The sequence below is a fragment of the Thunnus thynnus genome, chromosome 3, assembly GCF_963924715.1.
Source record: "Thunnus thynnus chromosome 3, fThuThy2.1, whole genome shotgun sequence".
Classification (NCBI taxonomy): domain Eukaryota; kingdom Metazoa; phylum Chordata; class Actinopteri; order Scombriformes; family Scombridae; genus Thunnus; species Thunnus thynnus.
In genome coordinates, this window is record NC_089519.1 from 6,967,346 (window position 1) to 7,081,047 (window position 113,702).

At 40.9% G+C, this 113,702-nt stretch overlaps 2 protein-coding genes across 3 annotated transcripts; both read right to left on the minus strand.

The window, feature by feature from the left end:
* Window positions 1–8,474: 8,474 nt before the first annotated feature.
* On the minus strand, window positions 8,475–49,255 carry LOC137176835 (complement C3-like). Of its 2 annotated transcripts, XM_067582802.1 has the most exons (43): window positions 48,392–49,234; window positions 47,729–47,924; window positions 47,366–47,528; window positions 46,693–46,787; window positions 46,231–46,319; window positions 44,881–44,963; window positions 44,690–44,786; window positions 40,028–40,130; window positions 39,604–39,724; window positions 39,208–39,323; window positions 38,642–38,806; window positions 37,830–37,929; window positions 37,613–37,707; window positions 37,304–37,495; window positions 36,992–37,147; window positions 36,575–36,704; window positions 35,648–35,716; window positions 35,187–35,384; window positions 34,943–35,060; window positions 34,736–34,824; window positions 34,433–34,572; window positions 33,311–33,523; window positions 32,945–32,996; window positions 32,732–32,821; window positions 32,350–32,556; window positions 31,880–31,955; window positions 31,577–31,736; window positions 31,317–31,412; window positions 28,028–28,184; window positions 25,344–25,429; window positions 24,848–24,925; window positions 24,578–24,733; window positions 24,397–24,459; window positions 24,184–24,265; window positions 23,999–24,047; window positions 17,701–17,791; window positions 17,527–17,616; window positions 17,327–17,429; window positions 15,680–15,769; window positions 9,988–10,080; window positions 9,806–9,889; window positions 9,007–9,151; window positions 8,475–8,744 (listed from the first exon to the last, which is right to left on the minus strand). In XM_067582802.1, exons 1-43 carry the CDS (start codon window positions 48,466–48,468, stop codon window positions 8,600–8,602), a joined length of 4,998 nt encoding a protein of 1,665 aa, XP_067438903.1. In that variant the 5' UTR covers window positions 48,469–49,234; the 3' UTR covers window positions 8,475–8,599. The 2 variants fall into 2 exon arrangements, with proteins under 2 accessions (XP_067438903.1, XP_067438912.1); XM_067582811.1 differs by lacking the exons at window positions 8,475–8,744; window positions 9,007–9,151; window positions 9,806–9,889; ... (3 more) ...; window positions 17,527–17,616; window positions 17,701–17,791 and adding an exon at window positions 23,142–23,585 and having other exon boundaries at window positions 48,392–49,255.
* An 8,615-nt stretch (window positions 49,256–57,870) lies between these two features.
* On the minus strand, window positions 57,871–102,048 carry LOC137176856 (complement C3-like). Its single transcript, XM_067582852.1, has 43 exons — window positions 101,899–102,048; window positions 100,944–101,136; window positions 100,581–100,743; window positions 99,907–100,001; window positions 99,430–99,518; window positions 98,063–98,145; window positions 97,872–97,968; window positions 91,923–92,025; window positions 91,504–91,612; window positions 91,108–91,223; window positions 90,538–90,702; window positions 89,665–89,764; window positions 89,448–89,542; window positions 89,134–89,325; window positions 88,827–88,976; window positions 88,494–88,638; window positions 87,575–87,643; window positions 87,114–87,311; window positions 86,870–86,987; window positions 86,663–86,751; window positions 86,361–86,500; window positions 85,221–85,433; window positions 84,857–84,908; window positions 84,644–84,733; window positions 84,260–84,466; window positions 83,875–83,950; window positions 83,572–83,731; window positions 83,315–83,410; window positions 80,969–81,125; window positions 79,086–79,171; window positions 78,593–78,670; window positions 78,323–78,478; window positions 78,142–78,204; window positions 77,929–78,010; window positions 77,743–77,791; window positions 74,322–74,412; window positions 74,134–74,223; window positions 73,940–74,042; window positions 72,513–72,602; window positions 61,915–62,007; window positions 61,733–61,816; window positions 60,934–61,078; window positions 57,871–60,671 (listed from the first exon to the last, which is right to left on the minus strand). Exons 1-43 carry the CDS (start codon window positions 101,973–101,975, stop codon window positions 60,527–60,529), a joined length of 4,992 nt encoding a protein of 1,663 aa, XP_067438953.1. The 5' UTR covers window positions 101,976–102,048; the 3' UTR covers window positions 57,871–60,526.
* Window positions 102,049–113,702: the final 11,654 nt, after the last annotated feature.

The window sequence follows — 113,702 nt, forward strand, 5'->3', positions numbered from 1 at the left end:
GGGAGATACACCCACATTATCAGCCTCAGTCCCTCACCCTCATACAACTCCCATCTCTCCAAACCATTCTCCTCCTCCACCAGTAAAGCAAGCACACGACATGGAGCCTCAGCCTGGCGGACACATAACAGCGTGTTTGTCTATGGGACCAGAGAGGGAGACTAAAGTGAGAGACTACACCCCTGCATCAGAAAGGGAGAGAACAAACTCTGCATTTACACCAGTACACCCAGCCCCTTTAAAGTGTCCATGCTCCCCCCATTCCACCCTCTCATCTGGCATGGTGACACCAACACTGGGTCAGCGGTACCCCACCAAGCCGGGCCCTCTGCAACTGCAGACCACTGTGCCACCTCACCTCTATGATGATTCTGGACAAGGCCTCCAACCCCAAGTACAACAGCAGCTAACTGCTCCAGCCCCTGCCTACAAGCCCACCGCTGCATCTTACAGTTATCCTGCTGCACTGCACTATAACCCACTACAAGAGACACCTCAGGCTTCAAGCTATGGCCCACGTCACTATGTTCCTGAGACTTTCCCAATGGCACCACCTCAGCATCCGTTATCTGCTCCAGAAGTAGGTGGTTCACTTCTAGCTGTTCAGCCGCAGCTGCCATCTAGTCAGACTGTGCCCCCATTCAGCTGTGGCCCACCACCTCGCTCAGTATATGGTGTGCCGCAACCCAAAATCCCAGACTTCTCCAAAGACAGTGAAAGGGAGTTTGCTTATTTGAAACTGGCCCTAGATAACTTGCTTGAGCCTCACCCGCAGCTGAATGAGAAGTACAAATATCATGTGCTACTTGAACATCTCAAGCTGCCTGAGGATCAGATGATCGGTCAGTCATGCCGTCATCACCCTTATCCATATTCAGCAGCCATGCAAGCTCTGCAGCTCCAGTATGGTCAGCCACACCAGCTGGCACAAAGTGAGATAGCAGCCATTCTAACCACACCGGACGTGAAGCCAAGTGACGCCCGTACTTTCCAGAGCTTCGCCCTACGAGTCCACCTCTTGGTGAGTATGCTGCTCTCCTTGGAGGGACCACGCGGTATGGAGCTCAATTGCTGCTCCCATGTTGATCGCTTACTCAGTAAGCTACCCAAGTATCACAGAGACGGGTTTATTGAATATCTGCAGCTGCAGGGAAAGCTCAACAGCACAAGCCTTAACCCCTACAACCTGCAGGACTTGAATGGATGGCTTCAGGTTAAAGCCCAGCAGCAGCGTCTGTCCAACCGATTGGTGCAGCGCTACCAACAGGAGAAATTTCTGAGTGATGGGAAAGAGAAGACCCTGTCTAAGGGCAAAGGGCAAAGTGTAGCTGTATATCATGGTGCAGAGCCCACACAACCCAGCGTCTCCAGTAATCCCACACCATCCAATAATAAGAGACAATTCAAGGTACATTGCCTCTTCTGTGACAGCAAGGAGCACTACATTAGCCGCTGTCGCAACATTAAAGAGCAGCCAGTGGCAGACCTGGTGAAGTGGCTAGGGGAAGGAAGGCGCTGTTGGAAATGTGCACAAGCTCATGCGCCTGAGTCATGTAACCTCAAGAAACCCTGTGGCGAATGCGGTGGCATACACCTCCAGGTCCTACATGATGCAGCCCAACGTTGCTCCATAGATCCACAGTCAAGGGCCTCGGAAAGTCGAGTCTATCTGACACCCAGCAATGCATCGAGCAAAGTACTCCTGAAGGTGGTCCCGGTCCTGCTGCACAACAATTCAAAGTCAATAGAGACTTTCGCTGTCTTGGATGACGGAGCACAAAGGACTATGATTTTACCGGCCGCTGCCCAGCAGCTTGAGTTGAATGGTGAGTGTGAGACTCTTGCCTTACGCACTGTGCGAACTGACATTACACACCTCCTGGGGTCAAAGGTCAACTTTGAAATCTCCCCCAAAGGAAACCCGCAGAAACGCTACAAAGTGCGGGGTGCATTCACTGCTTCAGGTCTAGACCTGGTGGAGCAGACCTACCCAGTGCAAATGCTCCAAAGAAGGCACACTCACTTACGTGGAGTCCCACTGCAGCCATTCATTAATGTGCGTCCACTGGTGTTGCTTGGGTCGGATCATGTACACCTCATTACTGCCACTAAGCCAGTTCTCAGAGGAGCTACTGGTGGACTACTGGTGGTATAGCAATCCATACTGCCCTCGGATGGGCTTTGCAAGGTGCTGATGTGTGGGCGCCAGAACAGACCTCAGTGCAGCAGTGCCTCTTTACCTCAGTTTCTGGCGCCGATGACCTCCTGTATCGAAATGTCGAAAGGTTATGGCAACTCGATGTGCTACCCTCTCGCAATGAGAAAATGGTTGTTCGCTCTCGTGAGGATCAGGAAGCCATGAACCTTCTTGAAACCAAAACCCAGCAAGTCAACATTGAGGGAGTCCAGCGTTATACCACCCCTCTCTTGAGGAAGACAGGTGCACCTAAGCTTAATGGTTCCCCACATTCTGTCATGGCTCACCTGAGGGCCACAGAGAAGCGGCTCAAGAAAGACCTGGAGAAGGCAGCTCTCTACTCATCTGAGATCGGCAAGCTAATTCAGGCAAGGTATGTCAATAAGCTTGGGCCCAAGGAGGTGGATCAGTCTACAGAGGCATGATATCTCCCCCATCACCTTGTTTGCCACAATAACAAATCATGGTTAGTCTTCAACTGCTCATTCAGGTACAAGGGTGCCTCAGTGAATGACCAACTCCTGCCTGGGCCCATGCTTGGACCTTCATTGCTTGGTGTCCTCCTACGATTCAGGCAACACCAGGTTGCTGTGAGTGGAGACATCCGCTCCATGTTTCATCAGGTCCGACTCCTGCCTGAGGACAGACCGCTCCTCCGGTTCATCTGGAGAGACCTACGCTGTGAAGACCCACCAGATGTGTATGAATGGCAGGTGGTGCCATTTGGTACAACCAGCAGCCCATGCTGTGCCATCTTTGCTTTGCAGCAACATGCTCGTAAACACCAAGACAGTTATCCTGGTACGCTGCAATCGGTGCAGAAGAGCTTCTACGTGGACAACTGCCTCGAGAGCTTCCCCACCATACCTGCAGCCACACAAAGGGTAGATCAACTGCGTGTCCTGCTGGCTGAAGGAGGGTTCGATCTCAGACAGTGGGCAAGCAATCAACCAACTGTGGTAGCCTATCTTCCCCCTGATGCAAGATCCTCAACTACAGAACAGTGGCTAAGTCAAAATCGGACCGACCCACTGGAGCCAGCCTTAGGCTTTAGGTGGAACTGTGCTGCTAACACCCTTGGCTACCAGTACTGGCCCATCGTACATGCTGCGCTGACAATGAGGATGGCATATCAGGTACTGGCCAGTCAGTATGACCCTTTGGGGTTCATCGTGCCATTGACAACACGCGCCAAGGTGCTTATCCAGCAGCTTTGGTCCAAACAGAGGGGCTGGGATGATCCTGATATTCCTACAGTCCTCCGCCATGACTGAGAGGACTGGGAGGCCTGGGAGAAAGAGCTGCAGCACCTCAGCAGAATATCCATTCCCCGCTGCTACTCACCAGTCTCTGTGGAAGGTGCAGACCCAGAGTACGATCTCCACATCTTTTGTGACCCCTCCGAACGGGCATATGGGGCTGTGGCCTACCTCACTGTACCTGTAGGAGATGTCATCCACACCTCCTTTGTGATGGCTAGGTCAAGAGTTGCGCCTAAGAGACAACAGTCTATGCCCCGCTTGGAGTTGACACTCACCATCTGACAGACAACCCTGTGGTCTGACTACACCACGGTATTGGAATGGCTCCAATCAGACTCCCGTCGATATAAAGTTTTTGTTGGAACTCGAGTGTCAGAGATACAGGGGCTGACTGACAGACAGGCTTGGCGGTACGTAGACACCCAGAATAATCCGACTGACAACATAACAAGGGGTAAGCCCCTCCTGGCTCTGGTAGAGTCTAGTCGTTGGAGTCAAGGGCCTCCATTCCTGAAGCAGAGTGCTGAACATTGGCCAAAGAAGCCTGAGCATGAAACAGCATTGGGCTCATCAGAAGTGAAAGGCATCACCTTCTGCTGTTTTACCACCGTAGAGCCCGACATCAGCATCCCAGATGCCTCTCAATTCAGTACATGGAAGGAGTTGATGGAGGCAGCTCAGCAGGTATGTCAGGGTGCTCGTGGGGCGGCAGTGGGCCCAGCAAACAGTCAGCTCATTAGTCACCGAGATGCAGAGATCTTCTTGTTGAGAGGGTGTCAAGCCCATAGCTTCCCAGAAGAAGTTGCTGCCCTCAAAGCGCAGAAACCTGTGCCAAACCACAGTCGTCTAGCCAGCCTTGCTCCGGAGTGGGATTCTTCCACTTGCATACTCCGAGTGGGAGGGAGGCTACGAAGACTGCAGAACTCAAGCATAGGAGAGATCCACCCTATTGTGTTAGACCCAAGGCACCCTGCAACAAAACTCCTCATCAAAGACATGTTGCACCCAGGCACAGAGCGGGTGTATGCAGAGATACGCAAGCAGTATTGGATCTTGCGAGGACGGCAGGCTGTCAGACATCACCAACTCAACTGTCCGTAGGAGTACGGAGAAGCGCTGGGGGGTTATCTTCAAGTGCCTCACGACCCGCGCCATTCACACCGAGCTCCTCAACTCTATGGATGCGGATGCCTTCCTCCTTGCTCTTCGTCGGTTCGTCGCAAGACGGGGCCGACCAAAGGAGATACTATCAGATTGTGGTACAAACTTCCGTGGGGCTGAGCGGGAACTCCGTGAAGCTTTTGCAGCCATGGAACCACAACTGAAAGAACAGCTGACAGAATACCAGATCGACTTCCGATTTAACCCACCAAACGCTCCCCACTTTGGTGGAGTATGGGAGAGGGAAGTTCGTTCCATCAAGGCTGGTCTTCAAGTTGCAGTGGGGAGCCAGGCCGTTTCAGAGGATGTCCTACACACAACCTTAGTGGAAGTAGAGGGGATATTGAACTCAAAACCGCTAGGGTACGTGTCAGCTGACGTCGCTGACCCTGACCCCATCACGCCTAACATCCTTCTCATGGGGCGGCGTGATGCAGTGCTGCCTCAAGTGGCCTATGTCCCGTCGGGCATAGGGCGGCGAAGATGGCGCCACTGTCAGGTTCTTGTGGACCAGTTTTGGATCCAGTACATACGGAGCTACTTACCTACTCTTCAGGCACGGCAGAAATGGCAGAGGTCATCAAGTAACATGACTGTGGACTCAGTCGTCCTGATTATGGATCCATCGCTTCCCAGAGCTCAATGGCCCATCGGGAGAATTATTAAGACGGTCACCAGTCAGGACGGATGCATCAGAACTACAGAAGTCCTGGTGAAAGGTAAAGTCTATACAAGACCAGTTGCTCGCCTAATCCAGCTCTCTGCTCTCAAGGACGATATCAAGGACACTTGAAGAATTCCATTATTACACATTTGCTGCTCAAATGTGGGGGCGGCTGTTGGGAATTCTGTACATTTAGAGACTTTTATTTTGAAATTACGATTCCTATTTACACTTCCTTTCTTCGTTTGCCGGCTTTCCCTGTGCAGAAGTCACTGTTGATGTAAGTTGCAATATCACAGCTATAAGGTGCAGGTAGCATGATAACTCTCTCTGTATTTCATGACATGGCATTGTCTAGGTTATGCTAAGTGTGTTCATTATTTGTTTAGTAATTAGCATGTTCGGAAACTAGCCTTGCTAGGCGCTAAGCTAATTTGTTAGCCTTGTTAGTTCGCTGTATGACTGTGAACACAGTTCATGTGGTTTCAGTTTGTGTTATTATAACAAGAGTGATTACTGCCCCAGTTTAGGTTAACATTCACCCTGAGAGGATTTAGATCTCATTTGATGACTTTAAATGTTTAATTAGTACTGGTCATCATTAGCCATGTAACAACAAATATGAACAGTGACAACTCAGAGACATTATGTGTATTTGTTTGTTCTTTATTTCAGAAACTGTAATGATCTGCACCACTAAGTTGTACTACTTGTACCACTCTTACACTGCAAGTAAAGGAGTTAAACGACAATGATGACTCTGTGCTCTCTGACCGGAGCCCTGTAGTGGTCAATCATAACACAGACCAGTTTCAGGGGGTCGAGTACCCAACAATTAAAGAATACTGAATCATGAATCAATCACAAAAAAACACTCTTGTAACTTTATTATTTTTCTTCATAAGCCAAAAAGCTTCTCCTTTCTTCTTTTCCATTTCAGGTACATCTCAGCTCCTTCAGGAAATATGATGTCACACAGCTGCATGTCTCCTACAAAATCATCCTGAGTCTGAAAAGAATGTCAGACTGCCACAAGCTAAATATTTCATTTAAATATATTCTGCAGGCTACAGCTGTTTTTATTGCTCATTTATGTTGGTTTTGTTCTTTCAGTAATTAACAGGTTTAAATTGTCTATTTGTGTCTTATTCTTTGACAGCCAGATGCTGCTATAGATCTATAATCAAATGACAAAACATTGGAGCCGTTATCAGGTGTTTTCCTTTCAGCTATCACAAATTGTAGAAATTATTATGTAACAGTGTAAAGTGTTAATTAATTGTATTAATGAATTTTAAGTTTAAACTTTAAAGTTTAAACTTACTTAATAACTACTACATATTGATAGTTGACCTCGGCATATTTGACAGTTGAGGTGCTGTGGGTCAGGAGTAGCTAGTTGTCGTCTCCTCAAAATGATGCCAGAATGTGGGAGGACGTCCTTTTCGATGAATTAAATTTCTCTGTTCTCACGTCTCTCTCTCACATCCTCGCAAGGAGGAGCTCAGATGCAAGAAAAAGACGCAAGTGAGGGAAGTGAGGAGACACGTTAGCATAATGAAAAGCTCCCTCTGTCTGAAACAAGTCGTTGTAGCTCCTGTCTCTTTAAGGCTCCCCTCCCGATGAGCCTACTCTGTTCTGATTGGATAGCGTCTGGAAGTCTGCCGAAGAGACTACGTAAACAAACAATAGTTTCGCCTTCTATACTCAAAGTGTAAACATCTCAAATACATCTATACATATTCAAGCCCGAATCCGATCCAAAATATGCAAGCAGACAATGTGAACAGTCTGTGGAACAACAACCTCAACACAGAACAGACGGCCATTTGCGACCATGTGTGAACAATGTGATATCAGTTTGATGGGTAAGTAGCGGTCACTTTGCAAACAGGCTGAAACCCTGCTTTTTGACTTTCAGAGATCATTCTTATATATGTTCACCTCATGTTTTGGAACTTTGACCATGTTTAACTTAAACATCCGACATCATAACAGTATAAAAATAACAGAAAATCACAAAAAGCATGAATTGTCCCCTTTAACGCATGTGATGCATTTAGAGTTTTTGTTTTGCCAGTGGTCTTACAATAGCTTAAAATGCCCTCTTTATTACTACTACAGCTATCATTAATTGATCTATACGAGCTGTCAAATATTCTGAATCAGAACAGATTTGAAATTTGCTTCATTCTACATTGTTTAACATCCTACACATCACTCCACTGAGCTCATCATGATCAATTATAGGTATCTTTTACATTGTTTTCTGTGTAAAACATGTTTTTTCCCAAACTACATACACAAAAAAGGGCAGGGAGCTGTGAAATGCAAAAAAGTGAGAGAATTTACTATGCTCAATATGTGCACTGATTTTTAGAACACAGAAAAGGCTCAGATCAGCAAACACTCTGGATTGCTCTTCTACTGGGCTCTTCATACCATCCTAAAAGTCTCAAAGACAATCTACCAGTGGGACAATTCTTAAGCCTGAGGTGATCATGTTCCAGCCAAACTGAGTTTATCTCCAAAGACATTATTAAGAGGTTTAAGAAACATGGGTATAGCAACTTCAAGGTTTTTGGGATGTTCCATCCCCTACATATATTGTCTTCTCTGTATCAATAATGTGAACATCCCATTATTGTTTTGTATGATATACAGTGTTTTCCTGCTTTTTCTCTATTTCTAGAGACATATAAGCATAAACCTCTCGATGCTGCCTGAGGAAGAACACCAAGCTTGAAACGCATTGCAATCCAGAATATCTGCTGATTCATGCCTTTTCTGTTCTTTATGCCATTTAGTGCCTGTATTCATGCACATACCGAGCATATCCAGTTCTCTCACTTTTTTTCTCCTGTACTGTTTTGAGTATTTTCACTGACCTGTTTGAGAAGCTTTTTCCACTCTTTTCTGTGGTTTGTCAGACTATATACAGTATGTTGTTTGCAGCGATGATTTGTTTTTCTTTGGAACATGAATGTCAAATGCAGAAAGTTATTCATATGTTGTATTATTGTGTGTCATGTGATCCTATGTGGGATGGACCATTTTTTACGTTATTACATGGAAAAAAAGTCAGAATTAATTAAACTTCCAGTTGAACTTACCAAAGGTTATTATACAGTAACCTGACAGTAATCATTACTGTAATTTTCTACATCTATATGAAACACAGACGATGGGATTAAGACAATTACATTTTAATCAACACAGTGTAACAGTTTAACTTTTACATCACATATCTTGTAGCAGTTTAAGTTTTACGCAAATAACAGCTAATTTTAAAAGAACATTTTATTTCCTTGTGTTTCACTTCTGCTGACATCCATAGTCTTCGAAAATACCGATCATCTCCTCAATGCCCAAACAGGTCTTTCTGTATCCCGCAGTTTGACACTCTGCGTTCGTAGGCCAGTACTCGATCCAGGTTCTCTCACCAAGTACATACTGATACCTGAGGAGAGCAAAGTAAAAATCATTGTATGTTCATGTGGTCAGCTACCTGTAGTGCTCTAGATTTAACTTTTTGGATTGAAATATAAACAGATGAAAAAGCACGACTCCCTCCCTTCCATAAAAGGTAATATAGCAACAAACTAAGCTGCACATGACAGGCAAACCTGATTTTGTGTATGTTTTGGTAATAGAAAGCGGTGAAACAGTTTATTGGAGATGATGTTATGAGGGGGGTGCACACACACAAAGAACACACTTACGATTCCTCCTGGTCATCATAGAAAATATCTTTGGATGTGCCCATGATAAGGAAGGTTTTGTCACGCTTCAGATCTAAAGCCTCTCTGCAATGTGGATAACTCAGGAACGCGCGCAGCTTACCCACAGGATCCACATCAGAACTTCCTGTAATTACAATGCAGGAGAAGAGCAAGAAAATGCTTATGGATTAAATGCATAACTAAAGGTGCAGTATGAAACATAACTATTGTATTCTCACATCTTCCAAGTGGAATTATGCTTAAAGCAACAGTTTGACATTTTTGAGAAATGTGCACATTCGCTTCCTGGTGACTCAGATAAGAAGAATGATAACACAATTATATACAGTATGTACGGTGAATATGAAGCTACAGCAGCAGCCAGCCAAGTAAGTGGCTAGCCTGGCTGTGTCCAAAGGTAACAAAACCTGCCTACTAGCACCTCTAAATTTCTAATTAACATGCATCTCATTTGTTTAATCTGTTCCAAAATTGAAGTGTAAAAGCAATGATTCATCATTTTATGGGGGGGTTGTATACCAGACTATTTCTTGACCAGGACCAGTAACTTCCTGCAGTCTCCACTAGTTACCTACCAATGCAAGCTAAACTATCCAGCTGCTGGCTGTAGCTTCCTGAGAGTGGTATCAATCATCTAATCTCACTCTTGGCAAGAAAGTAATTTCCCAAATATTCCCCAAAATGTCAAACTAAAATATCTAAGGTAGTGGCAAAAAATGTCACCTATTTTCAGGCACTTTTGTTTCGTTTTGAAGGTTCAAAGCAGATAAATACCCACCTTCCTTGATGACTTCCAGTATCCGCATTGTATAAATGTCGGTGGACCCAACGTATTCAGAGTTTTCCACTCTCACTTTGTACCCTGAGGACAGACAAGATGCAGATGTTAGCTCACGTGCTCCCTTACTTATTTCCTCAATCTTTCACTAACACAAATGCAGTCCATCTACATTCTCTTACCAAAATCAATTGTGCTGGTCGGTGTAGTCTCACATAACTTAGCTGTACGCTGATGGTTGGTGATTCCTTCTTTCTTCTGCATACTGCAGTTCTCTGGAAACAGACAATGGGCACAAAATAAATACACAACTGATGACCTGATGACCTAAATAAGCACATGTGCATATGTGTGGACAATAGTTGGGAACTTCTTTATCAGAAACATCAGTTTCTTCTACACAGCCATACATTGCTTTCCCGGAGCCACAGTCCCTGACATCCTGGATAGGCTCCCGGAGCTGCTGCACTCAGTCCCGTCCTTGACCAAACAATTAATAGTTCATGTGGGGACAAATGATACTGCTCATCAGCAGTCTGATTTTAATGACCTCTTCAAGTTAGTTTCAAATTCCTAAGTAGCTGTGGAATGACTTTCTTTATCTCTAGTCCAGTCACCACACTTGCCTGTGGATCAGGGCGTTTCAACAGACTTCTCAGTCACAATATTGGCTTTATTTACAATTTTAATCTGTTCTGGAATCCACACTCTATATTTAAAGGCGATGTGTGCACTGGGAACCTCCACTGGCAGCCCTGCGCCTCTCCTTGCCATGATGGTCCTGATCAATGCACGGTCTATTGGAAATAAGTCATTTATCCTGAATGACTTATTTTGTAGTGAAAGTGTAGACTTTATATTCTTGACTGAAACATGGCAGCAGAATATGGTAGGGCTGCTTGATTATGGCAAAAATCATAATCATGATTATTTTGGTCAATATTGAGGTCACGATTATTTAAGACAATTACTCATTGGAAAGAGTTAGACCTCCTTCTGATCAATAACACATTATTTAACCATGGAGCTCCGGGCTGATCTGTTTGTTTCACTGTGCCAATCAGTGGTGGCTGGTGACTCAAAAAATTGGGGAGCGCAGGAGGAAAACCAACATGGAATCTTACAACAAACTGCATCATAATATATCATTGTCCCTCACCTGACAAGATCGGAGGGGTGGGGGGCAATTTTATATGCCAATAAAACAATTTGCTTTCAAAAACAAAAATCCCTGAGTGGTGAAATTTAGCATATACATGTTGTTTCTAAACAAAGAATTACTCATTTTAGCCGTGGAATGGTTTAGAATGTGTCTAACAAATTTTACTAACAAAGTGAAATTCAAATTTATAGTATTTAAAGTCATACAAGAACCACCAGTCAAATGTAAAATTGCACACAAACCCCCAAACTTGGCTAACAAAAAGCCCAAAGCTTGCTGATGTTTCAATAAGGTCAATCTATGAGACTTTAAAGTATCCTTAATGAGTGAAAACTCTTTCATAGTCCATGTTAGTGTAGTAGAATGGAAATGTATTCCTGTCTGGTTTAAGCAGGCCTGTAGTGTTTTAGTCTCTTGATTACTCGGCGATCGATAGTCAATCATTGTCTGTGGGTAGCCTATGAACACAGGTAGTTGTTTTCGCTCCACTCCCCTGATGCTGAATGCACGCCCCGTCTCGCTGGACTTCTGCAATTGCTGCAGATCCCTCCGTGGTGACTCGCCTCCCTCAGAAGTGACCCTCTCACTGTCTGCTGTCAGTCCCCATGTGTAGTGGCAGCTTAGGCACCATAAACTCTCTCCTCCCCTGAGCTTGCATACGCTGCCTGATTGGACTGTGGGCCTTGGTCAGCATTTAGCAGCTTCACCTGGGAGCTGCTGCGGCAATTCTGGCCCACGCCACAAGAATGCTGCTGCTTTGCCTATAATTGGTGTTAACAATCATCGTCTTTGTTAAGAATTGTTTGGTCGGGTCATGCAGCGTTGTGGGCCAGCAGAACCATGACTAGTATTCTTTTAGCTGAGCCATTTTAAGTGTGTGAGTGTGTGTGTGCATTGTGAGAGGGTTTTTCTTTTCTTTTGTAGTTATCGTTTGTTTATTCACAGTTTTGCTTAGTTCAGTTCATTCATTTGTCTCTACTTTATAGCTTACATAATGATTTCACATAAACAATATTGTTTTCATGGTTTATTCTGTTTATTTTTTTTCGTGGTGCAAATACAGGGCTTTTTTTATGTCTGCAATAAATATTGTTTGGTGTACTTTGTTGTGTTTATTTTGTTCCTAAGTTGCTGGTTAGGTGTTCAATCATCTGACCAACTGATATTGTTTTGGAGAGTGTTTCTTTAGTTTGATTTTGTTTGTTTGTTCATTATTTTCTTTTTCTTTTTTTTCGTGTTTTGTTACACCACTGGCAGGAGGCCCTTTTTCTATAGCTGTTGATAACCAGTGTTAATCGTTTCAACATCAGGGCCACTGTATGGTGTTTTTGTTTGTTTGTTTGGTTGAATACTTTACTGATTTTGTATTCCTTTTTATTTTTCAGAAGCTGATTGCCCACAGTGGTAGGGTTGGTGATCATAAGTGGTGGTTCCTCCTTTTCTGTGTGCTGTGTTCATCTGAGCATCCCTGGGTTTGAATCTTCACCATTGTGTGTTTGTGTGGATGTGTGTGTACGTGTGATTCGGGGTGACTCTCTTCTGGATACCTCTCCTACCCCCCCTCCACTGGTAAGCCTCAGCCCTGAATAATTCCCCTGCCCCCTTATTGTGTGATTGCTGGAAGCAATCACACATTGTTCTTGTCAGTCTTTATTCTTATTCTGTCTTCCGTACGTTTTTTGCCCCGTTTCAACTGCTGCATACTTTGTGCTATAAAAACCATTCAACTGTTAATCTGTGCAACTCATTCAGCAGACGTGTGCTTGTATTTTTCTGAAATGTAACATGTTTCAGCGATTTTATATAATTTTTTAAAACATTAAAATTTATAATGACAGTCTATGGGACGAACCGTCCAACTGAGTTGGAACCTTGGTCACTTTGACACTCAACTGCTCGGAAGTCCCTTATCTTACAGACGCCATTCAAACTGTAAAAAGTTCACAAAACTTTGAACTTTCAAAGTTATCAGATTGTTTAGTGATATCTTTTGTAGTTTTTCAGCAATTTAAGCCCAAAGTCAGGGGTGTTTCAGATTTTTTCAGGTCTCACCAGTGTGTCATGTGATCAGGCACAGTGGAGAGCACAGATGATTTTAGACCAGAAATGTTTTTCTAAACTGCTGTCACTCCCACAATTTTAACTCCTCAAGCACATATCTTGCCTCATTATGTTGCCACAAGCCTCCTCTCTCTCAAAATGTAAATACATTTCACATAGGACTTATAGTTTTTGAGATCTGAACCTTAATTGATAGAGAGTCCCTGTCATGTTCTCATTGACTGCAATACAGTCTGTAGGATGTGTGTCTTCTCTCACTGCAGTTTCTTAAACTTAAAGATTCTCTCCTCCTTCAAACACTTTACACATATCATTCATTCTCATGTTAAACTAGTCTTGCTTTCACTAATGATGTACAAATCTCTGGGCTTCAAGCTCTGGTTTGAGACAAATACATTTTCATCATCAAAATGGAGATTTTTTTCCTCTCATTACTAGGAATGTCTGTTGACTCAGTGGTTTAGAACACTGCTCTCATAATCAACTGTCCTTTAGATGACAAGGTTGTGTGTTCAATACCTGCTCTCTGCAGTGCTACTCATAATATTGCTGTCATGTACAAAGTTGCTTTCCATCTCTATCATGTACCATAAGTCAATTCCTCTCTAGCTCACTTTAACATTATTACCTAAAGTGTGGATTGCTATTCTTGTTAAATACATCTTTTACAATTCTGTAGATCTAGTCTGAGTAGTCTAGTGGTTTAAGCTCATGTCATTTCTCAACTCCTTTTAGATCCAAAGGTTGTGAGTTCGAGCCCCGCTTAGGGCAGAGCTCAGTAGAGTTGAAGGATGAAAGAGTCCAGGTGATGTCAATCTGCTTAATGAACTGAGCTGAACTGCTTTTTTGTCTATTTCATGCAATTGACAGAGTAAATAGCAGAATCTGGCCTAATATTACTGTGTGATATGTTAGCTTACTCCATAGCATCTCTGTCTTACAAACATGAGGGTGTAGGTTCAATTCCACCCATTGCTGATTTTAATCTTGGTAGATTTTTCAATTGTGTTCAGCTTCCAGTTATGCAATCTAAATTCGCTTTCAGCAATCACACACAATTTCTACAGAAATTACATTTTCTAGTTATTCTTATTCTTCCGTATGTTTTTTGCAAGCTTTCAACTCCTCTATACTTTGAGTGATAGAAACCATTCAAATATCAAAATGTTCAGCTCTTTCAGGACATGTGAGCTATTACTTTTCAGCTTTCTATCATAATCCAGTGATTCTATATAATTTTTTTAAATATTAAAATTTATAATAGAAAGTCTATGGGAGGAATGTTTGAAAGCTAATATCTCAAAAACTAAAAGTGGTACAATGTTGATTTTTAAAGTACAGGTGTCCCATCTGTAAATACTTAACATATTAAAACATGGTACCAATAGCTCCACCATGTGGTCAGTTATTAAATGTTTTATATTTTGGCTAATAACTCATGAACGATAAGACCTATCAAAAAAATATGGTCAGGATGTTCCTTGGATGATGCTGATTAGACTGATATAGGCCACGCTCATTTGCGCATATAAATTTATTCCGCCATTTTGTTTTTTTTCAAGAAACATATGTTTTGCTTCTGTTGGCACATATTTCATCCAATCTTCATGAAACTTGGTACATACCATGTTTAGAGGACCCCGAATACAACTTGTTCCTTTTTTTTTTTTTTAGATACCACTTACGGTTTGTCTGTTATTGGTAAGCAAACTTTTGAAGGTCTGGCCTAATGCACTTAATGGTCAATAACTCCTCAATACTGAGTCTAGATTGCAACCAAATTTAGGGATGTTGTACACAAGGTGACCTTACAGAAGTGTGTAACATTTCATAAGTTTCTGCCAAAAGGGGGCGCTAATGAAACGAAACTTGGTGCACAGGTTTTCCATGAGAATCTGCACGACATACGGAATCATGGCACCAATAGTCCCACCTTGTGGTCATAAATAAAACACCACCATACTACTTATTAACTACCAAATCTCTTAAATGTAACATGCCATGATAATCAAATTGTATTTGTACAGATGGAGATCCTGAACAAGTGTTTAGTATTTTCAGCAATGCTTTGTGATTCCTTTCAGTTTCAGCATTCACACACATTTTCCGCAGGAAATGCATTTCTAGTTATTCTTTTTTTACTCATTTTTGCTAATGTTAAAATAAAGAATTATTGATGGTTGGAACCACGTCTCTTGCTTCTTAGTGTTATGAACCTGATTGCCTTTTTGGGTTATTGGCACTGGTCTTAGGTAACATTTGTCCCTAGGTAAAACCTCCAGGGTGGCGTAGTTGGATTCCTTTGATTACAATGGTTAGTGCCCTACATACTATTCTCTTGCCACATTAGCATCATTATACTAAGCATGATAGCAAGCTGACATTAGAGTCGCTAGTGTGGCTGTTGTTTAATCTTCTGTCAGCGTCAAGTCCTCCATCTTTACTCAGGTGCAATACTAAATCGCTGCAGTTTACAGACAAAGCAGAATGATCACCCCCAAACCACTGATCAAGATATGCTTTACCTCTTTGAAGCACATTGTTCGTGTTGTGTTTATGTGTTTCTTTTACAAGAATTTTAGGTGTATGGTTTGCTTAGGTATGCTTGCTGTAGACAGATTTGATCATCTGTGAGACTTCATCTTGCTTACCTTCAGCACATGTGCATTCAGTATTTTTGCAGAGCCTCAAAAGCTTGCCAGCTGTTCTCTCTGGATGGTAGAATTTCACACAACGTGTCTCTGCAATGAGAAAGAAAGATATTTAAAAATTAAAGCTGCAAGCAGCGATGAACGGGCCCTCGCACCTCTATGCACGTTGGGCCACGATGCAATCGAAGGTCTTCTGTCACGGGCATGTAGATGTCTTCAGACCCGGGCTGTTTCAGACAATGCAAGAAGGAGATAAACATCACTTCCTTTGTCCACTGTTTTGCCTGCTGCTGGGGCTGCTTTGCTGAAATTTTGTAGGGGGTGCTATTCAGCCAGTTTGCATCACTGATGGAATATTGTCATGTAGACGTGTTCAGGCCAGGACTCTTATCAAACATGTAAAGTTTGGTGCAGACTGGAGCATGTACAATAAAGTTATAGCAACTTCCTCTGTCATGGCGAAGCATCAAATCTCAATGGTGCGAGGATGAGAATTTTCTGCATGGTGAGACATGTCTGTCTTGCTCACACCTGTGGCATCAAAATTATGCCTGCTTTGGGCCCATTCACTTGAATTTCAATTAGTAAACAAAACTCTTGAGCTCCATTCAACCCCCCCCCGCCCCCCCCATTCTCTCTCTCCCTCTCAGTTGGAGAGGAGAATGTCACACTTCTTGTGAAATATCCTCATAAATCACATGACTTCGGCCAAATCCTACATTAAAAATCACATTTTTTTGTAGGAAATTTCATCGCTAATCCATTGATACAGGTTTCAAAGTGGTCACACTTATAGTTTAGACATCAGAACCATTTGTTTGACACAAAGTCCATGCCTAGAGATTGCCACCCCATTGTTAGGTGTGATGTGGCACTACAACTTTCAGGGCTTACAATATCTAAACCGTCCGAGTTATTACAAAGTTTTAACAACTTTTGTTCAGCACAGTGTCATAAGTCATGTATTGAAGTTTGAAGCCGATACCATTAACGCCCTAGGAGGAGATAGCGTTTCTTGGGGGTCCAAAATTGGCACAAAGTTGTACTTTGATGGGTATATTGCGGACTTCCTGTTGGATTTAGGTTAGGGGTGTTGCATATGATTTGTAGGTCTTGATGAGAGGAATAATTGAGTTTTGGTTGGATCTCTCTACGACATTCCTACGGGCCGTGGCAGCCATATTAGATACATAGGTGGCGCCATAGAGCACCTTGTGGCCCTTTGGGGGATAATTTTTACATTATCAAATTTTTCACCAGACCTGATGTGTGTGCCAAATTTGGTGAGTTTTTGAGCATGTTTAGGGGATCAAATTAAGGGTTGAAGTGGCGTAATAATAAAGAAAGAAGAAGAAGAAGAAAGAAACAACACACGAAATACAGTAGGGTCTTCGCCCCTTTGGGGCTCAGGCCCGAATAAGAAAGAAACAAACACATGAAATACAATAGGGTCTTCGCCCTTTGGGGCTGAGGCCCTAAATATTTTGTGCTGATTGCAGCACATCACAAAATGAACATAAGATACTTTGGGAATATAATAATGTCTGCTTATTCTTCCTGTTAATTACTCTGAACATTTATCAGCAGCAAAGAAAAATCATGAAGCTCACAGAGGCAGCATATAGTATAAGTGTCTTTGAGACTCACGTTTATAGTATTCATAGACAGACACAGCAGCTGGTTGTAAGACGCCCACTTTCAGCTTCTGATGAATCCTAAAAGCAATCTCCTCTGGACGTTCATGAGAAACCTATGGAGAGATGTAAGACAGAGGTGAGACATAGATAAACAGAGAAAGAACAAGGCAGAGAGAAAAGGGGTAGAGGGAGGTAATACTGATGCCTTGCCTTGTCCAGGTAGATGATGAGTGAGCCTTTTTCTGACAGGACCGTGTTCATCTCATATTTTGCAATAGTGCGGGCATGTCCTTTGGACAACTACACACACAAACATGATTAGACAACTTTCTAGACCATAAAACACATCTCTATATGGGTATGTGCATATCTGTAAAGACTTACTGATTCGAGGTCTTTTGTGTTAACGGTGAAGCCCGTTAGCAAGCCAATATCCAAGATTGACATGGTTGCATCGTGCCCATTGTCCTTAAACCTGAACACAGAAAATGGACAGAATATTTTAAAAAACAGAATAAAACAGATGGAGAGAAAGAAAGTGAAGGGAAGCTTTTTTAATCAAATATCAAATACAGACATGGCTGAAAATATTGGTATCTTCCATCTTAAAAAAAAACCCAAAAACTTATTTTTTTCTGTATTAAGGTGAAACTGACAGAAGTATATAGTATCCATCATTCTTTATTTCACATTGAATATAACTGAAACTTTGCTTTTGATTTACAACTTAACATATTATTTAATGCAATAAAACAAATGAAAATGACATGGCCAAAAATATTGGTACCCTTAACTGCAGTCAAGCGCTTTCTGTAACTCTGTATAAGGTTTCTACATTTCTCCACCAGTAGTTCAGCCCACTCTTCTTGAGCAAACTGCTCCAGTTGTCTTAGGTTTGATGGGTGCCATCTCCCAACTACAAGTATTTTGCTCTTTACACAGATGTTCAATGGGATTAAGATCAGGACTCATAGCAGGCCACTTCAGAACGGTCCAACATTTTCTTCTCATCCACTCTTGGGTGCTTTTGGATGTATGTTTGGAGTCATTATCCTGCTGGAAGACCCATGACCTGCGACTAAGATACAGCTTTCCGACACTGGGCTGTGTGTTTCACCCCAAAATGCTGTGATAGTAGGGATGTGCAGAGAGCCCAGTATTTGTATTTGTATTTATATTTGTTGAGTTCTCAATCTCAATCTCAATCAAAACACTGTTCAAGGTGAGTGGTGCATTATTTTAATAAAATGAAAGGGTACCAATAATTTTGGCCACGTCTGTATCTTTAAAGATTTCAGATGTTTCAAAAAACATTTTAAATTAGGAGAAAGAAGCAAGAAAAGTGTGAGGTGAGGGTTGATAATGAAGAAATAAATCAGGGACTCAAGGGGCAGGGCGATTAAAAATCATTGCTGATTTTGCCCTTCTTCTGCATCCTGCATGCAATTGAAAATTATGGTAAAACTGAGTGTAAGTAAACTTTTTTCATAAAGTGCCTTTCAAAACCAGAGTTACAAGGTGCTGTACAATGCAAACAATTGAGAGAAAAATAAAATAGAATAAAAAGAAAAAAAAAAAAGTTTAACAACACGTAATATCAATATAAAAACAATAAACCATAAAAACTATGCGGAAGTCAGATACAATTAAAGCTGCAAGCAGCGTTGAACTGGCCTTCGCGCCCTTGCACACGTCGGGCCGCGGCGCAATCGAAGGGCTTCTGTGACGGGCATGTAGATGTCTTCAGACCCAGGCTGTTTTCAGACAGTGCAAGAAGGAGATAAACATCGCTTCCTTTGTCCACTGTTTCGCCCACTGTTGGGGCTGCTTTACTGAAATTTCGTAGGGGGCGCTATTCAGCCAGTTTGCATCACTGATGGAATATTGTCATGTACACGTGTTCAGGCCGAGAGTCTTATCAAACATGTAAAGTTTGGTGCAGATTGGAGCATGTACAATAAAGTTATAGCAACTTCCTCTGTCATGGTGAAACATCAAATCTCAACGGTGTGAGGATGAGAATTTTCTGCAGGGTGAGACATGGCTGCCTTGCTCACACCTGTGGCATCAAAATTATGCATGCTTTGGGCCCATTCACTTGAATTTCAATTAGTAAACAAAACTCTTGAGCTCCATTCAACCCCCCCCCCCGCCCCCCCCATTCTCTCTCTCCCTCTCAGTTGGAGAGGAGAATGTCACACTTCTTGTGAAATATCCTCATAAATCACATGACTTCAGCCAAATCCTACATTAAAAATCACATTTTTTTGTAGGAAATTTCATCGCTAATCCATTGATACAGGTTTCAAAGTGGTCACACTTATAGTTTAGACATCAGAACCATTTTTTTGACACAAAGTCCATGCCTAGAGATTGCCACCCCATTGTTAGTTTTCTGCAGGGTGAGACATGGCTGCCTTGCTCACACCTGTGTCATAAAAATCATGCAAGTTTTGTGCCCATTCACTTGAATTTCAATTAGTAAATTGTAAACCCTTGATGAGTTGTGTGTAAAACAAATTAATTTCCTAATTTTCATCAAGTCTATTTTTAGGAATGTAAAGACTTTTAACTAGGGATGCACAACATTGGATTTTTGCCGATATCCGATATGCTGATGTTTCCAACTCATTGTGGCCGATTGCCGATGCCGATATATGCACATATTTTTACCAGCTGGCTGAGGAGGCTATTATGCATGCAAGCATAGATCATACTATGATCAAGAAAGACAAGATATGAAGGAAGAACTTAGGAAGACTGGAGTTCAGTAGCTCAGCATTAAAGTTCTTCGCTCATATAGGCTATAGTCTTTCTTGATCATTGATACAATATATGATTGCATGTGTAATAGTCTCCTCAGCCAAGTGGAAAAAATATGTGCATATATCAACATCGGCAACTGGCAAAAATGAAAAAGTAATTATGTTAAATAATCATGATCTCAATATTGAACAAAAAAATTGTGATTATGATTTTTGCCATAATCGAGCACTAAAAACAACATAAATTGTGATTTACATACATACACACACACAGAGTTTAAATATGTATGTGGTAAATTGTAAATATGTATGTAATTGTTTTCTTTAAGAAACTGTTACTTGAACATTTTTCAGTGTGCTCCTAAAGTTATGTGTGTGCTCCTAATTTTTTTCATTTAGGAGCACATGTACTCCTTGAAAAAAAAGTAAGGATTGAACACTGCTGTCACATGTGTAGAAACATTAAGTAACTGGAGTGTGGCGCAGTCCAAGGCCTTCTGTCACAGGCATGTAGATGTTTTCAGACTTGGGCTGACAGGTCTTACTTTACCCATCCCCCCCTCCCATTCTCTCTCTCCCTCTCAGCTGGAGAGAAGGATTTCAGAATACTCTTGTGAAATATCCTCATAAATCCCATGACTATGGCCAAATCCTACATAAAAATCACATTTTTTTGTAGGAATTTTCGTCACAAATCCATTGATACAGGTTTGAAAGTGGTCGGACTTATAGTTTAGAAGTCAGATGCCCCAGTTTGGCACAAAGTGCATGCCCAGAGATTGCCTCCCCATTGGTTTACATTGTAAGGTGTGATGTTGCACTCCAACTTTCAGGGCTTACTAGATCTAAACCGTTTGAGTTATTACAAAGTTTTTAATGACTTTTGTTCAGCACAGTGTGATAAGTCATGTATTAAAGTTTGAAGCCGATACCATTAACGCCCTAGGAGGAGATAGCGTTTATTCAAGGTCCAAAATTGGCACAAAGTTTTACTTTGAAATTGAGATTGCGGACTTCCTGTTGGATTTAGGTCAGGGGTGTCAGTGTATGATTTGTAGGGCTTGATGAGACGAATAATTGAGTTTTGGTTCGATCTCTCTACGACATTCCTACGGGCCGTGGCCGCTGTTTTAGATACATAGGTGGCGCTCTCGAGCACATTTTGGCACTTTGGGGCTTAATTTTTACATTTTATCAAATATTTCACCAGACCTGATGTGCGTGCCAAATTTGGTGATTTTTTGAGCATGTTTAGGGGGTCAAATTTAGGGTTGAAGTGGCGTGTTAATAAAGAAAGAATAATAAGAAAGAAACAAACACACGAAAAACAATAGGGTCTTCGCCCTTTGGGCTCAGGCCCTAACAATAAAAACAATGAAAGCAACACAGAGAGCAATCATACATTACGAGATAAAGTGCATATGAAACAGGTGAGTTTTTAAGAGCTTTTTAAAACTACTGACTCAGCGTTTTTTATCACTAGGGGAAGATGGTTCCAGAGGGTGGAGGCCATAACTGCAAAAGCATGGTCACCCTTGGTCTTAAGTCTAGCTTTCAGGACAGCCAGAGGGCATTGGCAAGTAGACCTCAGTGATCTCACTGTGGCCTGGGGACACAATAATTCAGAGATATAAAGTGGGGCCAGCCCGTGTAGTGCTTTATATGTAATTAAAAGAATTTTAAAATCAATTCTGCATTCTATTTGTAACCAATGTAGGTTGACCAACACTAGTGTGATGTGTGCCCTAGGTTGTGTATTAGTTAGCAGTCTGGCAGCCGCATTTTGGACCAACTGGAGCCGAGACACAGAAGAGCGACTCAGGGTTGTGAACAGTGCATTACAATAATCAAGACGGGAGGACACAAAAGCATGAACTATTTTTTTCCAGATCTTGATAGGATAATATGGCTTTTATTTTTGCAATGTTTCTCAGATGGAAGAAACAGGATTGGAACACTTTCTTTATGTGACAGAAAGTGTTCCAATCCTCAAAGTTTTTTGAGACTTGCTTAACATTTACTGCTAATGGGCCGATACACTGCTGTACTTTTTAATTGTCTTCCAGGACCTGTATAAGTTGTTTATACACTACTTTCTCCAAGACCTTGGAAATAAAAGGAAGTTTGGATATCTGTCTGTAGTTATTGGGCAGCAATGGGTCGAGGCTTGGCTTTTTTAAGAGTGACTGAACAATTCCATGCTTAAAATAATCAGGCACACAGCCAGAGCTAAGAGAGCTATTTACAATGGAAAGTAAGTATGGTCCTAATGAAGAAAAAACATCTTTAAAAAGAAAAGTTGGAACAATATCAAGAGAGCTAGAATAGGGGCACGTTTGGGAGACAATGGCTGTGAGATCTTCCAATGATATTGGGCTAAACTTGCACAATAATGAAGCATGAGCTTGACAGCCTTCTCAGTGGTATGAGAAGGCAATATTGACCTTATATCGGTGACCTTGTCTACAAAAAAAGATAAAAACATTTCACAGTCAGTATTTGAAAAGACAGGTGGAGGGGCAGGGTTCACTAATCTATTGATAGCGTTAAATAAAGCTCTGGGATCATTTTTGTTGCAATCAATTAGATTAGAAAAATAAGCAGTACTTGCCTCTTTCACCTTCTTATTAAAAGATGAAAGTAGTTCTGTCATGTGAATAAAATGAACCTCAAGTATAGTGTTTTTCCACCTCTACTCAACCTTTCTGCACTCTGTTTTAAGACAGCGTATGTTGTCATTCATCCAAGGGGATGAGTTAGCTGTATATGTAATTGTTTTGTTTTTATAAGTGGAGCAACAACATCTAGGGTTGACAAACAGGTTATTAAAGGAGCAGACTAAATCGTTGGTCTGAGCAGGCAAAACTAAATCCTTACTGAGATCTGCAAAGACAGAGGCAAATTTGTCTGCAGAATGGCTGTTGAGAGTGTGAGAATGGGTTGTGCATTTGATGGATTGGGTGTCAGCATTGAAAACGATATCAAAAATAATACATTTGTGGTCAGACACAAAAAAGTCATCAATGCATATGCTATTAAGATTCAGACCCAAGATAAAAACCAAATCAAGAGTGTGATTATGATTGTGGGTTGGCCCTGATACATGTTGCATTAATTTTAAAAACTGCATTGTGCTTAAGAATTCAGCGGCAAATTTATCTGATGCATCATCAACATGAAAATTGAAATCACTGACTATGAGAACTTTGGCAAGTCTAACAACCACAGAAGATAACAACTTAGCAAATTCAATTAGGAAGCCATTAATTGGGCCAGGTGGGCGGTAAATGAACACAAAGTAAAAAGGATTAGTCATGTACGCCTCAAAAGCGTTGAACTCGCCTATGTCCACAGAGCGGCATAAACTGTTTGGAAAAAACAGCAGCCAAGGCTCCTCCTCAACCAGATATGTGCCCCTGGAACCAGCTCTCGTTCGGAGGAATGGCCACCCGCTTCGGCTGCAGGACTCTCTGGGTGGGCAGTGCCAGTGTGCATTTAAGGCAGCTAAGGAAGGGTGGTAGTAGAGGCCGAGATCAGTTGTGACATCAGTGAGGAGAGCGATCGAGCCGCCTGGGCGATAAGGCTAGAGGACTGCATATGGGAGATATGCTTTGCCTGGGCGGTGATGATTGAGATAAAGCTGTCAACCAGCTGATCCTTTTTTCAAAGTTCTGTCTTCAGGGGGTAGATATTCTACAATAACTAAAAGTATATTAAAATATATATGGCATAAAACTGGTTCAAAACTAGATAAAAAGGCAATTTCTGACAGCTTCTGGCGGGTGAGCGACAAAGGAGAGCAACAGAAAGAGCAGGGAAGAAGTGAAATAATGAAGGACCATAGCTTGTTAGAAAATGTTCTGTATAAAGCCATGTTGCTGAGACACAAGTCAGTGTTACGTCTTGATTGTACTCACAAAACTTCTATTTTCAGCTTGTATATCTTCTCATCATGTTCCATTTTCTCTGGAGGAGCAAACAGTGGATGTAGTATTTAGTTTATTAGTATTTTACATAGTTTTTCTCATTAAAGAAAAAAACTTAAGGAACACAAAAAGCAACAAATAAAGACTAATATATAAAGTGGAAGAGACAGAATTACCTGGGAGGAGCTGCACAGACAGGTTAAACTGTTGACAGTCACTCTCCTTTTCTTTAGGCAGAGCGTAATACAGTGACACCATCTGTCACATAGACAAAAGTGCATTTTAATATTGCATTCATTGTGATAAATGAAATTAAATAATCTGGAATTCCAAAGGGACACATCAATACACAACAGATGGTCCGAACAAAAATATTGTTTTTTACTTACTTTCAGCGTTGCTTCTCCGGTGCCCACAGCAGTCACTTCCACATTTTGGTTTATACCATTGAACTGTTGTGATTTAAATAAAGACACAAACACACGCACGGGTCAGCGGGGGAAACACGCAAAGAGCAGAATGCATGATGGTATGATATGTGTGTTTGTGCATGATGAGTGTGTGTCTCACTTTAGATGTTCTGGTGGCATAGTGGTTCTCCTTGTTGAAGTTGAACTGGTCAGGCTTTGACTTGCCTGGCACTAGGATGTCGACATGCAGATCATACTGTGGTTCTTGTGCATTTGCCCAGTACTCAGTTATGGCCTGATACACTATTATGGTAGCCTGGCGGGAAAAAGAGTGGGTGGGGGGCAAAAGAACTTAACAAAAATGCAGTTGATGCACAAATAGTGGTATATGAATGTCCAGTATCAAGGTTGACAGAGATGTCTGTGTTACCTGAGTTGATCCATAGCCTCCACCCACTCTCTGCTGTTTGTTGAACCATCTCACAACAGGTTTGGCATCCTCAAAGGCCTTTATTAACAGAAGGCAAGAAAAGGGTTGAAATCTGTTTGATTGACTGTGTATTTGATTTTTTATATCTTAATTCTGTTATGGTTATACTTTAAATTATTTCCTGTCAGTTCCTAAAGCCTACCATAGATTGTTAGATTACCAAATCAATTTTTCCTATTATTATGACAGTCATCTTGCTGAGACTCGAAACTTGTCTGATAGAATCAATCAATCACAATAAAACATAATATCTGCTTCATTTTTACATTTGACATTACTGAGAGACATATTTCACTGACTTTGGTTTCCAGTCATGGAAATGCCTCTCTTCACCAACCATCTGCCCTTTAAGTGAGCGAATAAGAATAATGACTCTCTTGTATGTTTTCTGTAACATGACGTGCTGGTGAAACACAAATAACTGGGACTTACTCACCTCCGCCTTGACCAAAGCCAGAAGGGCATAAGCTGTGGCTTCTAGGGTGTACACAGGTCCCTTGGGAACAGGCCAGTGGGATGAATCTGAAGGAGACACAGACAAATATTTTTTATTGTTATGCTGTACCTGTGAAAAGCTTACTTGACTATCTAACCTAAAAAATGAATAAATATTGAACCTAATCCGTGAAAAATTAAATAAAAAGTCTGACTGATGAGGCCGATACTGACATTGATATTTGAGAGTTAAAAATATCAGATATTTGTCTTTTAATATTAACACTTAACATAACCAAACATTTCTGATAAAGATCGATTAAAATTTCAAAATTCTCATATTCGTACTGAGCAGCACACTTTTGAACAGTGGCAGATTGTAACTAAGCACATTTTCTCAAGTACTGTCTATAAATACACACTTGAGGTACTTGTACTTTACTTGAATATATTTTATGCTACTTTGTATTTTCTACTTAATATTGTTGTTGTTATTATTGAATTATTATTATTATTGAATTATTAGGGCCCGAGCACCAAGCGGTTCAAGGCCCTATTGGATCTGAAGGAATTATTCTTCTTCTTCCAAAACAAATGCATTTTTGAGGGACTAAACGTACATGAAAAGTCGTTAAACTTTGCGCATACATCAGAAGTGGTGAAAAAATTTGATATTTTATAGGTCTCGACGAAAATGGCTCAACAGCGCCCCCTAAACTGTATCCCCTGCTGCATGTTTCACCAACATGCACAGAAATTGGTACACACATGTACCATGCCCAGACGCACAAAAAAGTCTATAGGAGCAAAACCATAAACCCAACAGGAAGTCAGCCATTTTGAATTAAGCGACCATTTTGGAAATTTGCATCCTTTCTATTTTAACAAACTGCTCCTACAGATTTCATCAGATTGACTTCAAAATTAGTGTGTCTTCTAGACTAGTTTGTGATCAAAAGTTATTAAAATCATGAGTTTTCACTGAACGCCTTTGCTGTTGCGATGCGGAGAATTTCGATGTTTTCGATGTTTCGCCATAAAACTGGAAGTCCTTAGTTTTCATCACAAGCCGTTACCATAGCAACACGTTGTTCGCTACAAAATAAAGCTGTTTTTCAGGGGCTAGACATGTTTGAAAACTCACAAAACTTTGCACACACGATAGGTCTTAAAGTCTGTAATACTGTATAGGTGGCGGGCATAGATGTGGCAGAATGGCTCGACAGCACCCCCTACAATATTTCAACAAAGCTAACCCGCGCCACATTAAACCTACATGTACGAAAATCGGTACACACATGTATCATGCCAGGGCGCACAAAAGTCTCTTGGACCCATAGCTTAAACCCAACAGGAAGTCGGACATTTTGAATTTAGTGCTCAATTTTGGTGATTTTGCATGCCTTGTATTTTAACAAACTCCTCCTACAAAATTCAACACAACAACTTCAAAATCAGTGTGTGTCATTTAAACTAGTTTGTGATCAAAAGTTATCAAAAGATTTAGTTATCGTTGACGCACGTTACTGTGGTGCAGAGTTGAGTTTTGATGTTTCGACATGACAGAGACTGTTATAACTTTAGTGTAAATGCTCCAGTCTGCACCAAACTTTACATGTTTGATAAGAGTCCCAGCCTGAACATGTCTACATGACAGTTTTCCATCAGTGATACAAACTGGCGTAATAGCGTCCCCTACGAAATTTCAGCAAAGTAGCCCCAGCAGCAGGCAAAATAATGGACAAAGGAAGTGATGTTTATGTCTTTCTTGCACTGTCTGAAAACAGCTCGGGTCTGAAGACATCTACATGTCCGTGACAGAAGCCCTTCAATTGCACCGCAGCACGACGTGCGTGGAGGCATGAGGGCCCGTTCATCGCTGCTTGCAGTTTCAATTATTATTATTTTTACTTCACTACAATTCTTTGCCTCTAATAGTTACTGGTTGCCTTTAGAATAAGATTTTACATAAATAATATATTTTAATATTTTAACTGTTTAAATTTCTGCTCTTTTCTGTTTAAAATTTGTTACGCATTTTGTATGAAAGGTGCTATGTAAATAAGGTATATTACTAATATTGTTATTATAAAGAAACATATGATTTTATGATGACACTTATATAATATGACGCAGTACTATTACTATTAATCTATGACAAGATAAACTACAAATTTAAAATGTTCTTATATGTATTTGTTAGTGATAAAAACAGACAATGTAATATGGGATACTATTAAAATATATCACTCTAAAAGAAGCCAGTCTGCATTATGGATACTTTTACTTTTGATAGTTGGAGTGTATTTAGCTGATAATACTTCTGTACTTTTACTTAAATAACATTTTTAACTCAGGACTATTACATGTAATGGAGTATTTTTAGACAACAGTATTTCTAGGATCTGAATACTTCTTCCACCACTGCTTTTGAATGTCTTGAACAATGTTGAAAAATAACATTTGTTCTGGTGGACAATCCATGTAAATGAGATATTGTTTCTTAATTAGCTCAGATATATTGTTGGTATTTCTCTACTGCAGTTTTTATTGTCTAATGTATTCACTGATACTGATATTCCTGTGTCTGTGATAAAGTAAAATCATCAGATTATTTTGGCCATGTCAATGTCCATCTATAGATGCTTTCTGAATATGATTAACAATATTGTTGTGTGACAACACCTTGAGAAACAAATTTATGGGAGTAGAGGATCTGCCGGTTCAGTTTGCCTTCATTGGCCAGGGCATATGATGTCATGGCAACAGCATATGGGTTGGTGAGGCTAGGCAGACGCTCTTCCAGGTAGGCAACAGCTTTGTCTATACTGCCTGGCAGACTCTGGACAGTAGGAGAAGATGAAGGAAGGAGGAAGAAGAGAATGGGAGAACAGGCAGACAGTAAAAATGAACACAAAAGGCTTTAAAATGGGGGAGAAGACAGCAACTCATTCATTTTCAATATCCACTCTGTATGTTAGAGCAGTATTTGAACCTGAGACAAGTCTGGATTGTTCCCTCTCTTACCATCTTCTTTGCCTTATGAGCCATACTGAGCCTAGTTACTGAGTTGGTTACTGTTGGGGTGTGGGGAAGTGATGTTATGCATAAACACAAGAGAAAAAGAATGAGGAGTGTGTGTTTATCTGCTCTATTGTAAGTTGCAATTGTTTGCATGTCTGTCTACAGTACTATCTACAGTGGCAACAGATACTTACTTTTATGGCCAAAGAGCACATAATTAACTAATTCAAACCTGGAAACATGATGTTAGGCTAACGCTTGTCACATTCCAGCAACCCCAGAATATTTTACACAACAAACACAAGTTATTCCGTATCCACAAAGGAATTTCTCTAGTCCTGTTAAAAGTGAAACACTGTTACACAGTTATGTTGCAACAAAATAAGTCAGATTTTACTATTTTTTAAAGGTGCCTTCAGACAGCAAGTAGTTGTTGCTGCCGCCTCCTTTGATTTCAGTGTAAAAGTGATGGCTGCTGTGCTGCCAAGGCTGGAGCGACAAGGAGAGGAAGGGCAGCTGCTGCTCTTTTGAATGTGCACAGATCTTTGGTAACTCTGGTGACGCTTTAGATTACAGTCCACAACGTACAGCTTAATTACTCCGTAGTTACAGTGTAATCTTTTTTACTAATGGTGTGCCAGTACAGTGCATACCAATACATATACGTAGGTACAGGGGAACAAGATGTGACGCTATGGAATAAGGGGGCAACAACTTTGGTACTTATAAAGAACTTAAACTGTAGTTACTTTTTAACTGCTGGGTACCTATTCTATTAGAGTACCTATTCTTCTACAGAGTTAGAGTTCATTATGGTTCAGCTTTTCCAACTTGCTGCCATGGCTTGCCGTGTGACCATAGCAACCACAGAAACCACAGTTAGGGAAGAGCATTGGGAAACACTACAGGAGATGATTTTACTGGCATCAGAGTTTCCTGAATGGTACACCTATACACTTGGTTGATATTAGCAGCCTGTGGTGTAGCCTACAGGTTGGAAGGATCGGAGGCAGCTGGGAGCCATTGTGGCTGCATTCTGCCCTGCCGACTCAAAACACAGAATATCAATGTTGTTCGTTTGAAAGCAACTTTATGAAACTTGGAGTAACTAGCTCTACAGCAAACGTTAGATTAATTATTTACTTTGCCACAGCTGATAAATTTGCTAGCTTGCAAAACTGATAGTCACTGGCTAGAAATGCTTTTGCCTGCTTTTATCTACTTCTGTCTCATACTTAAAACTTTCTGCAAGTTTTCAATCTGTCACTGTTAAAATTAAGTGCATTATCCACCTGTTGTACATTTTCAATTTGTGCATAAAGAACCCTGAAATTTTGAAAAAGAGTTTTTACATTTGGCTGAGGTGGAAAAGATGATATATTGATAAAATCAAAATGCAACAAAGTACAATAGAAACCTGAAGCATGTGACTTAAATGTCATTCAAGCTTCTGCTTCATTGAAGAAACTACAAATACCATGTAGACAGATGAGGAGACTATACCGTTCCCCAGATCAATACATGAGACAAATATAAATGTAATATGTCCATCACATTTCCACATGGTTTTCCATTGTTTGAGGTTTGACTAGCGTTCTTTCAGTTACGTCAGCTTGTTGCACCCTCATCTTCTGCAATGGTGTCATAGCACCAAACTGGAGAATTAGCACCAGTAACTTTGTATCTTGATGTGCCCGATTCCTAACATTTGAAGTCAACAGTAGTTGATGAAAACATGCATTAAGGCATGCATTCTCATCTTTAGCCAATTTTCTGGAAACATGATAAAAAATTGTGCTACACTGAGTATTGTAAACCACATATGTGCCATGCAAGAATGGAAAGTTTGACAGGCTTAGCAACAGTAACTAGGGGAGCAGGGATTAGCTAGCGGTCAATTGCTTAATGGTGGTTCAGTGTGACGGGGCGCCCGTGAACGCTCCGTCATGCTCTAACCGGCGTGCGTTTCTCTCTCTCTTGGCCGGAGAGAGAGCGCCGTGGCCGGGAGCGCACAGCGCGCAGCGCTCCCACTGTTCCTGCGGAGCCATGCTCCGGTTAAAACTGTGTCCCGCACTTGTGTCCCGCGGTCCTGCACTTCCACAAACCTTTCCCCACCGTCCGAACTCTTTTCTTCACGATAGGCGTTCGAGGGTGCACACTCGGCGCTGACGCCACACACACACACACACACACACACACACACACACACACACACACACACACACACACACACACACACACACACACACACACACACACACACACACACACACACACACACACACTTACCTGCTGCTGCTGCCTCTGGTTGCCTCCGGGCATGGGCCAAACTGAGGCACTTCCTGGACACACCATAAATAGCGCTTGGTGGCGCGCTTAAGTGGGTCATGTGACCGTGGACCATACCATCAACATTGAATGGACTGATATTTTATGATTTATTCTGGTTTGGGGGTATTTGGCCATAGCTGTATGGAGGGCGATTAGTGCCATTTTTCCTTTATGCGAAGCATATCATTGATTTTTGAATTTATGTTTGTTGTGTTGTCAAATTTGACTGTAGGACGCTATAATTTGTTAATTGGTTTGCCCTGGGGAGGGGCTAAGAATATATAAAGGGAGCTCTGCTCATTAAGGGTTTTTGGGTTTTTGGTCTTGGTCGAGTAACAATGTGGGTGACGAGCTGCCAGTGTGAAACCTGTCTTGTAAATACTTTTTTTTGTTATTGGGTTTTTTCCACTTCTGCACTGTAAATATTTTTGCCACTCTTGTTTGGGAACTTGGTGTGAATAAAAAAATCACCACGCTGAAGTTTCTCGTCGTCTGAGCCATCATTGAAAGCGAACCCGCGACATTCAGCAGCTTGATATCGCTCATCATTAATTTGGAGTCAGTGAATGAAAAAATAAAACTGGTGAGGGAAAAAGATGTTTGCAGGTGAGGTACTCACATTCACTGTGGAAGCACATAGTGTGCGTGACTCCTGCATAGCAATGAGGCAGAAGGCCGTCATGGAGGCATCTGAGTCTGTGCCACTCACATCACCCTACACACACAGACACACAGTTGTCAGAACCATCATCAATATCAACAGCATAAACATCTCTTTGTTCATATACTGTAAGATCATAGTGATGTGATTGTTTTTGTCTCAGTAGCTATTTTTTAGCATCAATTAAAGACTGATGTAACTGAAATCATTGCACGCACAATCATCTCTCCATGGATCACTTGTCCAACTTCTGTAAACAGGCCATCAGGTTGTTGTGCTTTGAGAATTAGAAACTTCACAGCGTCACAGACATGATCTTTTTTCACTCCCCCCAGACTGCTGGCCATGGCAAAAACCTTGGCAACATATGCTGTCAGCCTTAGAGAGGAGAGGAGAGAGTGTAAAAGTTTAGTTAAATTTATTTTCACATGAAATACACCCATCCTCACAAAGTTGGCATCTCAGTTAAGGAGGATGAGCAAACATTTACATATGTGATTATGAATGTTTTGATGCCTCACCACGTGCTACTTTTGCTATCGGTGAAAACAGCAAAAGAACCATCCGTCTTACGGTAATAAAGCTCATTCTGGTAGCCTGGACACAAACAAAACCCACAACCTTTTCACTGACTTCCATTCAATTAATCTTATCCAATGTATGACAATTTGAGAAGTCTTGTTAAAGTGTGATCCCCGTTTAGAGTGTATGTGGTCATTTTTTTTCTTCAATTTATAGCATCTTTCAAATAATTTTGATGGCATTGTTGTTTTTGTAAAAAAGTAAGACAATCCCCCTAGTGAAAACTGCTATAGTCTGTGTTGTATTCAACTCATATTCTGAATGTTCCTGGCCAGGATCTGTGGGGCAGGAGCAGCATGCATTGCTGTCTACCACTGTCTTTTTTCATATCACTTCTGCCAAAGTCAGAAATTTAAAAATCTGACACATAGGGGTTTTTGTGCTAATTGTTGTATCTATGTGTGCCTACCGGTTTTGATGTGTTGCAGAGCTTCGCGACGTTTCTGAAGGCCAATGGTTTCCCACTGGTTGGTTTGATCCAAATATGTGGTTGCAATGACAGGCAGGGTCATGTAGATCATGTTCTGCTCTCCACAGCCTGCGGGCTGGACAATCAGACTACCCATTGACGTCCCACTAATGGCATTCTTCACCAGTTCACTTACTTGCTCTCTCCCTGCATGCACACACACACACAGAAACCATAACATTATAGATCAACTGGGAGAAACAACCAAACAAACATGTAAAGGTCCCGCACAACCAGTGAAGTCATTGCCAATGAGAAGCAACAACAGTAACAGTTTACACCAGTGCAGTTTTTTGTTTGCCCATACAACATTATATCTCACCTGTCACAGAGATCTGTGTGCTAGTAGGTGTGTCTGGAACCAAATCCTTCTTAGGTATATAGCTCTTGATAATTTCTTCTTGTTTACCACCTAAAGGGACGCACCATGGTCAAGTTGGAGGATTAATTACCAAGTGAAGAAAACATGATATTACTAAATTACTTTGTTGCTCCTATACTGTAGCCATTTAATGGGTAAACTCATCACACAAACCTTTAGGGTCCAGAGTTATACTTTCTTTAGATTTAACCAATTCGCCTTCAGGCTGGAAAAATGACAAGACAAACATCAGAGAAAATATTTTTGAGTAAACTTTATAGGCTGGTGTGTAGGAAAATACAATCTGGCTTCCTTGTTCAATTATTGCTCTATCTTTCTTAGTCTGTTTTTCTTATTTTCAATTGCATTTAAAAAGACTGATATACAGAAAACAAGAGTCTTCTAAACATGCATCAAAGTTAAGCCCCAAAAGATGAGTGTTTCCCTTTAATGACAATAAGTAACATGACTTTGATCTCAATCAAGTGGCTAAATAGGGCAACTGTACAAACTGATTGTAACTGGTTGAAAGCCTCTTACCACCACCCGCAGCATCTTCTTGATTCCATCACTGAGATGTGAGTTTTTAACAGCTGCTTTGACTTCAATTGGGTGTTTTCCTGCCTTCATGGGAATAATGATAAAGGGTACAGATCGTGTTGTTTTGGGCCAAACTTTAACCTCCTGACGATACTTTCCAAGCTTAGAGGCTGAACTGCACACATGCTCTGCTTCAATCAGATCCACACGCACCTTGAAAACAAGACAAAGATGGAGAAAGAAACTGAGGTATGTGCAGTTGATTTAAGATGAAGATCCCCTCCCTGAGTAGCAGATTCTGATGAAATACTGTATGTTGATTCTTCTGAGCATCTACACATAATTTTGTCACTTTTGAAATTTTCAGCCACTGAGTGTCATTATCTATAGAATAACAACATTATTTCAGTTTTAAAGGACCAGTGTGTAGGATTTAGTCATCTAGTGGTGAGGTTGCAGATTGCAACCAACTGAATACTCCTCCCCCTCCAAGCGTGTAGGAGAACTTATGGTGGCCACAAAATTTGTGCAAAAGGCCCTCTCTAGAGCCAGTGTTTGGTTTGTCTGTTCCGGGCTACTGCGGAAGGAGACCCACTCCCTATGTAGCTATAAAGGGCTCATTCTGAGGTAACAAAAACACAACGATCCTTATTTTCAGGTGATTATACACTGATTAAAACATACTTATGAATATTATATTCTGTTTGTGCCAAATTCATGCCGCTAGATGCCACTAAATTCTACACACTGTACCTTTAAATAGGGATTTGCTCATATATTAAAAATAATAATGAGTATTAGTTTAAGTCAGTTAATGATTCCGTCCCCATTTGAAGAAAATGTCATTTTTTAAACTGTTTCCTAAAAGATCAATTTGATCTTAAGAATGGAAAGGCACACAGTAAATATTGCAGTGAGACATCACAACTATCAAAGACTGGAGAAAGGATTGCTTCTTGCTTTATTTTCATTTATTATTTCTCTTTTTGCCACATAATTTATATCAGTCCAATATTTACTACTGTTTTTGCTCTTCTGTTTGCAAACTCTCCAGAAAAATATCATGGTCTCATTGGCTTGCTGAATGTCCTGAAACACCGGAGCAGAGTAACATAGACTTACTGTGAGACTTTCTGGGCTGTAGTTGTGGAGAATTGCCTTAACTTCTATCTGCTCTCCACGGACAGCAGAGTAAGGCAGCCTGAGATCAATGAAGAAATCCCTCCGGACAATTACCTCTAACGGATCGCCAACACAGATTCCTTAAAGATGGGAGGGATTAAAAGAAACACAACCAAACAAGGGATGAGAGAAGAAGAAAATAAGTGTGAGGGATGGAGAGACAGTACAATAGTGGGCTTTTGGCTTTAAGGTTAAAGAGGCACAATTAAAGCACAAGACAGATTTTAGTCACTGAATCCTCACCGTGAGTTCTTGACAGACTAATGCCAGTGAATTCCCAGGTTGTGATTGAGTCTTTCAAAGGGACATCTGTCTTATTCTTTGTTGTGCCGCTGAAACATAGAAAAGTGTAATCAGGTTGACAGGTAAAAGGTCATTTTAAATTCAAGTGGTGTCATGAAATTAGTTATCAGTATATTTGTATGTGTTTATAGATGTCAGTTGACTCACCAATCAGATTTATTTTGAGGGCAAGCAGGCAGATTGATTGGTATAAACAGCCAACTTTCAGGGAAATTGGTGCGTGTAACAATCTCATTGGTGTCCAAGTAACTGTCATCTTCCTCACCTGATGAATAGATTTAAAACGGTTGTTATTTCCACTGGGAGACACTGATTGTTTTCTAACTTTCTCTATAACCATGGAAAGTAACCACCCAGGGCTTTTCTCCCATCCCTCGTCCCTGTCTCTTACTGCGAGCCAATATGAGGCTGTCATGCTTCATCTCAGCTCGCTGTCTTTCCAGCTCCTTGCAGCAGTGTATGAAGGCCTCGACACAGGCTGTAGCGTCAGTGATGTACTCGCTGCGCACCTCACAGGTGTATGAGAGGGGGGTGTCCCTCATGCCATCCAAACAACAGTCACGTTGCAGTTTTTCTTTATATAGCTTCACTGGAAAGAAGGAGGAGAAACAGAGGTGAGAAGGTATAGAGAGCAAGAAGAGGGGTGAGGTACAACTGGACAGTTATTTAACATGTAAATACATTTGAAAGTAGGGAAAATAGAAATATGAATTGTGTTTCTATCTTTCCATTGATAGACAGAATTGCAAAGACAAATATTGTTTGTAACTACAAACATTTTGGAGAGTCCAAGCTGTGTGGCACAGGGGACTGGATATGTGTTTATTGGGTAGTTTCAGCTGTGGTTCTTACCTAAGCTGGTTGTGACATCCGTTATAGCAGTGGCTCGTCTCCTCCTGCTGGGGGCTGGACATTTCAATTCTGGAAATGCAACACAAACTAAATCTTTAAAGGATCCCAACAAGGTTAAATGTAGACTTGAGTTCTACATGGTGTCTGTGACGTGATGCTATTAAAATCAGAGTGAGGTCATTTAGCTGGTTAGACAAAGGGACAGGGTGTAAGTGTGAGAACAATGAATCTACAATTGCATATATCATTTGTTGGACTGTTATATAATAAAACGTAATATAAATGCTTTATTAGCAAATACTGGTAAAGCAAATTTTTTGACACCCCTAACAAAACCAGGACCATGATCAGTGGCTGACTGTTGAAGTCAACATGGAAATATCCCAAAAACTGCGGTTCACCAGAATTACATAAAACATATTTTCTCACTTACCCTAGTGGTATTTGGCAGGTAGTTTTGGAGCTTAAGATATCTGTTGCCTATTGTTATGCAAACGTTGTTAGTTGTGCTGAGAGCATTAAAAAATGACATTTAAAAAAAAAAAAACTTACTTCAGAGTCCCTGAAACCATCTGCATGGCAAGATACCTTATCTTGGCTGACCTCCAGTAGTTTATCTTCTTGATTTCAACAATAAAGTGAAATCAATCACATACCACAAAAGGGAAATATAATGTAATTTGGGTGAACCAACCATGTAAAGAGCAACTTAACACCACCTGAAAATCATATCTTTGCTTTGCTGGTTTAACTTCTTCTCTTGCTGCAGTGATGCACAGGTATACTCAATGACCCAGTGACATCACTGTTGGGTGTGGCTAAAGGTGCGCATTTCTGACCACATCCAAGCTGGGTTTGGTTGGGAATGGATGAATGAGATAAGAAGGGGGAGGGAAAACAATGAGACTACATATTAAGTAGTATCACCTTGTCTGTAGGGGGTCCCAGAAGCGGAGCTAGACTCGAATAAGAGCCCAGCATCGTAGAACACACTCATGCTGTCCTTTCCTCCACCTGGTGTGCAGCCTGTGTCGTACTTCTCTACTTGGTCCCACACCTAAGCAGCAAAATACAAACACACAAGGGTTAAATTAAACGGACATATCAGTAAACTCACATGACAAATTGCATGCCAAAAATCTGCTGCATGACAATGTCATCCTATTGGATATTATTTGAAAGCACAGACTAACACACTTGTACACTTTGTATCTATTTTTTATCTGTACTTTAGAAATACTGAAAAGGGAACATGTGTACAAGTTATTTATGTCTTAAACCTAGATTTTGCGATGAATCCCATTTCAAATAGGTTGGAAAATACAGATAGAATAAAGAAATTGCCTTTTTCTGGGTGAGGCGGTGCTTGTTGTTTAGGACGTAGACGCCTTTGTCAACTGCCACCAGTCCCACTATGGCCCCTGGGTCTCCTGTGACCTTCAGACCAAACATCCTGCGAGGCTCATAGGCTGAAGCAGGTCTCAATGATTCCAGCTTCAGCTAGATGTGAAGAGAAAGACATGAAGGAAACATGCAGATTTGTATTTGTTAGAGCGGTTACATAAAAATATATCCTAGAACTTAAATCAGCTTGACTGTGGGTGGATTTTTTTGTCCACTTCATTAGTTTAACTACTTCAGTGTTGTGTGCCTCACCGAGCCCATGCAGGTGTCCTTGACATCCACCCAAACAGAGTCTGATACCACTTCATTGTCATCTGTATGGTAGAAGGCTATGATGCGGAATGATGGCAGCATCTCTTTGGTGATGTGAAATGACCAGGAAAACAGTGTTCGTCCTTTTGACCTGTGACGGCCATGTCTCACCAGCTGACCTCTGCTCAGGATCTGAGGGCACAGATTTGAACATCAGCACCAACATGTGTGTACATATTGGCACAAGACGCAAACACTCAAGCATGTGCACAAACACACACACATGCACAGGTGTGAAACATTTCTCACCAGGTGTGTGATGTCTTTATCTTGAGTTTGCTGCCTGTTGAGGTTGAGGTTGATTTTCAAGTTTCCCCCTAATTCCACCTCAGCTGTATCCACCCCTACAAAAATTACATTTTGTGATTATTGCTAGACACGGAAGAAATCTTGGCACTTAGGCAGCACCGCCACTGCCATCCGCATCTTCTTTTAAAACCTCATGTTGTTTCAGGATGTTTCTTACCTATGTGGATGTAGTTATTGTTTTTGGTAGTATATGGGAGAGCTGCCATGGTGGCTGATGCTTGCCTTTCAGATAAAATATGAGGATTGTTGGTCTTTATCTGCAATCAAACACACACATAAGTAAGTATACACGCACAGTTAAATAAATATATGCACATGAAAAGTCTCAGGTCTATCCTATCCAATATTGTCCTTGACTAGTGTACCTCAGCCTAGAAAAAGTAAAATCAATTAAAGAAATAACAAAAAGATTTGTATCCTTAGATAAACATCAGTTGACAGAACAGAAAATTCAAAGTTTTTGAGCTTGCAAACGATACGGCTTTGTCCTATTTGAGGGCTGTTTTAAATCTTGCCATTTAATTGTGTTAAATAAAAACTGTTTCTTTTTCTCACTTGAGTTAAGGCACTTTAAACTGACATCCAGCATCAACTGAAACTACAACTCAACGAGTATTAAGAACACCACTAACTTCACAAACCTGTGCCTGGCTTTTTGTCTGTCATCTCCCCAATGGCTTTTGCCACCAAGGGGCAGAAAAACATCAACATACACAGCCTCCACATGCTGTATTACTGGCTTATAAATTTACAATGATGATAATGATGATAATAGTGGTCAACTTTCATGTCCAGCAGAAACAGAACCACATTTGCCTTCATTTGGAGTTACGTTTCTGGCCACCTGACGAATGTGAACCTAATATTTGTTCTCCTTTTAGCTCAAAAGTTGTGGGTTTAAGCTTCCATTTGCCAAACCTGGCTGTAATGCAAAAGGGTAAAGACTTTCAAAACATTTTGGAGACTTACGGTGATCATCAGATTCTCAACCCCCACCACTGTATTGACAGTAAGCTTAGCCATGCCATTGGGTGCAGTGAGGACTTCGGATGCAGTGTCGCCTTGCACCTGGCCTTGGTCGACCATCACAGCAACACCTCGTGCTGGAGTCTCATCAGGATTCAGAACTTCAACCTGCCATCCAAGACACAAACAGCTGAACAATCAGAAAAGATCTAACTATGTTATTAAAAGATATATTATTAATGGTAACCTGATGCTATTAGATTACTTTGGCTGCAAACTGCACAAGCTGGGCACTAAGTATTATGACTTAATATCTAGTGACCCTGTGTGTTTATGTGTGAATTTCTACTGTGTAATGATCTGCTTTGTATCATAATGATCCATTACAGATTGAAGTATTGCACCAATCAGTTGTATGGATATTAAGGAAGCATTAAACAGCATGCGGCTTGTGAAAAAGAAAAGAAAGAAAAAATGACCTATGGCATGAAAGTTGGGTTCAAACTGTGACTGTATTTCAGCAGTGAAATGTTTTCTGGAAAGGGTTTATTTAAAGTAGAATTATGTACCATAACATCAAAGGGCATTCCTGGTTTGAAATATTTGGGTGTTTTCTTGAAGTGGATGGTGTAAGGTGATGTGACAATCTGGATGCCTCTCAACTCTGCCTCCACCATTTCACTACCTGTGAGATGATGCAGAAACACAAACACATGCACACAAAAAGTATTTTTACACATTTTTGCTTCATTCATGATTAATTGATACAGAAACAATGTAAATCCATTCAATTTCTGACATACTTATCCTGATATGGTATTTTTATTTTCTTTCTTTCTCTTTCTTGTGTTGGAAATTTTAGACGTTATTGATGGTTAATTTGAACCCTGTTGTGCTGCTAAATCATATGATTCCCACATGATCAAACGTACTGAACAGGCAGAAACACAGTCTCTCTTTCTTACCGCTCTCTGTCAGCACGCTGACAGCTACATATATGGACTTCCCCACCAGCTCATTGATGTCTGAGAAGGTCTGTGTGATGTGCTCTCTCTTCAATATGGCCTGTCCATGACCTTCCTTGACCTAATGTGACATTATACAGAAATGCATCTTGAAATACAGTCAGTGGACAGTTGACAGGAATTTTGTTGGGTGCATAGATTCTTATGTTAATCTGGCTTAATTCTGAACATTAATACCTCTCTCTGAATATAACAATTATAACTGACATATGGACAACAGTAGAACCCCAGACATGTACTGCAGTCTTGCAGATTTTGTAGCACTGGTAAAGGCCAGATTTGAGTTTATATGCTTGTGCATATGAGAAATTAGACACAAAGAAATTGACAGACAGATATGGCCAAAATGTTAGTATGCACTCACCTGCACTCTCTGAAGAGAGCTGGGAAAGCTGTTCTTTTGACCATCCTGTACAACCCCAAACACCACGTAGGCTGTCCCATCCACGTCTACACCAAACAGATACCTAAAACCACAAGAGAAGGACACATTTTAAGCCCACAATCAAATAAAACAGGAGAGAGGTAGAATAGGAACTATTACAAAAAGAATAGTCAAAACACCTTTTACTTTCTCCTCCAATCCAATCTACCAATCAAACTCAATCTCCAAATGAAGGATGTATGAGGATTCTGGAGGAGTGGCTGCACTGGGAGTGAGCTCCTGATCCTTGAACCCAAAAAAGTGGAACATTTTGCAAAATAATCTTCAGAAATGACTCTCGTCATCAACATCATCTTTGGATATATTTTTCAAATCAAAACAACTATCTAGCTGTCAACTGCTATCTGCTACCTGCTGTTACCAATATTCCAAAGGAGATACAGCACAAAAGAAGCTAACAGAAGAGTTATTTTTTGAAAACAAGAAGAAAACTCAAAGGATCCTTGCTGGTAATGTAATCCATGCATGCTGGAGCCTCTCTATGCACCCTGGACTCAAGAAGTGATGACATATGACTGGGGGTCACTCAGGATGGATAGATGGTCAACTCGCCCCCCTGCTGACTCTGCTACCAGGCCAGTCCAGGTTTTCAAATGTTAACATCAGATTAAACATCAAGGAAGACCATTTGTACATCAATCTCAACATCGAAGGAAACAGCCCTGGCCACATGGATCTTCTGGGGTTCCTAACCGCCCGGATGGCGGCCTTTTCTCCCCGCTGAAGTCGAGAGGAGGTTCCGGGTGCACCGGGCTGGTACTGAGGGGCTTAAGAGGAGCTTCTACCCTTGGCCACCGGGATCCTGGATGGGATTGCTACATAGGACTGTTCCCCAAGGCCATTAATCGTACCACAGAGCATGCCTGTCAAAAACTGCGTCAAGTTCAAAGTAGTGTTTCATCAGCAAAAACACCTGGGCTGTGTTTCATGGAGTGCTTTTTGGACTACTGTTGGTACTCATTGCTGTATTGCCTGTACGTGTCTGTCTGGCAAGAGCAATCAACACTGATGGAAAACAGCTGGGACACCGAGTGATTGAGCTTGGGACAAATGCTGGCTCATGGCCAGTTGATGCTCCTACAGTGAGTTTTCATCATAACGTACTGAGATATTTTACAATCTATTCTTTTGTCCTGTGGCACGGATGAGCCAAGGTACCAGAGCGAATCACCGATCCAGTGGACCGGTCATCTGCCACCCCATTTTGGAGAATAGCAGGTCTCCTCTTCATGCTGCTCCTGCTGTCCGGAGATGTTCTATTAAATCCTGGACAAGTGACACCTGGAGTGCTGCAGAACTTTGATGCTGATTTGTGCCTGAGTGTGTCTGGGACTCCTCTGGTGCTGATGATGAGTGAGCATCAACTTTCTTCTTCTTCTCCCTTAACAGACTAAACTTTGTTAACACAAGGCATGATGTCTCAATGAATAACTTTTCACTACTGGGCTGTGGAGAGGTCCAGTGTCTCTCTCACAAAACCTGCTGCTGATGAAGCCCTGCAGTGAGAAGGCAGAGGTTATTCAAAACCTTCTACACTGTCAATCATGGAAAAGTCTAATGGGACCCGAAACTGAAACCGAGGGGGCTATTAGGTGGAGATTTTAACATCAGAAGCATTACTGCAAAGAGCAATCAGCTAACTCATCTTGTGTTGGACTCAAATCTGGACTTTCTCTGTCTAACTGAAACGTGGTTGAAACAAAGAACTCCTGTGAGTGTGTTCACGGTGCCTGGATACCGTTTCAAAAGAGACAGACCTGATGGAAGAGGAGTAGGGGTGCTTTTTATGTGAGAGACAACATCAAATGTGAATGTGTGGTTTACAATGTGGGTAACATGTTAGAATATGTTGGGATAAAAATAATGTTATCCCAACAAATGTCTTTTAACATTATAGGTGTCTATAGGCCCCCATCTGCAGATGACACTTTATATGATCAACTTATAGAAGTCTTGAAACAGTGCAATCTCAACAAAGAAATTTTACTTATGGGTGATTTTAATGTGAACTGGGAGGATAAATCTAAGAGGAAAAAGCTAAAAATGAGAAATTCCAACTAGAACAACTAGTAAAAGGCCCAACTAGGATTGCAAAATGCTCCAGTACACAAATTGATCTGATATTTACTAACAAACCAGAAAGAATAACTAAAAGTTATAATTTAATCACTGGCTAATCAGATCATATTCTAACCCTATGTGCAAGAAAACTAAAATTAGGGGTGCAACGGATCACAAATCGATCGTATCACAGATTTGAGTCACTGATCAGAATGAAAAAAGCAATTGGCACAATTTGGCCACTTGGTGACATTTTGGAGAGGTTTGTGGTGACACCAGTGACACCACAAACTAAAAAATCCCTAGTTCCCATAAGGTTAGGCCTAGAGGTCTGTAATTTTATACAGGTGTGCTTGACAAGATGTAGAAGGTATGTGGAGATATACATAGTTCTGGCATAAAGCATGTCCTAGTTATTGTTATTCAAATGTGACTCATCATAGACAAGGATCAAAAACACTTTCTTGAGGCATATTTGAACTGATGTAGTTTTGGTTGTGTTTTAGCCACATGCTAAACAAGCACATTTCCAAAAAGGTTTAAGGAACAAAGTTATCCAAGAGCTAAGAGAAGCTAAATCTCGTTTTTATCTCAATATTTTGAATGAGGCAAAAGACAACAGTACATCAATCTAGAAAAACATTGATAATCTCACAAGGAGAGACACAAAATTTTTAGATTTTAAACTCAAAGTACAGGAAAAGTTAATTGAAGATCATCTTGTTGTTGCTTCTGTCCTCTCTTTTCTTGAATTTGTATATGAGTTAGGAAAAAAAATGTACGAAAAGGAAACTGGATATTGCTCCTATAGATGCTACAGGCCAGGTTTTCGAGCTGGTAGAGTCTAATGAGTTACAAGTTAACAAAATCATCAGCTCCTTAAAAAGCTCCAAAAGTAGAGATGCTTTCCAATTTGACACAATGTTTGTTAAATCACATAAAGATATTTTAATTCCCCCTATTGCTCATTTAATTAACTTGTCTTTTAAACACAGCTTCTTTCCTGATGATTGGAAATGTGCCATTGTCACACTTATTTTTAAATCTAGACACTGCCTTGAAGCCAGTAACTACAGACCAATAAGTATACTACCAGTACTCTCAAAGGTTGCTGAGAAAGTTGTCATTAAACAACTGACAACATTTCTTAATACAAGCAATTTTGGTCTACATTGCATGCAATTTCGCTTTAGAGCAAATCATTCCACTGAAACTTTGCACAAACCTTGCGCTTAATTGGGCAAATTAAATCAAGACATAGAAGGAGTAGGTGGTGCGTAAAGCATTTGACACAGTCAATCATGACGTTTTAATATCGAAACTTTCTAAATTTAACTTCTCATCTAGAGCACTGACACGGATGTCTTCATATTTATCTAATACAATACAATGTGTTAAAGTTTAGAATGCACTGTCCAGTAACATGAAGTGCACAATGGGTGTTCCACAAAGGTCCGTGTTAGGTCCCTTATTATTTAGCCTATATATTAATGATCTCCCTCAACAGTGTCATGATGTAGAACTACAAATGTGTGCAGATGACACAATTGTGTACACAGATGCAAAAGCAGCTGCATTAGCTGCTGCTAAGCTAACATTTGCATTGGAAAGTCTAAATGAGTCTAAATGTAAACAAGACAAAAGGCATGTTTTTCTCTAAAACCATGGTATAACCTCCTAATGCTGATATTCTTATCAAAGGTGAAAAAATTGACATAGTTACTGATTTTAAATACCTTGGCGTGACACTGGATCCAAATTGCAGCCAAGATATTTATGCATGCTATGATTCTTTCCCATATGTCTTATTGCATCACATGTTGGGGGCAAGCTGGAGAAACAACCATAAAACCTCTTGAGTCCTTATACAAACAAACTCTTAAAACTCTGGACAAAAAGCCAATGCATTTCCATCACTGTAGGTTACTGAGCTTTGAGAATTTTAGATTATTCTCAAATTTGTGCCTAGTATTCAAAATTTTAAATGGTTTGGCCCCTCCTCCACTATGTGACTTTCTTTACACTTGCTCAGTAAATTCTGTGAGATCCTCCAGAATATCCTCTATACAAGATTGTACCAAACCATTTCGTCACACTGCATTTGGACAGTCAGCTTTCTCTGTGAAAGCCACAACTCAGTGCATTCAGAACCAGGTTGAAGAATCTGCTGAAGGCTGCTCAGCTCTGTGGCCACTGAGTCTGGATTTGATCTCATGGTCTTCTGAAATAATCTTGCTTTTGGTTTGACATGCTTGCATTATTGATTTCTTGTTGATATTGTGGGTGTATGTGATGTGCTATTGTGTATAGCTTTGTATTTTGTATAATGTGTTCTGTGTGTTTTCTGCTTTGTACTGTTTGTTGTTGTGCTGTTGTATGTTTTGATTGTGGGGGACTACAAATGTAAATTAGCTTTAAGTTAACTCTGGTGCAGTGCATCATTTATGTTAAAAACTGTACACTGTCCCGATAAATAAATACAATACAATACAAATCCACAAAACAAAAACTTGCACCTACGTAGCTTTAATGTCGACAGTGAAGTCTTTGCTGTCCACATAGAAGAAGGGGTCAAAGGATTCCGGAACCGTCAGTTTAACCTCAAAACTGGGCAGCACTGAAAAATTGAAAACATTTTATTGGATGTGTAATCAGGTAAAGAGTAAGTTGTATAGGTTTTTAAATGACAGTCCAAGTAAAGAAGGACTCACCGTACTCTTTGACTTCAAACTCTGTACAGAAGCTCTGCTGTGGGTTGCTGTGGAACCTGGTAACCACTTTCCACAGTCCAGGACTACACACACACACACACACACACACACACACAAGGACACAAGGACAAATACTTCAATAATCAAGCAAAAGAGTAAAATATTCATAACATTAGAGTCCAGACTTCAGACTCAAGTTATTTATGTCTTATACAAGTTGAGATATTGACAAATGAGCTGCTGCAACACACTTTTAGTGTCCTACATTCAGGTTGGCTGACAAACTACACAATAGTTAGAAAGGTACCTTTATTTTACCCCCGTTTAGACTGATTATCTAATATGATTAACTGTACTATGATTTATTTAAAATTAATATTCAGATTGAAATTGGCTGGATATGATAAATTACCATACAATTAAAAGGAATAGTTTTGGGAAACAAACATAATTGCCTTCTGATGGAGAGTTACATGAGAAGATTGATACTTTACCACTCTCATATCTGTACACTAAATATAAAGTTAAAGCCAGGGGGAAACAACTAGCCTGGCTCAGTCCGTAGGTAACAAAATTCACCTGCTCACTAGCTCACTAATTAACATGTTATATCTCATGTGTCTAGTTCGTACAGTTACCTATGTGTGAAAACAGTGATTTGCCAGGGGGTTGACCATTGGGCCAGAGCATTTCTTGGTTCCACCTGCTAACTTCCTGGAGTCTGCGCTGGTTGCCTGGCAACTGATAACTTGTTGCTTACAGACTTAATACTGTTTTATGGTAGGTTGCTCAACACTTCTGATAAGTGTTGGTTGACAGAAATTATGTATTTTGTCGCTCAATGCTTTCCTTTCATGTCATACACCTAGAGAACTTTGTTATGTCATGGACACCGTCATATTTTGTTGCAAAATGTTATTGGGTAGTGGTGCTAACGTCGCCATGGAGATTGTAGTTTTCACTGAACTTCATTATTGATATTTTGGTTTGTAACTTAAGATAACTTGTAACATCCTTGTTTAATTAGTTCTGGTCGGGATGATATACCAAGCTGGCTGGAGGACAGTGTCTGGTTACTATGGAGACAACTGAAACCTTTCGCCAAAGCATAAATTGAAAACGTCACACAGCGTTTTAATTCATAGCGACTATTTAATTTCTGTTGAGTGACACTTATCCAAAGTGTCGAGCAACCTACCATAAATCAGCCTTGAACGCAAGCCAGGTTAGCTGTTTCACCCTGTTTCCAGTCCGAATTATTACATGTTAAAAATGTTAAATTCCCCACTAACACCAAACAACCACAACAGAATGTACAGTAATGCAATTAAAGAAAAATAAAATACACACCTGACAATTTCACCCAGTTTTAAATTTCCAGAGTGGATGCCTGATTCCAGAGAAACTGGATCAAGTGGCATAATGATGCCGTCAGGGGTCTAAAAATATGCAAAATTGAACAATCATTAAAAATGAGCCTTGTCAGTTTACACATTTATTAAAATCATTCTATATTTTCAACAAGTCCTTTGTTTCCTGTCCATAAGCCTGATCAGTCCTTAGACACTGTCTTAAACATTTCTTTTTTTTTGTCTACTTGCAACACAATCACTAGAGGGAGACATTTATTTTTATGGGTGGGACGTGTGTCAGAAGAGATGAAACAAAGGAATACAAAGGTCATTCAGGTGTTTAAGAAGCATGCAGACACAAAGTGGAAAGTATGAAAATGATCTCACCTACAGTTGAACAGTGACAGCTCATTACAATATTTCATTGAATTCTGTGCTAATCAAAGATAAAATACATTACCACAAACTCAATATCAATAGAGGGAGGAGATTGGGTTTCGCCATCTCTCTCTACTGGCTCCATACGTGGTGTCACTGCAAACATCCTGTAATGAACTGAGAGACAGAGAAGAGGTCATTGTGTATCTATTTTGAGTTTTCAGTTTATTATTCCACTTATGTGAAAAGAAGAGTTCATTTTATTGTAGTTTATCATGCAGTCACTCTTGAAAAATGAGAGATGTGCTAGTCAAACTGTGATGCTCTCAGATATGATGAGGATTTTTAGGAAGGGAGTATGAGGGGGAGTATTTGCTTTCTGGCAGGTGTTTGTATTCTCTATTTATTAAATATTTTTCATGTGTTTTTTTCTTTTTTCATTGTTAATGTGTATTTATCTCTTGCTTTAAAGACCTCCTTAAAAATGATAGTTCATCTTTAGAAGTCTATCCTTGAATTTTGATATCGATATTTTACATTATCAACACCAGTAAAGAATAAATGCTTTCAAAATGTCCTTTATGAACACTAAAGAAGTAGTTCATAATGCTTATTGTTCAATTTTGCAGCAGCTTAATACATTTTACCTTCTGACATAGATTGGGTGATATATTTTCTAGGGAGATACCTTAGCATACCAACAGATATTTTCACAAGGGTAGAAGTTGTATTTCTCAGCAGTGATACGAACTCACCTGTGCTGTCGGGGGTGTAGAGGGTCTTGTCGGTCTGGATGAAGATGTAGCCAGACTGGAAGGAGACTAAGACGATTTTCTCCAGCAGATTTTCAGGGAACTGAGCTTGCAGGTACACATACTGCTTCATGTTAGGATCCTTACTGAAGGTCTCAACAGGGATCTGAAACCAGAGACATAAACATTATGTGAGGAGCAGAATCGATATGTCATGAGCTTTTATAAATGCTAAATCTATTGTTTGTGGTCTTAATAGAGAAAATTATTTCTACAAATTAGGTGATGAATGCAGGCAAAATACGAAAAGTCAAATATTGTGTAAGAGTAACATACAGTATACAGTACATTCAGTATTTATTTTACCGTAATTTGTCCGAAACTCTGGAAGCCGCTTGTTTCACTAAGGGTCACAGATGTGGTTGCCAGCCTTTTGCTTTTGGTTGGAAAGGTCATCACTTTGATTTCGACCCTGATGTCACCTCCGGTGCAATCTTGACACCCCACAAAGATGTTTTCTGCTGTTCCTACCCGCAACAAGTTGGGGGCAGCCATCACTTGTCTGCAGAGCAGTGGGGACAGAGAGAGAGACAGTATCACTGCACTGAATCACACCGCTGCTCAGGATGCACTGACTTACTGACAAACATGGTCTTTTTAATTGTAAGGCACTATAACTCCCCCCTCAGAACAAATCTGGGCCAACTTGCTGGCATCATTTGAAAGACCACATTACCTTGACTTATGAAACTGTAAACTGGTCCACTCACCATTTTGTAAGACACAAGTGAAATTAGAACTGTGTTAAACCAATACATGCACAATATGTCCTTCGTATCCATACACTTTTTAAATAAATTATAAATGTAGGGAACCACTGATCTTGTTGTTGTGCTCCTTACAGTTTCACCACAACAATTTGAATATCAGGAAGCTGAGTAAACAAACCGCATATTTTGTATTTTTATGTATTCTCTGTGTTAATCAAATCTCAGGAAGAGTGTATGAAGGTAAGCCAGGTCTACTTACAATGGAGCTCCATCAGCCAGAGAAGACAGGGAGGCAAAGGCCAGAGAGGACAGCAGCCACAGTGGAGTTCTACACATCCTCCTACCCGATCCTGATCTGCTGTCAATGAAGACTCTAGCTGCAGCACTCTTCTTTTATCCTCCCACAACTCTTCCTGTCTTCACTACTGTCTCATCCGTCCCCTTCTCAAAGGTTTCTGTACACATGTGTAAACACAAACACACACATGATTTCCCAGCAACAGTTGAGAAACGGTTCAGTTCTGATAAACATTGAAGGGTAAACAGAAAAAATCAATGAGGGTTTACATGCTTGACTAACTTCTAAACACTGTTGAGTAAACAGTTCTTTGCAGAATTAAATAAAAACAGCAAATTCACATTTCTGATGTACATTTTCTAATATGATTCCCTTGTTTTTTTCTTGCTTGTAAAATGTAGTCACCTATGGTTATTCTCAACCTGCTGAATAAGTATATTTCCACATAAACATATTGAACATGCACAAACACACAGACAACTGTTGAGGTAAAAGTCTATCTGGCAGGGTTTTTTGAGTTGCAGCACCAAGGAATTTTCTCCAATGACAATCTGATTCAAAAAATTATGATCAATCATTTTAATGTTTATTTCTTTCTTGAATTATATGATAATATATTTTTAAATAATTTAGATCATACTATCACTCAGTGGACTTAATGATTTGCATGTTGTATATACAAATATGTCAACCATCAGAGATTTTGCCTGTTTATACAAAGGCATCTACCCCTTTAATTTGGTTGGTTGTATAAAGTCAATGAGGACAATGTGGTAAATTAATGAGCGGGACTGCTTCATGTAAATTCTGGGTTTTTCTTTCATGTTGACTTGTCAGGTATTTAATTTGCTGGATTTGCCAAAAACAGACATATCTCTCAGGTATTTCATCCATGAATTTTATATATTACAACTTTCATCTCTACTGATTGCAACAAAACATATTTTGTCAGAAAATTGGACTTGAGACATTTTTTTTATTAACATGTCTTTTTTGAAGAACACATATGAACACAAGTGGTACATAGGAGCAAAAAGTGCCCACTAGACCCCTCCATCCACTATATATATATCAACCCATATTAATTCTTTAAATGTAATTCTCTCCACAGTATATAATGTAAATTGTAAACTAGGTCAATCCATTCATTCTGGTTTGGATTTATGGATCTTATATCCTTAAGCCATTTTCTGGTCAAAGCATTTTTGCATGCCACTAACAGCACTCTCAACAAGTGTTTATTTCACTTTGCACAGGAAAACTCTTCTAGATCACCATGATACATTATTTTAAAATCAAAATTAACTTTCATCTTAAAAACTGCCTCCAGAACGTTGTGAACAGTTCAAGAAAATGTGAAGGTGACTTGCCACAGCGCCTCTGCAGGACCTCCAGCACACAGTCTGATTAGTGTAGTTAGTATTTTAAGCTGGAGTACAGAAGACTCAAATCAAATTTTCATTAATATGGCTTATCTTAAAGGATTTGTTTGATATTTGAGAAATACGAGATACGACTTTCTTGCAGAGAGTAAGATGAGAAGATCAATAACGGTGTTATGCCTGTACCCTAAATATTGCAGCCACAAGACAGTTAGCTTAGCTTAGCATAAAGACTGGGTAACCTAGCTCTGTCTGCCAACATTACAGTGATGTCAAGACTCCAGGAAGTGACTGTGCACGGCCAAGAAACATATACACATTCAACGCCCCATAAAACCATGTGGGGTTTTTGCATTTTGGTTTTTGTTGGGATCAAACAAACCAGATGTAACATTTATCAGTGAGCTTCAGAGGTTCTAATAGACAGATCTGGTTACCTCTGGACAGAACCAGCTGTTTTCCCATTTCCTGTCTTTATGTTAAGCTAAGTGAAGTGGTATTGATCTTTTCATCTGAATCTCAACAAGAAAGAGCTCACAGTATTGTTGTAAACGTTACTATACATTTGTCATTGTTTTTTAATTCAGTATTTAACTTTTATTCCAGTTCATTGTTCCTCAAGAAATCATATAGAGTGCCTATTTTGTGGACTATCCATAAGAAAATGAAAGTGGCAAAGTTCAGGACAGTCGTCTGGCTTATGCATTTTGTTTTGCACTTTAAAGGGGTGATTTCCAGTTAAATGGACTGTATTCGATCTCTGATATCTTACACATTTGCTTTAAACTATTACATCTAACAGTACATTAATACTCTTTCTATCACTGACATGAAGAATCTACTAAAAAAAGAGACTCCTCTGTTTAACTCACAGATAAAAAATGGACATTAAGTCTCTGCTCTTTACTCTTTGTTGTGACTTTCTTTTTCACTTCTGATAAGACTTGAGTCAGCATAGAGCGGTCATAGTATGTCTTTGTCTGATAAGTAATAATAAAAGTGGGCCAGGCCAGAAAGCAGACTGTCCTCAGCTGACACACAGCACAAGGCCTTTTCTCTCTAATTATTAAACCTAAGCCACCGTGATCTCAGAGTGACTGATATTTGTGTTTGTCAAGGCAAACAGTAGCAATCCACATACTCTCTGTAGTGAGCTCTGTGGCTTAGTGTTAATACAAAAGTCACAAAAATATATAGAACATATATATAATAGAAAATAAAATATTTGAATCTGAACTAATAGATGCAGTGCAGTTTTGTGTGTGTGTGTGTGTGTGTGTGTGTGAGAGAGAGAGAGAGAGAGTTAGACCAAACCAAATTATGATGAAAGAAAAAGAACAATACAGAGATTAACTAACAAAATGGAAACATATGTAGCTCTAAACAGACAGTACACTGTGGCAATTTACCTGACCACAGTGTCTGATACAAAACTGAGGAGAACACTGACTAAGTACAGACTGAGTGAGCACAACCCGGCAGTGGACGTAGGCTGGCACAGACAGACCTGGCTGCCCAGAGAGGAGAGGTTCTGTGTTCTGAAAAGGATTTTTTCATGAAGACGCGAATAACTTCTCTGCCTCATTCTTCTTCAGCTAAGTTGACTCCACTGTTTTCTCCACCATGCTGCCAAGGATCAGCTTACTGTGAGACCTGCCGACAGAGCGTGAGGACAGCATCTGAGCCGAGGAACCGAGCTGGTCCCAAAGACGGACTGAAACACACCCTCATCTCCTTGCTTCCTTAAGCAACACAAGAAAGAGGCTTAAGTCTGGGCAGAGACAGGTTATGAAAGTGTGTTAATTTCAGCTTCAGTTATTGTTGTTTGTTGTGAATTGATGGACCACAGAGTTTGTTTGTCTGCTATACTTCGAGGACTATTTGAAGTTTGCTGCCTGTTTAGTTGTGCTCACCACGCTAGAGTGTCCCACTCGGAATTGCTGTGTTTGTGCCACCGTGAGTGAGAAAGTAAGTTGTTTGGAGATGGAGGAGAACGCTGAAGGGGCCCAGCTCACCAATAAGCTCCGTCAGTACGAAACCTGACAGCGTCGCTGCCAGGAGCTCTTGGAACACATTACATCATTCCTAATGGAAGAAGAGGTAGATGAGGATCATAACAGAGGGAAGGGAGATACACCCACATTTTCAGCCTCAGTCCCTCACCCTCATACAACTCCCATCTCTCCAAACCATTCTCCTCCTCCACCAGTAAAGCAAGCACACGACATGGAGCCTCAGCCTGGCGGACACATAACAGCGTGTTTGTCTATGGGACCAGAGAGGGAGACTAAAGTGAGAGACTACACCCCTGCATCAGAAAGGGAGAGAACAAACTCTGCATTTACACCAGTACACCCAGCCCCTTTAAAGTGTCCATGCTCCCCCCATTCCACCCTCTCATCTGGCATGGTGACACCAACACTGGGTCAGCGGTACCCCACCAAGCCGGGCCCTCTGCAACTGCAGACCACTGTGCCACCTCACCTCTATGATGATTCTGGACAAGGCCTCCAACCTCAAGTACAACAGCAGCTAACTGCTACAGCCCCTGCCTACAAGCCCACCGCTGCATCTTACAGTTATCCTGCTGCACTGCACTATAACCCACTACAAGAGACACCTCAGGCTTCAAGCTATGGCCCACGTCACTATGTTCCTGAGACTTTCCCAATGGCACCACCTCAGCATCCGTTATCTGCTCCAGAAGTAGGTGGTTCACTTCTAGCTGTTCAGCCGCAGCTGCCATCTAGTCAGACTGTGCCCCCATTCAGCTGTGGCCCACCACCTCGCTCAGTATATGGTGTGCCGCAACCCAAAATCCCAGACTTCTCCAAAGACAGTGAAAGGGAGTTTGCTTATTTGAAACTGGCCCTAGATAACTTGCTTGAGCCTCACCCGCAGCTGAATGAGAAGTACAAATATCATGTGCTACTTGAACATCTCAAGCTGCCTGAGGATCAGATGATCGGTCAGTCATGCCGTCATCACCCTTATCCATATTCAGCAGCCATGCAAGCTCTGCAGCTCCAGTATGGTCAGCCACACCAGCTGGCACAAAGTGAGATAGCAGCCATTCTAACCACACCGGACGTGAAGCCAAGTGACGCCCGTACTTTCCAGAGCTTCGCCCTACGAGTCCACCTCTTGGTGAGTATGCTGCTCTCCTTGGAGGGACCACGCGGTATGGAGCTCAATTGCTGCTCCCATGTTGATCGCTTACTCAGTAAGCTACCCAAGTATCACAGAGACGGGTTTATTGAATATCTGCAGCTGCAGGGAAAGCTCAACAGCACAAGCCTTAACCCCTACAACCTGCAGGACTTGAATGGATGGCTTCAGGTTAAAGCCCAGCAGCAGCGTCTGTCCAACCGATTGGTGCAGCGCTACCAACAGGAGAAATTTCTGAGTGATGGGAAAGAGAAGACCCTGTCTAAGGGCAAAGGGCAAAGTGTAGCTGTATATCATGGTGCAGAGCCCACACAACCCAGCGTCTCCAGTAATCCCACACCATCCAATAATAAGAGACAATTCAAGATACATTGCCTCTTCTGTGACAGCAAGGAGCACTACATTAGCCGCTGTCGCAACATTAAAGAGCAGCCAGTGGCAGACCTGGTGAAGTGGCTAGGGGAAGGAAGGCGCTGTTGGAAGTGTGCACGAGCTCATGCGCCTGAGTCATGTAACCTCAAGAAACCCTGTGGCGAATGCGGTGGCATACACCTCCAGGTCCTACATGATGCAGCCCAACGTTGCTCCATAGATCCACAGTCAAGGGCCTCGGAAAGTCGAGTCTATCTAACACCCAGCAATGCATCGAGCAAAGTACTCCTGAAGGTGGTCCCGGTCCTGCTGCACAACAATTCAAAGTCAATAGAGACTTTCGCTGTCTTGGATGACGGAGCACAAAGGACTATGATTTTACCGGCCGCTGCCCAGCAGCTTGAGTTGAATGGTGAGTGTGAGACTCTTGCCTTACGCACTGTGCGAACTGACATTACACACCTCCTGGGGTCAAAGGTCAACTTTGAAATCTCCCCCAAAGGAAACCCGCAGAAACGCTACAAAGTGTGGGGTGCATTCACTGCTTCAGGTCTAGACCTGGTGGAGCAGACCTACCCAGTGCAAATGCTCCAAAGAAGGCACACTCACTTACGTGGAGTCCCACTGCAGCCATTCATTAATGTGCGTCCACTGGTGTTGCTTGGGTCGGATCATGTACACCTCATTACTGCCACTAAGCCAGTTCTCAGAGGAGCTACTGGTGGACTACTGGTGGTATAGCAATCCATACTGCCCTCGGATGGGCTTTGCAAGGTGCTGATGTGTGGGTGCCAGAACAGACCTCAGTGCAGCAGTGCCTCTTTACCTCAGTTTCTGGCGCCGATGACCTCCTGTATCGAAATGTCGAAAGGTTATGGCAACTCGATGTGCTACCCTCTCGCAATGAGAAAATGGTTGTTCGCTCTCGTGAGGATCAGGAAGCCATGAACCTTCTTGAAACCAAAACCCAGCGAGTCAACATTGAGGGAGTCCAGCGTTATACCACCCCTCTCTTGAGGAAGACAGGTGCACCTAAGCTTAATGGTTCCCCACATTCTGTCATGGCTCACCTGAGGGCCACAGAGAAGCGGCTCAAGAAAGACCCGGAGAAGGCAGCTCTCTACTCATCTGAGATCGGCAAGCTTATTCAGGCAAGGTATGTCAATAAGCTTGGGCCCAAGGAGGTGGATCAGTCTACAGAGGCATGATATCTCCCCCATCACCTTGTTTGCCACAATAACAAATCATGGTTAGTCTTCAACTGCTCATTCAGGTACAAGGGTGCCTCAGTGAATGACCAACTCCTGCCTGGGCCCACGCTTGGACCTTCATTGCTTGGTGTCCTCCTACGATTCAGGCAACACCAGGTTGCTGTGAGTGGAGACATCCGCTCCATGTTTCATCAGGTCCGACTCCTGCCTGAGGACAGACCGCTCCTCCGGTTCATCTGGAGAGACCTACGCTGTGAAGACCCACCAGATGTGTATGAATGGCAGGTGGTGCCATTTGGTACAACCAGCAGCCCATGCTGTGCCATCTTTGCTTTGCAGCAACATGCTCGTAAACACCAAGACAGTTATCCTGGTACGCTGCAATCGGTGCAGAAGAGCTTCTACGTGGACAAGTGCCTCGAGAGCTTCCCCACCATACCTGCAGCCACACAAAGGGTAGATCAACTGCGTGTCCTGCTGGCTGAAGGAGGGTTCGATCTCAGACAGTGGGCAAGCAATCAACCAACTGTGGTAGCCCATCTTCCCCCTGATGCAAGATCCTCAACTACAGAACAGTGGCTAAGTCAAAATCGGACCGACCCATTGGAGCCAGCCTTAGGCCTTAGGTGGAACTGTGCTGCTGACACCCTTGGCTACCAGTACTGGCCCATCGTACATGCTGCGCTGACAATGAGGATGGCATATCAGGTACTGGCCAGTCAGTATGACCCTTTGGGGTTCATCGTGCCATTCACAACACGCGCCAAGGTGCTTATCCAGCAGCTTTGGTCCAAACAGAGGGGCTGGGATGATCCTGATATTCCTACAGTCCTCCGACATGACTGGGAGGCCTGGGAGAAAGAGCTGCAGCACCTCAGCAGAATATCCATTCCCCGCTGCTACTCACCAGTCTCTGTGGAAGGTGCAGACCCAGAGTACGATCTCCACATCTTTTGTGATGCCTCCGAACGGGCATATGGGGCTGTGGCCTACCTCACTGTACCTGTAGGAGATGTCATCCACAACTCCTTTGTGACGGCTAGGTCAAGAGTTGCGCCTAAGAGACAACAGTCTATGCCCTGCTTGGAGTTGACACTCACCATCTGACAGACAACCCTGTGGTCTGACTACACCACGGTATTGGAATGGCTCCAATCAGACTCCTGTCGATATAAAGTTTTTGTTGGAACTCCAGTGTCAGAGATACAGGGGCTGACTGACAGACAGGCTTGGCGGTACGTAGACACCCAGAATAATCCGACTGACAACATAACAAGGGGTAAGCCCCTCCTGGCTCTGGTAGAGTCTAGTCGTTGGAGTCAAGGGCCTCCATTCCTGAAGCAGAGTGCTGAACATTGGCCAAAGAAGCCTGAGCATGAAACAGCATTGGGCTCATCAGAACTGAAAGGCATCACCTTCTGCTATTTTACCACCGTAGAGCCCGACATCAGCATCCCAGATGCCTCTCAATTCAGTACATGGAAGGAGTTGGTGGAGGCAGCTCAGCAGGTATGTCAGGGTGCTCATGGGGCGGCAGTGGGCCCAGCAAACAGTCAGCTCATTAGTCACCGAGATGCAGAGATCTTCTTGTTGAGAGGGTGTCAAGCCCATAGCTTCCCAGAAGAAGTTGCTGCCCTCAAAGCGCAGAAACCTGTGCCAAACCACAGTCGTCTAGCCAGCCTTGCTCCGGAGTGGGATTCTTCCACTTGCATACTCCGAGTGGGAGGGAGGCTACGAAGACTGCAGAACTCAAGCATAGGAGAGATCCACCCTATTGTGTTAGACCCAAGGCACCCTGCGACAAAACTCCTCATCAAAGACATTGATGAACGTCTGTTGCACCCAGGCACAGAGCGGGTGTATGCAGAGATACGCAGGCAGTATTGGATCTTGCGAGGACGGCAGGCTGTCAGACATCACCAACTCAACTGTCCGTAGGAGTACAGAGAAGCGCTGGGGGGTTATCTTCAAGTGCCTCACGACTCGCGCCATTCACACCGAGCTCCTCAACTCTATGGATGCGGATGCCTTCCTCCTTGCTCTTCGTCGGTTCGTCGCAAGACGGGGCCGACCAAAGGAGATACTATCAGATTGTGGTACAAACTTCCGTGGGGCTGAGCGGGAACTCCGTGAAGCTTTTGCAGCCATGGAACCACAACTGAAAGAACAGCTGACAGAATACCAGATCGACTTCCGATTTAACCCACCAAACGCTCCCCACTTTGGTGGAGTATGGGAGAGGGAAGTTCGTTCCATCAAGGCTGGTCTTCAAGTTGCAGTGGGGAGCCAGGCCGTTTCAGAGGATGTCCTACACACAACCTTAGTGGAAGTAGAGGGGATATTGAACTCAAAACCGCTAGGGTACGTGTCAGCTGACGTCGCTGACCCTGACCCCATCACGCCTAACATCCTTCTCATGGGGCGGCGTGATGCAGTGCTGCCTCAAGTGGCCTATGTCCCGTCGGGCATAGGGCGGCGAAGATGGCGCCACTGTCAGGTTCTTGTGGACCAGTTTTGGATCCAGTACATACGGAGCTACTTACCTACTCTTCAGGCACGGCAGAAATGGCAGAGGTCATCAAGTAACATGACTGTGGACTCAGTCGTCCTGATTATGGATCCATCGCTTCCCAGAGCTCAATGGCCCATCGGGAGAATTATTAAGACGGTCACCAGTCAGGACGGATGCATCAGAACTACAGAAGTCCTGGTGAAAGGTAAAGTCTATACAAGACCAGTTGCTCGCCTAATCCAGCTCTCTGCTCTCAAGGACGATATCAAAGACACTTGAAGAATTCCATTATTACACATTTGCTGCTCAAATGTGGGGGCGGCTGTTGGGAATTCTGTACATTTAGAGACTTTTATTTTGAAATTACGATTCCTATTTACACTTCCTTTCTTCGTTTGCCGGCTTTCCCGGTGCAGAAGTCACTGTTGATGTAAGTTGCAATATCACAGCTATAAGGTGCAGGTAGCATGATAACTCTCTCTGTATTTCATGACATGGCATTGTCTAGGTTATGCTAAGTGTGTTCATTATTTGTTTAGTAATTAGCATGTTCGGAAACTAGCCTTGCTAGGCGCTAAGCTAATTTGTTAGCCTTGTTAGTTCGCTGTATGACTGTGAACACAGTTCATGTGGTTTCAGTTTGTGTTATTATAACAAGAGTGATTACTGCCCCAGTTTAGGTTAACATTCACCCTGAGAGGATTTAGATCTCATTTGATGACTTTAAAGGTTTAATTAGTACTGGTCATCATTAGCCATGTAACAACAAATATGAACAGTGACAACTCAGAGACATTATGTGTATTTGTTTGTTCTTTATTTCAGAAACTGTAATGATCTGCACCACTAAGTTGTACTACTTGTACCACTCTTACACTGCAAGTAAAGGAGTTAAACGACAATGATGACTCTGTGCTCTCTGACCGGAGCCCTGTAGTGGTCAATCATAACACAGACCAGTTTCAGGGGGTCGAGTACCCAACAATTAAAGAATACTGAATCATGAATCAATCAAAAAAAAACACTCTTGTAACTTTATTATTTTCCTTCATAAGCCAAAAAGCTTCTCCTTTCTTCTTTTCCATTTCAGGTACATCTCAGCTCCTTCAGGAAATATGATCACACAGCTGCATGTCTCCTACAAAATCATCCTGAGTCTGAAAAGAATGTCAGACTGTCACAAGCTAAATATTTCATTTAAATATATTCTGCAGGCTACAGCTGTTTTTATTGCTCATTTATGTTGGTTTTGTTCTTTCAGTAATTAACAGGTTTAAATTGTCTATTTGTGTCTTATTCTTTGACAGCCAGACGTTGCTATAGATCTATAATCAAATGACAAAACATTGGAGCCGTTATCAGGTGTTTTCCTTTCAGCTATCACAATTTGTAGAAATTATTATGTAACAGTGTAAAGTGTTAATTAATTGTATTAATGAATTTTAAGTTTAAACTTTAAAGTTTAAACTTACTTAATAACTACTACATATTGATAGTTGACCTTGGCATATTTGACAGTTGAGGTGCTGTGGGTCAGGAGTAGCTAGTTGTCGTCCCCTCATGTGGGAGGACGTCCTTTTTGATGAATTAAATTTCTCTGTCCTCACGTCTCTCTCTCACATCCTCGCAAGGAGGAGTTCAGATGCAAGAAAGAGACGCAAGTGAGGGAAGTGAGGAGACACATTAGCATAATGAAAAGCTCCCTCTGTCTGAAACAAGTCGTTGTAGCTCCTGTCTCTTTAAGGCTCCCCTCCCGATGAGCTTACTCTGTTCTGATTGGATAGTGTCTGGAAGTCTGCCGAAGAGACTACGTAAACAAACAATAGTTTCGCCTTCTATACTCAAAGTGTAAACATCTCAAATACATCTATACATATTCAAGCCCGAATCCGATCCAAAATATGCAAGCAGACAATGTGAACAGCCTGTGGAACAACAACCTCAACACAGAACAGACGGCCATTTGTGACCATGTGTGAACAATGTGATATCAGTTTGATGGGTAAGTAGCGGTCACTTTGCAAACAGGCTGAAACCCTGGTTTTTGACTTTCAGGGATCATTCTTATATATGTTCACCTCATGTTTTGGAACTTTGATCATGTTTAACTTAGACATCCAACATCATAACAGTATAAAAATAACAGAAAATCACAAAAAGCATGAATTGTCCCCTTTAAAGCATGTGATGCATTTAGAGTTTTTGTTTTGCCAGTGGTCTTACAATAGCTTAAAACGCCCTCTTTATTACTACTACAGCTATCATTAATTGATCTATACGAGCTGTCAAATATTCTGAATCAGAACAGATTTGAAATTTGCTTCATTCTACATTGTTTAACATCCTACACATCACTCCACTGAGCTCATCATGATCAAATATAGGTATCTTTTACATTGTTTTCTGTGTAAAACATGTTTTTTCCCAAACTACATACACAAAAAAGGGCAGGGAGCTGTGAAATGCAAAAAAGTGAGAGAATTTACTATGCTCAATATGTGCACTGATTTTAAGAACACAGAAAAGGCTCAGATCAGCAAACACTCTGGATTGCTCTTCTACTGGGCTCTTCATACCATCCTAAAAGTCTCAAAGACAATCTACCAGTGGGACAATTCTTAAGCCTGAGGTGATCATGTTCCAGCCAAACTGAGTTTATCTCCAAAGACATGATTAAGAGGTTTAAGAAACATGGGTATAGCAACTTCAAGGTTTTTGGGATGTTCCATCCCCTACATATATTGTCTTCTCTGTATCAATAATGTAAACATCCCATTATTGTTTTGTATGATATACAGTATTTTCCTGCTTTTTCTCTATTTCTAGAGACATATAAGCATAAACCTCTCAATGCTGCCTGAGGAAGAACACCAAGCTTGAAACGCGTTGCAATCCAGAATATCTGCTGATTCATGCCTTTTCTGTTCTTTATGCCATTTAGTGCTTGTATTCATGCACATACTGAGCATATCCAGTTCTCTCACTTTTTTTCTCCTGTACTGTTTTCTGAGTATTTTCACTGACCTGTTTGGGAAGCTTTTTCCACTCTTTTCTGTGGTTTGTCAGACTATATACAGTATGTTGTTTGCAGCGATGATTTGTTTTTCTTTGGAACATGAATGTCAAATGCAGAAAGTTATTCATATGTTGTATTATTGTGTGTCATGTGATCCTATGTGGGATGGACCATTTTTTACGTTATTACATGGAAAAAAAGTCAGAATTAATTAAACTTCCAGTTGAACTTACCAAAGGTTATTATACAGTAACCTGACAGTAATCATTACTGTAATTTTCTACATCTATATAATACACAGATGATGGGAATAAGACAATTACATTTTAATCAACACAGTGTAACAGTTTAACTTTTACATCACATATCTTGTAGCAGTTTAAGTTTTACGCAAATAACAGCTAATTTTAAAAGAACATTTTATTTCCTTGAGTTTCACTTCTGCTGACATCCATAGTCTTGGAAAATACCGATCATCTCCTCAATGCCCAAACAGGTCTGTCTGTATGCCGCAGTTTGACACTCTGCGCTCGTAGGCCAGTACTCGATCCAGGTTCTCTCACCAAGTACATACTGATACCTGAGGAGAGCAAAGTAAAAATCATTGTATGTTCATGTGGTCAGCTACCTGTAGTGCTCTAGATTTAACTTTTTGGATTGAAATATAAACAGATGAAAAAGCATGACTCCCTCCCTTCCATAAAAGGTTATATAGCAACAAACTAAGCTGCACATGACAGGCAAACCTGATTTTGTGTATGTTTTGGTAATAGAAAGCGGTGAAACAGTTTATTGGAGATGATGTTATGAGGGGGGTGCACACACACAAAGAACACACTTACGATTTCTCCTGGTCATCATAGAAAATATCTTTGGATGTGCCCATGATAAGGAAGGTTTTGCCAATCCCCAGATCTAAAGCCTCTCTGCAATGTGGATAACTGAGGAACGCGCGCGGCTTACCCTCAGGACCCACATCAGAACTTCCTGTAATTACAATGCAGGAGAAGAGCACGAAAATGCTTATGGATTAAATGCATAACTAAAGGTGCAGTATGAAACATAACTATTGTATTCTCACATCTTCCAAGTAGAATTATGCTTAAAGCAACAGTTTGACATTTTTGAGAAATGTGCACATTAGCTTCCTGGTGACTCAGATAAGAAGAATGATAACACAATTATATACAGTATGTACGGTGAATATGAAGCTACAGCAGCAGCCAGCCAAGTAAGTGGCTAGCCTGGCTGTGTCCAAAGGTAACAAAATCTGCCTACTAGCACCTCTAAATTTCTAATTAACATGCATCTCATTTGTTTAATCTGTTCCAAAATTGAAGTGTAAAAGCAATGATTCATCATTTTATGGGGGGGTTGTGTACCAGACTATTTCTTGACCAGGACCAGTAACTTCCTGCAGTCTCCACTAGTTACCTGCCAATGCAAGCTAAACTGTCCAGCTGCTGGCTATAGCTTCCTGAGAGTGGTATCAATCATCTAATCTCACTCTTGGCAAGAAAGTAATTTCCCAAATATTCCCCAAAATGTCAAACTAAAATATCTAAGGTAGTGGCAAAAAATGTCACCTATTTTCAGGCACTTTTGTTTCGTTTTGAAGGTTCAAAGCAGATAAATACCCACCTTCCTTGATGACTTCCAGTATCTGCATTGCATAAATGTCGGTGGACCCAACGTATTCAGAGTTTTCCACTCTCACTTTGTACCCTGAGGACAGACAAGATGCAGATGTTAGCTCACGTGCTCCCTTACTTATTTCCTCAATCTTTCACTAACACAAATGCAGTCCATCTACATTCTCTTACCAAAATCAATTGTGCTGGTCGGTGTAGTCTCACATAACTTAGCTGTGCGCTGATTGTTGTCGATACTACCCTTCTTCTGCATGCTGCAGTTCTCTGGAAACAGACAATGGGCACAAAATAAATACACAACTGATGACCTGATGACCTAAATAAGCACATGTGCATATGTGTGGACAATAGTTGGGAACTTCTTTATCAGAAACATCAGTTTCTTCTACACAGCCATACACTGCTTTCCCGGACCCACAGTCCCTGACATACTGGATAGGCTCCCGGAGCTGCTGCACTCAGTCCCGTCCTTGACCAAACAATTAATAGTTCATGTGGGGACAAATGATACTGCTCATCAGCAGTCTGATTTTAATGACCTCTTCAAGTTAGTTTCAAATTCCTAAGTAGCTGTGGAATGACTTTCTTTATCTCTAGTCCAATCACCACACTTGCCTGTGGATCAGGGCGTTTCAACAGACTCCTCAGTCACAATATCGGCTTTTTTGACAATTTTAATCTGTTCGGGAATCCACACTCTATATTTAAAGGCGATGTGTGCACTGGGAACCTCCACTGGCAGCCCTGCGCCTCTCCTTGCCATGATGGTCCTGATCAATGCACGGTCTATTGGAAATAAGTCATTTATCCTGAATGACTTATTTTGTAGTGAAAGTGTAGACTTTATATTCTTGACTGAAACATGGCAGCAGAATATGGTAGGGCTGCTTGATTATGGCAAAAATCATAATCATGATTATTTTGGTCAATATTGAGGTCACGATTATTTAACACAATTACTCATTGGAAAGAGTTAGACCTCCTTCTGATCAATAACACATTATTTAACCATGGAGCTCCGGGCTGATCTGTTTGTTTCACTGTGCCAATCAGTGGTGGCTGGTGACTCAAAAAATTGGGGAGCGCAGGAGGAAAACCAACATGGAATCTTACAACAAACTGCATCATAATATATCATTGTCCCTCACCTGACAAGATCGGAGGGGTGGGGGGCAATTTTATATGCCAATAAAACAATTTGCTTTCAAAAACAAAAATCCCTGAGTGGTGACATTTAGCATATACATGTTTCTAAACAAAGAATTACTCATTTTAGCCGTGGAATGGTTTAGAATGTGTCTGAAGAAGAATACCCTTTTGGGAGCAGACTTAATAATTAAAGGAGAACACACATTTGGTTTGGAGACTTGATAATCAAGTGACGTCTGAGACAACTCTTTGATCAAACATATGCCAATTGTCCTTTCCACCTCCTGACCCCTGCTGATTTGACCCCTCCTGTCTTGCCCCTGGATTTGCCTTCATCTTGTATGTAAATGCCCCCCCCCCCTCCTATCTTTGTTTACCATTTGTTGGTCATTACTTTGATCCTCACTGTATAAAGTCTTGCCATTTCTTCTGCTCTGGGTCAGTCTACTGTATCAGACCAGCTCTGTGTCAGTATGCTCACCGCATTTCCGGAATGCTATTAAACCACTTCCACCACAGCAAACTTTGAACAAGGACTTGAGTGAAATTTTCTTCAACAAATGGTGCCGTGACCCGGATGGCAAGAGACCTTCAACGGAGACTCCTTTCCCAGACCAAAAACACACCAGTGACCAAATCCAAATTTCAGAGGTAAGGTCCTTTTGAAAACCTAATTACTGTTGCTGTGTATTGTTGGAGGTCTGTGGAATTGGAGTCCCGGAGAAGGGTGACGCCATCCTGATTTTAAGTAAGTTTGCTGTGTGGTTGTGTATGGGGGTTAATGAGATGTGTTCTCTGTAAGATGTTTCTGTAGATGTTTAGGAACGCTTGTAGTTTCATAACTGAGGTTACTTGCTTCTTCCTTGCCTTAGAATCTGACTCGCTCTTCTTAAGGTTTTATATCTCCAGTAATATCCAGTTACAGATAAAATGGCCATTATGAACTAGATCCTGACGAGGATAGGACCAAGGGTTGGTCCCCAGTGTTTGGGAAACACTGAGAGATAGTCTGTGGAGATGTTTCTGTAGATGTTTAGGAAACGCTTGTAGTTTCATAACCTAGGAATCTTGACTTTGTTGTGAAGTTACTTGCTTCTTCCTTGCCTTAGAATCTGACTCGCTCTTCTTAAGGTTTTATATCTCCAGTAACATCCAGTGACAGATAAATAGATCCTGACGAGGATAAGACCAAGGGTTGGTCCACAGTGTTTGGGTAACACTGAGAAATAGTCCAAAAGGGGACTAGTGAGTAGGCCTACGCAGGTTCCAGTGAAGAAGTAGGGTGATTTGTTCTCCCAGGGATTGACTAGTTCTCCCAATACTCAGAAACAGGTATATTTCATTTGTAAGAATCTGACTCGCTCTCCTTACACTAAAAAAATGATTTGTATCTTCTGAGTAGAATGTTGATTTGAAAGATTTGGTAAGTGAATTGTGGGCAAAAGTAGGTGTATATGAAAGTTGTTCTTTTGAAGGGATTTTACAGAAGGAAAATGTAAGTTATTTTAGCAGAGGGTATGGGAAAGTGTTGACTGGTCCTGTTAAATACATGTATGGTAAATGGTACCAAAAGCTTAAAATTTGTTGCAACATGAAAAAAAAAAAAAAAAAAAAGGAAAACGTGATATAAAGAAAATAAAAATTGAAGTACGGAAAATAAATGTTGAAGGAACAACATTAACAACAAATAAGAGAAAATAAATGTTGAAGGAACAACATTTACAACAAATAAGAGAAAAATGTGGTAAAGAAAGAAATTAGCCACAAATATAAAATCCTACGCAACTAAGAGTCTAGAAAGAAATAACACAACGCAGAGTTTAAACTAGTGCAACTAGTGTAACGACTAGAAAGAAATAACACAACGCAGAGTTAAAACTAATGGAACTAGTGCCACAGCTAGAAAGAAATAATACAACTCAAAGCATAAAACAATGCAGTATAACTAGAAAAAACTAGAACCAAATGTCCAACACAAAATCTAAAACAAAATAACACTTTTAAAAAAAAAATTGGATAAGTCTTCCGGAAGCACCACAACAAATATGAATGATTAAATCAAAAGATTTAATCTCATATTGCAAAGTTTTTGTTATGTTTGTCACTTCACATGTGTCTTTGTCTGTAACTGTTGAGGAACGCGTTTTATGTTTTCTTTTCCTTTTCCAAATCTCATATTGCAAAGTTTTTGTTGATGTTTGTCACTTCACATGTGTCTTTGTCTGTAACTGTTGAGGAACGCGTTTTATGTTTTCTTTTCCTTTTCCAAATCTTAGAAAATGACTGTTGTAGGAATGATATGGTGATCTGAGACTAAAAAAAATTGTTTGTAGATCAAATTATAACAGTTTTTCTAAGTATCTCACTACACAGGCGGAGCAGAGAAAATGGCAGAGAATCCCTGTAGGACTTCACAATTTGGACAAAGTCGACCTCCTGGAAAAGAGGCATTGAGAATTCCTTCATTTGGGGTGAGAAATTGCTCATTTGCAGCAACCCAATCCACATCAACCCTGTCTGTGGCACCTCCAGCAGAAGACCTGTATCTGAAGGTCCTTTCACTGAAAGCATGTGAAGTTTCACAACTTCACACTCCTTTCTTCTGTCAGATACCACACCTATAAATCTATTAGGGAGAGATTTGTTATGGAAACCAACTGCACCATCTATTACACACCAGATGGCATCTTTTTAGACTAATCAACATAACATAATAGCTGTGCTTGCAGCGCTGATAGATCAAAATCTAGACACACACTATTTGGTTCAACAAGAGTCATTATTGCCTCCAGAATAAAAGCCATATAGAGATAGAAGTACCCAAACCCACTACTAAGTCACAAATGAAAACTTTTTTGGGAATGACAGGATACTGCAGACAATGGATAATTGGTTATGTATCACTTACAACACCACTCCAAGATATTTCCAAACCCTAAACATGTTCCCAGCCACTCACCTGGTCACAACAAGCCGAGGAATCTTTTAATAAGCTCAAACAGGTACTGTTGTCAACTCCTGCACTAGGAGTTCCTGACTATAATCAATCCTTTAACCTCTTTGTACATGAGAAATGTGGATTTGCACAATCTGTTCTCACTCAGCGCCATGATTCTGCTTACAGACCTGTTGCTTATTTTTTTCCTCCAAATTAGACCCAGTAGAGACAGGACTTCCACCTTGTCTAAAAACTGTAGCTGCAACTGCACTTACAATTAACAATTCTGCTGATATTGTTCTAGGTTTGCCACTCACAGTCATGGTCCCGCATGATGCACTCACCCTAATCACCAGAGAGGCACACAGACACATGACAGGGACCAGAGAGGCAAAACATGTACTAACACTCACTGCTCTACACATTATGCTCAAAAGATGTATCATCCTTAACCCTACTACACTTCTGCCTACAGAAGAGGATGGTGATCCTCATAACTGCATGAATGTCATCTCATGTCCATCTAAAGCTCGTCCTGACCTTTCAAAACCTCCTATCCCTAACTCTGATCTTGGTTTTCTATACTGATGGCTCCTCTTATAGAGAAAATGGAGTGCCATACGCAGGGTATGCAATTTGTGATAATTTTTCAATTATTGAAAGCGTCGCCCTGCCACCCTTAAGCTCCGCCCAAGTAGCTGAGTTGTATGCACTGATGAGAGCCTGCTACCTGGCCAAAGGTAAAACTGTTACCATTTACACCATCTCCAGGTATGCTTTTTGATGTTTATATGACTTTGGCATGTTATGGGCGAACCGAGGATTCATTACATCCTCGGGGACACCCGTTAAACATGACAAATTAATCAATGAACTGTTAGATGCATGTCAACTACCTTCATCTATTGCAGTTGTTAAGCGTGAAGCCCACACCAAATCCAACGATCCTGTTTCAAACGGCAATGCTTTGGCTGACCATGCGGCCAAAACAGCTGCCAAAATTGGTAATCCTGTCCATGTAAAGCTCTGTCCTTCCATACCTGCTAACAACCTTGCTTCTCTTAATGATGTGGTCCTCTTACAGGAGACTGCTGATGTGAAGGAGCATAGGTTGTGTCTTTCCCATGGATGTAGATATGTCAATAACTTGTGGGTCCACAATGACGGCTGCATTGTGGCACCTATGTCCCTGTACCCATGGCTTGCACGCATGTCACATGGTTTGTCGCATGTAAGTAAAGGAGGAATGTGTCTGACAGTGTTGAAAAACTGGTATGCTCCAGGATTTACATCCTATGCCCAAAAGTACTGTGAGAAATGTTTGATCTGTCAACAGCACAACCCCGGGAAAACAGTAAAAACAACAATGTCGACACATCCCCCCTCAGGGACCCTTTGAAGCTCTACAGCTACTTTTATTCATATGCTGAAGTGTGATGGATATGATAATGTTCTTGTATGTATAGATATGTTTTCAAACTGGCCTGAAGCCTGGCCTTGCAAAAAGGCTGACTCTGCTTCTGTAGTGAAATGCTTGCTGAAAGACATTGTTCCAAGATTCGGCATTCCACAGAGCATCAACTCAGACAGAGGAACTCATTTCACTGGACAAATAACGACTGAACTCTGTAACTCACTGGGAATTAAACTAAGACTACATTGTCCATACCATCCTCAGTCTGCAGGGCTAGTTGAACGACAAATTGGTGTTCTGCAAAAACAAACTAGCCAAACTGTGTGCCGAAACAGGCCTAAAATGGACAACACTATTGCAGTTGGCCCTAATGTCAATGAGGTCCACACCCATCAGGAAACACAAACTTACACCTCATGAAATCATTACGGGTAGACCAATAACGGTACCAAGTAATTCAATACTATGCATGAAGAAGATGGATCTTCATGCTATGGATGAATCAATGATATCACTCTGCTCTGCCCTAACCTCTGCTGTTCAGTCAATCCCCAGGCAAGTAAAAGCTGTCCAGTCTCCTCCTAGTGACCAGCCGTGCCATAACACCCAACCAGGGGACTGGGTCTGCATCAGAGAGTTCCGACGAAAAACGCCCTGAAACCCCGCTGGTCCAAACCACAACATGTCCTGCTTACCACCATCACAGCAATCAAGTGTGAGGGTCGCCCCACGTGGGTCCACGCATCCCACTGTAAGAAGACGCCTCCCCCACCATGCACCTGAAAACGGCAGGATCCATCTTCATCCTGTGGGCTTTCTTCTTCATCACCTGTGGGCCCGTAGAGGGGTGGCTGCAGCTCTGGGAAGAAACTCCTCCCCCGAAGGACAACGCAGGGCTGACAGCCCCAGAAGAAGAGGTATAGCACCCGCAGCCGCCGGAGGAGAAGAGGAGCACCACAGGGCCCAGAGCCCCAGAAGAAGAGGTACAGCACCCGCAGCCACCAGAGGACAAGAGGAGCACCGCAGGGCCCAGAGCCCCAGAAGAAGCGGTACAGCGCCCGCAACCGCCGGAGGACAAGAGGAACACCGCAGGACCTAGAGCCCCAGAACAACATGTACAACACCCACCGAGAGTCATAACAGACACCAGAGACCCAGGAAAAGATACACAACAAACCCCATCACGCTCATCAAAGGAGCAAATCAAACAATCCTACAAACATCACAAACGAGACCTTTCGATACAACAAGAGGGGAACACACCCAAAATATATGAACCACAGCCCTCAACAAACACATACCTCCAACTGGTGAAAATGGTAGCTGATAACAGCCCCAACCCCAAAAAAAACTGTTATGTATGTGGATTCATTCCACACAGCACAACAGAAGGACTCCCATTGATGGCCTTGCCCATCACTTCCTGTGACACCTGCCACATAATACACTTTATCTCAACCTACGAACACTGTGCCTGTCCCAACTCACCTCCAATCAGACAATTAAACTGCCACCAACTATATACCAACTGTCACTCTTGCAACACTCCTGACCCTCTCACCCTCACAATGGTCCCAAAGACATTAACATGGTGTGTTGAAGGTAAAGGAACCATTCACATAAGAACATCCAAAAGTGACACAATTTACACCCCAACAGAAAACTCAATGATAAGACAAAAAGGAATGAACTTCTAAAACAACAACCACCATCAGACCCTATTGATGATTATGATCACCTGGCTACAATGATCGGACATTATTCTATACCACTACCAAAGGGTGTATATTGGATTTGTGGCATGAAAGCGTATGAATTTTACCCATTGGATGGTCTGGAAGACGCGGCTTGGGTCATGCGATACCAGCCATGAGAGTCCTTACCATGCCACCTAAAGCACATATTGTTAAAAGAGACTTATACACACACACACAAACACCATGGACAAGATTTTTCAGTGCTCTCATTCCAAGTTACAGAGCCATGGCAGCTTTAGATCAAATAAGGGACCTTTCTCATGCAGTTGAAGATCTTGCAAACACTACCGCAAGAGGCATGTCCATGTTCTCACAAGAAATGACTGCGGTGAGAATGATGACTTTACAAAATCGTGCTGCACTTGATTATTTACTGGCCTCTCAAGGAGGAACCTGTGCAGTAATTGGAGCTGAATGTTGTACTTTCATACCTGACCACAATGCCACCATACAAGAAATAACTAACCATTTGAATAATATTGCCAAAACATTACATAACCCTGTGACCACTGGTCTGTTTGATTGGTTTAAACATAAATTAGGAGCATTAGGTTATGTAGTCCTTGAATTTGTCTTGTTTGGTTCTGGAATCTTAACTGTTATAAGCCTTTTGATCACCTGTCTTAAATCTATCTGTAACTCATTTATCACTCAAACAACCACTAAAACCATGTACACCACTGCAACTCCACCTATCCTACCAATAGAGTTGGAAAATGCAGATTTTTTGTTTAAAATTGAAGTAGATTTAGATTAAGTAGACTATAGCCATAAAAAAAAAAAAAAAAAAAAAAAAAAAGTGTGGATCTAAGAAGAATACCCTTTTGGGAGCAGACTTAATAATTAAAGGAGAACACACATTTGGTTTGGTTCAAGTGACGTCTGAGACAACTCTTTGATCAAACATATGCCAATTGTCCTTTCCACCTCCTGACCCCTGCTGATTTGACCCCTCCTGTCTTGCCCCTGGATTTGCCTTCATCTTGTATGTAAATGCCCCCCCCCTCCTATCTTTGTTTACCATTTGTTGGTCATCACTTTGATCCTCACTGTATAAAGTCTTGCCATTTCTTCTGCTCTGGGTCAGTCTACTGTATCAGACCAGCTCTGTGTCAGTATGCTCACCGCATTTCCGGAATGCTATTAAACCACTTCCACCACAGCAAACTTTGAACAAGGACTTGAGTGAAATTTTCTTCAACATGTCTAACAAATTTTACTAACAAAGTGAAATTCAAATTTATAGTATTTAAAGTCATACAAGAACCACCAGTCAAATGTTAAATTGCACACAAACCCCCAAACTTAGCTAACAAAAAGTCCAAAGCTTGCTGATGTTTCAATAAGGTCAATCTATGAGACTTTAAAGTATCCTTAATGAGTGAAAACTCTTTCATAGTCCATGTTAGTGTAGTAGAATGGAAATGTATTCCTGTCTGGTTTAAGCAGGCCTGTAGTGTTTTAGTCTCTTGATTACTCGATAGTCAATCATTGTCTGTGGGTAGCCTTTAAAGGCAGATAGTTGTTTTTGCTGCACTCCCCTGATGCTGAATGCACGCCCCGTCTCGCTGGCCTTCTGCAATTGCTGCAGATCCCTCCGTGGTGACTCGCCTCCCTCAGAAGTGACCCTCTCATTGTCTGCTGTCAGTCCCGATGTGTAGTGGTAGCTTAGGCACCATAAACTCTCTCCTCCCCTGAGCTTGCATACGCTGCCTGATTGGACTGTGGGCCTTGGTCAGCATTTAGCAGCTTCATCTGGGAGCTGCTGCGGCAATTCTTCCACGCCACAAGAATGCTGCTGCTTTGCCTATAATTGGTGTTAACAATCATCGTCTTTGTTAAGAATTGTTTGGTCGGGTCATGCGGTGTTGTGGGCCAGCAGAACCATGACTAGTTTTCTTTTAGCTGAGCCATTTTAGGTGTGTGAGTGTGTGTGTGCATTGTGAGAGGGTTTTTTTCTTTTCTTTTGTAGTTATCGTTTGTTTACTCACAGTTTTGCTTAGTTCAGTTCATTCATTTGTCTCTACTTTATAGCTTACATAATGATTTCACATACATAATATTGTTTTCATGGCTTATTCTGTTTATTTTTTTTTCGTTGTGCAAATACAGGGCTTTTTTTTATGTCTGCAATAAATATTGTTTGGTGTAGTTTATTGTGTTTATTTTGTTCCTAAGTTGCTGGTTAGGTGTTCAATCATCTGACCAACTGATATTGTTTAGGAGAGTGTTTCTTTAGTTTGATTTTGTTTGTTTGTTCATTATTTTCTTTTTCTTTTTTTCTTGTTTTGTTACACCACTGGCAGGAGGCCCTTTTTCTATAGCTGTTGATAACCAGTGTTAATCGTTTCAACATCAGGGCCACTGTATGGTGTTTTTGTTTGTTTGTTTGGTTGAATACTTTACTGATTTTGTATTCCTTTTTAATTTTCAGAAGCTATATGTTAGCTCACTCCATAGCATCTCTGTCTTACAAACATGAGGGTGTAGGTTCAATTCCACCCATTGCTGACTTTAATCTTGGTAGATTTTTCAATTGTGTTCAGCTTCCAGTTATGCAATCTAAATTCGCTTTCAGCAATCACACACAATTTCTACAGAAATTGCATTTTCTAGTTATTCTTATTCTTCCGAATGTTTTTTGCAAGCTTTCAACTCCTCTATACTTTGAGCGATAGAAAGCATTCAAATATCAAAATGTTCAGCTCTTTCAGGACATGTGAGCTATAACTTGGTAAACAGGTTTTCCATGAGAATCTGCACGACATACTGAATCATGGCACCAATAGTCCCACCTTGTGGTCATAAATAAAACACCACCACACTACTTATTAACTACCAAATCTCTTAAATGTAACATGCCATGATAATCAAATTGTATTTGTACAGATGGAGATCCTGAACAAGTGTTTAGTATTTTCAGCAATGCTTTGTGATTCCTTTCAGTTTCAGCATTCACACACATTTTCCGCAGGAAATGCATTTCTAGTTATTCTTTTTTTACTCATTTTTGCTAATGTTAAAATAAAGAATTATTGATGGTTGGAACCACGTCTCTTGCTTCTTAGTGTAATGAACCTGATTGCCTTTTTGGGTTATTGGCACTGGTCTTAGGTAACATTTGTCCCTGAAAAACCTCCAGGGTGGCGTAGTTGGATTCCTTTGATTACACTGGTTAGTGCCCTACATACTATTCTCTTGCCACATTAGCATCATTATACTAAGCATGATAGCAAGCTGACATTAGAGTCGCTAGTGTGGCTGTTGTTTAATCTTCTGTCGGCGTCAAGTCCTCCATCTTTACTCAGGTGCAATACTAAATCGCTGCAGTTTACAGACAAAGCAGAATGATCACCCCCAAACCACTGATCAAGATATGCTTTACCTCTTTGAAGCACATTGTTCGTGTTGTGTTTATGTGTTTCTTTTACAAGAATTTTAGGTGTATGGTTTGCTTAGGTATGCTTGCTGTAGACAGATTTGATCATCAGTGAGACTTCATCCTGCTTACCTTCAGCACATGTGCATTCAGTATTTTTGCAGAGCCTCAAAAGCTTGCCAGCTGTCCTCTGTGGATGGTAGAATTTCACACAACGTGTCTCTGCAATGAGAAAGAAAGATATTTAAAAATTAAAGCTGCAAGCAGCGATGAACGGGCCCTCGCGCCTCTATGCACGTTGGGCCACGACGCAATCGAAGGTCTTCTGTCACGGGCATGTAGATGTCTTCAGACATCTACGGGCTGTCTTCAGACATCTACGGGCTGTCTTCAGACATCTACGGGCTGTCTTCAGACATCTACGGGCTGTTTTCAGACAATGCAAGAAGGAGATAAACATCACTTCCTTTGTCCACTGTTTTGCCTGCTGCTGGGGCTGCTTTGCTGAAATTTTGTAGGGGGCGCTATTCAGCCAGTTTGCATCACTGATGGAATATTGTCATGTAGACGTGTTCAGGCCAGGACTCTTATCAAACGTGTAAAGTTTGGTGCAGACTAGAGCATGTACAATAAAGTTATAGCAACTTCCTCTGTCATGGCGAAGCATCAAATCTCAATGGTGCTTGGACTTATAGTTTAGACATCAGAACCATTTGTTTGACACAAAGTCCATGCCTAGAGATTGCCACCCCATTGGTTTACATTGTTAGGTGTGATGTGGCACTACAACTTTCAGGGCTTACAATATCTGAACCGTCCGAGTTATTACAAAGTTTTTAACAACTTTTGTTCAGCACAGTGTCATAAGTCATGTATTGAAGTTTGAAGCTGATACCATTAATGCCCTAGGAGGAGATAGCGTTTCTTGGGGGTCCAAAATTGGCGCAAAGTTGTACTTTGATGGGTATATTGCGGACTTCCTGTTGGATTTAGGTTAGGGGTGTTACATATGATTTGTAGGTCTTGATGAGAGGAATAATTGAGTTTTGGTTGGATCTCTCTACGACATTCCTACGGGCCGTGGCAGCCATATTAGATACACAGGTGGCGCCATAGAGCACCTTGTGGCACTTTGGGGGATAATTTTTACATTTTATCAAATTTTACACCAGACCTGATGTGTGTGCCAAATTTGGTGAGTTTTTGAGCATGTTTAGGAGGTCAAATTAAGGGTTGAAGTGGCGTAATAATAAAGAAAGAAGAAGAAGAAGAAAGAAACAACACACGAAATACAATAGGGTCTTCGCCCCTTTGGGGCTCTGGCCCTAATAAGAAAGAAACAAACACATGAAATACAATAGGGTCTTCGCCCTTTGGGGCTCAGGCCCTAAATATTTTGTGCTGATTGCAGTACATCACAAAATGAACATAAAATACTTTGGGAATCTAATAATGTCTGCTTATTCATCCTGTTAATTACTCTGAACATTTATCAGCAGCAAAGAAAAATCATGAAGCTCACAGAGGCAGCATATAGTATAAGTGTCTTTGAGACTCACGTTCATAGTATTCATAGACAGACACAGCAGCTGGTTGTAAGACGCCCACTTTCAGCTTCTGATGAATCCTAAAAGCAATCTCCTCTGGACGTTCATGAGAAATCTATGGAGAGATGTAAGACAGAGGTGAGACAGAGATAAATAGAACAAGGCAGAGAGAAAAGGGGTAGAGGGAGGTAATACTGATGCCTTGCCTTGTCCAGGTAGATGATGAGTGAGCCTCTTTCTGACAGGACCGTATTCATCTCATATTTTGCAATAGTGCGGGCATGTCCTTTGGACAACTACACACACAAACATACACACAAACATGATTAGACAACTTTCTAGACCATAAAACACATCTCTATATGGGTATGTGCATATCTGTAAAGACTCTTACTGAATCGAGGTCTTTTGTGTTAACGGTGAAGCCAGTTAGCAAGCCAATATCCAAGATTGACATGGTTGCATCACGCTCCTTGTCCTTAAAGCTGAACACAGAAAATGGACAGAATATTTTAAAAAACAGAATAAAAAAGATGGAGAGAAAGAAAGTGAAGGGAAGCTTTTTTAATCAAATATCAAATCAAATACAGACATGGCTGAAAATATTGGTATCTTCCATCTTAAAAAAAAACCAACTTATTTTTCTCTGTATTAAGGTGAAACTGACAGGAGTATATAGTATCCATCATTCGTTATTTCACATTGAATATAACTGAAACTTTGCTTTTGATTTACAACTTAACATATTATTTAATACAATAAAACAAATGAAAATGACATGGCCAAAAATATTGGTACCCTTAAGTTAATATTTTGTAACACAGCCTTTGGAGGCAAAAACTGCAGTCAAGCGCTTTCTGTAACTCTGTATAAGGTTTCTGCATTTCTCCACCAGTAGTTCAGCCCACTCTTCTTGAGCAAACTGCTCCAGTTCTCTTAGGTTTGATGGATGCCGTCTCCCAACTACAAGTTTTTGCTCTTTACACAGATGTTCAATGGGATTAAGATCAGGACTCATAGCAGGCCACTTCAGAACGGTCCAACATTTTCCTCTCATCCACTCTTGGGTGCTTTTGGATGTATGTTTGGAGTCATTATCCTGCTGGAAGACCCATGACCTGCGACTAAGATACAGTTTTCCGACACTGGGCTGTGTGTTTCACCCCAAAATGCTGTGATAGTAGGGATGTGCAGAGAGCCCAGTATTTGTATTTGTATTTATATTTGTTGAGTTCTCAATCTCAATCTCAATCAAAACACTGTTCAAGGTGAGTGGTGCATTATTTTAATAACATGAAAGGGTACCAATAATTTTGGCCACGTCTGTATCTTTAAAGATTTCAGATGTTTCAAAAAACATTTTAAATTAGGAGAAAGAAGCAAGAAAAGTGTGAGGTGAGGGTCGATAATGAAGAAATAAATCAGGGACTCGAGGGGCAGGGCGATTAAAAATCAATGCTGATTTTGCCCTTCTTCTGCATCCTGCAGGCTATGGTATGTGGTAGGAGTAAAGGGGGCGGGGTTTATAGTTCCTCTTTCTTCCTTTCCCTTTCCTAAACACTGGACTGGTTTTCATTGAGAAGATAACAAGGGGGTGTGGTTAAGCTGCGGGTTGATAAAAAGGACGTCACGGTGAGGTGCGCGCGCAGCCACTGGAGTAACGTGATGAGGCTCAGCTGGGAAAGCGCGACAATTGAATAAGTGATACGAGTTGAGTTAAAGACCCGAGACGTCCTTTTAGAAGCGTTTTCGAGACATTACAGCTTCACACCTTTCCTGTGCCCGGACCCTTGTGTAAAACCAGCTTCTTGTGTTCTTCGGGGACTCATCCCCCAACCACCAAAAACTGAACTGAACCGCTAGAAGGAGCTCACATTGAACTCGCCTATGTCCACAGAGCGGCATAAACTGTTTGTAAAAAACAGCAGCCAAGCCTCCTCCTCAACCAGACATCCTGGGTGCACTAACAAAGTCACAGTCTGTGGGACACAGTTCAGTCAAGGCCATGTTGTCACTACATTTCATCCAAGTCTCAGTAATAAACAAAAAAGTCCCTTAGGATAAAAGTTTTATTACACACCGACCTAGCGTTGATTAACGCTATCTTAATCAGAGTGGATTGCAGTAAGGATTTATGATTGCAGGTGATCTGGATCAGGTTGCTACCGTTTACTGTAAATTTACGAATGGCTATACATTTCTTTGGCCTGAAGTTTGTGATAACTAGAATCGGTGAGCCAGGATCTGAAGAGGGGAGATGGACAGGTGATAGAGTTACTGCCGGCGGAGGACAATAGGGGGTGCTGGCACACAAGATGGTGTCCTGGGATGAGACAGGAAGAGGGGGGTTTTGGAGTGGGTGTGTGCTGTGTACACAGTCATGCACATGGAGCACACTGGATCGTGTGCTGAAAATCTGCCAACAGCATTTGACGACCCTGCCTGTTGGGATGAATCCCGTCTCCTTTGAAGATTCTCTCCATCTATTTTTCAATAAAAGCCAAGTTTTGAGTGCTACATGCGGAGTGGAGTCAGGTGTTCAGGCTGAGAATGTGGCTAAAGCGCTTAGCTCTGCGTCCAAAGGAGGGAATAGGGCTGCTGATAAAAATGGACTTTCCAGTGTCCTTTAAAACGTTAAAAAGGAGACTGAAGTCATTTTTGGTGTGCTCAGACTCCCGACGGGAAGTGTCGTTCGTCCCTACATGCAGCACTATTTGTGGGATGGAGGTTGGGAGTGAAGGCAGTAAGTTCAGGAAGGGGGGGGTGAGAGGATAAGGAGGTGAAGTGTGCGAGCTACCAGAACTGGACAGCGAGTGCTCCGTCTGCAAGGAGTACAGCTGCTCAGGTAGAATAATCTGTGCAGGTGGGTAGGAGCGAGGAGGCACAGCCCAAGGAAGATCTCCTGAGTGTCTGATGACAGCCTCTTGCAGCATCCTACGGCGCCTCGTCCCAATCGTGGGGTAGCGAGCCACCCAATCTGCGCTGGCCACAGATGGAGGAGACGCAGTGGTGACGGGAGGGGCCAGAGCTGGAGTGGGGTCTGCTGGCTCAGACGCCGACAGGTCTGCAGAGGCATCACCAGGATGGACCGGAGCCTCATCCATCAGGGAAATAAAGAGGTTAGAGAGAGTGAAAGGAGGTGGTGGAGAGACTCTCCCTTTAACCAAATCCCTACTTTGGCCGCGATGAACCACCTCAGCCCAGGACGGCTGGGACGGCATCGGAGTGGAGCTGTGAACCAGGGCCATTCCCATGCCGACCTCCGGATCAGCTGGTGGCTCCAGTGCAGCGGTGGAGGTGGTGGTTTCCAGTGCCCCCAGAACCAGCTCTCGTTCGAAGGAATGGCCACCTGCTTCGGCTGCAGGACTCTCTGGGTGGGCAGTGCCAGTGTGCATTTAAGGCAGCCAAGGAAGGGTGGTAGTAGAGGCTGAGATCAGTTGTGACATCAGTGAGGAGAGCGATCGGGCCGCCTGAGCGATAAGGCTGGAGGACTGCATATGGGAGATATGCTTTGCCTGGGCGGTGATGATTGAGATAAAGCTGTCAACCAGCTGATCCTTTTTTCAAAGTTCTGTCTTCAGGGGGAGATATGTTACAATAACTAAAATATATTAAAATATATATGGCATATAACTGGTTCAGAACTAGATAAAAAGGCGATTTCTGACACAGCTTCTGGCGGGTGAGTGACAAAGGAGAGCAACAGAAAGAGCAGAGAAGAAGTGAAATAATGAAGGACCGTAGCTTGTTAGAAAATGTTCTGTATAAAGCCATGTTGCTGAAACACAAGTCTGTTACATCTTGATTGTACTCACAAAACGTCTATTATCAGCTTGTATATCTTCTCATCATCTTCCGTTTTCTCTGGAGGAGCAAACAGTAGATGTAGTATTTAGTTTATTAGTATTTTATATAGTTTTTCTCATTAAAGAAAAAAACTTAAGGAACACAAAAAGCAACAAATAAAGACTAATATATTAAAGTGGAAGAGACAGAATTACCTGGGAGGAGCTGCACAGACAGGTTAAACTGTTGACAGTCACTCTCCTTTTCTTTAGGCAGAGTGTAATACAGTGACACCATCTGTCACACAGACAAAAGTGCATTTTAATATTGCATTCATTGTGATAAATGAAATTAAATAATCTGGAATTCCAAAGGGACACATCAATACACAACAGATGATCCGAACAAAAATATTGTTTTTTACTTACTTTCAGCGTTGCTTCTCCGGTGCCCACAGCTTTCACGTTCACATCTTTGTTTATACCATTGAACTGTTGTGATTTAAATAAAGACACAAACACACGCACGGGTCAGCGGGGGAAACACACAGAGAGCAGAAAGCATGATGGTATGATATGTGTGTTTGTGCATGATGAGTGTGTGTCTCACTTTAGATGTTCTGGTGGCATAGTGGTTCTCCTTGTTGAAGTTGAACTGGTCAGGCGTTGACTTGCCTGGCACTAGGATGTCGACATGCAGATCATACTCTGGTTCTTGTGCATTTGCCCAGTACTCAGTTATGGCCTGATACACTATTATGGTAGCCTGGAGGGAAAAAGAGTGGGTGGGGGGCAAAAGAACTTAACAAAAATGCAGTTGATGCACAAATAGTGGTATATGAATATACAGTATCAAGGTTGACAGAGATGTCTGTGTTACCTGAGTTGATCCATAGCCTCCACCCACTCTCTGCTGTTTGTTGAACCATCTCACAACAGGTCTGGCATCCTCAAAGGCCTTTATCAACAGAAGGCAAGAAAAGGGTTGAAATCTGTTTGATTGACTGTGTATTTGATTTTTTAAATCTTAATTCTGTTATGGTTATACTTTAAATTATTTCCTGTCAGTTTCTAAAGCCTACCATAGATTGTTAGATTACCAAATCAATTTTTCCTATTATTATGACAGTCATCTTGCTGAGACTCGAAACTTGTCTGATAGAATCAATCAATCACAATAAAACATAATATCTGCTTCATTTTTACATTTGACATTACTGAGAGACATATTTCACTGACTTTGGTTTCCAGTCATGGAAATGCCTCTCTTCACCAACCATCTGCCCTTTAAGTGAGCTAATAAGAATAATGACTCTGTATGTTTTCTGTAACATGACGTGCTGGTGAAACACACATAACTGGGACGTACTCACCTCGGCCTTGACCAAAGCCAGAAGGGCATAAGCTGTGGCTTCTAGGGTGTACTCACGTCCCTTGGGAACAGGCCAGTGGGATGAATCTGAAGGAGACACAGAAAAATATTTTTTATTGTTATGTTGTTGTGAAAAGCTTACTTGACTATCTAACCTAAAAAATGAATAAATATTGAACCTAATCTGTGAAAAATTAAATAAAAAGTCTGACTGACGAGGCCGATACTGACATTTCTGATAAAGATCGATTAAAATTTCAAAATTCTCATATTTGTACTGAGCAGCACACTTTTGAACAGTGGCAGATTGTAACTAAGTACATTTACTAAAGTACTGTTTATAAATACACACTTGAGGTACTTGTACTTTACTTGAATATATTTTATGCTACTTTGTATTTTCTACTTAATATTGTTGTTGTTATTATTGAATTATTATTATTATTGAATTATTAGGGCCCGAGCACCAAGCGGTTCAAGGCCCTATTGGATCTGAAGGAATTATTCTTCTTCTTCCAAAACAAACGCATTTTTGAGGGACTAAATGTACGCGAAAAGTCGTTAAACTTTGCACATACATCAGAAGTGGTGAAAAAATTTGATATTTTATAGGTCCCGACGAAAATGGCTCAACAGCGCCCCCTAAACTGTATCCCGTGCTGCATGTTTCACTGACATGCACAGAAATTGGTACACACATGTATCATGCCCAGACGCACAAAAAATTCTATAGGAGCAAAACCATAAACCCAACAGGAAGTCAGCCATTTTGAATTAAGCAACCATTTTGGAAATTTGCATACTTTCTATTTTAACAAACTGCTCCTACAAATTTCATCAGATTGACTTCAAAATTAATGTGTCATCTAGACTAGTTTGTGATCAAAAGTTATTAAAATCATGAGTTTTCACTGAACGCCTTTGCTGTTGCGATGTGGCGAATTTCGATGTTTTCGATGTTTCGCCATAAAACTGGAAGTCCTTAGTTTTCATCACAAGCCATTACCATATCAACACATTGTTCGCCACAAAATACGAAGCTGTTTTTCAGGGGCTAGACATGTTTGAAAACTCACAAAACTTTGCACACACGATAGGTCTTAAAGTCTGTAATACTGTATAGGTGGCGGGTATGGATGTGGCAGAATGGCTCGACAGCACCCCCTACAATATATATTTTAATATTTTAACTGTTTAAATTGTTTGCTCTTTTCTGTTTAAAATTTGTTACGCACTTTGTATGAAAGGTGCCATGTAAATAAAGTATATAACTAATATTGTTATTATAAAGAAATATATGATTTTATGATGACACTTATATAATATGACGCAGTACTATTACTATTAATCTACGACAAGATAAACTACAACATTAAAATGTTCTTACATGTATTTATTAGTGATAAAAACAAACAGTATAATATAGGCTACCAATAAAATATAACACTCTAAAAGAAGCCAGTCTGCATTATGGATCCTTTTACTTTTGATAGTTGAAGTGTATTTAGCTGATAATACTTCTGTACTTTTACTTAAATAACATTTTTAACTCAGGACTATTACATGTAATGGAGTATTTTTAGACAACAGTATTTCTAGGATCTGAATACTTCTTCCACCACTGCTTTTGAATGTCTTGAACAATGTTGAAAAATAACATTTGTTCTAGTGGACAATCCATGTAAATGAGATACTGTTTCTTAATTAGCTCAGATATATTGTTGGTATTTCTCTACTGCAGTTTTTATTGTCTAATGTATTCACTGATACTGATATTCCTGTGTCTGTGATAAAGTAAAATCATCAGATTATTTTGGCCATGTCAATGTCCATCTATAAATACTGTTTCTGAATATGATAAACAATATTGTTGTGTGACAACACCTTGAGAAACAAATTTATGGGAGTAGAGGATCTGCCGGTTCAGTTTGCCTTCATTGGCCAGGGCATATGATGTCATGGCAACAGCATATGGGTTGGTGAGGCTAGGCAGACGCCTTTCCAGGTAGGCAACAGCTTTGTCTATACTCCCTGGCAGACTCTGGACAGTAGGAGAAGATGAAGGAAGGAGGAAGAAGAGAATGGGAGAACAGGCAGACAGTAAAAATGAACACAAAAGGCTTTAAAATGGGGGAGAAGACAGCAACTCATTCATTTTCAATATCCACTCTGTATGTTAGAGCAGTATTTGAACCTGAGACAAGTCTGGATTGTTCCCTCTCTTACCATCTTCTTTGCCTTATGAGCCATACTGAGCCTAACTACTGAGTTACTGAGTTGGTTACTGTTGGGGTGTGGGGTAATAATGTTATGCATAAACACAAGAGAAAAAGAATGAGGAGTGTGTGTTTATCTGCTCTATTGTAAATTGCAATTGTTTGCATGTCTGTCTACAGTACTATCTACAGTGGCAACAGATACTTACTTTTATGGCTAAAGAGCACATAATTAACTAATTCAAACCTGGAAACATGATGTTAGGCTAACGCTAGTCACATTCCAGCAACCCCAGAATATTTTACACAACAAACACAAGTTATTCCGTATCCACAAAGGAATTTCTCTAGTTCTGTTAAAAGTGAAACACTGTTACACAGTTATGTTGCAACAAAATAAGTCTGATTTTACTATTTTTTTTAAAGGTGCCTTCAGACAGCAAGTAGTTGGTGCTGCCGCCTCCTTTGATTTCAGTGTAAAAGTGATGGCTGGAGCGACTAGGAGAGGAAGGGCAGCTGCTGCTCTTTTGAATGTGCACAGGTCTTTGGTAACTTTGGTGACGCTTTAGATTACAGTCCACAACGTACAGCTTAATTACTCCGTAGTTACAGTGTAATCTCTTTTACTAATGGTGTACCAGTACAGTGCATACCAATACATATACGTAGGTACAGGGGAACAAGATGTGACGCTATGGAATAAGGGGGCAACAACTTTGGTACTTATAAAGAACTTAAACTGTAGTTACTTTTTAACTGCTGGGTACCTATTCTATTAGAGTACCTATTCTTCTACAGAGTTAGAGTTCATTATGGTTCAGCTTTTCCAACTTGCTGCCATGGCTTGCCGTGTGACCATAGCAACCACAGAAACCACAGTTAGGGAAGAGCATTGGGAAACAATACAGGAGTTGATTTTACTGGCATCAGAGTTTTCCTGACCTATACACTTGGTTGATATTAGCAGCCTGTGGTGTAGCCTACAGGTTGGAAGGATCGGAGGCAGCTGGGAGCCATTGTGGCTGCATCCTGCCCTGCCGACTCAAAACACAGAATATCAATGTTGTTCATTTGAAAGCAACTTTATGAAACTAGGACTAACTAGCTCTACAGCAAACGTTAGATTAATTATCTACTTTGCCTCAGCTGATAAGTTTGCTAGCTTGCAAAACTGATGGTCACTGGCTAGAAATGCTTTTGCCTGCTTTTATCTACTTCTGTCTCATATTTAAAACTTTCTGCAAATTTTCAATCTGTCACTGTTACCATTAAGTGCATTATCCACCTGTTGTACATTTTCAATTTGTGCATAAAGAACCCTGAAATTTTGAAAAAGAGTTTTTACATTTGGCTGAGGTAGAAAAGATGATATATTGATAAAATCAAAATGCAACAAAGTACAATAGAAACCTGAAGCATGTGACTTAAATGTCATTCAAGCTTCTGCTTCATTGAAGAAACTACAAATACCATGTAGACAGATGAGGAGACTATACCGTTCCCCAGTTTAATACATGAGACAAATATAAATGTAATATGTCCATCACATTTCCACATGGTTTTCCATTGTTTGAGGTTTGACTAGCGTTCTTTCAGTTACGTCAGCTTGTTGCACCCTCATCTTCTGCAATAGTGTCATAGCACCAAACTGGAGAATTAGCACCAGTAACTTTGTATCTTGATGTGCCCGATTCCTAACATTTGAAGTCAACAGTAGTTGATGAAAACATGCATTAAGGCATGCATTCTCATCTTCTTTAGCCAATTTTCTGGAAACATGATTAAAATTTGTGCTACACTGAGTATTGTAAACCACATATGTGCCATGCAAGAATGGAAAGCTTGACAGGCTTAGCAACAGTAACTAAGGGAGCAGGGATTAGCTAGCGGTCAATTGCTTAATGGTGGTTCGGTGACTGCAGAAAGCTTGCTTTCGCTCATCATTAATTAGTAGTCAGTGAATGAAAAAATAAAACTGGTGAGGGAAAAAGATGTTTGCAGGTGAGGTACTCACATTCACTGTGGCAGCACATAGTGTGCGTGACTCCTGCATAGCAATGAGGCAGAAGGCCGTCATGGAGGCATCTGAATCTGTGCCACTCACATCACCCTACACACACAGACACACAGTTGTCAGAACCATCATCAATATCAACAGCATAAACATCTCTTTGTTCATATACTGTAAGATCATAGTGATGTGATTGTGTTTGTCTCAGTTAGCTATTTTATAGCATCAATTAAAGATGTAACTTAAATCATTGCACGCACAGTCATCTTTGCATCGTACACTCGTCCAACTTCTCTAAACAGGCCATCAGGTTGTTGTGCATTGAGAATTAGAAACTTGACAGCGTCACAGACATCATCTTTTTCCACTGCCACCAGACTGCTGGCCATGGCAAAAACCTTGGCAACATATGCTGTCAGCCTTAGAGAGGAGAGGAGAGGGTGTAAAAGTTTAGCTACATTTATTTTCACATGAAATACACCCATCCTCACAAAGTTGGAATCTCAGTTAAGTAGGATGAGCAAACATTTACATATGTGATTATGAATGTTTTGATGCCTCACCACGTGCTACTTTTGCTATGGGGGAAAATAGCAAAAGAACCATCCTCCTTACGGTAATTCAGCTGGTTCTGGTAGCCTGGACACAAACAAAACCCACAATCTTTTCACTGACTTCCATTCAATTAATCTTATCCAATGTATGACAATTTGAGAAATCTTGTTAAAGTGTGATCCCCGTTTAAAGTGTATAAGGTCATGTTTTTTTCTGCAATTTATAGCATCTTTCAAATAATTTTGATGGCATTGTTGTTTTTGTAAAAAAAAAGTAAGACAATCCTAGTGAAAATTGCTGTAGTCTATGTGTTGCATTCATTCAACCCATTCAAATTTAAAAATCTGACACATAGGGGGTTTTGTGCTAATTGTTGTATCTATGTGTGCCTACCGGCTTTGATGTGTTGCAGAGCTTCGCCACGTTTCTGAAGGCCAATGGTTTCCCACTGGTTGGTTTTATCCAAATATGTGGTTGCAATGACAGGCAGGGTCATGTGGGCCATGTTCTGCTCTCCACAGCCTGCGGGCTGGTAGATCAGACTACCCATTGACGTCCCACTAATGGCGCTCTCCACCAGTTCACTTACTTGCTCTCTCCCTGCATGCACACACACACACACAGAAACCATAACATTATAGATCAACTGGAAGAAACAACCAAACAAACATGTAAAGGTCCCACACAACCAGTGAAGTCATTGCCAATGAGAAGCAACAACAGTAACAGTTTACACCAGTGCAGTTTTTTGTTTGCCCATACAACATTATATCTCACCTGTCACAGAGATCTGTGTGCTAGTAGGTGTGTCTGGAACCATATCCTTCTGAGGTATATAGCTCTTGATAGTTTCTTTTTGTTCACCACCTAAAGGGACGCACCATGGTCAAGTTGGAGGATTAATTACCATGTGAAGAAAACATGATATTACTAAATTACTTTGTTGCTCCTATACTGTAGCCATTTAATGAGTAAACTCATCACACAAACCTTTAGGGTCCAGAGTTATGCTTTTTTTAGATTTAACCAGTACACCTTCAGGCTGGAGAAACAACAGGACAAACATCAGAGAAAATATTTTTGAGTAAACTTTATAGGCTGGTGTGTAGGAAAATACAATCTGGCTTCCTTGTTCAATTATTGTTCTATCTTTCTTAGTCTGTTTTTCTTATTTTCAATTGCATTTAAAAAGACTGATATACAGAAAACAAGTCTTCTAAACATGCATCAAAGTTAAGCCCCAAAAGATGAGTGTTTCCCTTTAATGACAATAAGTAACATAACTTTGATCTCAATCAAGTGGCTAAATAGGGCAACTGTACAAACTGATTGTAACTGGTTGAAAGCCTCTTACCACCACCCGCAGTGGTTTCATGATTCCATCACTGAGATGTGAGTATTTAACAGCTGCTTTGACTTCAATTGGGGATTCTCCTGCTTTCATGGGAATAATGATAAAGGGTACAGATCGTGTTGTTTTGGGCCAAACTTCAACCTCCTGACGATACTTTCCACGCTTAGAGGCTGAACTGCACACATGCTCTGCTTCAATCAGATCCACACGCACCTTGAAAACAAGACAAAGATGGAGAAAGAAACTGAGGTATGTGCAGTTGATTTAAGATGAAGATCCCCTCCCTGAGTAGCAGATTCTGATGAAATACTGTATGTTGATTCTTCTGAGCATCTACACATAATTTCTTATCACTTTCAACAATTTCTGCCACTGTGTTTCATTATCTATAGAATAACAACAACATTATTTTTGTTTTAAAGGACCAGTGTGTAGGATTTAGTCATCTAGTGGTGAGGTTGCAGATTGCAACCAACTGAATACTCCTCCCCCTCCAAGCGTGTAGGAGAACTTATGGTGGCCACAAAATTTGTGCAAAAGGCCCTCTCTAGAGCCAGTGTTTGGTTTGTCCATTCCAGGCTACTGTGGAAGGAGACCCACTCCCTATGTAGCTATAAAGGGCTCATTCTAAGGTAATAAAAACACAACGATCCTTATTTTCAGGTGATTATACACTAATTAAAACATACTTATGAATATTATATTCTGTTTGTGCCAAATTCATGCCGCTAGATGCCACTAAATTCTGCACACTGTACCTTTAAATAGGGATTTGCTCATATATTAAAAATAATAATGATCAGTATTAGTTTAAGTCTGTCCGTTTAAGTTGATGATTCCGTCCCCATTTGAGGAAAATTTCATTTTTTAAACTGTTTCCTAAAAGAGCAATTTGATCTTAAGAATGGAAAGGCACACAGTAAATATTGCAGTGAGACATCACAACTATCAAAGACTGGAGAAAGGATTGCTTCTTGCTTTATTTTCATTTATTATTTCTCTTTTTGCCACATAATTTATATCAGTCCAATATTTACTACTGTTTTTGCTCTTCTGTTTGCAAACTCTCCAGAAAAATATCATGGTCTCATTGGCTTGCTGAATGTCCTGAAACACCGGAGCAGAGTAACATAGACTTACTGTGAGACGGTCTCGGCTGTAGTTGTGGAGAATTGCCTTAACTTCTATCTGCTCTCCACGGACAGCAGAGTAAGGCAGCCTGAGATCAATGAAGAAATCCCTCCGGACAATTACCTCTAACGGATCGCCAACACAGATTCCTTAAGATGGGAGGGATTAAAAGAAACACAACCAAACAAGGGATGAGAGAAGAAGAAAATAAGTGTGAGGGATGGAGAGACAGTACAATAGTGGGCTTTTGGCTTTAAGGTTAAAGAGGCACAATTAAAGCACAAGACAGATTTTAGTCACTGAATCCTCACCGTGAGTTCTTGACAGACTAATGCCAGTGAATTCCCAGGTTGTGATTGAGTCTTTCAAAGGGATATTTCTCTCATAGACTGTTGTGCCGCTGAAACATAGAAAAGTATAATCAGGTTGACAGGTAAAAGGTCATTTTAAATTCAAGTGGTGTCATGAAATTAGTTATCAGTATATTTGTATGTGTTTATAGCTGTCAGTTGACTCACCAATCAGGTGTATGTGAAGGGCAAGCAGGCAGATCGATTTCTATAAACAGCCAACTTTCAGGGAAATTGGTGCGTGTAACAATCTCATTGCTGTCCATGTAACTGTCATCTTCCTCACCTGATGAAAAGATTTAAAACGGTTATTATTTCCACTGGGAGACACTGATTGTTTTCTAACTTTCTCTATAACCATGGAAAGTAACCACCCAGGGCTTTTCTCCCATCCCTCGTCCCTGTCTCTTACTGCGAGCCAATATGAGGCTGTCATGCTTCATCTCAGCTCGCTGTTTTTCGAGCTCCTTGCAGCAGTGTATGAAGGCCTCGACACAGACTGTACCATCAGTGATGTACTCGCTGCGCACCTCACAGGTGTAAGAGAGGGGGGTGTCCCTCATGCCATCCAAACAACAGTCACGTTGCAGGCCTTCTTTATATAGCTTCACTGGAAAGACGGAGGAGAAGCAGAGGTGAGAAGGTATAGAGAGCATGAAGAGGGGTGATGTACAACTGGACAGTTATTTAACATGTAAATACATTTGAAAGTAGGGAAAATAGAAATATAAATTGTGTTTCTATCTTTCCATTGATAGACAGAATTGCAAAGACAAATATTGTTTATAACTACAAACATTTTGGAGAGTCCAAGCAGTGTGGCACACGGGACTGGATATGTGTTTATTGGGTAGTTTCAGCTGTGGTTCTTACCTAAGCTGGTCGTGACATCCGTTATAGTAGTGGCTCGTCTCCTCCTGCTGGGGGCTGGACATTTCAATTCTGGAAATGCAACACAAACTAAATCTTTAAAGGATCCCAAGAAGGTTAGTTAAATGTAGACTTGAGTTCTGCATGGTGTCTGTGACGTGATGCTATTAAAATCAGAGTGAGGTCATTTAGCTGGTTAGACAAAGGGACAGGGTGTGGGTGTGAGAACAATGAATCTACAATTGCATATATCATTTGTTGGACTGGTATATAATAAAACATAATATAAATGCTTTATTAGCAAATACTGGTAAAGCAAATTTTTTGACACCCCTAACAAAACAGAGGACCATGATCAGTGGCTGACTGTTGAAGTCAACATGGAAATATCCCAAAAACTGTGGCTCACCAGAATTACATAAAACATATTTTCTCACTTACCCTAGTGGTATTTGGCAGGTAGTTTTGGAGCTTAAGATATCTGTTGCCTATTGTTTTGCAAATGTTGTTAGTTGTGCTGAGAGCATTAAAAAATGATATTTAAAAAAAAAAAACTTACTTCAGAGTCCCTGAAACCATCTATCTTGGCTGACCTCCAGTAGTTTAACTTCTTGATTTCAACAATAAAGTGAAATCAATCAGATACCACAAAAGGGAAATATAATGTAATTTGGGTGAACCAACCATGTAAAGAGCAACTTAAAACCACCTGAAAATCATGTCTTTGCTGACCTCTAGTGGTTTAACTTCTTCTCTTGCTGCAGTGATGCACAGGTATACTCAATGACCCAGTGACATCACTGTTGGGTGTGGCTAAAGGTGCGCATTTCTGACCACACCCAAGCTGGGTTTGGTTGGGAATGGATGAATGAGATAAGTAGGAGGAGGGAAAACAATGAGACTACATATTAAGTAGTATCACCTTGTCTGTAGTCTGTCCCTTGTCCTTGGATCCCAGAAGCGGAGCTGGACTCGAATAACAGCCCAGCATCGTAGAACACACTCATGCTGTCCTTCCCTCCACCTGGTGTGCAGCCTGTGTCGTACTTCTCTACTTGGTCCCACACCTGTGCAGCAAAATACAAACACACAAGGGTTAAATTAAACAGACATATCAGTATACCTTACCTTACAGTGTACCTTAGAAATACTGAAAAGGGAACGTGTGTACGAGTTATTTATGTCTTAAACCTAGATTTTGCGATGAATCCCCTTTCAAATAGTTTGGAAAATACAGATAGAATAAAGAAATTACCTTTTTCTGGGTGAGGCGGTGCTTGTTGTTTAGGACGTAGACGCCTTTGTCAACTGCCACCAGTCCCACTATGGCCCCTGGGTCTCCTGTGACCTTCAGACCAAACGTCCTGCGAGGCTCAAAGAATGGTGAATCTGATTCCAGCTTCAGCTGGATGTGAAGAGAAGGACAATGAAGGAAACATGCAGATTTGTATTTGTTAGAGCGGTTACATAAAAATATATCCTAGAACTTAAATCAGCTTGACTGTGGGTGGATTTTTTTGTCCACTTCATTAGTTTAACTACTTCAGTGTTGTGTGCCTCACCGAGCCCATGCAGGAGTCCTTGACATCCACCCAAACAGAGTCTGATACCACTTCATCGTCATCTGTATGGTAGAAGGCTATGATGCGGAATGATGGCAGCATCTCTTTGGTGATGGGAAATGACAGGGAAATCAGTGTTTGTCCTTTTGACCTGTGACGGCCATCTTTCACCAGCTGACCTCTGCTCAGGATCTGAGGGCACAGATTTGAACATCAGCACTCAGCCAACATGTGTGTACATATTGGCACAAGACACAAACACTCAAGCATGTGCACAAACACACACACATGCACAGGTGCTGAACATTTCTCACCAGGTATGTGATGTCCTTATCATGATTTTGGTGCTTGCTGAGGATGAGGTTGATTTTCATGTTTTCCCCTAATTCGACCTCAGCTGTATCCACCCCTACAAAAATTACATTTTGTGATTATTGCTAGACACGGAAGAGATCTTGGCACTTAGGCAGCACTGCCACTGCCATCCGCATCTTCTTTTAAAACCTCATGTTGTTTCAGGATGTTTCTTACCTATGTGAATGTAGTTATTGTTTGTGGTACTATATGGGAGAGCTACCATGGTGGCTGATGCTTGCCTTTCAGGTAAAATACGAGGATTGTTGGTCTTTATCTGCAATCAAACACAGACATAAGTAAGTGTACACGCACAGTTAAATAAATATATGCACATGAAAAGTCTCAGGTCTATCCTATCCAATATTGTCCTTGACTAGCGTACCTCAGCCTAAAAAAAGTAAAAATCAATTAAAGAAATAACAAAAAGATTTGTATCCTTAGATAAACATCAGTTGACAGAACAGAAAAGGACCTACAGATAATAGAGTGACACAGTATAATAAAGGCCGGTCATCGTTGCCGAATTCGTTTTTGAGCTTGCAAACGATACGGCTTTGTCCTATTTGAGGGCTGTTTTAAATCTTGCCATTTAATTGTGTTAAAATAAAACTGTTCCTTTTTCTCACTTGAGTTAAGGCACTTTTAACTGACATCCAGCATCAACTGACGCTACAACTCAACTAGTATTAAGAACACCACTAACTTCACAAATAAACCTGTGCCTGGCTTTTTGTCTGTCATCTCCCCAATGACTTTTGCCACCAAGGGGCAGAAAAACATCAACATACACAGCCTCCACATGCTGTATTACTGGCTTATAAATTTACAATGATGATGATAATGATGATAATAGTGGTCAACTTTCATGTCCAGCAGAAACAGAACCACATTTGCCTTCATTTGGAGTTACGTTTCTGGCCACCTGACGAATGTGAACCTAATATTTGTTCTCCTTTTAGCTCAAAAGTTGTGGGTTTAAGCTTCCATTTGCCAAACCTGGCTGTAATGCAAAAGGGTAAAGACTTTCAAAACATTTTGGAGACTTACTGTGATCGTCAGATTCTCGTTCCCTACCGCTGTATTGACAGTAAGCTTAGCCATGCCATTGGGTGCAGTGAGGCCTTTGGATGCAGTGTCGCCTTGCACCTGGCCTTGGTCGACCATCACAGCAACACCTCGTGCTGGAGTCTCATCAGGATTCAGAACTTCAACCTGCCATCCAAGACACAAACAGCTGAACAATCAGAAAAGATCTAACTATTATTGTTATTTAATGACATATTATTAATGGTAACCTGATGCTATTAGATTACTCTGGCTGCAAACTGCACAAGCTGGGCACTAAGTATTATGACTTAATATATAGTGACCCTGTGTGTTTATGTGTGAATTTCTACTGTGTAATGATCTGCTTTGTATCATAATGATCCATTACAGATTGGAGTATTGCACCAATCAGTTGTATGGATATTAAGGAAGCATTAAACAGCATGCGGCTTGTGAAAAAAAAAGAAAGGAAAAAATGACCTATGGCATGAAAGTAGGGTTCAAACTGTGACTGTATTTCAGCAGTGAAATGTTTTCTGGAAAGGGTTTATTTAAAGTAGAATTATTTACCATAACATCAAAGGACATTCCTGGTTTGAAATATTTGGGTGTTTTCTTGAAGTGGATGGTGTAAGGTGATGTGACAATCTGGATGCCTCTCAACTCTGCCTCCACCATTTCACTACCTGTGAGATGATGCAGAAACACAAACACATGCACACAAAAAGTATTTTTACACATTTTTGCTTCATTTGTGATTAATCGTTACAGAAACAATGTAAATCCATTCAATTTCTGACATACTTATCCTGATATGGTATTTTTATTTTCTTTCTTTCTCTTTCTTGTGTTGGAAATTTTAGACGTTACTGATGGTTAATTTGAACCCTGTTGTGCTGCTAAATCATATGATTCCCACATGATCATACGTACTGAACAGGCAGAAACACAGTCTCTCTTTCTTACCACTCTCTGTCAGCACGCTGACAGCTACATATATGGACTTCCCCACCAGTGCATTGATGTCTGTGATGTGCTCTTTCTTCAATGTGACCTGTCCAACACCATTCTTGACCTAATGTGACATAATACAGAAATGCATCTTGAAATACAGTTAGTGGACAGTTGATAGGAATTTTGTTGGGTGCATAGATTCTTATGTTAATCTGGCTTAATTCTGAACATGAATACCTCTCTCTGAATATAACAATTATAACTGACATACAGTAAACAGTAAAATCCCAGACATTTTTCATGTTCTGCAGTCTTGCAGATTTTGTAGCACTGGTAAAGGCCAGATTTGAGTTTATATGCTTGTGCATATGAGAAATTAGACACAAAGAAATTGACAGACAGATATGGCAGAAATGTTAGTATGCACTCACCGGCACTCTCTGAAGAGAGCTGGGAAAGCTGTTCTTTTGACCATCCTGCACAACCCCAAACACCACGTAGGCTGTCCCATCCACCTTTTCACCAAACAGATACCTAAAACCACAAGAGAAGGACACATTTTAAGCCCACAATCAAATAAAACAGGAGAGAGGTAGAATAGGAACTATTACAAAAAGAATAGTCAAAAAACCTTTTACTTTCTCCTCCAATCCAATCTACCAATCAAACTCAATCTCCAAATGAAGGATGTATGAGGATTCTGGAGGAGTGGCTGCACTGGGAGTGAGCTCCTGATCCTTGAACCCAAAAAAGTGGAACATTTTGCAAAATAATCTTCAGAAATGACTCTCGTCATCAACATCATCTTTGGATATATTTTTCAAATCAAAACAACTATCTAGCTGTCAACTGCTATCTGCTACCTGCTGTTACCAATATTACAAAGGAGATACAGCACCAAAGAAGCTAACAGAAGAGTTATTTTTTGAAAACAAGAAGAAAACTCAAAGGATCCTTGCTGGTAATGTAATCCATGCATGCTGGAGCCTCTCTATGCACCCTGGACTCAAGAAGTGATGACATATGACTGGGGGTCACTCAGGATGGATAGATGGTCAACTTACCCCCCTGCTGACTCTGCTACCAGGCCAGTCCAGGTTTTCAAATGTTAACATCAGATTAAACATCAAGGAAGACCATTTGTACATCAATCTCAACATCGAAGGAAACGGCCCTGGCCACATGGATCTTCTGGGGTTTCTAACCGCCCGGATGGTGGCCTTTTCTCCCCGCTGAAGTCAAGAGGAGGTTCCGGGTGCACCGGGCTGGTACTGAGGGGCTTAAGAGGAGCTTCTATCCTTGGCCACCGGGATCCTGGATGGGATTGCTACATAGGACTGTTCCCCAAGGCCATTAATCGTACCACAGAGCATGCCTGTCAAAAGCTGCGTCAAGTTCAAAGCAGTGTTTCATCAGCAAAAACACTTGGGCTGTGTTTCATGGTGTGCTTTTTGGACTACTGTTGGTACTCATTGCTGTATTGCCTGTACGTGTCTGTCTGGCAAGAGCAATCAACACTGATGGAAAACAGCTGGGACACCGAGTGATTGAGCTTGACAAATGCTGGCTCATGGCCAGTTGACGCTCCAAAAGTGAGTTTTCATCATAACGTACTGAGATATTTTACAATCTATTCTTTTGTCCTGCGGCACGGACGAGCCAAGGTACCAGAGCGAATCACCGATCCAGTGGACCAGTCATCTGCCACCCCATTTTGGAGAATAGCAGGTCTCCTCTTCATGCTGCTCCTGCTGTCCAGAGATGTTCTACTAAATCCTGGACCAGTGACACTTGGAGCGCTGCAGAACTTTGATGCTGATTTGTGCCTGAGTGTGTCTGGGACTCCTCTGGTGCTGGTGATGAGTGAGCATCAACTTTCTTCTTCTTCTCCCTTAACAGACTAAACTTTGTTAACACAAGGCATGATGTCTCAATGAATAACTTTTCACTACAGGGCTGTGGAGAGGTCCAGTGTCTCTCTCACAAAACCTGCTGCTGATGAAGCCCTGCAGTGAGAAGGCAGAGGTTATTCAAAATCTTCTAAACTGTCAATCATGGAAAAGTCTAATGGGACCCGAAACTGAAACCGAGAGGGCTATTAGATGGAGATTTTAACATCAGAAGCATTACTGCAAAGAGCAATCAGCTAACTCATCTTGTGTTGGACTCAAATCTGGACTTTCTCTGTCTAACTGAAACGTGGTTGAAATAAAGAACTCCTGTGAGTGTGTTCACGGTGCCTGGATACCGATGTTTCAAAAGAGACAGACCTGATGGAAGAGGAGTAGGGGTGCTTTTTATGTGAGAGACAACATCAAATGTGAGCGTGTGGTTTACAATGTGGGTAACATGTTAGAATATGTTGGGATAAAAATAATGTTATCCCAACAAATGTCTTTTAACATTATAGGTGTCTATAGGCCCCCATCTGCAGATGACACTTTATATGATCAACTTACAGAAGTCTTGAAACAGTGCAATCTCAACAAAGAAATTTTACTTATGGGTGATTTTAATGTGAACTGGGAGGATAAATCTAAGAGGAAAAAACTAAAAATGAGAAATTCCAACTAGAACAACTAGTAAAAGGCCCAACTAGGATTGCAAAATGCTCCAGTACACAAATTGATCTGATATTTACTAACAAACCAGAAAGAATAACTAAAAGTTATAATTTAATCACTGGCTAATCAGATCATAACCTAACCCTATGTGCAAGAAAACTAAAATTAGGGGTGCAACGGATCACAAATCGATCGTATCACAGATTTGAGTCACTGATCAGATCATTTTTCGGATCACCAAAAAAAAATGGGGGGGGGGGTCTGAGGGGGGGCAAATAAAACTTTGCTTTCATTCTGTAAAGCACTTACAGCATGGAACTTTTGTTCTCAACATTCAGGATGTCCAACATTTAACGTTAAATAAAATCTTAAAAGATATAAAATATTCAAGGCTCAATTGTTAAATTAAATTGCAATATGAGGCATGATACCTTCCTCCTTTAAACATGGTAGTGAATGAAATTTCATCAAAACTTGATGATAACTTACAAACATGAACACACGTCTTGTCCTGCAGCTCAGCTTGTTGAACAAGCCACCAAACAAACATTCATCGGGGAAAAGTGCACCACCAATGGCAGTTAGCAGTTAGATAGCTAATCAGCTATGATTAGCTGCTCAGCTGCAGCACATCAAACAGCAGGTAAACATACCTGCAGATGTCACTATGGACCCATTAGCCTCCTAACATCCTCCATCCTCTTAAACTATGTGTAAGTGGCTTAGCATCACGCAGTTATGAGTAAAAGCAATTGGCACAATTTGGCCACTTGGAGACATTTTGGAGAGGTTTGTGGTGACACCAGTGACACCACAAACTAAAAACTCCCTAGTTCCCATAAGGTTAGGCCTAGAGGTCTGTAATTTTATACAGGTGTGCTTGACAAGATGTGGAAGGTATGTGGAGATTTACATAGTTCTGGCATAAAGCATGTCCTAGTTATTGTTATTCAAATGTGACTCATCATAGACAAGGACCAAAAACACTTTCTTGAGGCATATTTGAACTGATGTAGTTTTGGTTCTGTTTTAGCCACATGCTAAACAAGCACATTTCCAAAAATGAGAAGATGTTACCTTTCAAATTGAGCCTAATACATGCATTTTGGCATCACAGTTCTTCTTTTATAAGCTTTTCCATTTGGGTACACCAAATAGGTGAAAATTCCCAAAAAATGGTGGATGTTAAGAGGCTACATGCTGGTTTGGTCGTTGTGCTTCAAAATTCCTGTTAGCGACATGCTGTCTGTCCATGACTTGTACTTACAGCAGTTTGTTTAGGTGGTCTCCAATAAGACATTAAATGCGTGCCTAACCTTGGGGGGGCGATCCGTACAGATCACGGATCAACTACGTTCTGTTACACCAGCACTAAAAATAGATTTAGGACCATGGCAACTAAGACAATGATCCTTCCATGCATACCCAGAGCTAAGCGAGAAGAATTTATCAGTGAAATCAATAGCTTGAACTGGGATGATGTACTGTCCTCTGATGATCTGGACTATGGCTGTGACACTTTTACTCACAGAATCAACACTGTGAGGGAAAGATTTAATATGAGGATACAGATAAAATCTAAAAATAAATACTATTTACCATGGTTTAATGAAAATTTGTGGAAACTAATGAAATCTAGAGATGCTGCACTAAGGAAGGCAATTCAAACTAGAAGAGACACTGACATGCTGATTTATGAAGGTTTAAGGAACAAAGTTATCCAAGAGCTAAGAGAAGCTAAATCTCGTTTTTATCTCAATATTTTGAATGAGGCAAAAGACAACAGTACATCAATCTGGAAAAACATTGATAATCTCACAAGGAGAGACACACAATTTTTAGATTTTAAACTCAAAGTACAGGAAAAGTTAATTGAAGACCATCTTGTTGTTGCTTCTGTCCTCTCTTTTCTTGAATATGTGTTATGGGAAAAAAATGTACGAAAAGGAAACTTGATATTGCTCCTATAGATGCTACAGGCCAAGTTTTCGAGCTGGTAGAGTCTAATGAGTTACAAGTTAACAAAATCATCAGCTCTTAAAAAGCTCCAAAAGTAGAGATGCTTTCCAATTTGACACAATGTTTGTTAAATCACACAAATACATTTTAATTCCCCCTATTGCTCATTTAATTAACTTGTCTTTTAAACACAGCTTCTTTCCTGATGACTGGAAATGTGCCACTGTCACACCTATTTTTAAATCTCTGACACTGCCTTGAAGCCAGTAACTATAGACCAATAAGTATACTACCAGTACTCTCAAAGGTTGCTGAGAAAGTTGTCATTAAACAACTGACAACATTTCTTAATACAAGCAATTTTGGTCCACATTGCATGCAATTTGGCTTTAGAGCAAATCATTCCACCGAAACTTTGCACAAACCTTGCACTTAATTGGGCAAATTAAATCAAGACATAGAAGGAGTAGGTGGTGCGTAAAGCATTTGACACAGTCAATCATGATGTTTTAATATCGAAACTCTCTAAATTTAACTTCTCATCTAGAGCACTGACACGGATGTCTTCATATTTATCTAATACAATACAATGTGTTAAAGTTTAGAATGCACTGTCCAGTAACATGAAGTGCACAATGGGTGTTCCACAAAGGTCCGTGTTAGGTCCCTTATTATTTAGCCTATATATTAATGATCTCCCTCAGCAGTGTCATGATGTAGAACTACAAATGTGTGCAGATGACACCATTGTGTATACACATGCAAAAGCAGCTGCACTGGCTGCTGCTAAGCTAACATTTGCATTGGAAAGTCTAAATGAGTCTAAATGTAAACAAGACAAAAGGCATGTTTTTCTCTAAAACCATGGTATAACCTCCTAATGCTGATATTCTCATCAAAGGTGAAAAGATTGACATAGTTACTGATTTTAAATATCTTGGCGTGACACTGGATCCAAATTTGAACTTCAAGAAACATGTTAAAAAAAACAGTTAAAACCATAAAGTACAACTTAGCAAATTTTAGACATATTAGAAACTGTCTCTCTTTGGATGCAGCCAAGATATTTATGCATGCTATGATTCTTTCCCATATGTCTTATTGCGTCACATGTTGGGGGCAAGCTGGAGAAACAACCATAAAACCTCTTGAGTCCTTATACAAACAAACTCTAAAAACTCTGGACAAAAAGCCAATGCATTTCCATCACTGTAGGTTACTGAGCTTTGAGAATTTTAGATTATTCTCAAATTTGTGCCTAGTATTCAAAATTTTAAATGGTTTGGCCCCTCCTCCACTATGTGACTTTCTGTACACTTGCTCAGTAAATTCTGTGAGATCCTCCAGAATATCCTCTATACAAGATTGTACCAAACCATTTCGTCACACTGCATTTGGACAGTCAGCTTTCTCTGTGAAAGCCACAACTCAGTGGAATGCCCTACCTGACGATCTAGTGAGCTGCAGTTCAATCAGTGCATTCAGAACCAGGTTGAAGAGTCTGCTGAAGGCTGCTCAGCTCTGTGGCCACTGAGTCTAGATTTGATCTCATGGTCTTCTCAAATAATCTTGCTTTTGGTTTGACATGCTTGCATTATTGATTTCTGATTGATATTGTGGGTGTATGTGATGTGCTATTGTGAATAGCTTTGTATTTTGAATAATGTGTTCTGTGTGTTTTCTGCTTTGTACTGTTTGTTGTTGTGCTGTTGTATGTTTTGATTGTGGGGGACTACAGATGTAAATTAGCTTTGAGTTAACTCTGGTGCAGTGCATCATTTATGTTAAAAACTGTACACTGTCCCGATAAATAAATACAATACAATACAAATCCACAAAACAAAAACTTGCACCTACGTAGCTTTAATGTCGACAGTGAAGGCTTCGCTGTCCACATAGAAGAAGGGGTCAAAGGATTCTGGAACCGTCAGTTTAACCTCAAAACTGGGCAGCACTGAAAAATTGAAAACATTTTATTGGATGTGTAATCGGGTAAAGAGTAAGTTGTATAGGTTTTTAAATGACAGTCCAAGTAAAGAAGGACTCACCGTATTCTTTGACTTCAAACTCTGTAGAGAAGCTCTGTTGTGGATTGCTGTGGAACCTGGTAACCACTTTCCACAGTCCAGGACTACACACACACACACACACACACACACACACACACACAAGGACACAAGGACAAATACTTCAATAATCAAGCAAAAGACTAAAATATTCATAACATTAGAGTCCAGACTTCAGACTCAAGTTATTTATGAGCTGGTGCAACACACTTTTAGTATCCTCCATTCACGTTGGCTGACAAACTACACAATAGTTAGAAAGGTACCTTCATTTTACCCCGGTTTAGACTGATTATCTAATATGATTAACTGTACTATGATTCATTTAAAATTAATATTCAGATTGAAATTGGCTGGATATGATAAATTACCATACAATTAAAAGGAATAGTTTTGGGAAACAAACATAATTGCCTTCTGATGGAGAGTTAGGCTACATGAGAAGATTGATACTTTACCACTCTCATATCTGTACACTAAATATAAAGTTAAAGCCAGCAGCTGGTTAGCTTTGCTTAAAAGACTGGAAACAAGGGGAAACAACTAGCCTGGCTCAGTCCGCAGGTAACAAAATTCATCTGCTCACTAGCTCACTAATTAACATATTATATCTCATGTGTCTAGTTCGTACAATTACCTATGTGTGAAAACAGTGATTTGCCAGGGGGTTGACCATTGGGCCAGAGCATTTCTTGGTTCCACCTGCTAACTTCCTGGAGTCTGCGCTGGTTGCCTGGCAACTGATAACTTGTTACTTACAGACTTAATGCTGATTTATGGTAGGTTGCTCAACACTTCTGATAAGTGTTGGTTGACAGAAATGATGTATTTTGTCGCTCAATGCTTTCCTTTCATGTCATACACCTAGAGAATTTTGTTATGTCAAGGACACCGTCATATTTTGTTGCAAAATGTTATTGGGTAGTGGTGCTAACGTCGCCATGGAGATTGTAGTTTTCACTGAACTTCATTATTGATATTTTGGTTTGTAACTTAAGATAACTTGTAACGTCCTTGTTTAATTAGTTCTGGTCGGGATGATATACCAAGCTGGCTGGAGGACAGTGTCTGGTTACCATGGAGACAACTGAAACCTTTCGCCAAAGCATAAATTGAAAACATCACACAGCGTTTTAATTCATAGCAACTATTTAATTTCTGTTGAGTGACACTTATCCAAAGTGTCAAGCAACCTAACATAAATCAGCCTTTAACGCAAGCCAGGTTAGCTGTTTCACCCTGTTTCCAGTCCGAATTATTACATGTTAAAAATGTTAAATTCCCCACTAACACCAAACAACCACAACAGAATGTACAGTAATGCAATTAAAGTAAAATAAAATACACACCTGACAATTTCACCCAGTTTGTAATGTCCAGAGTGGATGCCTGATTTCAGAGAGAATGAATGAAGTGGCATAATGATGCCGTCAGGGGTCTAAAAATATGCAAAATTGAACAATCATTAAAAATGAGCCTTGTCAGTTTACACATTTATTGAAATCATTCTATATTTTCAACGTCCTTTGTTTACTGTCCATAAGCCTGATCAGTCTTTAGACACTGTCTTAAACATTTCTTAATTTTTTTTTTTGTCTACCTCTCAGGGAGAGGCTGCAACACAACCACTAGAGGGAGACATTTATTTTTATGGGTGGGACGTGTGTCAGAAGAGATGAAACAAAGGAATACAAAGGTCATTCAGGTGTTTAAGAAGCATACAGAGACAAAGTGGAAAGTAAAATGATCTCACCTACAGTTGAACAGTGACAGCTCATTACAATATTTAATTGAATTCTGTGCTAATCAAAGATAAAATACATTACCACAAACTCAATATCAATAGAGGGAGCAGATTGGGTTTCGCCATCTCTCTCTACTGGCTCCATACTGGGTGTCACTGCAAACATCCTGTAATGAACTGAGAGACAGAGAAGAGGTCATGGTGTATCTATTTTGAGTTTTCACTTTATTATTCCACTTATGTGAAAAGAAGAGTTCATTTTATTGTAGTTTATCATGCAGTCATTCTTGAAAAATGAGAGATGTGCTAGTCAAACTGTGATGCTCTCAGAGATGATGAGGATTTTTAGGAATCGAGTATGAGGGGGAGTATTTGCTTTCTGGCAGGTGTTTGTATTCTCTATTTATTAAATATTTTTCATGTGTTTTTTTCTTTTTTCATTGTTTGTTAATGTGTATTTATCTCTTGCTTTAAAGACCTCCTTAAAAATGATAGTTCATCTTTAGAAGTCTATCCTTGATTTTTGATATCGATATTGTACATTATCAACACCAGTAAAGAATAAATGCTTTCAAAATGTCCTTTATGAACACTAAAGAAGTAGTTCATAATGCTTATTGTTCAATTTTGCAGCAGCTTAATACATTTTACCTTCTGACATAGATTGGGTGATATATTTTCTAGGGAGATACCTTAGCATGCCTACAGATATTTTCACAAGGGTAGACGTATTTCTCAGCAGTGATGCGAACTCACCTGTGCTGTCGGGGGTGTAGAGGGTCTTGTCGGTCTGGATGAAGATGTGGCCAGACTGGAAGGAGACTAAGACGATTTTCTCCAGCAGATGGTTAGGGAAATGAGCTTGCAGGTACACATACTGCTTCATGTTAGGATCCTTACTGAAGGTCCCAGCAGGGATCTGAAACCAGAGACATAAACATTATATGAGGAGCAGAATCGATATGTCATGAGCATTTATAAATGCTAAATCTATTGTTTATGGTCTTGATAGAAAAAAATATATCTACAAATTAGGTGACGAATGCAGGCCAAATACAAAAAGTCAAGTATTGTGTAAGAGTAACATACAGTATACAGTACATTCAGTATTTATTTTACCGTAATTTGTCCGAAACTCTGGAAGCCGCTTGTTTCATTAAGGGTCACAGATGTGGTTGCCAGATCGCTTTTGGTTGGAAAGGTCATCACTTTGATTTCGACCCTGATGTCACCTCCGGTGCAATCTTGACACCCCACAAAGATGTTTTCTGCTGTTCCTACCCGCAACAAGTTGGGGGCAGCCATCACTTGTCTGCAGAGCAGTGGGGACAGAGAGAGAGACAGTATCACTGCACTGAATCACACTGCTGCTCAGGATGCACTGACTTACTGACAAACATGGTCTTTTTAATTGTAAGGCACTATAACCCCCACACACGCTAATGACAATGAGGTTTGTCACTATTTAAACACAAGATTTACTGCTGTAACCCTTAGCCACATGTTAATGCCTTAGTGTGGACATTTTCTTACAATATTTATTTCATTTAAAGGACTTTTACAGACCTAAAGAGGTATAAATGTCCAGTTCACAATGTTTTCACATTTTCCATTTCTTATTTCTGTCTTATGACCCCTCAGGTTTAATTTGGAACCACTGCTTTGCAGCCTGAGGATCATCTGATCTAGCATGGACTTCACACACAATGAGTAATCTATGTATTATCTTAACTAAAATCTAGCACTGGATCAATAAAGCTGTTTGCTGTGTCTGGTGTAATGCGTTGACTTATGAAACCGTAAACTGGTCCACTGTTTTTTGTAAGACACAAGTGAAATTAGAACTATGTTAAACCAATACTCATGCAATATGTCCTTCGTATCCATACACTTTTTAAATAAATTATAAATGTAGAGAACCACTGATCTTGTTGTTGTGCTCCTTACAGTTTCACCACAACAATTTGAATATCAGGAAGCTGAGTAAACAAACTGTATATTTTGTATTTTTATGTATTCTCTGTGTTAATCAAATCTCAGGAAGAGTGTATGAAGGTAAGCCAGGTCTACTTACAATGGAGCTCCATCAGCCAGAGAAGACAGGGAGGCAAAGGCTAGAGAGGCCAGCAGCCACAGTGGAGTTCTACACATCCTCCTACCCGATCCTGATCTGCTGTCAATGAAGACTCTAGCTGCAGCACTCTTCTTTTATCCTCCCACAACTCTTCCTGTCCTCACTACTGTCTCATCCGTCCCCTTCTCAAAGGTTTCTGCACACATGTGTAAACACAAACACACACATGATTTCCCAGCAACAGTTGAGAAACGGTTCAGCTCTGATAAACATTGAAGGGTAAACAGAAAAAATCAATGAGGGTTTACATGCTTGACTAACTTCTGAACACTGTTGAGTAAACAGTTCTTCGCAGAATTAAATAAAAACAGCAATTTCACATTTCTGATGTACATTTTCTGATATGATTCCCTTGTTTTTTTCTTGCTTGTAAAATGTAGTCACCTATGGTTAATTTTCAACCTGCTGAATAAGTATATTTCCACATAAACATATTGAACATGCACAAACACACAGACAACTGTTGAGGTAAAAGTCTATCTGGCAGGGTTTTTTGAGTTGCAGCACCAAGGAATTTTCTCCAATGACAATCTGATTCAAAAAATTATGATCAATCATTTTAATGTTTATTTCTTTCTTGAATTATATGATAATATATTTTTAAATAATTTAGATCATACTATCACTCAGTGGACTTAATGATTTGCATGTTGTATATACAAATATGTCAACCATCAGAGATTTTGCCTGTTTATACAAAGGCATCTACCCCTTTAATTTGGTTGGTTGTATAAAGTCAATGAGGACAATGTGGTAAATTAATGAGCGGGACTGCTTCATGTAAATTCTGGGTTTTTCTTTCATGTTGACTTGTCAGGTATTTAATTTGCTGGATTTGCCAAAAACAGATATATCTCTCAGGTATTTTATCCATGAATTTCATATATTACAACTCTTTCATCTCTATTGATTGCAACAAAACATATTTTGTCAGAAAATTGGACTTGAGACATTTTTTTTTTTATTAACATGTCTTTTTTGAAGAACACATATGAACACAAGTGGTACATAGGAGCAAAAAGTGCCAACTAGACCCCTCCATCCACTATATATATATATCAACCCATATTAATTCTTTAAATGTAATTCTCTCCACAGTATATAATGTAAATTGTAAACTAGGTCAATCCATTCATTCTGGTTTGGATTTATGGATCTTATGTCCTTAAGCCATTTTCTGGTCAAAGCATTTTTGCATGCCACTAACAGCACTCTCAACAAGTGTTTATCTCACTTTGCACAGGAAAACTCTTCTAGATCACCATGATACATTATTTTAAAATCAAAATTAACTTTCATCTTAAAAACTGCCTCCAGAACGTTGTGAACAGTTCCAGAAAATGTGAAGGTGACTTGCCACAGCGCCTCTGCAGGACCTCCAGCACACAGTCTGATTAGTGTAGTTAGTATTTTAAGCTGGAGTACAGAAGACTCAAATCAAATTTTCATTAACATGGCTTATCTTAAAGGATTTGTTTGATATTTGGGAAATACAAGATTCCACTTTCTTGCAGAGAGTAAGATGAGAAGATCAATAACAGTGTTATGCCTGTACCCTAAATATTGCAGCCACAAGACAGTTAGCCTAGCTTAGCATAAAGACTGGGTAACCTAGCTCTGTCTGCCAACATTACAGTGATGTCAAGACTCCAGGAAGTGACCATAAGAAACATATACACATTCAACCCCCCATAAAACCATGTGGGGTTTTTGCATTTTGGTTTTTGTTGGGATCAAACAAACCAGATGTAACATTTATCAGTGAGCTTCAGAGGTTCTAATAGACAGATCTGGTTACCTCTGGACAGAACCAGCTGTTTTCCCATTTCCTGTCTTTATGTTAAGCTAAGTGAAGTGGTATTGATCTTTTCATCTGAATCTCAACAAGAAAGAGCTCACAGTATTGTTGTAAACATTACTATACATTTGTCATTGTTTTTTAATTCAGTATTTAACTTTTACTCCAGTTCATTGTTCCTCAAGAAATCATATAGAGTGCCTATTTTGTGGACTATCCATGAGAAAATGAAAGTGGCAAAGTTCAGGACAGTCTGGCTTATGCATTTTGTTTTGCACTTTAAAGGGGTGATTTCCAGTTAAATGGACTGTATTCGATCTCTGATATCTTACACATTTGCTTTAAACTATTACATCTAACAGTACATTAATACTTTTTCTATCACTGACATGAAGAATCTACTAAAAAAAGAGACTCCTCTGTTTAACTCACAGATAAAAAATGGACATTAAGTCTCTGCTCTTTACTCTTTGTGGTGACTTTCTTTTTCACTTCTGATAAGACTTGAGTCAGCATAGAGTGGTCATAGTATGTCTTTGTCTGATAAGTAATAATAAAAGTAGGCCAGGCCAGAAAGCAGACCGTCCTCAGCTGACACACAGCACAAGGCCTTTTCTCTCTAATAATTAAACCTAGGCCACCATGATCTCAGAGTGACTGATATTTGTGTTTGTCAAGGCAAACAGTAGCAATCCACATACTCTCTGTAGTGAGCTCTGTGGCTTAGTGTTAATACAAAAGTCACAAAAATATATAGAACATATATATGATAGAAAATAAAATATTTGAATCTGAACTAATAGATGCAGTGCAGTTTTGTGTGTGTGTGTGTGTGTGTGTGTGTGTGTGTGTGTGTGTGTGTGTGAGAGAGTGAGAGAGAGAGAGAGAGAGAGAGAGAGTTAGACCAAACCAAATTATGATGAAAGAAAAAGAACAATACAGAGATTAACTAACAAAATGGAAACATATGTAGCTCTAAACAGACAGTACACTGTGGCAATTTACCTGACCACAGTGTCTGTTACAAAACTGTGTGACCGTGGCATGAGGGTCCCTTTCTACTTAGATGACCTCATTGTCATGGCCCAACTCAGTTAGGCTTTGCCATCAAATGAAAGAAGAGTGCCCCCCAGCCATGCCAGCAGGTGGAATATCTGGGGGTTGTGCTCGATTCAGCCAGGCTGTGGGCTGTTCTGTCGGAACCCAGACAGATGGCCCTGTAGCAGGCAGTCCTAAGACTGCAGCAGGGACTGGCAGTGACAGCTTTGACTGGCATGCAGGCATTGGGGCACATGGCAGCGGGCCATCCAGTCGTTCCACTGGGGCTCCTGCACATGCGCCGCCTGCAACGGTGGTTCGCCAGCCTGCATTTGGATCCACAGAGGCACAAGCATTGTGAGCGGGTGCTGCACCCTGGGTTGGTGCAGCAGATTTGGAACGGTTTGGGAGAGTGGAAGTGGACCTGTTTGCCAGTAGAAACATCACCCACTGCCTGCTCTGGTCGTCCCCGACGTCACACGACAATCCACCCTTGGGGGTGGATGCATTTGGACATGTGTCATGGCCAAGGAGGCTGCTTTATGCCTTTCCCCCTCTGGAGAGAGTGGGACAAGAGCGGTTGTCAGTCATTCTGATAGCCCTGGACCGCCATTTGGCGCAGTGGTATACAGATATGACTCAGATGTTGGCAGCCCAGCCCTGGTCCATTACCCATTGCTTGCTACAAGGCAAAATGGTTGGTATTAAACTCCTCCTTTGTTCCTAAGAACATAAGGGGCTTGTTTAGGTCGAGAGCTATTCAGATAGAGGTGTTTTGTCCTCTGCTCCATGGGGATGCTAGGAAGGCAAAACTACACCTTTTGTGCCTGGTACATGTGTTGGTATGTTATGTTGAACACATGGCCCCCTTTCAGCGTACTGAACAGCTATTTGTGTACAAGCTAGTTGGCTTTGTGAGTGCATCTCCCAAGCCTACAGGCAGGCAGGTAAGGAGCCCCCACTGAGGTCCGAGCACATTCCATGCATGGCACGGCAGCATTTACAGTCTTGTTTGGTGGAGTGAGTGTCAAGGACATCTGTCAAGGGCGTCCTGGTCTACGCCTTGTCCATTCATAAGGTTCCATCTCTTGGACATGATGGGCTCCTTTTCAAGGTCCATGCTCACAGGTGCCACTCAAGACTTGTGAAAAGAGTGGTGTATGTGTGTCAGCTGTGATTCACCTGACCCCCCCGGGTAATTATACACCAGCATTCTCCCATGATCCAAGATGACTCGGGGGATGGGGTGTAGGGTGTTTGGTATATGACCCCGGAGAGGTTAGGCCATTTTTTTCACCCAGCTCTGGTCTATGTTAACTGGACTGGTTTGGGCCCCCTACTGCCCCGCTACGTGGCTGGGATTATAAAGTAGTAGGTGGGTTGCAGCGACTAACCTGTGGCAGTGAGGCAGTCTGATGAATGAAACAAGTCGTCTTGGTTCCTGTCTCTTTAAGACACTCATTCCCACACTGTCTCAAAATGTGAGAATCCCCCTTAACTGCAGTATGATTGCAGTAACAACCAGTTTTGGGAAACCCCTCCTAAGGGACCCCATCTCATTGGTGTTTCTAAGACCAGCGTTGCATCCAGGTAACTACTGTTTGCATTGACTAATGTTACTCAAATTAAAGCTGCAAGCAGCTTTAATTTACCCTTTGGACTCAGGCCCTATTGTATTTCGTGTGTTTGTTTCTTTCTTTCTTTATTATTACGGGACATCAGACCTAAATTTGACCCCCTAAACATGCTCAAAAACTCACCAAATTTGTCACACACATCAGGTCTAGTGAAAAATTTGATAAAATGTAAAAATTAACCCCCAGAGTGCCAAAATGTGCTCTCTAGCGCCACTTATGAAAATAACTAAAATTGCCACTACGGCCCGTAGGAATGTTGTAGAGAGATCAAACCAAAACCGACTTATTCCTCTCATCAAGACCTACAAATCATATGCTGACACCCCTGACCTAAATCCAACAGGAAGTCCGCAATTAGCCTGTCAATATGAGACTTTGCCTCAATTTTGGCCCCCGAACAAACGCTATCTCCTCCGAGAGCGTTAATGATATCGACTTCAAACTTTGATGATGACTTATGACACTATGCTGAAAAAAAGATTTTAAAAACTTTAAAAACTGTAATAACTTGAACGGTTTGGATTTTATAAGCCCCGAAAGTTGCAGTGCCACATCACCCTGGAGCACAGTGGAGGGTGGTCCATAGAGGCAGAGGAGGTTGATCCTCTATTTTTTGAGAGGCAAGAGGGAGCTCAAAATATAAAAAAGAATATTTGGTTGAAATAAACCATTATCAAATCTCAGTATTATTTACAACATATTTTTTCTCTCTTCTTTGGAAGAGACACGTAAAATGATGGAGGATGGCCTCCCTAACCAATCAACAACCAGAATGCAATATTGACATCGAGTTGGTCCAATGATAGTTTCCAGAATTCATCTTCAATTCTCTCTACTGTAAGGCAGAGTAGCAGCAGTAGATAGCTCCTTGCATTAGCCAATGCAGCAGCTGGCTTGTTGTAGCAGCCTGAAGGACTCTTTATACATCCATGGAAGGACTGTTAAGGACTGTTGTTAAGCTAATGGGAGAAATTATCTGGACTGTGCAGCGCAGCAGTAGGACAGCACCAGGGAGCGGCTGGAGGGAGAAGCAACCGGAGAGACAACCAGGAGAGCAAGCTTGTTTGTCATTGTTGCTAATGATATCAGACTGGTTAAGCAGCAGCCATAAAATTCTGTTAACTAACAAACAAGATGACCAACAGCCACAAATGGATGTTATGACATGAATACTTCATCTCCATGATAGAAAGAAGACATCAGATAACGTGAGATATACATATAATGCGTTGTGGGTAGTTTGCTTGTTGAAGTTACAGTGAGATGTCTGGACTCACTCATTCATGTGGAATTGATCCCATTTTTAATTGAGTGGTTGTTCAGTCACCTGTTGACATTGTATGATTAGTGTGCAGGAGGTCTGGCTGCTTGCTTCTGACAGTTTCTTAACTTCGTTTTTAGCTGAGCCGTATATTGAGTAATAAGCTTAAAGTAGAATAACAAGTGTTAATTAAAGCTGCAAGTAGCGTTGAATGGGCCCTTGCGCTTCCACGCACATCAGGCCACGACGCAATTGAAGGTCTTCTGTCACAGGCATGTAGATGTAGATGTCCCGGGCTGTTTTCAGACAAGTCAAGAAGGAGATAAACATCACTTCCTTTGTCCACTGTTTTGCCCGCTGTTGAGGCTGCTTTGCTGAAATTTCGTAGGGGGCGCTATTCAGCCAGTTTGCATCACTGATGGAATATTATCATGTAGACGTGTTCAGGCCGGGACTCTTATCAAACATGGAAAGTTTGGTGCAGACTGGAGCATTTACAATAAAGTTATAGCAACTTCCTCTGTCATGGTGAAGCATCAAGTCTCGATGGAGCGAGGATGAGAATTTTCTGCAGGGTGAGACATGTCTGTCTTGCTCACATCTGTGTCATCAAAATTATGCAAGTTTTGGGCCCATTCACTTGAATTTCAATTAGTAAACAGAAAACTCTTGATGAGTTTGTGTGTAAAACAAATTCATTTCCTAATTTTCATCAAGTTTATTTTTAGAAAAGTAAAGACTTTTAACCCACATGACCTGGTCAAAGTTTGATTGAAATGTGTATTGTCAGGTGTGTAGAGACAATAAGTAACTGCAGCTGGACACAGAAAAATACTATATTATATATATACTACTATATATTTGAATGGAGAGTGTGAGCGAACCACTAGGTGCTTGGGCCCTAATAAAGGAAAAACTGCAGTACAGAGCTACAAATTTTAGTTTTGATTTTATTTTTCTGCATCACTAAACTGTCACTCTCACTCAATGAGCTCCATTCAACCCCCACACCCACCCCCCCCCCTCCTATTCTCTCTCTCTCCCTCTCCCTCTCAAATCTTACATTAAAAATCACATTTTTTGTAGGAAATTTCGTCGCGAATCCATTGATACAGGTTTCAAAGTGGTCAGACTTATAGTTTAGACATCAGAACCATTTGTTTGACACAAAGTCCATGCCTAGAGATTTCCTCCCCATTGGTTTACATTGTAAGGTGTGATGTGGCACTACAACTTTCAAGGCTTATAATATCTAAACTGTTCGAGTTATTACAAAGTTTTTAACAATTTTTGCTCAACACAGTGTCATAAGTCATGTATTGAAGTTTGAAGCCGATACCATAAACGCCCTAGGAGGAGATAGCATTTCTTGGAGGTCCAAAATTGGCGCAAAGTTGTACTTTGATGGGCATATTGTGGACTTCCTGTTGGATTTAGGTCAGGGGTGTCAGCATATGATTTGTAGGTCTTGATGAGACGAATAATTGAGTTCTGGTTGGATCTCTCTATGACATTCCTACGGGCTGTGGCAGCCATATTAGATACATAGGTGGCACTATAGAGCACATTTTGGCAATTTTTACATTTTATCAAATTTTTCACCAGACCTGATGTGTGTGCCAAATTTGGTGAGTTTTTGAACATGTTTAGGGGGTCAAATTTAGGGTTGAAGTGGTGTATTAATAAAGAAAGAATAAGAAAGAAACAAACACACGAAATACAATAGGGTCTTCGCCCTTTGGGCTCAGGCCCTAATAATAAGAAAGAAACAAACACACAAAATACAATAGGGTCTTCGCCCTTTGGGCTCAGGCCCTAATAAGAAAGAAACAAACACACGAAATACGTTTCTTGCTGTAAGTGTGTTACAGAATAAATGGAAAACAAAGTTTTATTTGTTTGACTCAAATCCATGATACGATCCGAACTACGAGTTTTGTGATCTGTTGCACCCCTAGTGTCAACAGCACATTTTGGCACTTTGGGGGATAATTTTTACATTTTATCAAATTTTTACCAGACCTGATGTGCGTGCCAAATTTGGTGAGTTTTTGAACATGTTTAGGGGGTCAAATTTAGGGTTGAAGTGGTGTATTAATAAAGAAAGAATAAGAAAGAAACAAACACACGAAATACAATAGGGTCTTCGCCCTTTGGGCTCAGGCCCTAATAATAAGAAAGAAACAAACACACAAAATACAATAGGGTCTTCGCCCTTTGGGCTCAGGCCCTAATAAGAAAGAAACAAACACACGAAATACGTTTCTTGCTGTAAGTGTGTTACAGAATAAATGGAAAACAAAGTTTTATTTGTTTGACTCAAATCCATGATACGATCCGAACTACGAGTTTTGTGATCTGTTGCACCCCTAGTGTCAACAGCACATTTTGGCACTTTGGGGGATAATTTTTACATTTTATCAAATTTTTACCAGACCTGATGTGTGTGCCAAATTTGGTGAGTTTTTGAACATGTTTAGGGGGTCAAATTTAGGGTTGAAGTGGCGTATTAATAAAGAAAGAATAAAGAAGGAAACAAACACACGAAATACAATAGGGTCTTCGCCCTTTGTGCTCAGGCCCTAATAAGAAGAAGAAAGAAACAAACACACAAAATACAATAGGGTCTTCGCCCTTTGTGCTCAGGCCCTAATAATAAGAAGAAAGAAACAAACACACAAAATACAATAGGGTCTTCGCCCTTTGGGCTCAGGCCCTAATAAGAAAGAAACAAACACACAAAATACAATAGGGTCTTCGCCCTTTGGGCTCAGGCCCTAATAAGAAAGAAAGAAACACACAAAATACAATAGGGTCTTCGTCCTTTGTGCTCAGGCCCTAATAAGAAAGAAACAAACACACGAAATACAATATGGGTCTTCGCCCTTTGGGCTCAGGCCCTAATAAGAAAGAAACATGTTAAAATGTTAAAATTGCCATTGTCTGTTTTGCTTAATTGCTTGTTTTTTTAAGCCTGCAACATGGGTTAGCTAGTGTGGCTGTCTGGACTCTGAGAATAAAACGTCTCTAGTAGTTTATAGTTGTGTAACGTTATTTGTGTTTTGACACAGCTAACGTCAGTCAGTGTTAGTTTACAAAGCGAAAAACACGAAATACGTTTCTTGCTGTAAGTGTGTTACAGAATAAATGGAAAACAAAGTTTTATTTGTTTGACTCAAATCCATGATACGATCCGAACTACGAGTTTTGTGATCTGTTGCACCCCTAGTGTCAACAGCACATTTTGGCACTTTGGGGGATAATTTTTACATTTTATCAAATTTTTACCAGACCTGATGTGCGTGCCAAATTTGGTGAGTTTTTGAACATGTTTAGGGGGTCAAATTTAGGGTTGAAGTGGTGTATTAATAAAGAAAGAATAAGAAAGAAACAAACACACGAAATACAATAGGGTCTTCGCCCTTTGGGCTCAGGCCCTAATAATAAGAAAGAAACAAACACACAAAATACAATAGGGTCTTCGCCCTTTGGGCTCAGGCCCTAATAAGAAAGAAACAAACACACGAAATACGTTTCTTGCTGTAAGTGTGTTACAGAATAAATGGAAAACAAAGTTTTATTTGTTTGACTCAAATCCATGATACGAACCGAACTACGAGTTTTGTGATCTGTTGCACCCCTAGTGTCAACAGCACATTTTGGCACTTTGGGGGATAATTTTTACATTTTATCAAATTTTTACCAGACCTGATGTGTGTGCCAAATTTGGTGAGTTTTTGAACATGTTTAGGGGGTCAAATTTAGGGTTGAAGTGGCGTATTAATAAAGAAAGAATAAAGAAGGAAACAAACACACGAAATACAATAGGGTCTTCGCCCTTTGTGCTCAGGCCCTAATAAGAAGAAGAAAGCAACAAACACACAAAATACATGCGCCGCCTGCAACGGTGGTTCGCCAGCCTGCATTTGGATCCACAGAGGCACAAGCATTGTGAGCGGGTGCTGCACCCTGGGTTGGTGCAGCAGATTTGGAACGGTTTGGGAGAGTGGAAGTGGACCTGTTTGCCAGTAGAAACATCACCCACTGCCTGCTCTGGTCGTCCCCGACGTCACACGACAATCCACCCTTGGGGGTGGATGCATTTGGACATGTGTCATGGCCAAGGAGGCTGCTTTATGCCTTTCCCCCTCTGGAGAGAGTGGGACAAGAGCGGTTGTCAGTCATTCTGATAGCCCTGGACCGCCATTTGGCGCAGTGGTATACAGATATGACTCAGATGTTGGCAGCCCAGCCCTGGTCCATTACCCATTGCTTGCTACAAGGCAAAATGGTTGGTATTAAACTCCTCCTTTGTTCCTAAGAACATAAGGGGCTTGTTTAGGTCGAGAGCTATTCAGATAGAGGTGTTTTGTCCTCTGCTCCATGGGGATGCTAGGAAGGCAAAACTACACCTTTTGTGCCTGGTACATGTGTTGGTATGTTATGTTGAACACATGGCCCCCTTTCAGCGTACTGAACAGCTATTTGTGTACAAGCTAGTTGGCTTTGTGAGTGCATCTCCCAAGCCTACAGGCAGGCAGGTAAGGAGCCCCCACTGAGGTCCGAGCACATTCCATGCATGGCACGGCAGCATTTACAGTCTTGTTTGGTGGAGTGAGTGTCAAGGACATCTGTCAAGGGCGTCCTGGTCTACGCCTTGTCCATTCATAAGGTTCCATCTCTTGGACATGATGGGCTCCTTTTCAAGGTCCATGCTCACAGGTGCCACTCAAGACTTGTGAAAAGAGTGGTGTATGTGTGTCAGCTGTGATTCACCTGACCCCCCCGGGTAATTATACACCAGCATTCTCCCATGATCCAAGATGACTCGGGGGATGGGGTGTAGGGTGTTTGGTATATGACCCCGGAGAGGTTAGGCCATTTTTTTCACCCAGCTCTGGTCTATGTTAACTGGACTGGTTTGGGCCCCCTACTGCCCCGCTACGTGGCTGGGATTATAAAGTAGTAGGTGGGTTGCAGCGACTAACCTGTGGCAGTGAGGCAGTCTGATGAATGAAACAAGTCGTCTTGGTTCCTGTCTCTTTAAGACACTCATTCCCACACTGTCTCAAAATGTGAGAATCCCCCTTAACTGCAGTATGATTGCAGTAACAACCAGTTTTGGGAAACCCCTCCTAAGGGACCCCATCTCATTGGTGTTTCTAAGACCAGCGTTGCATCCAGGTAACTACTGTTTGCATTGACTAATGTTACTCAAATTAAAGCTGCAAGCAGCTTTAATTTACCCTTTGGACTCAGGCCCTATTGTATTTCGTGTGTTTGTTTCTTTCTTTCTTTATTATTACGGGACATCAGACCTAAATTTGACCCCCTAAACATGCTCAAAAACTCACCAAATTTGTCACACACATCAGGTCTAGTGAAAAATTTGATAAAATGTAAAAATTAACCCCCAGAGTGCCAAAATGTGCTCTCTAGCGCCACTTATGAAAATAACTAAAATTGCCACTACGGCCCGTAGGAATGTTGTAGAGAGATCAAACCAAAACCGACTTATTCCTCTCATCAAGACCTACAAATCATATGCTGACACCCCTGACCTAAATCCAACAGGAAGTCCGCAATTAGCCTGTCAATATGAGACTTTGCCTCAATTTTGGCCCCCGAACAAACGCTATCTCCTCCGAGAGCGTTAATGATATCGACTTCAAACTTTGATGATGACTTATGACACTATGCTGAAAAAAAGATTTTAAAAACTTTAAAAACTGTAATAACTTGAACGGTTTGGATTTTATAAGCCCCGAAAGTTGCAGTGCCACATCACCCTGGAGCACAGTGGAGGGTGGTCCATAGAGGCAGAGGAGGTTGATCCTCTATTTTTTGAGAGGCAAGAGGGAGCTCAAAATATAAAAAAGAATATTTGGTTGAAATAAACCATTATCAAATCTCAGTATTATTTACAACATATTTTTTCTCTCTTCTTTGGAAGAGACACGTAAAATGATGGAGGATGGCCTCCCTAACCAATCAACAACCAGAATGCAAT

What these genes read in the sequence shown, in the direction of transcription:
- LOC137176835 (XM_067582802.1), bottom strand. Translation starts at nt 48,468, where the DNA reads ATGTGTAGAACTCCACTGTGGCTGCTGTCCTCTCTGGCCTTTGCCTCC. An exon ending in CAATAACTACATCCACATAG is followed by an intron (nt 37,708 to 37,829) that starts GTAAGAAACATC and finishes TAATTTTTGTAG; the next exon opens with GGGTGGATACAGCTGAGGTG. An exon ending in TATAACTCTGGACCCTAAAG is followed by an intron (nt 32,822 to 32,944) that starts GTTTGTGTGATG and finishes GCGTCCCTTTAG; the next exon opens with GTGGTAAACAAGAAGAAATT.
- LOC137176856 (XM_067582852.1), bottom strand. Translation starts at nt 101,975, where the DNA reads ATGTGTAGAACTCCACTGTGGCTGCTGGCCTCTCTAGCCTTTGCCTCC. An exon ending in ATAAGGACATCACATACCTG is followed by an intron (nt 89,326 to 89,447) that starts GTGAGAAATGTT and finishes CTGTGCCCTCAG; the next exon opens with ATCCTGAGCAGAGGTCAGCT. An exon ending in CATAGCAAAAGTAGCACGTG is followed by an intron (nt 83,732 to 83,874) that starts GTGAGGCATCAA and finishes CTCCTCTCTAAG; the next exon opens with GCTGACAGCATATGTTGCCA.